The sequence below is a fragment of the Notamacropus eugenii genome, chromosome 6 (genome assembly GCF_028372415.1).
Source record: "Notamacropus eugenii isolate mMacEug1 chromosome 6, mMacEug1.pri_v2, whole genome shotgun sequence".
NCBI classification, from domain to species: domain Eukaryota; kingdom Metazoa; phylum Chordata; class Mammalia; order Diprotodontia; family Macropodidae; genus Notamacropus; species Notamacropus eugenii.
In genome coordinates, this window is record NC_092877.1 from 378721649 (window position 1) to 378839575 (window position 117927).

Below are 117927 nucleotides of genomic sequence, written 5' to 3' on the forward strand. Positions count from 1 at the left end.
TCTAATGCTAAAAGCTAAAGCTGGTACGCTGTAGGTATATTTGCGGAAAGGAGCAGTCCTCAGGCTAGTCAAAAAGTACAGCCCCAGCAGCTGATGAGATTGTATAAAGAACTTGCTTTGGTGAGAATTTGAAAATGTATAGAAATGATCTTCAGTGATTGGCTTTTTGGACAAATTAAGATCTAAGATGTAAGATAAAATCGCTGGGAACATTCTTTCTGAATGTAATGGGAATAATTAGATAAAGGAAACCGAAGTATACATGTGATGTTGTATCATTGTTCCATAGATCAAGACTGGGATTTAAAGTTAACTGTAATTGTATCTTATCTACAGAGGGACTCTGAGGAAGGAGTCCCTTACTGAGGAAGAGTGGCCCCAGGTGGTCTGGGGGGCTCCAGGAATGGTCTTGATGGGAGTGGCCAATAACCTGGGGATTTGGATTGATAGGATTAAGAGTGGGAAGTAGAACAGAGATTCGGGCATAGTGATAAAGTGGGCCTCTGGAGAGCCAGCTCACATGGGGAAAACCAAGGAGTTTTCAAGGTCAAGTTTTCCAGGGCCTTTAGATAAATGGGACTAAAACTCTTTTGGGGTAATGGACAAAGGTCCCAACTTGGAATGAGGTCTTTACATGTTACAAAATGATGTAAAAGCAATTAGTATTAAAACAGTTGACCGAATTAATTACTGAGACTAAATCAGAGACATCTTCAGTTTGGGGAAAAGAATTTCAGTCTAATTTTCTTAGAGGCAGGTAGCCTCTGGTCATATTTGGCATTGATGGAGAAGTTAAAAGTTTGTTTTGATTGGAATTCATTTCATGAACATAAGTTGAAGTTAATGTTTGAACTTATCATGTGTGTTCATTCTTTTAGATTGAGCAGGGTTAAAAAGACACAGACTAGTTTGGGAAACAGATCTAAATCTATTAGAGCAATGACTTATGATTGCTATTTAATCAGGAACTAGAACATGTATAGAAAGGCATGTAACCACTTAAGACTTGCTTCAAAAGATGTTCCTCAGCCAAAGTGAAATTATAATCATATCTAAAACTGATTATTGGAGCTTGCTACTTTAAGATTTTATGGGACTATTAACTGACTGCTCTTCTGAGTCTAACTCCAGGTGTGGATATCTAGAAAGGTGGTCTGAGCCACTGATCCATGATGCCTGTAAGATGCTGGTATGAATTGCAAGGGGGTGATCTCATAGGAAGGTTGGGAGAGCGGCTGTTCAGCCTGAACTGAGGTAGGATTCTCCTGACTCAATTTCCCCACTGACACCTGGCAGACTTTAAGCCTGGCTGAAGGCCAGTTCACAATCTACTCCTACCTGGAATTGACATGAAGTTAGGGAGAGGGTGTTTCCCTGAAATGTCCCTACTCTTAGTGGCAATTTCCTATGTAATCAAAAGTTTTGTAAGCATAATACCAGATCTATTAAATAATAGATTGTTGGTAGGGGAACATCTGAGGTTAAGTCTAAAATTAAGCTATTAGGCTTAGGGCTTTAGACCAATAACAATAACAGGGTCCTTTAATTCTTAGTAATAGTGTGGAGACAATAAGGCCAAGGGCTTGTGAGGCTAGCATGCATAGTTATTATTTTGTCTCAGTTGGTTAATGTTAAAAGAAAAATGGTTTGTGGTCTATATTGTAAATGCTTTAAAAGAAGCATCACATGACCAGAAGTTCGAATTGTTTTATGATGTGATATGTACTGTGTTTTAAAAATGATTATTGTATTTATGTAAGTACTGGAGCCTGGTATTGACTCTAGGGAGATCTCATCTTCCTGATGGGGGAATGCAAAATGTAAAAAACTGGGTTCTAATGTGAATTTCTTAAACATGACAATTGGCCAAAGTTTCAGTTTTGATTTCGTAAGAGTGATAAGTGTATAAAGCTTAGGAATGGTCACCTAAAATTGTATTAAGGTCAGTTTTGTTCGAGACTGGACATCTGAATTTCTACAAGAAGATAAAGGGAAGAAGATGCTGGGATGCTGTGCTGAAGACTGCTTGAAGGAGCATCCAGATCAGAAAACTGCATCAGATGATGTTTCTCCCCAGATCTGTTCCATGAGATGGAACCTCTAAATGGACAGTTCATTAATTTACCTTTTCCTTTGAATCTCTATATCTGTACTTATAACAAGGGGCCTGCCCCCTGTAATTTGTCAATGTATCGGTCAACTTTGCTCCCTTCCCGTATTTATATAAAAATAAAGACAGAGGGGGGATTTTGTGAGAAGTAAGAAAGCTCTGTTGTGCACAATCCTAGGTGATAGGGGTTGTGACCTAGCATGGACAGGTTAGAGGTCAGAAACTAATGTGCAGACCCAAGGAGCTGTGTGAGGAAGGGCCTATCACACACAAGAACATGAAGTCACAGCGCCAGGGGAGAGTATCTTGGGAAATCCAAAGTTCAGAATTCTGTAAGGGTTCTGCCTCATTCTGACCTGGTTGTAGTTCTTCCAGTGGCCATGCTGGAAGCTACCCGTCTCTTCAGGGGAAGGAACGTAGGCCTTCCCTACTCTGAACTCCATTTTAAATGAATTTTTCTTGATACCATTTTTGTGTGTCAAGTTCGTCTCTAACAACAGGGAATCCGGAGACAGAAGACATCAACTCTATATATCAGTTCAAGCAAGACATTGAGTGGGAAGCTCATTAATTACTCAAATTAGCTTGATTATATATTACAGTGGAAAGAGTCCTGAATCAGGGATCAGGAGAACTGGATTTAAAATCTAGGTTCCCACTTTTAGTGGCTATGCCACCTTGGGCAAGTGATTTTATCTCTCCCAGCCTCAGTTTCCTCATCCATAATATGGGTGTAGGAGGATTAAGTTTTAAATCCTTCAATCCTATAGTATTGTTAGAAAAATGCTTGATACTGAAAAGTATCAAGGAAATTTATTAAAGTTCAGAGGAATTGAATGCCTTGGTCAAGGTGAACTCCACCCTTCTTCAAAAAGGGGGAGAGAGAGCAAGATATAGTTCTGATTCTCTATCAGTTCTAAAAGGTTACTGGCCTCAGTGGAAAGAATCTTAATCTCTCTCGAAAACCTAAGGTGGGAGCTCTCTCCCAATATTCTCCCTCTCCAATCAAAGACCCTAGAAATCTCCCACCACAAAACATGAAACATTTCACAAACACACACAGACAAGACATATAACAAAGTGTTGTAGAGTGGACATCAATTTCAAATTCAGACAGGTCAAAAACTTGTTATTTACTCTGACTGATTTCTAGCCAACTTTAAGGATTAAATCCTTCCCTAATAAACTCACTCCAGCTTCCAGGACAAACAAGGATCTTGCAGTCATGTGTCTATCCCCACCCCAGATTATTGTTTCATCAAAAATCATTACATGAAAATTTTCTCCTTTCACCCCAGAGATTTTGAGAGTCTCCTCGCTGGGCATCATCCCTTTAGGTTTGAAACTCAGGGAGGATTTTTCTGCTCCTGTATCCACAAAAAACAGAACACTTTCCCTGAAGGCTCTGACCTCCACATTAATCAGGGGTTCCCAGTTGGTCTTAAGGAGAAAGAACCCCCAAATTCCCTAGTCCTCGTTTTTCTCAAATGTCATTAGGGGCGCCACTCATTCCTCCTTTTTTTTCCCTTCAGGGCATTCTCTCCTGAAATAGCCTGACTTTCCACATTGAAAACATATTGTTTCCTGGTCATCCTTTCCCTCTGTTCCTGTTAGCCTTTCCTCTTCTCTCTCTTTAGTGTCTCTGTCCTGATCTTGGTTCCCTCTTAGTCCCTTCTGACTTTACCCCTTCCTTAACAGTCTGAACCATGACCCTGGTCTTCTGCTTGTGCTTGTCTTCCCTTCTGACATACACTTTTTGAACTTCTCAATAACTCCTCTAAAGGTTTAGTACTCCACTGTTCTAGTTTGTGGAGTTTCTTTTTTATGTCTGGCCAGGAATTTGCCACAAAGTGTGCCTTAAACGTTCCTTCTGCAAGGAGATCTTGCAGATCTAATCTGGAATATTTCCTAAAACTTTCTCTCATCCTTTCTAAAAATTCAAGAGACTCTTCTTTCTTTTTTGTTTGCCTTAGGAAAATGCTGACTGCTGTGGAGACTAACCATAGCAACCAGCATAGTCTTTTTCTTCTTCTGACACCTCCTTTCTATTATTTACATGTAAATTCAAGAACTGGCAGACCCAATCCTCATGTGATCCACACTTTGGCCAAAATAGTGAAGGTGTCAGGTTAGGTCCTTTGGTCCACTCCTGACAACAATACTTTATCATCTTTTTCTTATCCTTTCCCCTGGTCCTGAGAGCCTCCTCCCAACATATTGCATGTTCCTCAGGGGGCTCTCTGGAGGTATGTTTTCTCAGAGATTAAGCTTAGAATTCCTCCCCCATATTGCTCGAATTCCAGGGACTCTGTTTGAGTTCACTTGTCAGCTTAGGGCCAATCAGGGGACTCCTGGACAGGGATATGAGCAACGCAAAAGTTGCAGTACCGAACTTCACTGTCAGTAAAAGACCTGGAGTGCAAGTTCCCAGGCTGGCCTTACCTTTTATATCAACTCACCTGGTCAGCCAGTAAGTTTTCTCCCCCAATTTCTCTGAACTCCTTAAATGTGGTTCAAGGTTACATGCTTGAACAGAGTAGATTTAACTTACAAGAACAGTAAAAAAAAAATTTTTTTACAGGAGTGCTCTGTGTCTTGTCTCACTTTGTCCAAGTCAGCGAGCTGAGCCCCACGTTAGACATCAAATTGTTAAAAACATGCTTGATACTGAAGAGTATCAAGTAAAATTTATTAGAGGTCAGAGGAATTGAATGCCTTGGCCAAGGTGAACTCCACCCTTCTTCAAAAAGGGGGAGACAGAGAGAGAGAGAGAGCGAGCGAGATATAGGGCATTTTTATAATGTTAGTGCAGGACAGATCCTCCCATCAGAAGACAGATTGGTCCATTCTGTTTTGGGTCACAATTTTTTGACATGCCCACGGTATATCATTAAGCAAGCACAGTAGGATTTTTAGGTGGCCCTGCCACTGACCTCAGCTGGTTTAAGCTGGCTCAGCTCTGTCTTCTTGGGTTTTTCTGAAAGCCCCCTGTTTTCTGATTGGTCAGGGCCACCTGCAGTTTTTATTCAGTAACATTAGGGGCTCATGACCTTTGTGAACACTTAACTCCTGCTCTCTCTTACGAGTTTCTGACCTTCTTTACCTGTCTCTGCTAGGTCACAACTCTGATTAACTATCACCACTCAAAGCTGAGAGTTTTGACCCTGTGGAAACAGAACTCCTTCCACTGTTTCCCATAGTATATGGTCTCAAAAATGAAAAGATTTTTAATTGACTGCTCAAGGATGAAATTAATGTTCTCCTTCCAATTTAAATAGACATAGAACATTTATTAAACACTATACATCAGACACGGTGTGTGCAAGCTAGCAAGACAATCCCTGCTCTCAAGGGGCTTATATTCTAACGGAGGAAGACAACTCCTTGTTGGACACGAGGAGCTGGGCAGGATAAGGTGAGAGCTCCATACTGCTGATGATGACGTACTTCCTTGAGCTCCCTTGGAATCTCCTCACTTAACCTGGCTTTTCATACTCAAATTGAGCTCTCCTTGTATCTCCTCACTTAACCTGGCTTTTCATACTCAAATCTGTGGCCATTGTCTGTTACCTCTTGATTGCCCCACCTGCTTCCCACCTAGGTGCCCCCTAGTCTGATATCTCCTGATAGCCTCCAGCTGTTTCCAGTCTTTGACCCTCCTTGGACTTCTTCTCAAGACCCTTCCTAAACCCCTCCTCCCATCACCCTGGACTACCAGACCACCCCCCACAGATCCCTCCTATACTCTTTTCTGTATTTAAGTTCCATCTTGCCTCCATGAAGGCGCTAAATTCAATCCAGCTCAGACTCTGTCTAGCTGGGATTCTATCTGGCCCGCTTGTGAATACAAGCGTCACAAATACTTAGGTTCCTTAAGAGGCAACCCAATCTGGCAAATCGTTAATAGTTTTCTTTGGCTTTAAGAAGACTTGAGTCGAATTCATTCGAGCACGACCCGGACTGTCGGTATCTTAGGGTCCATGGTCACCCTAGAACTTTGTCACTACCAGAGCCCAGAGTGGCTCCAGGGGCAGAGTTCAAGGTTGCCAAAGAGAAGAGGTGAAGAAAGCAGGAGGCAGCCATGTCACCCTCTTGTCACAGAGAAACTGGGAGGTGGGCTTGTCTTTGCTCTAAGAATGAGCTACCTCATTCTATTAGGCTCAGTCTATGTGTCCAGCAGAAGGAGGGGCCAGGACATTCTCTCATGCTCTTCTTGTGGAAGAGACAGAGAGATGGACTAGAGTCTAGTCCCTTTAATAAAATAATTTGTTCTGTGAAGTCTGGATTCAGTCTAAGGGCCACACATGTGGCCTTGAGGCACAACGTTCCCTACCCCTGGACTAGACACAGTCAGTACTGTTAGAGGACCCAGGTCCCTGGTGCTTGTCTGGGGCAATCAGCCCTTCCCAATTAATTAACTGCCCTTTCTTTGTCTGCACCTGGCCCCACCCTAGAACACCACTCCCTTAATTCTGTCTAGACCCCTTCTCTGTTCCTATAGTTTTCTGTATATAAGATCCATCTGGTCTCCTTTAAAGTGCTCAGATTCAGTCTGGCCCCTTTGTCAATACAAATACATGCACTCAGATTCCTTAAGAGTCTGGCTAATGGTTCACATTCAGTCTGGCCAATACTGCAGATTTTTAGAATCACACCCACCTTCTATTGGTACTCTAAAAAACCTTGTCTTTGGCTGAAAGAAGGCTTGGGTCAAGTTCACTCAGGCAGGGTGGATGTGTTGTTATTTCAGAAAGTCTCTCCCAACCCACCTTAATTCTGGTGACTTCTCTCTTAATGACTTTCTATTTTCTTATATATACCTTGTTGGTATATGTGTGTTTGCTTGTTGTCATCCCCATTTGACAGGTGTAGGGTAGGGAACTGTCTTTTTATACACACACACACACACACACACACACACACACACACAGATATACTTATTACATGCTTATTGACTATCCTATGAATGAGCAAATTCAAAGAGCAGTGATAAATAGTTTGATGTTGGTTTGGAAAGCAAGTCTCTGACTCAGTAGCCCAGGGATTTCTGCTTGAATCTTGGAGTTCCGAGCTGTTTAACGCTTTTGTCAATGTCTTCAATGAAAATATAGATGACTTGCTTAATGAATTTGTAGAGAAACAAAGCACAAGGGAGAGACAGACAGACACATACACACAAGTGTTAACTCTATCTGGGTGACAGAATCAGAATACAAAAAAAAGATCTCAGCAGACTAAAGCACTGGGCAAAATGAATCAAATGAAGTTTCATAAGGATAAACATCAAGTCCTCAGTTACAAAACTGGGCAAGAGTTGGATAAAAAGTCAATTGTATATTATTGATTAGGTCCCCAGAACCTTGTTAGGAATTGACCTGCAAGTCTCTGCAGGGAAAAAAATCTATGTAACATGGGTTTTACAGAGCATGCAGACATTCCCCACCTGTTCTGGCTGAGCATGTGGGACAGCCTTGGGGAGCTTTGGAGATGAACAGCCTGGCTGCTTCTGGACACTTGATGACCTGAGTCTCAAAGGTTATGGCTTGGGAGCCCCTGAGTGGTTCTTTGGTCCTTCCTCCACTCTAGGAATGGAGCTAGAAGCTAGAGGATCTTTGTCAGTGAGAAGAAGATAAACTTTGTGCGTGTTCTCTGGTGTTGACTCTTCTGTAGAGCAGGTAGCTTTCTGATTCCTCCATTCCCCATGAGGGGGCTAGGCAGATGAGCTGTGTCCCTACCTAAGGCTGCTCCAAACCTTAGTGGGTGGGCATCTGATACCCTCTTCTAGTGTCTGAAGTAGAAGAGTGTTGGGGGACAGCTCTGGACCGGGGTCCCCCGTGAGGACTGTGAGACGCCTGAGGGTCCGAACCTGCCCCCTTGTGGGATACTGGGATGGCCCTGGTAACAGGCTGGCTCCACCCACGGGGAGGCACTTGGGAGGAGCTCGCCCGCCCACGGGAGGTACGGGGGAGGAGACAGGGGATAATAAAAGGGGATGACCACGAGAGCTGGAGGAGAAGAAACGCAATAAAGCTTGCTGGCTGCAACTCCTTTCGGGTGCTCTGCCTGTTTATTCCCCTCCCCCAACAGGGAGAGGGAATTCCCCTCCCCCAACCAGGAGAGGGGCCGGAGACGTCCGAAGACGGGGATAGGTAAGTAGAAGGCGAAGGCCCGGGAGTCGCCCTGGGCAGAAGAGGATTCCATTTTCTTTCTGGCCTGAGAGGGTTGAGCCAGGAGCCCTACCTGGAAGTTGCAGAGAAGCAGATTTCAGCTTGATAACAGAAAAAAAAAAAACCAACCAAAAATGTCCTAACAGTGAGAACTATGGAAAGGTGGGAGGAATGGGCTAGTACCATAGTTCCTTTATTTGTTTTATGGTAGGGGGTAGTGTACAGAAGGAGTGTACATCTTTATTCAAAGTCCCTTAAATAATTTAGTGCCACCTAAGATATCGGTGCTAGTTCTCCTGGCTACCTCCAAACCGTGCTGCCGCTCTCTGATCACCATCCCCACCTCTCTGCCCCCTCCCACCAGAAACTCCATTTCTTGTCCTGGAACCGCTTTGTCCAGCCACGTTTTCTTCCACAATACGCGAATTGTTTCTTTCTAGCTGCTTGCAATATTTTCTCCTTGACCTGGGAACTCTGGAATTTGGCTACGATATTCCTAGGAGTTTCTCTTTTTGGATCTCTTTCAGGAGGTGATCTGTGGATTCTTTCAATACTTATTTTGCCCTTTGGTTCTAGAATATCAGGGCAGTTTTCCTTGATAATTTCATGAAAGATGATGTCTAGGCCCTTTTTTTGATCATGGCTTTCAGGTAGTCCCATAATTTTTAAATTTTCTCTCCTGGATCTATTTTCCAGGTCAGTTGTTCTTTCAATGAGATATTTCACATTATCTTCTATTTTTTCATTTTTTTGGTTTTGTTTTGTAATTTCTTGTTTTCTCATAAAGTCATTAGCTTCCATCTGCTACATTCTAATTTTGAAAGAACTATTTTCTTCAGTGAGCTTTTGAACCTCCTTTTCCATTTGGCTAATTGTGCTTTTTAAAGCATTCTGATCCTCATTGGCTTTTTGGACCTCTTTTCCCAATTGAGTTAGCCTATTTTTAAAGGTGTTATTTTCTTCAGCATTTTTTTGGTTCTTCTTTTTAGCAAGCTGTTGATTTGCTTTTCATGATTTTCTTGCATCTCTCTTGTTTCTTTTCCCAATTTTTCCTCTACCTCTCTTACTTGATTTTCAGAATCCTTTTTGAGCTCTTCCATGGCCTGAGCCCACTGCACATCCACTTTGGAGGTTTTGGATGCAGAGGCCCTTACCCCTAGGTCTTCCTCTGTTGGCATGCATTGCTCCTCCTCATCTGAAAGGATGGAAGAAAATACTTGCTCACCAAGAAAGTAACCTTCTATTGTCTTATTTTTTCCCCCCTTTTGGGGCATTTTCCCAGCCAGTTACTTAGCTTTGGAGTCCTTTGTCAAGAGGAGGGTATACCCTGGGGACCTGTAAGTTCTCAGTTCCTCCAAGGTGGCACACTGGTCTGGGAGCAACCAAAAATTTTTCTGCCCAGAATCTGCAAGTAGTAGAATTCCCTCTCCACAGTCACCTCCAGCGCTTCTCCTCCTCACCCCAGGGCCTAGTTCAGGGCTAAGATTCAGATCAACTGCTCAAATCCCCCAGGGGCTTTAGGAGGAGGGGGTCCAAAAATGAACACTGCTGCTGCAGTGGCTGCTGCCAGCAGACCATATCACATTCCCTTTTCATCCAGGTAAAAAAGCTTTTTCACTGACCTTGGAAGCTTTCTTTGGCATGTGTGGGTTGAGGGATCTGAGAACTGCTGCTGCTGCTGGGGATTCCACCCCCAAGGCCTGTTCTAGTCCTGTTTCTGTCGGTGCTGTGTGGCCAGGGCTGGGCTGGGCTCCATAGGCTGCTCTCCATTCCATGCCCTGTGTGATAGACCTTTCCTGTTGGCCTTCCAGGTTACCTTGGGCTGGAAATCTCTTTCACTCTGTCATTTTGTGGCTTCTGCTGCTCCAAAATTTGTTTACTTATGTAAAGTGCTTATATCCTCCCCCTGCCATACTTCACCTGGATGTGACTACTGCTCTTTTCCAGTGTGGTCTTTTATTCTGCTAAAGAAGGCATTTTAGCTTATGTCTGATGCACACCTATGGCTGACCCTGTCCTTCCTCTTTCCTTGTGTCCCTGTTTTGGCACGAGGGTGCCATATGCCTGAGGTCCACCTTCCCCAACCCAGGGCTGGGGCATAATCATGCTTCCTAACTACAGAAGCGTGCTAACTACACTTCCAAGGGCACAGTCAAGATGTACCTGGGCCTTCTCCTGGGCTAACACTAATGACACCTGGTGGCATGTTTCATTCTGTTTGTATCCCAGACACTTAGCATAGTGTTGGCCCATAGAAAATGCTTCATAAATGCTGTGCCATCTATCCATTTCTCTCTCTTTCTTTCTCTTTCTCTTTCCCTCTTTCTCTCTCTCTGTCTCTCCATTATTTATCATCTCTCCATCTGTCATCTATCCATCCAACCATCTATTTATCTAGTATTTGAGGCTGGTCTACTAAAGAAAAGAATAACTTTATTTGAAATCTCTTTGATAAGGGAATAAAGAATACTTAAGATAGAAAAAGTAAGAACAGTCTCAGCATCAGTCCCTCCCTCTTCCAGTTATTTCCAAATGATAGCTCAGATCTCCTTCTAGGGTCTTTGTGGCCAGACTCTTAGAGTAGGGCATTAGAATGCTTGTAATGAAAAAAGGAGGCTAGGTTTGTACTACATTCCATCTGTCTTTCTGAGCCTTCAAGAATGAAATTAAGGATGGAATTGAGCTAAACAGCTGAATTGGGCCACTACACTAAACCTGGGGAGGATGATAGCAATAGTAGTAATCATTGCCATTTTTATGGCATTGTAAGGAGATCAAAGTGCTTTAATGATGTCTGATCTCAGTCAACAAGCATTTATTAGATACCTACTATATGTCAGCCACTGTGCTAAGTGCTTCACAGACACTGTCTTATTTGATTATCTCAATGACCCTGTGAAGTAGGTGCCATCCACACTTTACAGTTGAGTAAACTGAGGCAGATGTTAAGTGACTTGCATAAGATCACACAGAGTTGGAGGCTGGATTTGAACTTGGTTCTTCATGATTTCAGGATCAGTGCTCTATTCACTGTGCTATCTAGCTGCCTGGGTCTATTATACCCTCATTAAAAAAACAAACCAAACCAACTCTCCTCTGATGAGTCTTCAGGTAGCTCTCATGCAGAGCTGAATTTTTCCAGTTATCCACTGAGTGGCACCATCAAGTCTAGTCTCCAGGAAATGAGAAAGGGCTTCATGAGCCCTGACACCCTAGAGAGTGGTGGTGAGTTCTCTTCAATCCTCAGGGCAGCCTTCTGAGCTCAGAAGCCCTTCGGGGAGGATCGGAGAGGAGCAGCCAGCCACTTTCCTCAAGTCACATGGCTCCCATGTGGCAGAGGGGATCTGACCCTTTCTGCTAAGTCAGCTCAAAGACCCAGGTGATGTGAGCTCCTTTGGGGCAAAGAGTCACTGTTGTTTCCTCAGCACTTAGAACATTTCCTGACACACAGTAGGAGCTTTGTGAATGCTTGTTGATTCACTAAGCAACAAGTTAGGTGAGGACAGTGTGCATGATCTGCACTGGGAGTGGTCTCTGCCAGCAGGAATTAGAATCCATTAAACCAATGTTGTGGGGAGGATGCCATCTTTGGATTTGGATGATTTGGGTTCAAACTTTGGCTCTGTCCCTTCTACCTGTGCAAGCTTGGGCAAGTCTTTCAGCCTCAGCTTCCTCATCTGTAAAATGAGAGAGTTGTCCAAGACAGTTGCTAACCTTTCAGCTTTTAGTCTGTGATCCCCAGGACAATCCTTCAGGACTCCTGGGAGTAAACTGGTCAGCTACTGCAGGGGAGTAAGGCCCCTGGGCTAGCACTTACTGTGGTAAGTACTGGGGAAACAAATAAGAAAAAGACAGTTCCTGCCATCAAGGGGCTTCCAGGCTCATGGAGGAAACATCACACAAGAGGAAGCTCTGCTTCGTGGAAAGGAAACCAAGGGAAGCCCTGAGGGAAAAGGAAGCGGCCTGCAGCTCTGAGCCCTCTGCAGAAGCCAGCTTGGGAAGATCCACCCTCCACCTGCCAATCAGAGGGAACTTGGGGCCCTCCAGGCTGCCCTTTCCATCACCCTTGCTCTGGGGCAGCAGATGGAGCACTGGTCCTGGAGTCAGCCTCAGACTGACTACTTGTGTGACCCTGGGCAAGTCACTTCACTTCTATTTGCTTCAATTACTCCTCTGTAAAATGGGGGCACACTGTAGAAGGACATGGCCAACCCCCACAGTACCCTTGCCAAAAAAGTGCATGGGGTCACACAGTTGGACACAACTGGACCACACCACCCCTTGTGTGTATAGGTAATGAAGCCCTGTCTATAATGAACCTAGGGTGCCTAAGTCTCAGTGCATGAGAAGGCAGAAACATTCCCTTCCAAGCTGACATTTGCGGTAGCAGCCCCATCCTCCAGACTGAAATGTGTGAAACCCCAGAGGGTGAGGGAGCGGGGGACCTTCCCCTCTCTCTGTTGAGAAAAGACACAGCTACATGCTAGGAGCTGCCACCTTGGCATACAAGCAGACCTAAGGAAAGCTGCTGAATGATGTTAGAAATGCTTCTGTTGAGATCGACTTTTCTGATGTCCCTTTCCGAATGCTTCCACAGATACCACTATTGTCTTCCTGCTGCTTTGCTTGACTTCTTAGCCAGCTCTGCTCTGTCTCCCACAGAGACAGTGACTGTTATGGGCAGGGGAGGGAGCTGTTCTAGGGTCCCTTCATTCAGGGAAAGCCTGGATAAAAGGGTATCACAGACTTACACCAAAGGCCTTTGGTAAAGGTGGGAGTCATTCTGATCTGATGCCAGAAAAAGGATGGAGGGTACAAGTAGAGGGCCTTGGCCAATTCTTGATCAGAGATTAAAGCAGAGAGGAGAGCAGAGGTTGCCAGGGAGCAGATCTGAGGTGTGGAGTATGGGAGGGGAGGGTCTTCACAATGGGTGACGTTTTCTCAGTAAAGTAGGAGCTGAGGTCTGTTGAGAGGGGCTTGGGAAGGTTGGCAGAGGAGGAATGAGGAGAGAGGAAGGTTCAAGTAGCCACTGTGGAGAGAATGACAGATAATCCGGGAAGAGCTAAAGGGTCCCAGGGTGGCAGCAAAGGCCTAGTGGATATCTGATAATGAATTTTTTGGTAATCCAGCTGCCACGGCTGCCTGACCCTCTCTAGCGGCATTCAGCAGTGCCTGAGGAAGCTCAGTGGCCATAATTGAGGAGACCTGGACCATTGAGGTTGGATTTATCAACCTTTGGGTCGTGTCTATGAAGGGAGGCCATGGCAGGGGTGAGGGATTGGGAGAACCGAGAAAAAAGGGGCTGGGAGAGGTAGTAGCTGCAGACAGGAACTGACTTCTGAATCCTGATCCTGACACCCCCAACCCAACCAACGGCCACCAATGGCCAGATAAGCCTGTGAGCCCCAGGCATGGCAGGACCATCCAAACCCACCAATTCTGCTCACAGGTATCTGACTCTACAGGAGCTGCACCCCTGAGCCCCTGCAGCTACTGAAGACCCGCATCCTCAGCAGCGCCAGCCTGTCTGAAACCAGAAAGAGGTACAGCTTTATCAGTGGCAATGGCACCAACAAGGCCCAGTGGAGGGCCATGGGACCTTTCCATCCGACCTGACGCTGAAACCCCCTACCAGCGTCTGTGCTCGCCCAGGAGAGCGCGGGCTGGGAGGCTTTTCTCTCTCCGTGCCCAGGGCTTTGCCCCTTCTGCTTCCTTCAGAAAGGTTCATTCGTTCATGTGCGAAGTGGGTGAAGCAGGACATGAGCATCTCGGTGTATCAGGGAGAGGAGGGAAGGCGGTAACGGCCACTTATGTCAGGTTCTTCGGCTTGTGCAGCATCTGACCCTCACGGTTACCGTGGGAAGCGGGCCTCAGTGCCCCCACTGCTGCAGAAGCGGGGAAGTGACTTGGGCAAGGTCACCCGGCTATTAAGCGTTTGAGGAGGGACCTCACCTCCAGGGCTCCATCCACCGGACCACACTGCCTCCCTTCGGGGCACCCCAAGAGAGGAGGGGCCAGGCCCCCAACTCCTGGGGAGGACCAGCGGATGAGCCGGCGGAGCTCTGGCCAGGGCCACGCATCAGTCAGGCAGCACCTGGGAAGCGTCTGCTGCGGGCCTGGCGGGCCGGGCCGGGCGTGGCGGACCCAAGGCCGAGGGAGCGAGCGGGCTAGGACCTCCAGAAACTTGCATTCTGGTGGGGGAAAAGGGGCATGTGTGCGTGTGCGCACGTGTGTGTATGTGTGAGTGTATGTGCACGTGTGTACGTGTGCATGTGTGCGCTGTGTGCACATGTACTGAGCGTGCGTGTGCGCACGTGTGTGTATGTGTGAGTGTATGTGCGTGTGTGTGCACGTATGTATGTACGTGTGCATGTGCGCGCCTGTGCGTGCTGTGTGCACATGTACTGAGCGTGCGTGTGTGCACGCGTGTGTATGTGTGAGTGTATGTGCGTGTGTGTGCACGTATGTATGTGTGCATGTGCGCGCGCCTGTGTGTGCTGGTGCACGTGTACTGAGCGTGCGTGTGCGCACGTGTGCATGTGCGTGCGGTGTGCGTGTGCACTGGCAGGACAAACCGCAAAGCCGCACACGTGCGGAGCCGTCACACCCACACGAGGCTCCCGCTCCGGAGCGGGAGGGGGCGCAGGGGGCTGGCCCGGGAGCCCCCCGGAGGCAAGACCGGAGCCGGACTGAGCCGGACTAAGCCGGACCCTCTCCTCTCCGCTCTCCCCGGGACAACCTCCCGGGGGCGCTGCGTGGAGCCCCTCCTGTGCGCGGGGCGGGGTCGGCCCGGGCTCTCCGGGTTTCCCCTCCTCCCCGCGGCCCGGGCACGTGCAGCCCACCGGGCTGGCGGGCTGGCTCCGGCCCGGCCCCCGCCCGGGGCAGGCGGGCAGGCGGGCAGGCTTCGCCGGCTCCGCTCCGCTCCTGCCCGGAGCCCGCGCGCCCCTCCCGGGCCATGCTCGCGCGCCGCCGGGCGCCGCCTGCCGAGGGGCGGGGCCCGCCCTGCGCTGAGCGCCCTGGCCAATCAGCGGGCGCCCCTCATGAATAGGGAATGAGGCAGCGGCGGCCCCACAGTGAGGCCGCCCCGCCCCCTCGCTCTCGCGCCCGCGCGCTCGCTCACTCCCACCCTCGCCCACACACGCGCCGCCGGGGCCGCAGGACGAAGATGGCGACCGCCATGTACTTGGAGCACTACCTGGACAGTGAGTCGGCTCGCCGCCGGGGCCGGGGCCGGGGTCGGGGCCGGGAGCGCCGTGCCTGGCGCCGCTGGGGCCTCGCGGGGCCTCGCGGCGGGGGCAGCGGCCGGGGTTCGGGAGGGCGGGGGTGCTCGCGAGGAAGGGTGGCCCGGAGCGGGAGGGGGTCCGGGGGGAGGGGCGGGGACGGGGGCGGCCGCGGGGGCGCGCGCGAGGGGAGGGGCGGCCGCGGGGGCGCGCGCACGGGAGGCGGGAGGGCGGGCTCGGCGGGAATTAAGAGGTGCGTCACCGTCCCGCGAGGGGAGGGAGGGCGAGCGAGCGAGGGGGGAGGGCGGGGCGAGGTGACGTAAGGCGGGGGCGGAGCCGCAGCCACCATGGCGACCTAGGCCACTCCGGCGGCGTCACTGCCCGCGGGACACGCCCCCTCGCTGCCTCCACCAGCTCGCCCCGCCCCCCGGCGGTTCCTGGCGCCCCCTGGCGAGCGAGGAGCGCACGTCGAGCCTAGAACGCTGGCGAGAGCGCGAGAAAGGTTGTTCCATGGATCTGGAGCTGGGGACCGGGAATGCTAGGTCCATGGATCTAGAACTAGGAGGCGAGCCCCTTTGATGAATCTGGAGCTGGGACAACGTTCTAGGTCGGTGGATCTAGAGCTGGAGCCGTGTGCTAGGTCCATGGATCCAGAGCCAGGGGACTGTTTTGGGCTCCCGGAGAGACCTAGAATGCAGGGAGCTCGGAGGGAGCTGGGGCGCCATCCCGGGCTCCCGATTCTCAGCTTGGATTCCCAGGCGGGAGCTCGCGTTGTGGAGAGGCCGGACGGCGTCCGAGCGCGTGGGGACAGCCTGGCGCCTCCGCCGCCCTGGTTCCAGGCCCATTCTGGGGGGGTCTAGACCAGCCTTCCTCCCCCCTCAGTCTGGAGCTTCCTGGCTCCTTGGGGACGCACCCGAGGAGCCCCCACTGCCCCCACACCCTCCTGTGGCCTCGCCAGGAACTCCCAGGCCGCACCCTCGTGCCCCCTTGGGTGCCCCCGGGCCGCGCCCCCGTGCCCCCTTGGGTGCCCCCGGGCCGCGCCCCCGTGCCCCCTTGGGTGCCCCCGGGCCGCGCCCCCGTGCCCCCTGGGTGCCCCCGTGCCGCGCCCCCGTGCCCCCTTGGGTGCCCCCGGGCCGCGCCCCCCGTGCCCCCTTGGGTGCCCCCGGGCCGCGCCCCCATGCCCCCTTGGGTGCCCGGTAGATGGCTGCCTCCGGGGCTTGTGTGCTTGCCGACTCACAGGCTGGGTGATGTCTCCTCCTCACATGGTCATCTGACCGTGGGGGTGTCTGTGCTGGCATAACTAGAAAGCAGCAGGACCAGGGGAGAGCCCAGGAGTTGGAGTTGGACCACCTTGGCCAGTCACTCCTCCTCCCTAAAAGGAGGAGCTAGGCTAGATGCCCTCTGATACGCCCCAGTGCCATTGCTTCTAAACTTGTTAACAGTATACCATTTCCTCAGTCAGCTAATTTCAAGTCATTTTTAACTTGGAAGAAATCATGTAAAACCCTTAGCACAGTGCTTGAGGCACAGTAGCATGCTTAATAAATGCTTATTTCCACCCCACTCTCACCCCTACCTTCCCTCTCACATGAAGTGAACAGCCCTTGGGCAGGTGCTTACTGTGTTATAAAGGGGAAGACCAAGGGGTTTCTTTGCCTTTGTACCCTCTGCTCTCAGCCTTGAGCTCCTCCTTCTTGTCTGAAGCAGGACCTGTTGGGGGTGGAGCCCAGCCACTGCTGCCAGTCTCTTGGGAATGGCACTGCAGGAGCACCTGGCTCGAAAGGGCTGTGGAGAGAAGGACAGAGGAGCGGGCCGCCTTAAGAAAGCTTCCGTTCTGTCACTCCCCCTCCTCTATAGGAGGAGGGATGGGATTGTATAGTCCCAATCATCTATAAGATGAGGGATCCTAAGGCCTTTTCCAGTCCTGAAGTGGCTGTGATTGCCTGGCACAGAGAGAGGATCCGATTCCAGTTCAGTCAGTTTGCCTCAGGAGGGTCTGGCACATGGAAGAAACAGGACCACCTGCAGTTTGCTTACAACCGGCTTGTTTGGGGAAATGATGCATTATTGGAAAAGAGAGTGTATGTGTAGAGCTCTCGGTCCCTCCTTCATGGTTATGGCACCTGTGGCTTTGTCCATGTTGTGGGTATTTCCTTCACCAAAGCACTGCACCTCCTCTCTCACTTAGTCCTCAGGAGTTCCTGGGGTTCCCCTGTAGCCAGCCTGATGATGAGCCTCTGGACTGAACTAAGTCTTTGGACATCACTCAGAGAGCTCCCAGTTTGACCCCAGGTGATGGATGCCTCACGAGCAGCAGTGAGTGCAGATTAGTACTCTCAGAAAGGAACTGGGCTTCATTGATGGGGAAGGGGAGGGATGGCACCAGAGGAGCGGCCTGAGCTTTCTCTGCTTTCTAGACGACAGAACTCTCTGGGTCTCTTTGGTTCCCCCTTTCATTCCCTTCACTCTCATGTCCTCCGTTTTTCCATGTCTATAAACCATTGACATCTGGAGTGCCTTTGTGATGAGGATCCCCAGCACACACGTGCTTGTTCATTGGAGAACTTGGGGGGAATGTTCCTTGTCCCCTAGAGTATTCATGATGGCAAATGGAATGGATCAGGAGCGGTATTCTAGTACTGCCTTTGCTCCCTTCCACAGGCATTTCAGATGTAGTTCTTTTTGGCATGATGAGACTCCCCTTGAGTAATTCAGTTCTTTTAATGTTTCCAGTTTGCCTCTAGCTCTCTCGTCAGGTGCTTTCTTGTCCTCATCTCATTGATCTCTCATTCCTATTCTCTGTCCCTTTTCCCTCTTTTTTACATTCTGAGCATGTGTCTTTCTCTCTATCTTTCCTTGGGCTGCATCCATGTTTGCAAAGCTAAAATCCTGTTATCTGTGAAAGGAGAGATTTCAGTCCATTGAAAACATAAAGTTGATACCCATCCCTTAGAAGCAAGAAAACATTCTGGTCTCTGTGCCGGGCATCTTCCTCCCCCCAATAAAGACAGACCTATTTGTTTTCTTAGATTGCAGATTTTGTGCTGTGCTTTTGAGAAACATTTGTGCCCTTAATACCTTTGTGTTTCAGGTATTGAAAATCTTCCATGTGAACTCCAAAGGAATTTCCAGCTGATGCGTGAACTGGATCAAAGAACAGAAGGTGTGTTCAGGTACTCCAGTAAGCAGCCAGGATACCATGGGACCCTCAGCTGCATGGTACTAAGCTCTCCACAGGGGAGAGGGCCCAGAGGTAGTGGTAGCTCAAGAGGGGGCAGGGAAGAGGAAATCTGGGCCAACACAAAGTTCAGTGACAAAGGCTGGCAGTGAGGGGTCCTCCCCCCTCTTCTTCAGTCACCGCAGCTATTGTTGGATTTATCCAGCATAAGGGAGATGTGTTAAGGAAGCTTAATTCTTACAAAATTCTCTTAACTTTTACAAGTTGATTTTAACAATTACAAGAACTGAGAAATTTTTGTTTTTTGCTTTAATTTAATTTCTTTTTAACCTACACCCAAATCTTTGTCATTTCATATTGTCAGAGTTTAGGTGACTGTGTAGCATGGAGTTGGCAGTTTAGCGATTAGTCCAGTGGTGGCTGTGAGAGTTTCCATGCATGGCCGAAGCTGAAAGCCCTTGTGTGCTGCCCAGAGAGACAGTGGGGGGAGATGGTGACTTTAAAGGTATCAGTCAATGGATCAGTCTCCAAACATTCATTAACCACCTCCCATGTGCCAGCCAGGCTCTCTGGTAGGTAGGCTGTGTAACACAAAACCAAATGAGATTGGTCTGATCTGAAGGGGCATACATTCTGTTGTGGGTGATAGGATGAATTCACATAGCTTTAAGGAAAGAGAGAGAGAGAGAGAGAGTGTGTGCATGCGTGCGTGCGTGCATGCGTGCATGTGTGCATACATGTGTGTGTGTGTTGGGGGCAGGGGGTTTCCTAAAATGACCAACATTTCTGAATTATTTTAGAATTACATTTGTGGGTATTTCTGCTCAACCCTTTACTGTACAACCAGAATCAGGAACAATGAAAGTGTAATGAAAAAACAGTGGGATGGAAATTTCAACTGAGAGGTGAACATGTGAAGAAGGTACCAAGCACTGAAAATATTTTGTGAATTTTTATCATCTTTGTGAAATAAAGGAGAAGTTGACAAGAGTATTATAACTTCAGGGCTGGCAGAGGTTGTTGAGGTTGGGGCCAGGCCCCAGTGTGCCTGGACTATGTCTCTGCCAGGAGCTGGGGCTCTCAGCTTGACTGAGGCACTGACCTGGTGCTGCACCCATGCTAACTGCTGCTTGCTGTTTCTTTGTCAGATAAGAAAGCAGAGATCGACATCCTGGCAGCCGAGTATATCTCCACGGTGAAGAATCTCTCCCCTGAGCAGCGTGTGGAGCACCTGCAGAAGATCCAGAATGCGTACAGCAAATGTAAGGAGTATAGCGATGACAAGGTGCAGCTGGCCATGCAGACCTACGAGATGGTGAGGCGGCATCGTGGGTGCCACGAGGGGGTGGGAGGCTGAGACAGCCGAGTGGGAAAGCACCTCATCCAGGAGTGCCAGCTCTTACTTTGGGGCTTCGATTTGACTGCCTTTCGCTCTTTAGCCTCTGGTTGTCCAGCTTCCCAAGCAAACTGACTTTTTCTGACATTTGGCTTTCACATGACAGTGTCCAACGTCATTTGAATTAGATGTGCCCTTCCACTCAGGTAGACTTTTCCCTTAGACTTTTCCAGTAAACTCCGATGCTTGCTTGAGAAGAGTGCATATGAACGATTCTTTCTTTTTTAAGCAATTTTTTCTAAGTGATTGTTACATTTAGTTTGCTGTAACTGCACTCATTCTCTTGTCTGCGCTGTGAAGCAGTGAACCCTCGGCATCAGTTTACAATGATTAGACATTTCTGGAAGCCATTCCCTTGGAGGACCAGCAAGTTGGCCTGTTTCTCCCGTGTAGCTTATTTGCTTAGGGGAGCCACAGAGGCAGGCATAGGGACCCTTCAGTAGGGACCCCGTAGGAGGACCAGCCCCTGTTTGTTTCATTGTGCTATTTTTTTGGTCCTGTTGTGCCTTCAGTTTCTAGTCTGCCCTCCATAGAGGCACTGGATGATTCTCATCTTGTCATCTTTTTAGGCTCTTGTCTTGCTTTAGGCCATATAGTGACTTCATTTTTGGCTTCATCTTTAGAATCCTCCACGAGCCTTGCCTACCTCTTGCATCTGCTCCCAGGAATCCCACTGCTTATTTACCCTTATGGTGACAGCCCTTTAAGAGAGGTCCCAGTAACGAAAAGGGGAGTCTTATGTGAACTTGATAGGGGTGTGTCTTACTGAAGGACAGTCATCTAAACTGTAAAGGCCTCTTGTCCTGGCCGGCAGAGGACTGGACCCTCTGGCCAAAAATGGTGACTGGGAGCAGGTCCTGGCTTGGTTGGAGGAGTTGTGGAGCCTGGATCAAGGCTCCTTGACATGTCTCCTCCTGGACCTTGGCGGTGTATGGGACCTGCCTGCGCTCACGCTCCACAGTGATGGTTGTGTGTGTGCTTTTGTGCAGGTGGACAAACACATTCGCCGCCTTGATGCAGATCTCGCACGCTTTGAGGCTGATCTGAAGGAGAAGATGGAAGGCAGTGACCTCGAGAGTTCAGGAGGAAGAGGCCTGAAAAGTATATTCTTGGACTCTGCTTCTCTGAGGGGTGGTCACACCTTCAGAAACCACAGACCACACTAACTACTTGTACTAATGTTGTCTTTCAGAAGGCCGGGGGCAGAAGGAAAAAAGAGGCTCGCGGGGCCGAGGGAGACGCACATCAGAGGAGGACACTCCAAAGAAGAAAAAGCTGAAAGGAGGGTAAGCTTGGGCCCTTGCTCCTGCGTCGTAGCATATTTGTCTTCAGTGGTGTGGCCTTGTGGGTCAGCACCTGAGGCTCTGCAGAAGCCCCATCCTGGGCAGGAGGGAGAACGGGGCAGGTATGTTAAGGGCTGCCTGAGTTGGCATGGAGGCGCTGAGGAGAGGTTCTCCCCTTTCCTTGTGTACAGCCTGGGTGAAGAGCATGGCTAACAGGTGACACTGGGCAGGCAGATTTGGAGCTGGTTGAGCGGCCAGACCCATGTGGTCTGATGGGTAGTGGTCAGTACAGAAGGAGGCTGAGTGCCAGGCCTAGAGGCCTGAGGGCTACCCGAGTCTTACCTTACCTATCGCAGGTCTTCAGCTGGCCAAACCGGATAAACGTATGAGAGAAGAGACTTTCCAGAGTCGAACGAGGGTTAGGCTTTATTCAGGGTCTTGGTTACATGTGCAGGGGGAACTCTTCCTTAGGAGAGAGGGAAATCTCCCAAGGAGGCAAAGATCTTACAGTAAGAGAATGAAAGCAGAAGTGGAAGTGGGGAAAGAGGGGAGAGGGGCCTTCTGTCCTGTAAGGGTCCCTCAGCGCTAAGAGTGCCTTCAGGCTTTCCTGACCCTACTTAAGCTCTCCTGCCGCATAGTTTGCACCTGAATACCGTGCCTGTTAGATAACAATAGGTGTACTCAGATCTGGGCCAATCTCGAGGGCGGGGATGCTCTCTCCCAGCACTTTTCTCACGGGAAGAGGCGGAAATGCACGAGATAGCTCGGTCTCACACCTCAATTCCCTGCTGTTCCCTGGGAGGCCTCATGAGAACTCTAAGGTTTAGAAGCTCTCACCTTTACCCGCCCGAGACTGTCCACATGGAACTGAGCTTACACCCCCAACAGCTGAGTCTGAGCTTGACACTGTCCTATGGAATATTTCTGCAGGAGACCCAGGTGCCCAGTGAGCCCATGACACAAGGCCAGGGGAAGGGGTAGAATTGTGGCAGCCCAGAATGAAGGGACCTTAGGCATGAAGGCTCTACAAGGAGACTGGAAAAGAGAGATTTGTTTGGGAAAGATCTGGGGATTTTGGGGGCCTGCAGGCTCTCTCGGGGACACAGTGTGATGATGATGACCCCAGCTCATGAAGGCACAGACTGCACTGAGATGCAGGGGATGGGTCTTCTCCTTTCTGCCTGGCCAGACCACATGGGGAGTGTCATGGTCAGTCGATGGCATTGACCTTGAGGAAGCATAGTCATTAGGTAGGAAGTGTCTTGCCAACGGTGGCCAGGCTGGTGAAGGGTCTCCAGAGAATGGACTTTGTGGATGCCATGATGGTGGTGTCCACATACCTGTACACATGTCTGGTAGAAGAGGCATTGGGCTTAGTCTGCTTAGCCCTGTGGGTAGGCATAGGCTTATTTGGGCATTTGGCCCCAGGTGGAAGGGGAGATTTTCAAGCATTGGCCTGTCTTTCAGGGCAGAAGTGGGGCTGCCTTAAGATCTGGGGATTCCTGCTTGTTAGCAAAGAGTGGAAGTGCTGCTTGTCAGGGTGCTGCTGAGGGCATCGCTCAGTGGATGCATAAGATGAGGTCCAGTTGGTGGCACAGAGTGGGTGCTTCACAAATGTTTGTTTTCTCTTCCTTCGCCTCTGGATCTCTGTGGTTCTGGTTGAAAGAGCCAGAAATATGTAACCAAGAGAGCAGAAGGCTGGGGGTGGCGGGTTGTGGGGAGAATTCTTTGCCAATAAGGATTGAACCAGAGCACCCTTGGGCCTCCTTCCAGCTTGGAAATGCCATGTGATTCTCTGTGCCTTCTTTCCCCAAGGACTTGAGGGGAAATCCTATAGAAAAGGGATTTAATTTGGCTGCAGCGGTAGCTGTTGGTTGAAGTTTGGGGGAAAAGCAGAATCTCCTTCAGTTACTGGGAGAAGTGTGTGATGACTGGAGCACTGGTGGCAGGTTTGGTCGCTTAGTCCCTTTGGCGATGGCACCGGTGAGAGGTCAAGACTGGTTCTAGAGTCCGGAGGAGGATTCTGGAGCCTGTCGTCTCTTATTTGGCATCCTCGCCAGGTAAGAGAGGACAGGATAGGGCTCACTTTCGGCCCAGTGGTGTTGGACTTCTGGTATCTGGGATGGCACTGAAAAAAGTATCAGGGACTCTGGGAAGTAGACGACCTCATCCCTAGCCCTGGGTCCGCTTCTCTCAGAATATGACTTGCCCTACCTAAAGATCTAATTTTTTTCAATCACTATTTTATATTGTAAGCTGTCAGGTGTCATGTATAGGTCTTTAAAAAAAATGAGGAAGCCATTCTGAGGTAGTTTCATTTTATTGTAGTGTTATCAGAAGTTAAAGTAACCTTTCTATCTGACTAAGAGCTTGGAAGATTGGCCCTTGGCCTGATTGCCCAGTCCTGCCTTCTGGGCTTGGTTCTCCCTTTCAGGTTTAAGAGAAGTGCGCTTCTCTTGTCCCCCTACCCCAAGCAAGCTCTTGGGGGAAGTGGATGGGTGATGAGGATTATTCAGTGGGTACAAGTCTGTCAGTCTGCTATTGGGAGGAGATCCACTTGTGGCCCTGCCACTGCCCAGGAAGCTGAGAGACTGGGCCCATCTCTGAAAGGCAGGGCCAGAGGGCAGAACAGCCTTTGACAGGCTGGGAGCAGCCTGGGTGAGCTGGAGATGAGTAGGGGACCCAGGTGCAATCATTGAGGGGGCAAAGAGGCAGGGCTGGCCGTGAAGGGCAGGGATGGGAGACCCCAGGCAGAGCAGTGGAGCATTGTGTGTTTCCCAGGTAAGTAAGTGGGCTCTTTTCCAGGAAGGGGGCCTTTATCAGGCTCTGCCTCCCAGGTAGCCTGCAGGGAGATAGATGTAGGTGTGCTGCCCTCCCCAGGCTGGTCTTTGGTTACCTTCCAGGGAATGTGTGACACTTCATTCTGAATCTGCTGAACTTAGAGTTCTTTTGGCCGCAGAGTTGGGCCTGTTTAAATGGTGCTCATTTAAAAAACCAGCCTTAGGAAGTGCAAAAGCTATGCTCTCGGGAAAGGTCATGTTGGATGGTGCCCATGGCCCTTCAAGGCTGCTTTGTAATTCTGTCATTGTCTCAGGATTTTATTAAAAGCAAGAGTAAATTTATTTTGAAACAGCATAATTACAAGTGATTCAAAGTACTTATAAAACACCCTCTAAAAATATTCATTCTCAGGAGTTATGGGTGAGGGGGTGTTTGGGCCAGTCTGGGAAGCTTGGGCCCAGGGAATAGTGGTGGGAGAAGAGCGGGAAGCGAGGGAAGGGCAGCTGGCCTCGTGGTCTCAAGGTGCTAGATGCTCTCTCTGGGCTCCTTCGGCCTTGCTCTGTGGTCTCTAGATCGGAGTTTGCTGAAACCATCCTCTCAGTACACCCCTCGGATGTCCTGGACATGCCTGTGGACCCCAATGAGCCGACTTACTGCCTGTGCCACCAGGTGTCCTACGGGGAGATGATTGGCTGTGACAATCCAGACGTGAGTATTGGGGCAAGGGACTGAGGCAGGACTGGGGGAGCCTGGTACAGCTTGGAGTGAGGGGGGGTGCTCATGGCTGGCCTCTCTCTTCTTCCCTTCACAGTGTCCCATCGAGTGGTTTCACTTTGCTTGTGTGGATCTCACCACGAAGCCCAAAGGAAAATGGTGAGTGATGGGGTAGGGTAGTGTGCTGGCCGGTGACCAGTCTGCCTAGGCACATGGGTGCGGCGTCCCTCTGGGTTTAGAATGTGCAGTTTGGGGTCCCGGTTGCCCCAGTGCAGTGGTAGTCAGAAGCCAGGCTCCTGGCTGGAAAGGCAGTGTGGCTGAAAGGTCAGGGTGCTGGGCTCGAGTCAGGAGAGTTGGACCTTCTGATTCCAGCACTGAGCTTATTATGTACCCCCCAAGTTGCCCTGCTGCCTAGCAGGTACTTACTGGCTCCTCATGCCTGGTTGGATCCTCAGGAGCTGTGCCAGTCTCAACTGGCCATCTTGAATGTCACTGGCAGGGAGGTGACAGTTTGGGCAGCTGCAGGGACTTCTTGGAGAGGACCAGGGCCCTGGTGCGGGTGGGAGTGAGACTGGAAAAGGCCGTGCCTTGGTCTCTGCTGCAGCATGACCATGCTGGTCTCCTCTCAAGCAGGCAGGACAGCCATGCATGCCCTCTTGAGGCCTCACCCCAACTCGGCTTGTGATGGTGGGCGTTTCTCTTCACAGGTTCTGTCCGCGCTGTGTTCAGGAAAAGAGGAAGAAGAAGTAAGAAAGAGTGAGAAGGCCCAGTTAATACCTTCCTCCCTTCATGTTGTAATAGCTTCTCTTTATTTTTAAACTACCTTATCGTTTTGGTCTGGTGTTGAGTTATCCAATGGCCAGTTGTAATTCTTGGTATTTCAAAACAAAAAGCAGAAAACCAGCTCTCTTCTATGGGGAGAGACTCTTGTAGGTAAATTTGCCACAGGGACTTTGTTTTCCTTCCTTTTTTTACGTGGATTTCCCAATAGCACTGAACCGGGCAGTAACACTTTTACTATTCAGATGGGGTGTTTGCTAATTAGGCCTCAGGAAGCATGGGACTGCCACAAGGTGTCTGTGGCAATGAGACAAATGCCCCCTTTGGTACCCTGGTGCGTGCCATCACTTGGGAATTGTAGACACAACCCTCTGTAGAGGTGGTGGAGCAGCACCAGCCACTGGATGGAGAAGACAGACAACCCTCACCAATGCATGTGTCCGTGGGGGCCCGGGGCAGCCCGGCCTTGTCTGGGGAGTCTCCTCAATGAGGCCTCAGCTCTGATTCTGAAGCCAGTGACTGTGTTTACTTGTGGTAAGGGCCTCTCTCCTGTGCCCACCTGCTATGGGTCTTAGGGCTCTTACCATTAGGAAGTGATTTGTGCTTTATTGTGCACTGCCCTGTTTGTTTGAATTTCCACTCCTTCCCTCTCACGAGGGCTGTACTCGCCCATTCTGGAGCAAAATGGGTTTTCATTAGCACGGAGTCTCTCAACCCTGCTGATGACCATTTCTCTGGAAGTTCCTCAAGTTTTTACTGTGAAGACAAGCTTAGTGTTTTAGCATGAAGATAGTAGGGTCTGATGTGTTTTATGAAGTGAAAGTCCAGTCTGCTAAGGCCTGGTTTTATATCTGATTTATGTTGCACACTATTAGAGCTGTGAGACAAGCTGTATCCAAGGGGCTAGATAATCTCAGATGCTGTGTGGATTCTTGGCATTCTGCTGCAGTTCAGAAAGGGAACTGCCAGCGGGGGGGAGACTTTTTACTGATCAGCGTTCACCACAAACCCATTGTAATGATCCTGGTAGTGAGACTTTCAGTGAGTAGTTTAGTGTCATGACCTTTGTTTGCTCCTTTTGAGCTGCCTAGGAAGACAGATAGGGTTGGAATCCTGATGACACTCTGAGCATCCCAGAAACCCTTCGCATGGAACTAAAGGAGTGAGACAGGAAATAGAAGAGGAGGGAAGAAAAAAATACTTTCATCTTAGAATCTGGCTGATGGAGATCTAAAACTCTGAGCAGAGGCTGCTCTTGCTGGCTGCTTGGGCAGACGCCATCAGCGCCTGCTCTTCATGTGTTTGCTGCCGTCAATTGTGATTTTCCAGTGTTTTCATGCTGAAACGGGCTGAGTGATGAGGGAAGCCAGGAGCTCTGCCGGCCTTCGTCACCAAGTTCCTTTATAGTGATTGAGGGTGGTGAGAACTTCAAACAGCAAAGAGATTGTTCACGATTGGCAGGGTGAATCTGATTCTGCTAAGAACTCTTCCATCCTCTGTTTCTGACAGAAAGACATACTAAGGGTTGTGTTGAAGTCACTGAATCATGATGTTTACACTCAGAATTTTCATTCAAGTTTGAGGTTTGAGGCTTGAGCACCTTTGATTCTTGGGAAAGCACAATCAGGCATCCCTCTCCTGCAGGGTCAGATGGCGAGTGGTTGGGGCAGACCTGACTTCCTGTCCTTCCCTTCTGACTTGGGGCGCTCTTCTGTGATTCATTGAATGCTTCATCTGCTCTATTTAGTTACTATTGAAAAGCAGGGAGAAAAGTAGTAGAAATTATGGGGAAAATATTTTTCTAGATTTTCTTCCCAGAATATGTGGTGAAATCTAAAAGTACAGTAAATTTGCAGTAAGAGAATTTCTGCTGATTCCTTAGTAGCCAGTTTAATAATGTACTTCTTTAGTCTTTGACCACACGGTAGACAATGTTTCACTCATCAGTGTAGGGTTTTGGGGACTTAGTAATGAGCATCTGGGGGCTTGTGATCTCATAAGAAGGTGACTTGGCTCCCATGGCTGGTGGAAGCATTTGGTGAGATGCCCTGTTCAAGGGAGGCTCTCTGCCTTGAGGATTCTGTTATGCATTTGAAATAACGTCACCAAGATGTTAGGCACACAACTTTGGAGCAGACAGAGAGTAGAAGAGAAAATGTCACCCAGTAGTCTCTGAAGCTAGAGTGAATGTGTCTGACCAGTCTGATGGGGTAGATGGACCTGATCCCAGGGGTGGGCCTGCACCTGCAGGATTCTCTCCATCCCTCCTAGTCCTCTAATGTTAGACCTAGCCTCATTTTAGGGGCCTTGGTTCCCAGGCCAGTTCTGCCTGTAGATTTGAACCTGACCATTGGTCTTGTCTTTAGACTGGGAAGAGCCTTGGTCTCCTACATGTGCTCCGCCTCAGGGCTACACTTGAAGGTTTGGCCTGAATTGTGAGTGATTGAGGACAGAGGTTGGGTCTTAGCTAACCTTTGGATCCCCCTCTGGCACAGTCCCTTGCACATGCTTAGAGCTAAGTAAGTGTTTGATTGAAATGAATGCATTTTGAATGTCCCAGACTCTTTAATCCCACAGTTTATGACACTGTATATGAGCCAGGTATAGTGTATTATCCATATTTTTTTGTGCTTATTTGCAAGTAAAAGCTATAGTCTATTCAGAAGAAAAGTCAGAACATTTCAGGAGTTGATTTTTCCTTCCTTGATGCTTAGATTATTAGAGTTAACACTTTTAGAACAATTCTTCTGTTGTCTTCTGGAAAAAACATGCTGCATTTTCAAAACCAAGTGTTTGTTTCATTGAGTCCCATAAACCTGTGTTTGTCTGTAATGAAGTTGCTGGCTGGAGCAAGTCCCTTAGAAACTGACCCCTTGGAGGCAGGAGGGAGCTGGGGGGCAGGGCTGTCCCCCAGCCAAAGCCCCAAGAGGCTTCTCTCCAGCAGTGACACGAGAGAAAAGGGACCATTCAGAGTCAGTCAGTCATAGGTTTAGACTTCGTTCTTTTTTTCTTTTCTTTCTCCAGTGACTTCTCAGAGCGTATCATGTCGTCCGCACTGGAGCAGGGCCAGTTTAATCTAATCTAATGATAAAGCTGGCCCACAGAAAGCCCCTGCTCCATAGAGGGGTTGGGGTGGGGAGTGAGCAGGGACTTGGGTTTTTCTTTTTCCTTTTGAACAAAATGAAGAATTTTGATTGTGGGCATTGGAAAGTTTCAAGGTTTCCTAGGTTTCTGGCGTTCCATTGTTTGCTGTTCATCACCTTTGTGACAGGAGATTGAAAAACTGGGGAAATGGAAGATTGTTCTAATTCACACAAGGTTACAAAGATGTTTTTCACATACATGTACATTTTGTGTCTTCAGCTTTACCACATTTCATCCAAAAAGATGATGATGCAGCTTTAACATGAATGTTACATTTTATTTTCAAAGGAAATATGTTCCCTTTGTAAATGGAAAAGAATATTGTAAATCTTTTTATTAAAAATAATGTAAAGTAAAGATGTATATCTGTATTTTTGGATCATGTTATAGATAATGGATATATTGTTTAATAAATAAAATATTTTTGGGAACAAAACCAAGTTTGACAGCACATCGTTTCAGGGACCTGGGGGCAAGTTTCACAGCTGTGTGCGAGGTAACCATTGCATGTTGGGGTGCTGCCTTCTCCCCAGGTGCTCAGGCTATCCAGAGCCCCCCCTTGACTTGTTCTTAGGGAGTCTTGGACAAGAGGCTTCATTTGAATTCAGGGCACAAGCCCCTGGGCCTGCTTGTTGGCTACCCCCATGGTGTCCATATGGAAACAGTGATCCTCTTAGTTAAGGTTTTTATGAAATGCCCACAGAAGCCATGGGCGTGATCAGACCAGGCGATTTTTGCTGTTTGAATTTGGGTTTGTAAATCAGCTGGGCCCAACATCACTGGAGGTATGGTAGACTTGGAGTTGGAAGGGAGATGCTGTCATCGAGTCCTCTGTTTTGCTGGTGAGGATTACTTACCCAAGGTCACACAGCCTCTTTGTCCAGTCAAAAAGCATCTGTGATGGTTGCACTTCTCTGTGGGCACTGGGCTTACTGCTGGGAACATAGGGAAGCCAGAAGCAACCCAAGTCGTCCTGGAGTTCCCATACTGGGGCGGGGAACTATGGGAGCAGGAAGGGCCCGGCAGTAGGCAGGACTTGCAGGACGTGCCATTTGAGCAGAGGGGCTGAGGTGAGGGAGAGGGCTCCAGGTGTGAGGCACTGTCAGGGGAAAGACGTGGAGGCTGGAAATGGAGCATTGGGAAGGGAAGCTAGGCCCGTGGAGGCTGGAAAGGTAGGAAAGGGATTTTCCGGTGGCAAAGGGCTTTTTCCACCGAACAGGATTTTACATTTGATCTTGGAGGTGGCCGGAGTTTGTCCAGTAGGGGAGTGACCAAGTCATACCTGAGCCTTGGCACCTGAGTGGAGGATGAAGCAAGGAGAGGTTAGTACCAGGCAGACCAACGCAGCTCAGCTCAAAGGGCCAGGCCAAAGGGGCCGCCTGCCTCCAGGCCCTCAACCCTGCCGGGCACCAAGCCTGCAGCGCCCCTCCTTCTGGATCCAGCTCGGCACGTGGGTACCCGGTGGGCTTCTGCACTCGGGGGCCGCTTCCCTGATAGAGGGTCAACATCGAGGGACGCCCTCCACCACCCAGAAAGTGCAGCCCCTGCGGGCCCCAAGCCCACTCTGCCCCTGGTCTGGGCTTTGGCAGCTCAGACCAGGCGGAGGGGTCAGGGCTAGAACTTGATGGAAGCTGAGGAGGTAGGACCTAGGGGACTGGAATAGGAGGCGCGCTGGGCCAAAGGAGAGCAAACACCGAGGGGTGCAGGGGTGGGATTTAATGGGGGAGGGAGGGGCCATCTAGGGGGCTGGTCTGAGGGGCATGGCTGGAACTGTGAAGGGAAGGGTGGGAGGCAAGGTTGGGTGGGCGACTTGGTGGTGGGAGGGGCTGAGGTGTTGAGGGGAGGGGCCTGAACCCAGGGAGCAGACCCCCTTATTTGCTACGTGCTATGGGGACGCGAAGGCTCTTCGAGTTCAGGCTGGCCGGGGATGGGGGAGGGCAGGTGTGCCTGGGGGCGTGGCCTAAAGGGAGATGCTGAGAGAGTAGAGGAAGACGGGGCTGGGGATGGGACTGGGTCTGGGTCTGGGGATGGGACTGGGTCTGGGTCTGGGGGTAGGTCTGGGGCTGGAGCTGGGTCTGGGTCTGGGTCTGGAGCTGGGGCTGGGGGTGGGGCTGGGGGTATGTCTGGGGGTGGGTCTGGGGCTGGAGCTGGGTCTGGGTCTGGGTCTGGGTCTGGGTCTGGGTCTGGGACTGGGGGTGCAGAGGATAACCAAGGGGCTGGGAGCCGGTTGCCCTCTAGTCAGTTACTCGGTCTACAAGCATTGCCTAAGTGTCTCCTGGGGCCAGAGCGACCCTGGGGAAGCTGTCTCTGCCCTCCTCAAGCTGACCATCTAAGGAGGGGAACCCCACCCCCCTATCCAGGGACGCCCCTAAAGACCCAAAGCAGACACGCACGGATCAGGTGCCTCTAGTCCCCGGGATGTAAGGTACCAGAGAAGGCGAGGCAGGGCTTGGGCAGAGCTGGAGGGAGGCCAGGTAAGGGGGCAGGGCCAGAGTCCGCCTCTGACTGGGAGGGGCGGGGCTGGAGGCGGGCAGAGGGAAGGGCGAGAACTGCGCAGGCCCAGGCCCGCCCCCTTGGAGGCTTAGCTTACCTCGGCGTCCCGGACCCGGACTGCTGGCGAACCCGCGTCTAGGCCCCAGGTAACAGCCTTGGTTGGGGAGCTGTCCTCGCGCGGGAGGGGATCTCCCCGCCCGCACCTGGAACCCGGACGGACTGGGCTCCTGGGGGGCCCGAGCAGCGCCCTGCCCGCTGTGGGCCTCAGTTTACTCTCCCAGTTCTCTTCCTGCTCCTCTGCTTATGGGATGGGGCAATTGTGTGGCTTCTCTATCTCCCCCGGCCCCAGCATCGCCCCCCGTCCCAGTCCCAGAGCGGGGGGGGGGGGGGGGGGGGGGGGCTAATAGACCCTTTCATAAGCTCTGGGTTCAAATGTCACCTCTGTTCCCTAGTTGCTGTGTGGTCCAAGGATATGAACAGGCACTTTCCAGAGGAAGAAGTCCAAGCTGTTAATGGAAAAATTAAAAAAAAAAAATGCATGAAATCACGATAATTAGAGAAATACAAATGAAAACCACTCTCACCCCCATCAGTTTGGCAAAGTTGACAAAAAAAGAGAACAACACATGCTGGAGGGGCTTGGGGAAAAGAGGCGCGGTTTTAGCAGGTCGTGTGAACTGATCCAGCCCTTCTGGGAAGCTGTTTGGAGCTATGTCCCCGAACTGTTATACTGTGCATACCCTCTGGGCCAGCGATGGTGCCCCAAAGAGATAAAAGGAAATACTTATATTAGCTCTTTTTGTGGTGACTAAGAGTTGGAAACTGAGCAAAGAGTGTCCATTAATTGGGGGCTGGCTGAACCAGTCAAGGTGTATGAATGTGATGGAATACTATTGTGCTGTAAGAAATGAAATAATGAAGAAAGAATTGTAAGAAATAATAAAACATTTCCAGAGACACCAGGAAAGACTTGAATGAACGGATGTAGAGTGAAGTGAGGAGAGTCAGGAGAACATTTGTACAAATCTTTGAAAGATTTTTGCAAGGACCAGTCACAACCCCAACCTCCTGACGGAGAGGTGAGAGAAAGTACAGAATGAGACATTTTGGGGACATGGCCAATGGAGGAATTTGTTTTGTTTAAGTATACATGTTAGTTGCTGGGATTTTTCTTTTCTTTCTCTCAATGAGCAGATGAAGAGAAAGCAAATGTTCATGGATTGAAAAATTTATTTTAATGAAAACAAATTCCACCTCTGACACTGCCTTTGTGACCTTGGCCAAGTCACTTAGCCTTTCTAGGCCACATTTTCCTCATAAGATGAGTGTATTGGGTTAGATCTGTCTGAGTTACTTTCTGCTGTAGATCTGTGGGGCTTCTGTAGGGGTGTTTTATTGTACCTTCTCATCCCTTCCCAGGGGCTGATTACTATGGGATGATGAAGATGATGATGACAACCACAGCAGCCACCTACATTTCTATAGCACTTTAAGGTTTTCCAAGCATTGCCCATGCTTTCTCATTTGAGCCTCACCAGTTTTTTAGGTCAGTCAACAATCAATCACTTATTAAGTACATACTGTACTCCAGACACTCTGGTACAAAGAAAGTAAAAAATAAGGTCTGGGCTTCCAAGGAGCTCATCTGAATGGGAGAGACAACATGCAAGCAACTATGGACATGCAAGATCTACACCGAGTAGAAGAAGGCACTCTCAGATGGATATTAGTATGGGTGGGCGGTAGCTGGAAAGACTTCCTTCAGGAGGAAGGATTATAGTTGAACACTTGGAAGCCAGGAGGCAGAGGGGAGGAGGAAGAACATAGCAGGCATAGGGGAGAGTCAGTGATGAAAAGGCAAGGAATTATGAGCATCTTGTAAAGAGGTGGTACTGTCTTCTGTGAAAAACAGCCAAGAGGCTGGTGTCACTGGATCATCAAGTAGAGGAGGGGAATGAAGTGTAAGAATACTGGAAAGGTAGGAAGGGGCCAGTGTGTGAAAGTCTATAAGAGGCAAATGGAATTTTGTATTTAATCCTGAAGGTAGAATGGAGTCCCTGTGGTTTTTTGAGTGGGATTGTGGCATGGTCAGGCCTGCAGATTAGGAAGGTCACTTTGGCACCTAACATTCTACAAACTAGTGAGGCATTTTTGGAGGTAGCACCCTGGATAGGTCTCTAAATTTTCATAGACTCTCTTTGTATTCATAGACATAGACATAGGTCTATGTTTAATGGCTTTTTGTTTTCCATAAAGGCATGTGTGCTGACTAGGAACTTTTTAACAAGGAGCTGATTGTCTTCCCTTATGTTACAGACAGCCATGACAGTCCCTTGCCTTTTCCCACGGCATCCTGTTTGGCGTTTGGGGGTCTATATGAGATGGTGGGTGAATGGCCACAAACGAACACTGGTGGGAATGATGGGGCCTCCCATCCCTTTGGTGATGAAGGTAAAGAAACCCTTCAAAGCCTACAGCTTTGGGGATTCCAGGTTTCTTAGAAACTTCTGCATGACCCCAGCTGCTGCCCAGGAGGTGATGCTGACCTGTGACCGGTATCCTGTGCGGAGGTTGCCTTTTGCTGAGGTGTCTGAAGAGGACTTAGCATTCTTTGAACGCATTATCCCTGGAAGAGTCATCACAGATCCTCATGAACTAAGGCTTGTGAATGTGGACTGGCTCAAAATGGTCCGAGGTCAGTATCATGGTCGTTTGTTAATATCCAGCGGGTTCTTGCATGTGCTTGGCAGCCTGGGAAAAGCCTTCAGAAGATACACTTACATTTTTACACCTCAGGGAAACAAAACAGGATACATTGTTTCCTTTTCAAGGTTTTTTTGTTTCTCTTTTAACAGTCTGGAAAAAAGCCACTTAGTTGGCAATGGGAATTCTGGGAAGCAGGTGAGGGGAAGCTAAGGGGTGCCATAATGCACAGAGTGCTAGCCCTGGAATTAGGAAGACTCCTGCTCTGGAATTCGAATCTGACTTCAAACACTTACTAGCTGTGTGACTCTGGGCAAGTCACTTAGCTCTGTCTTCCTCAGTTTCCTCATATGTCACATGAGCTAGAGAAGGAAATGGTAAACCACTCCAGAATTGTTGGACCCATATGGGGTCATGGAGAGTTGGACATAACTGAAATGATTGAAATGAACTGAAATGACATGTGCTTTTAGAGGATGCTTTGGCAAAATATTAATTGGTGGAGCAGGTACTAATCAATCTTTGTTGAGTGTTTACTTGATAGTATACTTTTTTCTTTTTAATTAATTTATAATTTTCAGCATTCACTTCTATAAGATTTTGAGTTCTAAATTTTCTCCCTCTTCCTCTCCTCCCCCCTCCCCAAGACGGTGAGTGATCTGATATAGGCTATACATATACATTCACCTTAAACATATTTCCACATTAGTTATGTTGTAAAGAATATTAGAATCAAAGGGAAAAACCATGAGAAAGAAGAAACAAAAAAAGAGAGAAAATAGTATGCTTGTATTCTTATAAATTTGATGAAGTTCTTTATGTATTTCAGAAATGAGGCCTTTATCAGACACTGGTTGCAAAAATTGTTTCCCAGCTTTCTGCTTCCCTCCTCTTCTTGGTTGCATTGGGTTTGTATGTGTAAAAACTTTTCAATTTAATGTAATCAAAATTATCCATTTCGCATTTCATAATGTTCTCTGTCTTTTCTTTGGTCATAAATTCTTCTGTTCTCTATAGATCTGACAGGTAAACTATTCCTTGCTCTCCTAATTTGCTTGTAGTACCACACTTTTTAATCTAAATCTTGTGCCCACTTTATCTTGGTATAAGGGCATGTGTATAAGATGCTCATCTGTGTCTAATTTCTGCATTACTATTTTTCAGTTTTTCTAGCAGTCTTTATCAGACAGTAAGTTCTTATCCCAGAAGTTGGAGTCTTTGGGTTCATTAAAGAGTAGATTACTTATAGTCATTGACAACTGTGTCTTGTGTACCTAACCCATTCCACTGATCTACCAGTACCAAGTTCTTAGCCAGTACCAAGCAGTTTTGATGATTGATGCTTTATAATACAATTTAAGATCCGATATGGCTAGCCCACCTTCCCATGCATTTCTTTTCATTAATTTCCTTGATATTCTGGACCATTTTTTCTTCCAAATAAATTTTGCTATTATTTTTTCTAGCTCTACAAAATATTTTTTTGGTAGTTTGATTGGTATGCACTGAATAAGTAAATTAATTTAGGTAGAATTATATTATTAATATGTGTAAAATATGTATAATATGTATAAAAATAATTATGTTAGCTTGGCCTGCCCTAGAACAACTGATGTTTTTCCAATTATTTAGATCTGACTTTATTTGTGTGAAAAGTGTTTTGTAATTGTGTTCACGTAGTTCCTGGGTTTGTCTTGGCAGGTAGAATCCCAGATATATTATATTGTTGTTACTTTAAATGGGATTTCTCTCTCTATCTTTTGCTGTCAGGCTATGTTAGTAATATATAGAAATGCCTCTGATTTATGTGGGTTTATTTTATATCCTGTTACTTTACTAAAGTTGTTATTATTTCCAGGAGTTTTTTAGTTTATTATTTAAGTATACCATGCATAGAGTGATAGCTTTGTTTCTTCTTTGGCTATTCTGTACTTTATGGAGTCAAAGGTGCTTCAATGACCAACCTCCAAAGGGAGTCATGAGTGACATGACTTCAGCATGGAAGGCAGGCCCTGGTGGCTGTGCTTGGTCCTGTGGTACTTACTAGGTGTTTTGATTACTTGGATCCAGGTGCTGATGGCATCAAGATTGGATTTAGAGATGGACATCAGTGGAGGTGGGGTGTAGATGGGGGAATGGATAGCACCCTTGATGACTGACAAGAGATGGGATAGAACACTAATGAACTGAACTTTTATTGCCATCAATGTAAATTTTTATACTTGGATTTAAAACATTGACTTCTCAAGTACAACATTAGGGAAAATTGGATAGAGAGCAGTTTGAAAAAGATCTGGGGTTTTTAGTGGACTGCAAGTACAGTATTTGTCCAGCCTAGAGGCCTAAGGGCTACCCGAGTCTTTCCTTACCTGTTGCAGGTCTTCGGCTGGCCAAACCGGATAAACGTATGAGAGAAGAGACTTTCCAGAGTCGAACAAGGGTTAGGCTTTATTCAGGGTCTTGGTTACATGTGCAGGGTGAATTCTTCCTCAGGAGAGAGGAATCCTCCTCCTCCCAAGGAGGCAAAGATCTTACAGCAAGAGAATGGGAGCCGGAGAGGGGAGGGACCCTCTGCCCTCTAAGGGCCCCTCAACGCAAAAGCGCCTTCAGGCTTTCCTGACCCTACTTAAGCTCTCCCGCCGAATAGTTTGCACGTGAATACCAGGCGTGCTCTCAGCCCTTAGCTTAGTCAACAACAGGTGTGCTCAGACCCTGGGCCAATCTCAAGCACATATCCCATGGAGAAGAGGCGGAGATGCACGAGATAGCCCGTGTCTCACACCTCAATTCCCAGTTATTCCCTGGGGGGCCTCATGAGAACTCTAAAGTTTTAGAAGTCCTCACTTTTACCTGCCCGAGACTGTCCACGTGAAACTGAGCTTACACCCCCAACAAGTATTATATGGTTAAATGGAGAAATAGCATTGACTGAGGTCCAAAGACCTGGGTTTGAATTCTAGCATTGCTCCTTATTGTTGCTGTGACTTCCCGGCAAGTGAATCAGCCTTTCCAAGCTCACTTCCGCATCTGTAAAATGAAGGGATTCAACTGAATGATCTTTCCATTTTCTTCAATTTCTTAAAAAATGTTGGCTCTCATTATTCTCCAGGGTGGTTAGAGGACTTTTTTATGGGGACAGGAAGAAGCTCTTATGTGGAAGTTGTTCAGTCATTTCAGTCATATCCGACTCTTTGTGACCTCATTTGGGGTTTTCTTGGCAAAGATTTTGGAGTGGTTTGCCATTTCCTTCTCCAACTCATTTGGCAGATGAGGAAACTGAGGTAAACAGGGTTAAGTGACTTGCCCAGGATCTTGCAACTGGGAAGTATCTGAGGCCAGATGTGAATTCAGGTCTTCTTGACTCCTGGCCTGTCTTACTATCTATCTCCTGGGCCACTACTAGCTGCCTCTTATGTGTGTGAATGTATATGCTCATTTGAAAGAACTGAAAACAGAAAGTCAGCAGGCATTTCTCAGCTAGGCAAGGCATCTACCAATTACAGAGCACTTAGGTGACTAATATGTGGCTGTTTGTATGGATGTAATCAGTAGAGGCTGTGGGTATTTTTAAATGTAAAATATTTCTGTGAAAAAAGCTTCTATTGAAAATAAATTAAGTTTCTAGAGACCTTTTAGTCATTTGTTTTGAATCTAAATTATAGGTGAAGAGTTTCAAAAAATGGTTTACTTAATAATTGGAGATTGTGCTTGAAAAGGACAGCTCCTAGTGCTGAATAGGAAAAGATCCCTTTCCCTTTTCTGCAATCACTCTCTCCCTTCCTTACAATGGATTTGTCTTTGGGAAGGAAGCAAAGGAAAAGTCTGGAGCTAGAGCAGCTAGATTCTGTTTTCCAAGGCATGACTCTGTGTGTGTGTGTGTGTGTGTGTGTGTGTTGGGGGAGAATTGAATTTGGAAAGTACTGGGTCTACTACCCTGGACTTGGTTTCTTGAGCATATAAGATAATACATGTAAATTGTTTTGCAAACCATAAAGTGTGATAGAAATGTTAATCATTATCATTCTTGCCCTTTATAATAGTTACTATGTAAAAGAAAATACCTGTCAGTATGTGCTTGAGTGGTTTCTGCTCGGTCAGGGTCCACCATGGATCACCTTCACCATTCTTCCCTAGCTCCCAGGTGTGTGTACTCCTTTATTTCCTCATTCTGCCCCCTCCACCCCCTCCAGTATCTGTGGCTCTCTAGTGACAGAGAATCTGGGATCATCCTCCTGTCCCTATCTGTTTCTTTGTAAAACATTAACCACAGAGAACTCTTACTTTTACTTGGAGGGGAGACTCAGGGTTGCCTGAAGGGTTCAAGAGATTTGAAAGGAGTAGTAGAAGAAATCCTGACCCTAGGGGGGAGGGTCATCTGTATGTCATTCATTCTCTCTGGACCTCTATCTCCTTATCTAGACAAGGAAGGTGATCCTACTTTTCTTACCTGCTTCTAAGGTTATTCAACCACTTAGTCAATCAACAAGCATTTACTCTGTGCCATGCCTTGATACAAGTGCTGGGGATACAAAGAACTGACCAAGAGTGCCTGTCCTCAAGGCAATTTCTATTTTTTTTATTTTTTAAAAGTTTAAAAACAGTTTTTTTGTTTTAATCAACAGAGATCCTCCTCACCCTCCCCTTAAATTGAGAACACAAGAAAACTCAAAACCATTACAAGTGTGTGTAGTCAATTCAAACAAATGTTTGTATTGGCTTCACAATCATCATGTCCTAAAAAATATTTGTCCCATTATGCACTTCAGGTCCTTCCCTTGCCTACCAGGAGGTAGAATCATATTTCCTCATTAGTCCTTTGGGATCCTGGTTGGTCATTATGTTGATAAAAATTCAGCACAGTGGTATCCCATACCATAACTTGTTCAGCCACTCACCAGTTTATGGGCACTCCTTCAGATTCCCATTTTTTGCCACTGCAAAAAGAGCTATAAATATTTTTGTACATCACTGGAGTTTGTTTTGCTTGGGACTACTCTGTCCTTTCATTTACCCTCATTCCAGTTCCCTCTCCCTTCTATTTTTCTGTTGAGTAAAATGTATTATTGTTTGGTTGTTTCAATCATGTCCAACTCTTTGTGACCTTTTTGGGGGTTTTCTTGGAAAAGATGCTGGAGTGGTTTGCTATTTCCTTATCCAGCTCATTTTACACATGAGGAACTGAGACAAACAGATTAAATGACTTGCCCAGGATCACCCAGCTAGTAAGTATCTGAGGCCAGATTTGAATTCAGGAAGATGAGTCTTCTTGACTTCAGTCTGGCACTCTGTCCACTGCACCATCTAGCTGGCCTTTAATACTCAATTCATTCCCATTCATTCTCTTTCTGTCTCTCTCTCTATTTCTCTCTCTCTCTCTGCCTCCCTCTCCCTCTTCTTCCTTTCACCACTTCAACTGAGAGTCAGGCTTAAGTGTTAGCTGCTCCTCCCCATCGGCTCCTCCTTGTTCGTATAGATATCGCCTTCTGTACCCTGATTATGTAAGATCATTTCTACTAATCTTCCTCCATGCTCCCCTTCTACCCCCATCCACTGTATTTTTCTTCTGCTCTCTTTCCATCTTTGTTAAGAACCACTCTCAGACCTTTTCTCATGGTCTTTCTGTGCACCCTAATGACAGGAATCAGAGGGGGACACATGAATCATATTTTTTTCTCTCTCTCCCCACACTCTTCCTCTCTCTCTCTCTCTCTCTCTCTCTCTCTCTCTCTCTCTCTCTCTCTCTCTCTCTCTCTCTCTCTCTCTCTCTCTCTCTCTCTCTCTCTCTCCCTCCCTCCCTCCCCTCCCTCCCCTTTTGCTGAGCTGGGCTGGACAAAGGACCTACTGTGACTTTTTCTGGACTTCACCACCAAGATGGGATCTGTGCATTTTCTATTTTTTTAATTTAAATTTATTTTAAGTTTTCAACATTTATTTCCAAAAAATTTTGAGTTCCAAATTTTCTCCCCACCTCTCTGCTCCCCCCACCCCAAAATTCCCCTGTCACCAATCTGCCCTCCCTTCTAACATCTCTCCCTTTCCTTATCCCCATCTTCTTTTTTGTCCTGTAGGGCAAGATAAATTTCTATACCCCATTACCTCTATTTCTTATTTCCCAGTTGTATGCAAGAACCACACTCAACAATTGTTCCTAAAACTTTGAGTTCTAACTTCTCCTCTTTCCTCCCTCCCCACCCATCCCCACCAAGAAGGCAAGCAATTTAATATAGGCTATATATGTGTAGTTTTGCAAATGACTTCCATAATAGTCGTGTTGTATAAGACTAACTATATTTCCCTCCATCCTATCCTGTCCCCCATTTCTTCTATTCTCTTTTTTGACCTTGTCCCTTCCCAAGAGTGTTGACTTTAATTGCTCCCTTCTCCCACTGCCCTCCCTTCCATCATCCCCCCCACCCTGCTTATCCCCTTCTCCTGCACTTTCTTGTATTGTAAGATAGGTTTTCATACCAAAATGAGTGTGCATTTATTCCTTCCTTGAGCCAAATGTGATGAGAGTAAGCTTCACATTTTCCCTTTCACCTCTCCCCTTTCTCCCTCCATTGAAAAGTCTTTTTCTTGCCTCTTTTATGAGAGATAATTTGCCCCATTCCATTTCTCCCTTTCTCCTCCCAATATATTCCTCTCTCACCCCTTAATTTTATTTCTTTAGATATGATCCCTTCCTATTCAACTCACCCTGTGCTCTCTCTCTCTCTCTCTCTCTCTCTCTCTCTCTCTCTCTCTCTGTGTGTGTGTGTGTAATCCCACTAACTACCCAGATACTGAAAAAAGTTTCAAGAGTTACAAATATTGTCTTTCCATGTAGGAATGTAAACAGTTCAACTATAGTAAGTCCCTTATGATTTCTCTTTCCTGTTTACCTTTTCATGCTTCTTGTGTTTGAAAGTCAAATTTTCTTTTCAGCTCTGGTCTTTTCATCAGAAATGCTTGAAAGTCCTCTATTTCATTGAAAGACCATTTTTTCCCCTGAAGTATTATACTCAGTTTTTCTGGGTAGGTCTCTCCTGGATCTATTTTCCAGGTCAGTTGTTTTTCCAATGAGATATTTCACATTATCTTCCATTTTTTCATCCTTTAGGTTTTGTTTTGTGATTTCTTGGTTTCTCATGAAGTCATTAGCCTCCATCTGTTCCATCCTAATTTTTAAAAAACTATTTTCTTCAGTGAGCTTTTGAACCTCCTTTTCCATTTGGCTAATTGTGCTTTTTAAAGCATTCTTCTCCTCACTGGCTTTTTGGACCTCTTTTGCCAATTGAGTTAGCCTATTTTTAAAGGTGTCATTTTCTTCAGCATTTTTCTGGGTGTCCTTTAGCAAGTTGTTGACTCACTTTTCACAATTTTCTTGCTTCTCTCTCATTTCTCTTCCCAGTTTTTCCTCCACCTCTCTTACTTGATTTTCCAAATCCTTTTTGAGCTCTTCCATGGCCTGAGACCATTGAATATTTATTTTGGACATTTGGGATACAGAAGCCTTGACTTTTATGTCTTTCCCTGATGGTAAGCATTGTTATTCCTCATCTGAAAGGATGGAAGAAGATATCTGTTCACCAAGAAAGTAACCTTCTATAGTCTTATTTTTTTCCCTTTTTTGGGCATTTTCCCAACCAGTTACTTAACTTTTGGGTCTTTTGTCAAGAATAGGGTATGCTCTGGGGATCTGTAAGATCTCAGTTCCTCCAAGGTGGCACAATCAAGCCTGTACACTGGTCTGGGAGCAACCAGAAACTTTAATGCCCAGAATCTTCGAATAGTAGAGTTTCTTCTCCACAACCACCTGGCCTCCAGTTCCACCAAGCCAGTACTGGGTTCTGAGATTTGGATAAACTGCTCAACTCCCCCAGGAGGTTTAGGTGGAGGCAGGGCCAACACAGAGGGCTCAATTCCCCCAGGGGCTTTACAATGAGGCCTGGATTCAGGCTACTGCCTGCCTTGGGAGCCCCAGTCTACTGCTGCTGCTGCCTGAGGCTGAAGCTATGGGGACACCCTGCTCCCTTCTTGGCCAGCTGAAAAAACCCTCTCACTGACCTTTGGGGTCTGCGCATTGAGGGATCTGAGCTGCTGCTGGGGATTCTGTCCCTGAAGCCTGCTTGGTCCTGCTCCTCCCAATGCCACGCAGCCAAGGCTTGTCTCCTCATCCAGTGGGACAGACCTTTCCCATCAGCCTTTCATGTCACCCTGGACTAGAAATCTCCTCCACTCCATTGTTCTGTGGCTTTTGCTGCTGTTGAATTTGATGAAAGTCTTTCTTTACAGGTATTTTACGGGCTGTGGGAGAAGAGCTAGTGTATGTGCGTCTCTCTACTCCACCATCTTGGCTCTGCCCCGCAGATCTGTGCATTTTCTAGTTCTGTTTGGAAGAGTCTGTGGACAGGAGCTCACCCCTTTCCCTTCTACCATTCTGTCATCTTAGTTCCACCACCAGGAACTTACATGCTAATGAGTGAAGCAGCCTGCATGTACTTAGGATATAAAAAATGTACCAACACAGTAGATGGAGGGTGATATGGGAGAGGAAGACTCTAGCCCCTGGGGGAGCTTGGAAAGGCCTTTTGCAAAAGGACACATCTGAGCTGAGACTTGGAAGGAAGCCACAGATTTAGGAGATGGAGGTGAGGAAAGTAGTTTGAACCATCAAGCATTATGCTCTGTGAGCTAGTCTACATTTCTCCACATCATGGACTTTTACCTTGGTCCCACATTAGCTTGTGGTTTAATTCATGCCTTTTGTTCTGGAACTGAAGCATTTTTTGCATTTGGCCCAGCTTGCTCTTGCAATCCTTCATGATGTCTAAGATAGAGACTGATAGATTTCAGAGTTTCACAGTGCCCTTCCTCCACGGTCAGAGCTTTTGCCATATTCTGGCACTGAGAACTTTTCTGGTACGACTTTTAATTGCTGCATAATGGTGCATAATAATTCATGCTCCAGGCAGACCCCTCATTGTTATTAGGATTGTCTAGAGACCCTAAGCTTATAGACTTTCTTCTCAAAGTGAATTTTGATTTAAAAAAAAAATCACAAGAAACTTGAATGAGCATCATTAGTGGGTTGACATCATTTTCCTGACACACAGGTCAGTCTGCACACAGAACCTGAGCTTCCTGTTCTGTAATGTTCTGTAGAGTACAGATTACAGATGCCCTATTGGAACAATTCAAGCCTTCCCCAAACTGGGGGGGGGGGAGGGGGGGGGGGAAGCTGCTGTCAAGCCCTATCACATCCTACTTTCCTTAACACTTTTCAGGTTAACTAGAGTTAAACAATAGGTTACCTTGTATTGTGTTGAACTCATTCTGAAACTGAAACAGCTTCTCTCTGAAACAACAACCCTGAGGCTCCTGCCCCTACCAGCATGATTTATCTATATATCTATTTTTTTCTTTTCTATTAAAGGGGCCATCCCCCTGACTACTTTTTAAAGAGCCCTATTCACTGAATAGGCATTACCTCACTTTAAGTGAGTACCTGAAAAGGCCTTAGTCTAAAAGGCCAAAGTCTCCCATTGCATCCTGGCCATCTCCTGTCATCCTGATGAATATCTATCTGGTCACTGGATCCAGATGGCTCAGGAGAAGAAAGTGAGGCTGGTGACCTTGCACAGCCCTCCCTCACGCAAAACAAAGTCAAGCGCAAGTCATGTCATCCTTTCTCTGATGTCATGGTCCTCTTTGAAAATGAAGGATGAACACAACAACCTGAACTAAACTCTATACAGAACACACCTCTGCTGGTGTGCTCTACATTTATGGAGGGCATATTTTATTTATTTATTTTCCCCCCAGAACCTTGTATCTTTTAGGAACTTTAAAAAAATGCGTGCTGAATTTTATGTATTTTTTATTTTCCAGGTTAAATCTTTTTTTCAATTATTATTTTATTTGTTTTCAGTGTTCTACAATCACTTCCATATATATTAGATTTTTTCTCTTCCTTCCCCCCTTCCCCCCACCTCCCCTCTCCCTCCCTGAGACAGCATACAGTTTTATATAGGTTCTACACATACATTCCTATTAAATACATTTTCACCTTTGTCATGTTGCATAGAAGAATTAAAATGAATGGGAGAAGTCATAAAACAAACCAAAATGCAATATGAAAGAAAATGATCAGTTACATTTTGTGATCCAATTCCATAGTTCTTTCTTTGGGTGTGGAAGACATTTTGCCTGAAGAGACTATTGGGAATTTTTTAAGTCCTTGCAGTGCAATGAAGTTCTAAATCTACCAAAAAAAATTCTCTGTGTGCTGAATTTTAACCAGATTTCTAAGAAGGGGCCTTTGAGATAATCTAAAGGAGACCAATAGATGAGACTCGATAGATGAACCCTGGGAAGAGAGGGAGGTACCATGGTTAGAGGTTCAGGCTGGGTAGTGGCAGATCCAGGGTTCAGTCTGTTTGATTCTGAGTACAGCATCTTTCTTGAGAAAGACACAGTTCAAGGAGCATATGGAGGATCAGTGTCTCTTGTTGAATCTGTGATCAACTGATCATTCAACCAATAGGCCAGAAAGTTCACTTAGTGAAGCTGGTGTTTTGAATGCTCTTAGAAGAATTGCCATTTGGACCTTTAATAAAGACCTTTAAATTCAATGTGGTGCAGTAGCTAAATTTCCCGGGATGTAGTTAGACTTGCTGGGATAAAATATTTGAGCTGATATGGGTTCCCCTGATGTGTTTTCTCTTTTCCAATACTGTTTATATTTTAGCTTAACATAGAAATAGAGGATTCTTTTTCAAAAAAATTGATAAATCAAAATTTCTCATCTTTTCTGAGACTCCTCTAATTATTGCTTTTTTACCTTATGTTTATTGATACCTTGTTTTAGAGGATCTTCATTTCTGAATACATCACTCCCCTTCCCAGCCAGTCATCCCTTGGGATAAAGATGAAAAAAGTAGATTCGGCAAAAGTAAACAGCACATGAAATTTAACAATCTATTCAGTTTCCTACACCATTGCATTTGTCTTCTTGTCTGTCTGATACTCGCCAATTCTTCTCAGGGATTCTTTTCTAAAATCCTCTGCCTTCGGATTCTTCCATTAGGAGAAAGCTGGTTTCAGTCTGGAAGGCAAGCCTGCAGTCCATTTTTGCTTTGGGCTCAGTTTCCGTTATGGGGCTAAAGTGTAGCCATAGTATTTGTTACTAAGTAAATAAAAACATAAATAGCGTCCCCCGAGGGCTCATCGTGTTGTTGCGAAGGAAACACTGTAACCCTTGAAGTGCTACATAATTTGACCCGCTATTTGTTCTCGATGGTTTTTTAATCTTCATTACAGGCAAGACCCAGCTTGGACCCAAGTAATGAGGAGTATCTTTTTGTGCTTTTTTTCTTTTTGCGTATTTAACATGCTTGCATCGGCTTGACTGGTTTTTGGTTTTGTGACAGGCTGCAGTAAGGTGCTGCTGAAACCCAAGACCACTGAAGAGGTTTCCCAAATACTCAGGTAACTGAGAGAGCGTGAGGACGATGTGGACAATGTTGGTAGACATTTATGAAGTGCCTCCCATGGGTCAGGCCCTGTGCTAAGTGCTGGGAATACAAATAGGAAAAGAGCAACACAGTCCCTGCCCTTGAGAACTTTAGAGTCTAATGGAAGAAGACCACACAAAGGAATCTGGAAAGTGGGGTGGCGGAGGAAAGGGAGAGGGAAGGTGCTGATGTGGGGGGACAGGGGAGAGGTCAGAGAGATCTTGAAGTACCACAGCGAGGTGGAAAATGAGGTTTTTCTCCTGAGGCCACTCCTTAAATGGAGAGTTCCTGGTTTCACCCTCCAATCAGAGGGGCAGAACTAGCGATGAGGTGTGAGTACCAAGGCTGATGGGAATGAAAAATGACATATATGGCAAACAGACACTTGGTCTTTCCTCAATCCAAGTTAAGTGAGCAGGCTGGACCAGTGGCTCCATCATACAGAGCGTTGTGCTTGTCGTTGGGAGAAGTAGAGGATGAAGAAAGGCCACCTTCTCCAGAGTCATGTGGAGGAGATGAAGAGCTGGATGACCAGAGGCAAATAAGCTATAGAAATGTTTCTTTGCATTGCCTTCAAAAGAAATGAGGAAATCCTTCCTTGGAGTTGATAAGGAGTATTTTTTTTTGGAGGAATTAATAAGGAACACATGGCAGCAGCATGGCATAGTGGGTACTTAGCTGGCCCAGGAATGGCCAGGGTTCAAGTCACATCTCTGATTCAAACTGTCTAGGTGACCTTGGCCTGGTCCCTTGACCTCTGACCTGGTCAGTGGCATATCAGATGCCCTTGTGCATTGCTAGAAAGAGCAGTTCTTGACATGAGTGAAATCACAGGGTTAGTTGGAAAAAAAAGGAATATACAGTCAGGAGAAAAAGGGAGTTCTTTAGGACTGACTAATAGAGGCTGACACAGAAGTGGATTTTGAAGCCTTATTTTAAATTTTATTAAACTAACTTAAGTACCAGATAGAGATCCCTTGTGATTCCAGGGCTGCTGATGAGAGAACACAACGTTCTCTTCAGCTATGGATGTTTCCTTGAGGGGCAGCTCTGACCTTAGGATGTGTGCCACTATTCAGATGTTAATGTCATAGTGAGTATTTGTGTAAGAGATGGTTTAAAATTTCCCAAGTACTTTTTGTAGACAATCTCATTCGATCCTCACAACTCCATGAAGTTGGTCCTATTATTATCCCCATTTTACATATGAGGAAACTGAGTCTGAGACAGGCTCATTGTTTTTGTTTAGGGTCTGAAATAGTATTTGAGGTCAGGTCTTCCTGACTCCAAGTCCAGCGCTCTAGCCACTGTGCCATCTTTGTGACTTCTCTTTACCTAAATTCAGACATCCTTTCAAAGTATTCAAAGATGTCCCAGAATATATGTTACTGACCGACTTTAACTACTATCTCTTATTTTTTATTTTTCTCTGCTAGTTCCATTTATTTATTTATTTTTGGAGAGGTAATGTCTTTCCCCTAGTACACAGAGATCTGGACTCAAAGTCAAGAAGGTCTGAGTTCAAGTCTTGGTTCTGACATGTACTGGATTTTCCCAATTGGCCTTTCTCTATCCCTCTTAATTCTAGTGCCTTTCCTCAGTAAATTATCTATCTTTTACGCAGTCATTTATTTGCGTGATGTCTCCCCCATTAGATTGTGTGCTCCTGGACAGCAGGGGCCGGTTTTTTGTTTTTGTTTTTGGTCAGCTCTTAGCATGATGCCTGGAACACGGCAGGCACTTCGTTCAGTCATTAGAATTGTATCCAACTCTGTGTGACCTCATTTGGGGTTTGCTTAGCAAAGATGCTGTAATCATTTGCCATTTCCTTCTCCAGCTCTTTTTACAGATAAGGAAGCTGAGGCAAACAGGGTTAAGTGACTTGCCCAGGGTCTTATGGCTAAGAAGTGTCTGAGGTCAGATTTGAACTCAGGTCTTACTGACTCCGGGCCTGGAACTCTATCTACGGAGCCATCTAACTGTCCCAATAGGCACTTACAAAATATACATTGGTTGACTGACTCAGTGACCCTCTTAATCCTCTTATACCAGGCAGCTGTTAGACTGTAAGTCACAGAGAAGGGACTGATCTGCTGTGGCAAAGCATGTCTCTTCCTGGGGGAGTTCACTAAACCAGTAGAATCCCGGGACCACTTAAAAGGCAAAATTTTCCAGGCATTTAATTTTGTCTGTGCTCAAGTGTTTATGCCTTAGGCACGGGCTTGAGAAGGAAAATATCCCATTCCCTTTTCTAATAATAGTCTCTTTAGCTCCCTGGGGTCACTGACTTTGTGTTTCCTATTTTAGGTACTGCAATAAGAGGAATCTGGCTGTCAATCCTCAAGGGGGGAACACAGGTATGGTGGGAGGCAGTGTCCCTGTCTTTGATGAGATCATCCTCTCTACATCCCTTATGAATCAAGTCATCAGCTTCGACCCTGTGGCTGGTGAGTTGCCTGGGCTCTTTCAAGTGTTTCCTGGGGCTCCAGAGGAACTAAAGAGTAAGCCTGGCCTCTCTTTAAGTATCATTTACTTCCAGGAGGTCAGGCTACCCTCCACTATAGCACATTATCTGCTTAAATAGTAATCATAATAACTTGGATTCCAGCCCTGGCTCTGCTACCAATTATCTGGGGAAGTCATTTAACCCTTTTCAAGCCTCAGTTTCCTGATCTGTAGCAAAGAGATTGTAAAACCCACCTCACAATGTGGTTGAGAAGATGAAAGCACTTTGTAAACTGCAAAACTCTAGAGAAATATGAGGTGGTTATTCTTATCTAACTGACCTCTGTTGAGCCATATAACAAGGACCCTAAAATTATTGTTGGATTTTAGTCCAAAAAGCAAGCCAAGACTGAGCCAAGATCCCTATCTCTTCCTTAACTCAGTATGTCTGGCAGGGATATCCTGACCAAATCTCCCACATTTGAAGGGATGGTGTTATCTTTAACTCCTCCCACATAGCTGATCAGTTACCATGTCTCCTCAGTTTCATTCTTTACTATTTCTGGAGTCCACCCCTCTTCCCTATTCCCTGGCCCTCTGCCTAGCATTAGCACCCTCCTGGATCGCTGCTCTTTTCACCCTCCCTCCCTATCCCTTCTAATAACAGTCTTCTTGCCCCTACCTCGATAATCTTCAAATGTCTTTCCAGCCTTATCGCATACTCCTCTCCTTTCTGCATTCTCCAACCCAGTCAAAATGGACCCATTGTTGACCTCCTTTCATGAGCTTTTTGTTCCTGTGTTTAGAACACCTTCTCACCTAGTCTTCCCCTTACAAATGATACCTTTTACAGGAAACCTTCCTTCATCTCCCACCTGATGATGATTCCCTGTTCATGCCTCGAACTTAGATGCTTAGGTCTTATTTTGTATTATAGCTATTGGTGTCATGTCCCTTTACTACTGGAAATTCCATGAGGGCAGAACCACATCTTTTCTGAACTCTCAGTTCCTAGTTTGGTGCTCTGCATACCATAAGCATTTAAGTGATTTTTTTTTTGAATTAAGTCTATTATTTTGCATTCCTCATGCCTTCTTTTTAACTTTGTGGTCTTTATTGTATTTGGGGTTCAAGAAAAATTTAGTTAATTTGGGAAAGCATTTTGTAGATATTGACCAAAAGTCTTCACAAATACAAAACAGTGAGAAAAATTTGATTTCCTTCATGACTCACCAGAAAAATTACTCAATTCATGTAGAAGATAAACTTGGAAAATCAGTGAAATTCATTTTAACTTTATCCAGCTTTTTTTTGTTTGCCAACTACTCACATGATATGGCCTTGTATTTTCATATTTATTGGCTTCAGGTGGCATAAAAAATGCTAACCTTTCCATTTCTGTACTTGTCATTTCCCCCCTAGATCCTTTATCATCCATTCCTTTCTTGTTTTCCAGCACCTTTTCTACTTCCTTCCTTTCTCCTTTTCTCTTACTGCATGGGAAACCAATTGCTTAATCATTACTAACAAAGGCATTTCCAATTCCTGAGGTGAAGGATGAAGGTTTCTTTCTTGTTCTCTCCATTGATCTGGGTGGCAGGGGAGGGTGGTGATGACTCCTTCATGCAAGCCAGGATTCTCTCTAAGAGCCAGATGTGACAGCTGTAGCTAGTGATTGCTTGTCTTTTGCCAAAGGTGAGTATGTGCCAATAACTTGAATCTGGTGTTTTCAGGAATTCTGGTTTGCCAGGCTGGGTGTATCCTTGAGCAGCTGAACCAGTATGTAGAGGAAAGAGATTTCATCATGCCTCTTGATTTAGGAGCAAAGGGTAGCTGTCACATTGGTGGAAATGTGGCCACCAATGCAGGTGGTCTCAGACTTCTGAGATACGGCTCTCTGCGTGGGACAGTTCTCGGACTAGAAGTGGTGAGAGATCCAAGCCTTGAGCAAACTTTAGAACGCTGTTGTTCTCGGTTGAGTCTAGACACTTCTATTCTTGCTACTTGTGGATGAATTATTTTAGTTCTTTGGTGGTTATTTAAAAAAACGCAACCCATTGCTATTTGCCTCATTCTTAAGATCACTATTGAGGGATATTATTTGGGACTTCATATGTAAAAATCTATGACTGTTTTTGCAATCAGCATAGTGTGTGCACATGTATGTATGTGTGTGTGTGCATGTGTGTGCATGTGTGTTGACTCTTCTGTAGCTTGTAGAATGTTTCAGCATGGTATAGTGAGTACAGCATTGACCCTGAAGTCACACTGACCCAGATCGAACCCCATCTCAGATACCCGCTGTGTGATCTTGGGCAATGACCTCAAACTGTGAGCCTCGTCTGCTTCCTCTTCCGTTAAAGTGGGAATAGGAATAGACCCTCCCTCACAGGCTACTCATGAGGGTCAAAGACAATGTTTGTAAAGTGCTTTCCAAACCTTCATGGAGTGAGAGGCAGGTGAGCTGCTGTGATTATTAAGTTCATTTCCTTCATTTTCCTTCTTGAGGATGCCCTGATCCTGATTTTTAATGATGGCTCCTTGGCTCTCTAAGGACAGAAATGGTGTAAGTAGGTGGAGGGGCTGATTTCAGGGGAGGGCAGCCATGGATGTGATGGAATGACGTTTATCTCATCTTGTCTTTGAATTCCCAAGCCAGTCAATGACCAGCACCATAGGTACTCCTTTTGAGTGGATCTTTACTGATATGTTGGGCTTCAGATTCTGAGTGGATTTCCTGCCATCTTGCCATTTCCACCAGGAATTCCCATGATATGGGACCATTCCATTTGTTTCCTCAGCTCTCTTCCCATTTTCCCTTCATTTCCTAATTGAGTGCCCTTCTCTCTGGCTTTGGAAATAGTGCCAAGCCCTATAATTAAATGGATCATTGGTATGCGGATATAGTTATATCTGAGTGCAATCAGGACTCCTAAATCAACAGCAAAGTCAAAGTGTAGATTCCTGTCAACCTTTCCCCTAGAGCGGCATCAGCAGGGTGTTCCACTGAGTGTGTAGATGTGTCTCATTGAAGCAATGCAGCAGAGTGGGTAGGGGGCTGACATTGGAGACAGCAAGATCTGGGTTTAAATCCTGCCTCTGACATTTCCTAGCTGAGTGATCTTGGTTAAAGAACTGAACCCTGCTGAGTCTCAAGCAACTCCTTGGGACCCAGCAACTAAGTCATTGCTGCTCAGTGGCATCTAGGTGATAACATAGTACACAGAATGCTGAGCCTGGAGTCAGGAAGACTTGAGTTCCAATGCTGCCTCAGACACATACTAGCTGTTTGACCCTGGCCAAGTCACTGAACCTTTGTCTGCCTCAGTTTCCTCATGCGTAAAATGGGGACAATAATAGTGCCTACCTCCAATGAGGATCCAATGAGATTTTATATGCACACACACACTGTACGTATCTATGTACACACACACACATATATAGTCAATCTTCAATTTTCACGGGAACAACATTCCTAGAAAATGGTACAAAAGTAAAAAATGTGAATGTTGATACATTGAATCTATGGGAAAAGAGGTAAGGTTCCTGCTACTACCAAAAGTGAATCTTTCTTTAGAGACTACTGAAAATATACTTTTCTGCATAAAATTCTCTATAGCAAATTATAATATGCATTTTCCTAACACAGTAAATATGAAATGATCCATAAAATGCAGTACACAAACTTGGTAACACTTTTTTTTGCTAGTAATTCCTTAGAATTTTGTGACCTTTTGTTTTTATATGTAATTGGGGAAAAGAGAAAATATTATTTAAAAAACAAAAAATAATTTTCTAAACTTTTATGCTAAAAATCTCAATAAAATTGATTTTAGATAAGATTCACTTTTTATAACACATGAAGTCTACAGTACCATAATTACTGCAGCAAATAAAATTCTTAAAACTAAAACATTTTTTAACCTAAATCTTCCCTTCCATGGTGTCCGATGGTGGTGTGAGGGCATTGTACTCTATAATAGATCTCTAACTTGTTAACATCAAACTCGTGACTCATGGAGGCTGTGGGCATGTAATATGCCACATCACTGACTTTGCACATGTAGGTGTAGGGCCAAAGGACTTGCACTATGATTTGGAAGTGTAATTGCAGCCCCAAACTTGAGTTTTAAAGGCAAACAAAAATGTGTAGTGAATGCATAAGGTGGGGCCAATGAGTCCAGCAAAGCCCCTAGGAGGACACCGGGCACTCCACAAATGGGCACACATGTATTGAGCCTCTCAGTTTTTTCTCTACTGTGCATAACCATAGTTATGCCAGCACAAAAGTGAAAATGAAGTTACTAATAAAATCACACGGATGCTTAACGTCTTCGAAGTTAAGCATGTGAATGCTGAGGATTGACTACACATATACACATACATGTGTACACAGAGGTATACAAATCCTTATGCATACGTACATGTACACACATATATACATACACGTACAAACATATGTGTTCACCACTTGCCAAACCTTATAAGGTATTATGTAAAAGCTTGCTTTTATCAAGGTTATAGATGAGTCTCAATCTAAGAATTCCTTGTGTTGATAAAAATCACAGATCCTTGTGGATTCCATTGCACATGAGTGAAATGGGGCTCAATTGGTGATTTCAGGAGAAAGAAAATGAGTATTAATAGGAAGGTGAAGAAGCCTAGGTGAATAAAGGAGTTGGGCAGCGGGGAAGGGAGCTTGAGGGCTTAGTGTGTGGCAGCTCTTCGAGCTTCTGACATCTGCATGGCATGGCCTTCACTGGCAGAGACCTTGAACTGTGCTGTCAGCAGTGACGAACGATGAGCATCTGTCTGTGGGTGACATCCTCAGACGGGGCTCGATCCAAAGGTTACATGGGATTTTTTTTTTTTTTACTACAAAGTTGACCATTAACAAATAACTATTGATATCACTATGGTTTGATCCTGTTCGAAATGAGACAGAGGCTCTTGATTGAGCATTGCCTTTTGTCTTGTGTGTATGTGCATGTGTGTGCATGTATGTGTATGTGTGCATGTGCATGTGTGTGCGTGTGTGTATTCATGCCCCAGCTGGCTGTCCTCATGCAAACTGTGTCTTCCCTACCATTCGCCAGATCTCAAAGCTTCAAGAGCAAACTTGTTATTACTTTGCCATCTGCTGATGGCTGCCTGGGAGATCTAAATATGCTTATTCACTTATTTTCAGAGCATTCATCAGCCCTAGTGGCTTCCTCAAAATGTCAGCACGCCATTTCCAATCCATGCTTTCCCTTTTCTCCTGCCAGGTGCTAGCTGATGGCCTTGTTCTGGATTGCTTAACTTCCCTGAGGAAGGACAATACTGGCTATGACCTCAAGCAGCTTTTTATTGGCTCAGAGGGCACCCTGGGCATCATCACTGCTATTTCCATTCTGTGTCCTCAGAAACCTAAGGCTGTGAACTTGGCATTCCTAGGTAGGGTGTCTCTCCCTGACCATTAGAGACAAAGTCCAGTGGGAACTTGGGAGGGTGGGGGCAGGTTTGAGTTGAACATGAAGCTGTTTGGTTGCCAGGGACTCATGCCTTGTTCCTCTGACTTACTTTGACTTTGGGGAGCCAAATCTGAACAGGAAGGACTGGGAAGCACAAAGCGCTACCCCTGGTGGGATCACTTCACCTTGCACATCACCATCTGGCCTTTATCTGGGCTGTCAAAACTAATGGTACAGCTGGCATCTTAGGCCCTGAAGGAGTTAGGATAGTGTTGGAACCAGGACACATTCATTCAGTCCTTCAGGCAGCCTTCTTGGTGCCAGCTCCCTTTGAATTAGAAAAAAACCCTTCCATTTCAATCTGTAATTGCAAACGGGATACATTCCTTCATTTAGCATTTGTTAAATGCCTTCTAGATATCAGATCCCTTTAAAAACCCAACTTCAGTCTCCAGTAGAATCCCCTCGTTATTGTCCCACATTATTCACTATTCAGAATCCTAGTAGAGGTGAACTCTAAGTGTGAAAGGGCCCATTATTACAAGAACTAGTTTCAGGGTTTGGAAGAATCTCAAAGTTGTCTTTTTCCTTGGCATAGGTTGTCATCCTTCATGTTCAAAGATGACACTGTCAGGCCATAGGTTTGGGGGTGGGTCCTATCCATCTTACCACCTGTGTCATGTCTTAGGATTTTCTCTTTGGCGCATGAGCTCTGTTCCACTGGAATGATATTGCATTGTATGCCTCTAGGAGGGAGCGTGGAAGGGCATTGGTTGGGGTGAGGATGTGTTCTCCCATTTTTAACCAGTGACTCCTTCCAGATGATGATCAAAGAGGCCATTTCTAATACTTTGACCTTCTGTGGAAAGGTTGTCCAGGCTTTTCTGAAGTTCTGAAAACCTTTACTACCTGCAAAGGAATGCTGGGGGAAATCCTATCTGCCTATGAATTCATGGATAACAGATGTATGCAGCTGGTAGAGAACCACCTTCGACTATCCAACCCAGTCACAGGTACCGGTTCTGTCTTTTTGTGCTATGAAATCAAATAGCTCCTGTTTTTAGGAAATGCGTTTTATCTGGTTAGGTGTTAAATGGTAGTTCTGTCCCTTAACATACAGGCTAAGTAGAGTTGTTTTCAGTAGCTGACTTGGAGAGATGTCAGAAATAGAAAAATAGGACATGGAAAAGTTTGCATTGGGATGACCTTTGATGATGCCACCTGCAGTATCTTGGATCTCATTAAGTTGAAAGTCACTATCGGAAAGCCTGACTGCCTTTGTAATTTTGGAGCCTGTCATTGTGTTGTGCTCTGTGAGAGTTGGAGATTTTTAAGGCACCATTGAGACCAATGCCCCCATTTTACAGAGAGAGAGAGAGAGAGAGAGAGAGAGAGAGAGAGAGAGAGAGAGAGAGAGAGAGAGAGAGAGAGTAAGTGGCTTGTCCATTACTTCCACAGCAGCTCTGGGGCTGGATCCCCAGCTTTCTGACTCCTAAGCCTGTTTTCTTTCCATGTCATCACATTACCTCTCTGAAAATAGCACTGAATTTGGGTCCTGCTTTGTTTTGAATCTGTGGCAGGGATATTAATACTCAGTATAATTCAACAGATACATATTGGGCACCAGCTGTATAGAAGATACTGGTAGGCAGTAGGGTTACTGAGATGAGATAGAATGTAATTCCTGTCTTTAAAGAATGTAGGGTCTAATAGCATATAAGTAAGACAGGAAAACAAATCACTTCAATCCAAGACTCCCTTAGGAAGGAAGGAAGGGATCACTTAGATCTGATAGTTTGTGAAAACTAAGTCACGCTGGACTAACTTCATTTCCTTTTTCAATTGGGTTACTAAGCTATTAAATAAGGGGCAAGCCAGGGATGTAGTCTGTGTTGACCTCAGCAAAGAGCTTGATGGCAGGGTTTCTGGCTGTCCTTGTGGGTGAGGTGGAGAGATACACTCCAGGTGACAGTCTATTTAGGTTGATTCAGGACTAGATCTGAAGGGTGGTGATGGATAGATCAAGACCAGCTTGGAGCAGTGTGATTCATTTCTCCTCCTTTTGCTTCTTCCCTTGGCCTTCCATGCTACTTCAAAAGACTTCCCATCCTGGAAAAAGCAAATTCCTAAGATGGAAGATGAAAGAGCTATTATTAGGGGAAAAGTGATTTTGACATATGAGCTGTAAGAGCAGAAGTGGAGTTGTCCATAGATGGAGAAGCTAACAGACACGTCAAGAGGAAGTCAGAGAGAAGTGTGTGAAGTTTCAAGGTTAAGTGCATTTCTGAGAGTACGGAGATTGCTACATGTACGGGGGGGCAGGAGATGCAAATGAAGATGAATGGAGGCCAGAGTGGAGGAGGAAGAAGAATAGCCTGGATTGCATTTGGAAACTTTACTGGTACAGTGACTGATTTCCAGCAGACCAGACCTTAGTCTGATTCCCTGATGCAGAGACTGTCCTTTTGAACATTAGCAGATGATTTCTTGAGTGGCTATGGCTAACCCAGTTATCATCCAATGGCCAAGCTTTGGATATTGGCCTCGCTGAACCTCCCTGAAGAGCAGTATTTTCAGGAGAAAGCCTGGACCTGAAGCCATCTCAGCTTGGCAGGACATGCCCACACTGTCATTGGTCAGGCTGCCAAGGATGTCATCCCATAGTGAGGCACTGGGAGAGGGCACACTTAGTGGGCAGTCTAGTCTATAAGTATTTGAATGTGATTGAATTCTGGCTGAGATTTTCTCTAGGGGAGTTGTGGGAAGGATGATGTAGAAAGCAGAAAAGCTGAGCAACGCCAACTCCGAGCTTTTCAGGAATCGATTTTAAATTACTAATTGGATTTATACCTCTCATGGATCATTCAACTTCTGTTCTATTTGTTTGCTTCCAGAAAATCCCTTCTATGTTTTAATTGAAACTTCAGGCTCCAATGCTGGGCATGATGAGGAAAAACTGAATAACTTTCTGGAGCGGGTCATGGGCTCCGGCTTGGTAACAGATGGCACTGTAGCCACGGATAACATGAAAATGAAGGTAATTCTGTTCCTCAACATGTTTGGGCACCTTTCCTTCTGAGATTTCTCTATCATGCCCTGGTGAATGTCCTAGAGTTTAATGTTATTTAAGAACTTTGGAAACTGATTAACCAAGAAGCAGTTCCTGGGTATTTGTAAGTTAACAGATGCAGAATTTCCCTTTGAGTTTGCTGGTGAATGCTTTCTTCTTTGGTACCAACCTGTTGGAATTTCTTTGTTGTGGGGGACTTTGGGGGCAGATATTCCCACCATCAACACAGACCAGCAACAACTGATCTGAACCTTATAGTCTTTGTACATTAACTGGGGGCACTAAGAGGTTAAGTGACATGGCCAGGGGGTGTCAGAGGTCCATCGTGAACTCAGGATTTTTTTTTAAACACAGAGGCGAATTAACCAGTGTGTTTCATGTCCTCTCTTGGTGCTTAATAGTGGGATTTTTCTTCTCTTAAATGTTGTGATAGAGAATAATAGGTTTTACCACCTTCTTTCTTTCGTTTGTGAATTATTGTCTTTTCTTGATTTTGTAGGGGGATTTTTTTTTTTTTTTGCCAATGATGAACTTTGCTTTATATCATTTGTCTTTTCTTGGTGGGATTCAGAATTTTAAAAATCCTACCCATACTCATACATCACTGTTCGATTGCCAGACTTCACTTCCCTTTTTCACAAAGATATTAGGGAGTGATTTTTCGTTCTAGGAAGGTTTCTTTGCTTCATACAAGTATGTAAATCAGGGTACCTTTAAATCATCAGTTTCCGCAGTATATTTAGAATGAGCCAGTATAAAAAACTTGATTTCCACAGAACTCTTTAGGAACATAGCCAGAGTGTTGTAACTGCTGGCATCCCCTATTCTTGTCTTTATAAAGTAAAAATTCCCAGTGAGTGAGGTGTTTTCTGGGATTTACTATCATGTGTCAATTTGGAAAAAGAAGTAACTTTCCTCTAAATACCCATGTGACCCTGAATAAGTCACTTACCCTATTTCAGCTTCAATTTCCTCATCTGTAAAATGGGGACAATAATGGCTCATCTCTAAGAGGGGCTGTTGAGAGGATCCAAGAAGATACTGGATGCAGTGGTTATTCACTGAAGCTCCTCTAAATACCTTCTGCCTCTTAGATGCTGTGGGCCCTGAGGGAAAGGATTACAGAGGCCCTGAGCTGTGATGGCTACGTATACAAATATGACATCTCACTCCCTGTGGAGAAGCTGTATGATATTGTGCTCGACATGCGAAGTCGCTTGGGCCAGAGTGCCAAGAGCGTGGTGGGTTACGGACATGTAGGTGAGTGGCCCCCTGGCAATGCCCGTTTTCCCTTGATGGTGGGAGAGCAGCACATTGCCTCAAGAAGTGGGAGACTTAGTTAGATTTCACTTCCTATCTTTGTCTCCTGTTCACTTCTTGGCCTTCTGTGTTGACATCTGCAAAATGGGCTTCCATAAGGCTGGCCAAGACCCTGTCTTTTCAGATTAAGAGAATTGCCAAAGTGCTTTATAGACTTTGTTTTGTATTGTGTGGAACAATTGTCCTATATGGTTGTTGTGTTCAAAAAATTTTTTGGGAAGAATCAGATCTCTGATATGATTAGTTCAGGGTACTTGGCCTGTGGAAACTCTCCTTACAAAAGCAGCTTGATCCTGCTCTGCCACTTAGAGACTAGCAAAGGGCACTGAGAAGTCACATGACTTTTCCAGGTTACCTAGTCTCTCTCTAGAAGGGTCAGGTCCTTCTGACTTCACAGAGCCAGCTGCCACCTCTCTACCTATTCCATGTCAGCCTCCTTCCTCATCTAATTCAATCCAGTGCGCATTTACTAAGTGCCCACTATGTGCAAAGCTCTAGAATTCCTTGTTGGAGATGCAAACACAAGGCAGTTCCTGCTCTCAGGGAGCTTCTGTATGGGGGATGCAGCATCGCTTAGCACAATTTTGAGACTGGATAGTGCACCAATAACCACGGATTATGGAAGATGTGGTAACTGGGCTAAAAATGTGGAGAAATAGAAGTGAGAAAGGAATGTACAGCAGGCATGGGGAGCAACTTGAAAAAAGATATGGAGATGGGGCTTGGGATGCCACTTTGAAGGAACATCTGAGATTCCAGGTTAGCCAGAATGTAGTAGGTTTAGGGAAGAGGGATGCTCTGAAATGAATCTGGAAAGGGAGGTGAGAGTCTCGATTGTGAAATGCTTTACAAACCAAACAGGATTTTGTATGAATTCCAATGAAATAGGGAGACACAGAAGAGTGTTGAGCCAAAGGGGTGCTCAGTCCTATAGCTTAGGAAGATTTTTTTGGCAGCTGTGTAGAGGATGGTTTGGAGAAGGAGAATTCTGGCCCCAGCCCTGGGAGACCAGTTTGGAGTCTATCACAAGAGTCACAGGGACATAACAGACAAGAGACTGAAGACCTAAAGGAGGGTGGAGGTTAACAGAGGTATGAGATGTTAGGGGGCAAAATGAATAAGTCTCGGGGCCACTGAGTGGATATGGAGGGAGGCTCTAAGCCAGCTGGGATGACTCAGGCATGGTCAGGGTAACCATGTGGGTGAATATGAGGAGGGTGATGCCCCCAACAGAAGTAGGGGAGCAGGGGCAGGTTTGGGGGGAAAGTAATAAATTCTGTTTTGGAGATATTCTGTTTAAGATAATGTAGGAGTTCCAGTGTTGGTGTCCAGCAAACAACAGGAAATTTGAGACCAAAGTTCAGGAGAGAAATTAGGGCTAGATAGAGTTTGGGGAGTCATCTACATTGGGTTGATCTCTAGCATGGCAGTAGGACAGTGTGGTGTAATGGATAGAAAGCTGACCTCAGAATCAGGAAGACCTGCCTATGACACTATTGACTGCATGACCCTGGGCAAGCCACTTAACTTTTCAGTGCTGTAGGCAACTCTGACTCTAAGTTGTAAAGCAGCTGCCTGTCAGCATTACTCAAAGGCATTCTTAAACCGATGAAATCTCAGGTCTGGTAGAAAGGTAGCTTGTAAGCCACCTCCTGCAGGTAACGGGTATGGTGCAGATAGGAAAACAGCAGTGAAGAGGTCCAAGAGGAGATAGCACAGGAGAGTGTTTAGGAGGAGCAGTCTTAGGACCTATGGCTTTGGATAAGTCTGCCTGGTTATGCAGTCAAATCAAGTCAATAAGCTCTACCGTGTGCAGAGTACGGTTAATAAGCAAAATGAACTAAAGATTGGAGAGGTGAATTTGGCCTCATAGCCATCACTGAGCCTTGGTGCCATGTGCCAGTGACCATATTCTGGCTATGGAAGGTAAAGAAAAGGCACCAAGGGGTGACACTGTAGGAGATATGCTCATTTGAGGTGACCCATAAACCAGAGGGGAAAATCAGGGTGGATAGCACTTGGGTGAAGGAGAATGGAGCAGGAAGAGAAGTGGAAGGAATATGGTGGTGGGCACAGATTACAGAGCACCTGGCCAGGCCAGGCCAGAAGGAAGAAAGAGGGAGGAAGTCCGAAAGTCATTGGTAAAAACTGACATGAAGGCATGACTTTATAATGATCAAGACTTCACCTATTAGAATATCTTCTGGGGGCTTGTTGGTAAAATCTGGGATTGCCTTGATGATGGTTTCCTTATTCCAGAGGCAGAGACACTGATGAGGGGAACTACCACTGAGGAACTGGTTCTTACCAGTAGAAAGAACTGAGAGCTAATGGAGAGCTCGTGGGCACTGTGGGAGGCAAGAGCCCTGCCATTTTAGTTGATGAGAGATGGGGGGAGGGGAGCATCAGAAAATTCAGAGCAAGGAGTAAGGGTAAGTGGCTCATGGTCTAATGTGATGCCACACACATGCTTCCAGGATGAAATGTCGATGCTCCAAATGTCACTCATTCTAAGGTGGAAGAAATGAAGTAGAAGGTAGAAAGCTGCCCACTGAAGAGAGGCAAAGGCTGGGAATGGAGTCTGGATGTCCTGAGTGGGGCTGCTGTGGAGCAATGATGTCAACAGCCTGAGAGCTCAGGAGAAGCTGGGGCTTATAGAGAGTGCTAAGGATGACTGCTTGCTAAAGAACCTCTTTGTGCCACAGAGTAAGGTCCCCAAGAGGATGGGTCTGCTGCCTGGGTTGGATAGGACGGTGATGGAGAGCAGAGACTGGTCAGGACCAAGGACAGGGCTCTTCAGACTGAGAAGGGCAGAACAGGGAGTGGTCAGTGGGGATGAAGAAGACCTCATGACAGCAATGCTGACCACAGAGGTGCCAAAGGCAACCCAGGCCCATGCAGCTTGGTGGTCAGAGGAGCAGATGAGAGAACCCCCTGTTCTAGCTTTAGTTTTCCTGGTCCTAGATGATGAGAGCTGATGCTGGACCTTGGCTCCATGAGGAGTCAAGGGCAGAAGTACACAGTTGACTGACCTCACATTCCCAAAGGACCCACTGAACCTGGGCTGCTATGTCCAGATGGCATCACATTTCCCTGTCTGGATCAGATGGTATGCCTGCTGCACCCAGGTCCATTTTGGGAATAACACTGCCCACAATCCCCATTAGTAATTGAGTGGTCACGTATCAGGGATGAGTCTCCTTGTTCTAAATGATGATGGCATTAATGGGCTGCTCACCTTGCAGCTTCTAGTTCCTCTTAACATTTTGCAGCAGGGCCCATCAGGAGAGGCTACACGAACCTCTTCAGGTGACTTGCAGTTGGGAATGTGGACAGAAGTATGGTGTGGGGACCAGTTATCAGTGGAGAAGGAGCAGCCAGGTTGCCTCCATTGAGCTGAATGCATCCCTGCTCTCTGGGGACTGAGAGAAGAGCTCTGAGTGGTTCTGGAGCTGGGTGCCATGCATGCCCATTACCAGACAGGTGACCTTCCCAAGACCCAGGCAAGGTCTGCCTCATGCAGAACTGGCCAAAAGACCCTTTGTACAACTGGCAAGAGAGAGCGACAGGCAACATCCAGGCCAAGGACTTTGGAGTGCTCCTCCCTTTACCTCATCCCTGAAGGCGGCTTGGCTTATGCCTCCTGCCAGGAAGTGTGTGCCAGTCATTTCTATTGCCACTGGGCATGTGTGGGCTGCAGGTGCTGTGGTTCCTGCTGACTAACAACCAAATACTCAGCATTTGCAAAGGTCTGAGGCTCTGCCAAGCCTGGGACCTGAAACATCTTGTGACTAGGAAGGCCAAGCTCATTACGTGCTCATTGATCTAGATCAGGAGCACCCTTGAGCCTGATCAGCCTCGGGAGCTTGAGGGACTGTTACACATGTGACAGAATTGGGATTCAAATCTTGCTCACTTGACTCCAAGTGCAGGATCCTTACTGCCGTACTTTGGTGATGAAAATGGGCTATGTATATATGTATGTATATGTATGTGTGTGTGTGTGTGTGTGTGTGTGTGTGTGTGTGTGTGTGTGTGTGTGTGTGTATAGAGACATCTACATGAATGCACGGGATGGTGGTAGTGGTGGAAGCAAATTGGGGGGAATGTTGTACATGGGAGAGAAGGGCTGCTACTGAAGCCCCATTTCCTTATCCCAATGGTCTTTTCATCTTGGAGATGAGGGGGCAGCCAGGTGAGTAGTTTGTGCCTTGTTCCCAGATTCCGTCCCTAGGTTATCTTTTGGGCCTGGGTGGTGGGGACAGGCTGTATGGGAATACAGGTGTATGGGAATACTGGAATCCTTCTGGGATCCTCCAAGCTACCCTTGTACCCTTGTACCTACCCCTGGAGGGCAGCATGTGGGGGGTGACCAGAGGTATATTTCTCTATGGGCATTTTGCTGAAAGGAGGTTGATGGATCTATGGCTTCCTCCCCCCAGGCCTGGACCAGCCTCCCCAAAGCCAATTGGACAAAGCAGTTTTTCCCAAAAGAGGTGCTGGCCCAGGTTAAGGCAGGAGCTGGTGGAGCCTGTGTGCCCATGATAGCACTTGGTGAATGAGCTTAAAACAAAAAGAAGTGAAGGACCATTATGTCCTTTGAGTTTGTAACTTTCCCAAAGCACTGCTACCTAGATCTAAGTGATCAGATTTGATTCTTAAATTATCCAATCAAATAGATGTGTCAATTATCCCCATTTTATAGAAGAAAAAACCCCCAAAACTGAGGCCCAGAGACCTCAGTGACTTGGCAGGGTCCCAGAGCAACCTGGGGTTAAAATTTGTGGTTAGCTCTTTGTCCAGTGCCCTTTCTCCAGATGAAATCCGATGTAAGTCCCATGGAGGCCACTTGGGCCTTAAACAAGTGGAAAGTGATCCCTGCTCATGTGTTTACGCCATATATCCAGAGCTAATAATGCAGCTGTTGAGTTCTTCTGCTTGACAGTTGCTTTTGCCTCGTTTTGTTTTAAAGAAGTCGTATGATCCATCCGAGGCCCTGCTTAGGGGCTCAGGAAAGTCTTGATCATCATGAGTCTTTTGGGGCAGCCTCTGCCGAATTTTGTCAAAAGCGTTGCTAAGAGAACCTACCTCACCTGCACCTGACTGATACTTAACCAAGGGCCAGTCTGGTGCTCCCAAGATCCTCTCTGTTTTCCATGATGCTGCATATTTATGGTGCTTTCCTTAGCAGGGTCCTTAGCAGTGTAGTCTCTGATCCGATTACGTTCTGTCCTTTCAGGAGATGGCAACCTGCATTTAAATGTAACGGCCAAGTCATATAGCTCTTCCCTTCTGAAGGCCATTGAGCCCTATGTGTATGAGTGGACTGCCCGGCACCATGGGAGTGTAAGTGCAGAACACGGCCTGGGGTTCAAGAAGAAGGATTTTATTGGTTACAGTAAGCCCCGAGAAGCGATCCTTCTCATGCAGCAGTTCAAAGGCATGCTGGATCCCAAGGGAATCCTGAATCCTTACAAGACCCTGCCATCGAGTTCCTGTTGATGCTGACCTTGCTTGGTGATTACTGCTGTCTAGACTCATAGGGACTCCCCCCAGTCAGTATTCCTTCTGTGTTTTAATCAGTGATTGTGATTAAGAGCCAAGAAGGGCTTCAGATACAATCTCATTGTGCTCACTGGTGAGTACAGAGGACAGAGGACTGCCAACCCTTTCTAATGGCTACTCCTGCTCTGCTGTGGCATATTCTCCAGCTTGGGGCCATGGTACCCTTATTCCCTGGTGTGATATAGTGGAAAGAACCCTGGATTTGGAGTTCAGATCTAGGCTCTGGTGCTTACCACCTGTGTGATCTTGGGAATTCCCTTTAACCTCTATGGGCATCAGTTTTCTGACCATACAGTGAAAGGGGATTGGACCAGACTACCTCCAGGTCCCTTCTGGCTCCAATCCTTTGTCCAGCACATTCAGGTGAGTCAAAGTATAGGAATGATAGCATGGCTTGAGTCCTTACAGTGTTTGCCTTTAGATTCAGGCTAGTAGTCTGAATGGGCAAGTGAATTTTTTTCCTATTTTTTCCCTTCCTTAATCAGAAGCAGGAATGGTTAGGCTCAGTCACTGTGATGCTTACCCCTTATTAAGACAGTGAAAGCACATGTTGGCCATCCTCAGCATTCTCTTCAAGGTCCAAAGTTCAGCACCTTGATCCTTCAGGAAGAGATGCTCTATGTCAGCCTTCCATAGAATTACAAAAACTCTACCTGCCTTTAGCCCTGGTTACCAAAATAGTAGACAAGCATCCTTTCTATTTCCATATACCAGTTGTGTATTTGGAGGAGCTGGATTTTACCCAGAGCACATTTAGCTCTGGGGGCACGATTTCCTGTCTTAAGGAAGAATTCTGTGGAGATTGGAAGAGGCCAGGATTGGGAGACAAGGACATGGTGGGTAGTAATCAAAGTTTGCTATTGGATTGTATTGGATCTGTCTTATACTTTACGAGTTCCAATGCGCTCAGCATTTTATTTTCTTTGATCCTCACAGCAACCCTATGAAATAGGTGCTTCTTTTATTTCCATCTTACAAATGAGAAAACTGAGGCTGATAGAGGTCAGGTGACTTGTCTAGGGTCAGAGAGCTACTTAAGTGTCTATGGCAGGGTTTGAACTCAGATGTCCCTTCCTGACTTCAATTCCAGCTTTCTTTCTACTACACCACCTTGAAGACCCAGAGCAACAACCTTAGCTCTTAGTGTGTGATTGTATTTGCACCAGATTAATAGAAATGCCAAAGAAAACTGGGCAAGATAACGTCCATGTGGATTTTCTCATTTGGAAGGTCAAGCTAATCCTCCTGATGGAGTGCTTACTCTGTCACTCTGTGTTTTATCTTGACTTGTCTCTGGTAAACCTGGGTTGTTGTTTTCCTTGCTTGGAGACACAAGTGAACCAAGGCATAGAGTCATGCTCCAGGGCCCCTTATGCTAGCATTTCGAAGTCATGTGGTCTGAGTTGGAGAGGACCTTGGAGGGATCTGGTCCAACTGCTCCATACCTGAGCAGGCCAATCCCCTCTGGCAATGCAGGTTTTTGTCTCAGTTACTGTTAGATGTGTGTTCACCTGCGGTCTTTGGGGATGTAACATCTTTCCCAGTATGGTCACATCTTCCTATTGACTGGAGATGAAGACAAAGATTTCATGGACTTTTCATGATCTCTTTTCCCAACAATAACTTTCCTTTTTATGGTCATTTCTGTAGAGTAACAAAGATTTTCCCAATACTGGGTAGCAAGGACACTGGGGCAAAGTGGATGAGCCTACTGCAATGGGAATAAGATGACCCGGATTGTGTTTCCTGCCACTGATGGCTTCCACTATGTCCCTCAAGAGTGTTTTCACTTTTTCTGTGCCTGAGTGTTCATTGTATAATTGGAAAATAGTGGTACGGGAAAGCCCTCTTGGGGCAGCTAGGTGGCGCCATAGTGCACAGAGCGTTGGACCTGGAGTCAGGAAGACGAGTCTTCCTGAGTTCAAACCTAGCCTCAGACACTTTTTAGCTGTGTGATTCTAAGCCACTTAACCCTGTTTACCTCATCTGTAAAAATGAGCTGAAGAAGGAAATAACAAACTACCTCAGTGTCTTTGCTGATAAAACTCCAAATGGGGCCATGAAGAGTCAGATACAGCTGAAAGGACTGAATAACAGAAAAGCCCTTTTAGAAAACACCTCACTCCACTGTAGATGAGGATGACAATGATGCTGTTGTAACGTTGGTCTTCTCATGTCTCCAGACTCCATAGTGCTGCCCAGTCCAGCTTCTTCACTATAACATACAAACTGTGGAAGGTTCCAGCTGGAAGAAACCCTTAAGAGGCTCTAAGGAATTCGTTCTCTAACATCCTCGTTGTACTCAACTTTAGTGTAATCACTCCTGACTTGTCCCACAATCCACCTATGAAGGGAAATGGGATGATGTTCCTTGATGATGAAGCTTCTTGATGACTGGGCTGGGCGGTGGTGAAGGACTCTACCCAATTATTGAAAAAACCAAATTAATTTGTTTTTGTAACTAAATTTTGGGATCATGAAATAATGAATAAAACAATCAAGATTTGGAGCCATTTTTCTCTGTGTGTGCTAGAGCCCTTTCTTAGAGGGATGTGCTGAGGTCCACTGGGAGTGTGCGGGTGCAGAATGCTCATTCGCTGCCATCATTCAGCTCAGAGTGAGGACAGATCAATTCAGCAAACACTTTTTTGGGGAGGGGGTGTCACAAAATGATGGAATATCATTGATGGAAGGGACCTCAAGGTCATCTGAAACCCTACTACCACATCCACATTGGTGTCTGAGAGTTCAGCCATGGGAAACCTAGAGAACAGTCAATGTGAGGGACCATGGTGCATTGCCAAGGTCAGAGTTTAAGGGCTCACATTCTGAAAGTGAGATGAGAGTTGTCCAAGTGAGATAGACTCCAGTTTGTTAGGTTCTTAAGCCAGAACTGGGGAATGGGGATGATACCTAAATACTGACAGATTGATGGGGGTGGGGGAGAGGGAAGCACTTGCCAACTATGCGTGAATGTTAATTAACACTACACTACCTCTGTTCACCAGTTTAAGGACTGAACCGTTAATGATTAAACTTTAATCACAGTTAATTCAAAGGAATTAAATTTTGAGGTATCTGGCATTCTGTTGTAAGATTGTGCCAAAGGTATCTAATCTTATTTTTTGTAACTAGTTCTAAATTACATGGACTATTAAAAGAGGAATTGAGTGACTGAGGAAAGGTGGTGGCTTTTTTGACCAGACTGGGGTCCTAGTGGAATGCACTGGCCACGAAGCCCATCCTTGGGAGTGCCTGCAGAATTCTGCTGATGCTGTTGGCTACGTAGAAGACGCTGGTTCGCCAGCTTAGGGGAGTCATGATGGCCCTCATGTAATGGAAGTCATTTAGAGCTTTGGAGCACCTGCAGGTGTTTGGTAACTGGTGCTAATCAGGTGGTGAGGAACCTGGACCTGGGTGCATTCAAAAGGTACTGGAAAGCCTTGCTCCATGTTGGGTTGACGTCTTCCATTCTGGCCACATTCCAGTGAGAGAAGAGCAGATGTCTCTTCTTAGGCTCTCCCCACTGGAGGCCAACACATGGTCCATGAATATGGAATTTCATGCTTTGGATCTACACTTTTTCTTTTGTTTTAGGGGAAGGAGATTGTAGAAGACCACAACAGATATAGGAGAGTAAGGCTAGAGTACATGATATAATGAGATCATAGATTCAGAGCTAGAAGGGACTTGAGAGGTCATTTGAGTTCCATCCACTCATTCTGCAGATGGAAAGACTGAGGCTTAGTGATATTAAAGTGGCTCAGTTACACAGCTATATTTGAGGCAGGATGTGAATCCAGGTCTTCCTGGCTCGAAGTTCGTTGACCTATTCACTTTTGTCAAGGTAACACATAGAAGAAGAGTGCAGCAGTACTCCTGCCCCAAGCAGTCTGAAGAAGGTTGAGTCATGGGATATGTCTATCTATGTCCAAACTGAGGAGGGATTCCTTCAAGGTGAGCATTTTTTGCTGAATTTAGAGCAGGAAGGAACCTCAGAAGTCATCTAGGACTACCATTTTATTTTACAAATGAGGAAATGGAGGCCCAGAGTGGGCGGTGACTCTCCCAAGGTTAGACAGGTAGTATGGGGCCAGAACATCCTGCTCCTCATGGTCCCTCCATGAGACTTGGTTGGTCGTTTGCTACAAGAGGTTACTGAGTCCAAGTGTCATCTAGTGGCCTAAGTGGGTAACTGCTCAGACTCTGGGTGACTGTGCCACCTCTCTGGTTCCAAGTCTGGAAATGGGGAGTCCTAATCCCCATCTGCCATCACGTGGTTGGTATGTTTTGATTAATGAAGCATCTCAGAGATATGTTCTTAAGTCATGTGAATCTATGAAAGTTATAATAATAGATATGACTTTCATGACCGATAATAGCTGGAAACCTGCCCTGCTCATGGAGTAGATCCCATGGAGAGGTAGAGTTCAGGACACAGAAAGGTTCCTTCTACATCAAAGGTCTCAAAGCCGGGATTTCACAGGGTCTGTGAACTTGGATAGCAAAAAAAATACATTTTAATTTTCACTAGCCTTTGGTTTCTTTTGTAATTCTGTGTTTTATTTTATGCATTTAAAACCACTATTCTGAGAAGAGATCCATGCCAGTAAAAACTTTAAGATCCCCTATCTAAGATGGTGAGGGCCTCCTACTACTTTCATTTGTGGTTTGTGTGCTGGCTGCATCCAGCCCCAGAACATTACAGTCTTACTTATATACTCATCTTGCAAAAAAGTTCAACCTAACTATCTGCACGTGAAAAGCAAAGTAGACGAAGAATCCCTTTGTCTAGACCATAATGTAGTTAGAGGGGGTCTTTCTGTGTGCATGTGTGTGCGTGTGTGTGTGTAGGGGTATACCCAAAGTGTTAGTACAGTTTTAAGTGTTTAACAGCTTCAGAAGTAGAAATGCTACAAACTACCTCCCCCATCAAAATTTGAAAGGTTACTTAGAAATTTAAAATATCACTTTGTTTCTTATTAAAGTTCAACCTTCCACTGTCTTGTGGCATACTTTGCTCTAGTCAATTTTGAATGTCTATAAAAATTTTCACCAGCTGCTGTTTAGGAACTGAAAGGATTGGCTTTGTAATCCTAGCCTTAAGATCTTCCAAAGATGGAGGTTCCGATGTGTATACGATAGCTTTGTCATGACTTCATGGGAACGATTCTGATGGAGATGGGTCAGATGATTGAGCCAGACAGCAAGACAGCTCTTCCAATTCACTGGCCTGAGAAAATGTCATCCAGAAACCATTGCACTTGCAATGAATAACAGCAGAGCATGCCACCTTGTTAAGATTGAAGTGACAGATTTATTAATAAAATTCAAATAATTAAGAAATTGTAAATAATTAAAACTTACATATATTCTATATAAACATATATAATATAAAATATGATACCATATTATATGATATATGTCATATAAAACATATATTAAATATAGACACACATAGCTTGGGGAGACACTACAAAAGTATAATGACCTAGACCTAGAGCTGATCAGTAGGAGAACAGGCTACAAGCCTTTGGGAAATTGTAGTCTCTTTAAAGAATTCCAGCTTGTCCCTCAAACAAGGGGAACTTTCTTACTTTCTTACTTTCTTTCTTTCTTTCTTTCTTTCTTTCTTTCTTTCTTTCTTTCTTTCTTTCTTTCTTTCTTTCTTTCTTTCTTTCTTTCTTTCTTTCTTTCCTTCCTTCCTTCTTTCTTTCTTTCTTTCTTTCTTTCTTTCTTTCTTTCTTTCTTTCTTTCTTTCTTTCTTTCTTTCTTTCTTTCTTTCTTTCTTTCTTTCTTTCTTTCTTCCTTCCTCTCCCTCCTTTTCTTTCTTTTTCTTTATTTCCTTCTTTCCTTCCCTCCTTCCCTCCATTCTGTTCTCTTCCTCCTCCTCTTCTTCTTCTCTTCCTCTCTCTCTCCCTTCTTTTCTTTCTTCACTGCCTTTCTGATTATGTTGTATGGTTGCAGGTCTCTAAAGGCAATGGAGAGGAACATGGAGAGGTGAGCAGAAGGAATACAAGTCCATGAAAAGTTGTACAGAAGCAGCAAGTATCTCATCAAAGAAATCCATGACTGCTAAAGCAGACGGGCTGGTTTCATGTTGAGAATGAGGGATAATCAATGAAAAATCTCCATGCTCCTTAGATATCTTTGCATTGCCAAGAGAAATTGAGGAAGGCTTTCAGCACATTGGATGGGCCCTTGGTGGTGCCCTTATGGAAGGGCAGGCATGGATACACTTGCATTCTTGGAGGAGACATGTGCTAGTGTGCATACGCATGTGTGCAGCAGAGACTGTAGTAATTCATCAGACCGTACAGGTGGCAGTGACTTTGCTGTTGTTGCCAAGCCTTGGATACTTTGTCTCTACAGTCATTTGAGATGACTGGCGCAGATGTCCTCACGAGGCTCAAAGCCATGCTCCAAATAGACTTTCCTTCCTTGGAACCAATCCAGAGGATCTGCAAAAGGAACCTTCTAAGCAGCATCTAATTCAGACTTGTTTCCGAACACTGTGTTCTCCGTCAGTGTTGGCGAGTCAGCCAGGGGCGCATCTTGCTGCCTCTTGTGGCTTAGGCAGATGTATCTGTCTCTGCCTCTTAAATGGCCCGGGGGTGAGAACTGAAGAATGATCACTTTTGGCAGTATTTCAAGGGATCTGCGGTCTCACTGACTTGGTCACTCCTTCCACGGGCACCCCTTGCTCCCATCTGCATCATTGTGATCCACATTCTCCCAGGAATCCTGTGTTCAGCGTCCTGCCTGCATATTTGGGGCCTTCTGTATGTCATTTTTTGGGTGCACCTTAGAGCACCCAGTTTTTAGCCCTGGGACTCCACGTGTTCAGCCTGCCTCCTGTTCTAATCCTACGGCTCCAAGGTGAAAACTTTGATGCCACTTTTGGCATGAATCACCCACTTCTCCACCACCCTAGGGCTTATCTCCAGTTCTGATTCTTCAGAGATTACAAGAGCCTATGATGCATGGGCATATAGCATCACCTACAGAAGAGGGCAGAGACCATGATTTTATTGGTCTATGAGCTTCGTGCTTGAGGTCGCTCCCCCTCTGTGGGTTGGCACGTTCTCAGCAACTTCTCTTCTAGAGTTGTCTAGGGCACTGAGAAGTTAAGTGACTTGCCCAGGGTCTCACCAGAATAGTGAAGGACCTCCATTGCATATCATGTGAGTCAAGTTAATGGGCATTTATTGAGCATCTCTTACAAGTGCCATGGTGGCAGGTGCCATGCTAAGCCTTCGAAAATTGGGTAAGACAAAATGGACACATGATGATTGCCTTAGAGTATTTGTAGCAGAACAGTGCATATATTTGTATGTTGGAGCCCTCAACCTCTCTGGTTTTCTGGGCCTCATCTTTCTCCTCTCCCTTGATAGTATTTTATTTTCCCCCTCAATTACATGTAAAGATAGTTTTCAACATTCACTTTTATATGATTCTGAGTTCCAATTTTTTCTTCCTCCCTTCCACCTGCCCAAGACAGCAAGCTGTCTGATATAGATTATACATGGACAGTCATATTAATCATATTTCCACATTAGTCATGTTGTGAAAGATGTGAAAGAAGAATCAGAACCAAAGGGAAAAACCTGAGAAAGAAAAAACAAAAAAAACATCAAAAAAGTGAAAATAGTCTGCTTTGATCTATATTCAGACTCCATAGTTCTTTCTCTGGATGTGGACGGCATTTTTCATCACCTCATCTTTCTTATGACAGATCATCTCTGTTGTGGGCTGGCATTTCCTCCTACTCGATACTCCCCCCTCTCTCTAATCACCCCCCTCCACTGATACTTCCCCTTGATGAAAACTTCCATCTTCCTGGCTAACTGGTGCCTGGCTGCCTATAACATTAGCACAGGAGAATCAATGATGCATCTGAGCATCAGGGCTGACCCAGGAGTAATTGATGGAAGTTACAAAGAGACAAACTGAAGCTCAACTTAAGGAAAAACTTTTTGCTAAGTGGGATAGACTGCCTTGGGAGGTAGTGAGCCTTCCAGCGCCGGAGGTCTCTGAACCAAGGTTGGATGACCACTTGGTGGGGATCTCAGTAGAGGAGATTCTTGTTCAGGACTGAGCTGGGTTAAATCGGACATGTCAAATTCACTTTCTGTGGCTGGAGCCTGATGAACGTGTAGCTGCGAAATGTTGAACCCCACCCTCCACTCTGAAGTTCTGTGATTCTTTCAGCTCAAACCTGGACTCAGCTCTGTGTTCATCTGCAATGCCAGTACTGATGGAGACCTCAGTGGGCCACTTGGCCTCATCTATGCAATGGGGTCATTCATGTCCCTTCTGTGTGAATCAGGAGGCCTGTCTTTGGAATGACCACAGATCTCATCCATGAGACCCTTTGGTGTTCTTGGGCTTAATGTAATCAGCACAAAGTCATCTGTAAACAGGAGTGTGTAGGACATAGCATCATCTGTTGGGAATTCCTTGCCTTTTTGGACTTTGTGCCAGGCATCCTCAGTTTCCTTACTTATATAACGGTGATAATATGACTATAATCAGCTTTATAGGGCTATTGCAAGGATCAGATAGGATGTCTATAAACAGTTTTTATATCATTCTGAGATATAAATGCCAACTGTTATTTATTGAATAGGGGTTTTAAAAATTAACTAAAAATTGTACAATTGGAATATATTTTCAAAACAAATAAATTAATAAAAAAAGAATATATTTTCTCTTGCAGGGAAAAAAACCTGACTGAATCATTTTTATGTGCCTTTTAATCCTTTGGGTTCTGATTCAGGGGCAGCGGATATCCTGGTGTAGTGGATAGAGTGCAGAGCTTTGCATCTGGAAGACCTAGCTCTATGCTAGCCTCATTCACAAAATGACAATTTAGAATTTAACGAGGTCTTAATAATGGGTGAGACACTTGACTAGATGGATGGTAATAGACACAGATGAATAGATGAAGCATTTGTTAAGTGCTTACTGTGTGCCAGGCCATGTGCAAGGGGCCTAGGGACACCCTAACTTCAGACAGCTTCCATTCCACTACTAACATCCACACTGCCTCCCTCTCAGTACCGGACCAAGAGGTGGGGCTCCGATTCGAGGTTACAACAACAGTGTTTAGCAAATGCTCTATCACCACGTGAACATCTGCCATTAGGAATATCACATGCACTCTCTTCCAAAAGAAGGCATTGATTGATGACTGTCCATGTTCTCAGTCCCCTCTATTTCAGGGGCAGGATACTGTCAATTGAGAGGGAACTGAAAATGAAGCTTGTGAAGTCTACTGAATGAGGCAGGTGTTCATGGGGACACCAGGGGCTTTCACTGTGCCTGTCACACAGAGCGATGGCTGTTGACTGAGAGTGCATAGTGCTAACTGACTCCTTTGTGATAGAGACAGTCATGAGCTTTGCGGGACTTGCCAGGGAACCCCTTTGTGCTTAGATGCCATTCATGGCTATGCCAGCTGGGAGGGCATTCATGGTGTGCCTGTTTGTTTTCCATAAGTGGAGGGGGGAACATCACCCTAAGGCTTTCCGGTTTGCCCCAAGACTCCCCATTCATGGTGAGAAGCAGGAGCTCCAGAGGAAATGGGCTCTGAGTTGGTTCCATGGCCAAGAGGTGATGAAGTCAGAGATGGGCCAAGGTCCAGTAGCTGGTGTGTTGTGGTCATCTCTTTCTCTTTGAAGGGAATAATGTTTCTGTCTAGTAGTCAGCCCTCCCACCACCCTCCAAGTGGGTCCTGCTGGTGGTGCTGTATGTCTTGGAAAGAAGCCAAAGGTCACAACAATGAGCTCTCAGGAAGGTTGCAGGGTAATGCTGGTCTCTGTATTGGCCAAGAGACTTTCATGAGGCTCCATTTTCTCTCATCTAGGATACTGCAGGAGCCCTCTCTCTTGTTTCCTCTGATTGAGTCTAGTCTACAGAACATTGTCACTGGACAGTTCTTCCCAAGCGTGACTGGCTGGCGCAAAAAATCTGCGATGGTCCCCATTGTTTTCTCAGGGGATTCTCTGGGATTCCTAGGCTGCCCTAGGTGGTCATGGTGAGCCTGTAGACTTCCTGCAGAGGGCAGCAGTGTCCAGACTCAGGGTAGAACACTGGGCCGTGGGACTCAGCCAAGGAGCGCCTCCATGTGGCAACTTCCATTTCTGTGGTGCTCTTAAGGGTTACAAAGTAAACCTCCCAGGAGGCTAAATGCTATACCTGGGTGGTAGGTATAGTAGGGAGAATTATTAACCCCGTTTCACAGAAAAGAAAAACAAGACTGAGAGATTAGTAAGTAGCACAGGTTTAGAGCTGGAAGGTGTCTTGGATATCATCTACTCCAACTCCTTCATTTTACAGACAAAGAAACGGAGGTCCAGATTGATTCCTAGGCTTGGAGGATCGTAGGTTTTGGATGTTAGGGGCCACCTTGTGCAAGCCTGGAGTTCAGATGAAGATTCTGAGGTCCAGAGAAGGTGGCAGTATGGGGCATTGGATACAGTTCTGGACTTGGAGTCGGGAAGGGAGTTTGAAGCTGGCCTAAGATATTTACTAGCTCTGTGACCCGGAGGAAATCATTAATTTCTGAATCTCAGATTTCTCATCTTGAAAGCTGATAAAACAATGGCACTTACTTCACGTGGTTTTTATGAGACTCAGTCTGTAAACTCTACAAATAAAGCACCATATGAATATTAGCTGTTTTTCTTTTTATTGACCTCCTCACTTTACAAATGAGGAACCTGAGGTCCAGAAAAGTTAGTAAGTGAATCAAAAACTGTGAGTTCCATGAGGGTGGGGATTATTGTTTGCCTCTTTTTGGATCTTTATTTATTTATTCATTTATTATTTTTAAAAAATATTTTTATCATTTGCACTTAGCAGTATCTGACACATAGGAGGTGCATAATTATTGTTCATTGAATTGAATGAAATTTAGAGTTTGAAGGGGTCTTAGAGGTATTCTAGTCCAGTGTCCTCATTTTTAAAAAATAATGTCTTATTTCTCCTCCAATTACATGTAAAGACAAATTTAAAAATGCATTTTAAATTTTTTTGAGTTCCAAATTGTCTCTTTCCCTCCATCATCTCCTTCCTCCCTGAGATAGTATGCGGTTTGATATAGGTTATACTTATTCTGTCAAGTAAAACACATGATCATATTAGTCATGTTGTGAAAGAAGACATAGCCCCAATGGAAAAAAGCACACAAAAAATACAGAAAGTGAAAATAGTATACTTCTCTCTGTTATAAGTGAAGGCTTTTTTAAATTTTATTTTTTGGGAGGAATAATTGAAGAAAAGAGTGGGGCTCATGACTATGATGGCAAAAAAAAAAAAAAAAGACTGGAGAATGAATGAAGCCCCTAAAATTCAGAGAAGGAGAAGGAAGTTCTGAAGGAGACCCCCGACAGATTTGGAGCTAACATGGTGAATTTGTTTTATGTAACATTGGCAGATGTTGCTGTGGAGGAGAGAGCTGTTTGTCTAGTACTTGATCCTTTCCTCTTCCTCCTTAGAAGGGTAAGAGCTGAATTCTTCCTAACTCTCTTCTGTCTTCTTCATGAAAGGGTCACTGAGGGTGGGATCTTTTCTTCAGTCCCCCCCTCCCCCATCTGCTCTCGTCCACTTTTCGGAAGATTTAATCAACCACATCCTGTTGAAAAAATAAACTCATTTTTATCCTAGAAGAAATTTCGGGAGATTTAATCAACCATTACCCATTAAGACAATAAGCTCATTTTTAGCCTAAGGGCAATATGATTGTAATATTTTTTAGCCTAGGGGCAGCTGGGTGTCAGTGGATACATCAATGGGCTTGAAATCAGGAAAACTCATCTTTGTGAGTTCAAATCTAGTCTCAGACACTTACTAGCTGTGTGACCCTGTGCAAGCAAGTCACTTAAACTTGTTGGCCTCAGTTGTTCATCTGTAAAATGAGCTGGAGAAGGAAATAGCAAAACGCTCTTGTGTTTTTGCCAAGGAAACCCCAAATGGGATCATGAAGAGTCGGATACGACTGAAATGACCAAACAACATAGCTCTTGGGGCCCTTCTAGTCTCTCTCTCCTTTATTCTACAAAGTTTGTATCAGGTAAGAAGTTACTAACATCGTCATGATAGTTCAGAGCCCCTAGTCAGAAATATTCCCAAAGTTCACACAGAGATTTGATTCACTTCTCTCACTTAAATTCTGTGCACTTCTAGCTAATGCTTAACTTCTTCCAGTTTCTTTGACCATGACATCAAGATCCAGTGACCAGATATTGATCTCTTCACAATTTAAGTAAATAATAGAAGTCCGCAAGATTGACCTTGGAATTTTTTTAAAATGCATGAAGCAAGATCAGGATAATGGAAATGTTTAAAGATGGGAGAGGACTGTATAACAGAATTTGTTACTGGATAGGCACAAGGAAATGAAGATGGGGAAAAGTAGACCTTTTGAAATTTTCCTGAGTCCTTGAGGAGGCAGTCATAACGAGCAGCTTGTCTTTTGAGTTCTGTGTTCCAAGATACCTGTATGAATCTAATGGGGCCCATTTACATCTCTTTTCTTCTCAACCACAATTCAGTTTTCTTCTCTCTCCTTCTCTTTCATTCTCTCTGTCTGTCTGTCTCTCTCTGTCTCTCTGTCTCCTTTCCTTCACTTCTCTGTCTATCTGTCTGTCTGTCTGTCTCTCTCCCCCCCCAGCCAATTGCCCTGTACCACTACTTGTCTCTAGCTAAAATCCTCAAGTCCCTCATTGGGCTGTTGCTTCTTGGCTCTTCCAAGAACCAGACTACTTCCTCTGAGCCTGTTCTTTTCAAAGACTGTGTATGACTTTTTGAAAACTCCTTGGTGATATTCTAGTCAGCACTCCAGTTCAAAGGTGACCTTATCCTAAACTGCCCTCAGGGCTGAGAAGGAGTGATTGTCTCTGAACTACAAATCCCAGAATGTCAGTCAGTTTTCCAACTCCTATTACAAAAAAGAATCTATACGAATCTGTATGTGTAGTATAGAGATTTGTGGTTTCATATACAATCTTCAGTTTTTTCTTCCATTTGTGATTTCATATACAATCTTCTGTTTTTTCTTCTATTTGTGGTTTCATATACAATCTTCAGTTTTTTCTTCCATTTGTGATTTCATATACAATCTTCTGTTTTTTCTTCTATTTGTGGTTTCATATACAATCTTCAGTTTTTTCTTCCATTTGTGATTTCATATACAATCTTCTGTTTTTTCTTCTTTGTCTACGGAAACATTAATGTCTGCTAAAATTTTGCTAAGTTTTTGAAGGTAGAGTTGGAGAGTAAGGATTCGTAGGTATCCTCTGATTCTAGTGATTAGTACTGGTTAAGAACAATTCTGCAAGCTCCCACAATTTCACAGAAATAACCTTCCAATTGTGTTCTAATTCTATGTTCACAGAACAACTTTTGATATACGCTTGGTTTTCCAAGTGACCCTACTGTATGATTTGGACAAAAGGTCAGTTTTAAACTGCACTGTAAATTAATAACTTGAATTCTACTTTATAAATCAATGTCTTATAAGTTTCGTGATTATAAATTGTTTTTCCCCAGAGTCTGATCACCACTCAGTGAACTGAAAAAAAAAATTGAATTTCTAAACCTATAAAACTGAGGATTAGAACCTGATCTTTTGGTGACCTCAACCACATGAGGACACTTCTTGAGGGCCAGCCAATTGGCCTACATTACTCCACCTTTCAATGGAAATGCTGAGGACTTCCTGAACAAACCTTGTTGGACGTAAATAAGGCATATGGGAGAAAGGCAAATATATTTTCCTGGAATCTTTCCAATTTATCTGTAACATCTAGGCTAGAACTGAAGCTCTGATTTTATAGAGCCTAGATTCTTTATTGGTGCCTTCTGAATAGTATTATCTCTCTGGTTTAATGCCTTGGAATTTCCCTTGAGAACATATGGTTGCCACAATAAGGAAATAAGTGTTAGCTAATAAAAACATCAACTATAGGATAGGCTTTATTTTACTTTATCAATTGATAAAATGATCCACCCTATGAAAAAACTTTGTATCTAAGTCCATAAACAGTGGGGACAAGTGAACTTTCTCCTCTGTCAGGACTCCCCAGAACTCATTCAGGTTTGCAAAATTATAGTTTATCTTAGGGCTGAGACCCTTTGCCCATATCTCTTTTATGGGGAAAGTATTAGCAATTACATAAGGGTCAAGCAACCTTTTTATTTGGTTAGTCCTCCCTTTACTACGCATGTTTATCAAACCCTCCCTTTCCTTAATAATCATCTCTAGGGAGAAGCCGCAGCGCCGCCTCCTCCTTAGGGTCTAATCCGCGTCTTTCCTCCGCTGCCTCCGCCGCCTCCCGACGCCGCTGCTCCTACGCCTCCGTCGCCGCCCTCCGCCCGCCTCCTGTTCGCTCCCGCTCCCGCTGCCTTTCGTCCTTTATCTCCCTCCTTCGCCCCCACAGCCTCCTGACACAGGATCCTCCCGGGCGCGCCCCGCAGGCATTTTATCCCCTCGCCGGCCTCTCACTAGTATCGCATGTCCACTATCCAGAACCTCCAATCTTTCGACCCCTTTGCTGATGCAACTAAGGGTGACGACTTACTCCCGGCAGGGACTGAGGACTACATTCATATAAGAATCCAACAACGAAACGGTAGAAAGACGCTGACTACTGTTCAGGGAACTGCAGATGATTATGACAAAAAGAAACTTGTGAAAGCTTTCAAAAAGAAATTTGCTTGTAATGGTACTGTGATTGAACATCCTGAACACGGTGAGGTTATCCAGCTTCAAGGTGACCAGAGAAAGAACATTTGCCAGTTCCTCCTGGAGATCGGCATTGTCAAGGAGGAGCAGCTTTAGGTTCATGGTTTCTAAAATGAGCAAAAACACATGAAGTATTTCTTGAATAGTTTTGTTCTCCAAGCCAAATTGGCTACTTTGTGAAATGAGTCTCTGCAGTAAACGGACTTTTCTTTTATTTAATCATTCAAAGTTCCATTCACATCTGCATGATTACAGAAAACATGTCTGTAGGTTAGTAACACATAAGAAAATTGCAGTAAGATGGTAACTAAGCCCTTTTATTCATCCTAACACATTTCCAATGGAAAATATTTTGTTTTGAGTGTTTTATTGTTCAGTTTATTACTTTTCACTTGATTTAAAATGTTTTTGTTATATTAAACCATGTATGTTACAGCTTAACAATAAAAAAGCTTATTAACACTTTTGTGAGCAGTTATGCTCCCAGGTTTAAACACCTAAGTTACAAGCACTTTTTTTTTTTAATATAAACTTTCACAAATAAATGGATTCCTCCTTCAGCAAGTAGTTCTTTCCAAGAATAGTTAAACTTTATTGTGTGACATTGGGAGCTAATCAGCTGAGCACTGAAGGAAAAGGGAGCATTAAATAGTTTTGAGCTAATTTCCCCTTAATAAGATAATGGCACATTCCATGACTATTCTTTGTTTACTGACTATAAAATCCTTGGAAATAAGTGTTTTACATAGCTGAACTGTATCTATCATCAGTGCCACGATTCAGTTGCTTGTTAAATAAAAAGTTGTCACTGGAATTGTGCTACTGTCATGAAAATTAGTATCATCTTTGAATGAATCTTTGCTTTTATATGTTTTACGGCTCATGCCTTAAAAAACAAGAAGCCAAGAATCTTTTCTTATTCTGGTAGACTATTCTGAAAAATAAGGAAAAGGAGGAAAGAGTCAATTGAACAGTCTGAGATAAATTGGAAGTGTGTAGAATTGGCATGGTGTAATGGGGAGGAGGGGGTTGTGCCATAACACCTAGAAATGCACTTCCTTTCTACCTAGTTGATAAATTTTAATGAAGACATAATAGCACCTGTGTTTTTGTCAAGTGAATTAATATAGTTGCACAGTATTCAAGCAGGATAGCCAAAAGGACTGGACCCAAATGTGTAAGCTATTAAATAAAAACTCTGAGGACAGGGACCTTGCTTTTGTATTCTCCATAGTGGTGTGAACATACATAGTAGGTGCCTGTTAAATATTCATCAAATTAATATAGTGAGTCAGTTTTGGTTTAATAGAAGGTTCTGTGAAATGTATATTATATCACATTGTATGCCAGCTGAACCTATGTCCATGATATTCAATAAGTATACTTGCCTCCTTCATGAATTCATGATGTTCACCCATGATTTTTATAAGGGGGGGGGAGCTTTTTTGTTTTTGTTAATGGAATAAAATATTAGAAATAAGAAAAAAAAATAATCATCTCTAGGCCCCAAGTAAGGAAGACTTGAATTCAATTGGCCCTAGCCATTTACTAGCTGTGTGACACTAGGAAAGTTACTTAACCTCTGTCTTCCTTAGTTTTTTCAACTATAAACTGGGAATAATAAATGAGATAATATTTGTAAGGCATCTAACACAATGCCTAACACCTAGTAGGTACTTAATAAATGTTGGTTTCTTGGAGACAATTGGAATCTCTAGAGAGTCGTTTCTTTTCTTTGAACTTTGACATGTTAAGTAACTCAACATCATACTTGTTTTACCCAGATGCCCATCCGCCTGGTCTAGAAAACGTTGTTTAGGTACTCCTTGCTGGTTTAGGAATTCTTGCAGTTAAGCACCAGCTACATTTTGAAAGGGATGAAAAGTCTTAGAAATTCCTAGCTGCTCTCTATTTTCCCCTCTAGCTTGAGATAGGAAAAACAGAAAGTGAAAAACAGACTTTACATGTGCTTTGCTGTAAGAAGAGGCTTGGATTTGATTGAACAATGCAGAAACCTGCTGAGTGAGGAGCAGGCTGAACTCATTTTCATTGCCCAGAAGCCAGAATGAAGAATGTTATTGGGAGCTCTTTTTTTTCCTCTCTTATTTATTTGTTCATCCTCAATTTTCAACATTCATTTTCATAAGATTTTGAGTTCTAAATTTTTCCCCTTCCCCAAGAAGGCATGCTCTGTGATATAGGGTATACTTCTATGATCATATTAAACATATTTCCACATTGGTCATGTTGTAAACGAGAATCAGAACCAAAGGGAATAACTATGAGAAAGAAACAACAGCAATAAAAAAGAGAAAATAGTCTGCTTCCATCTGCATTCAGACTCCAAAGTTCTTTCTCTGGACATGGATAGCATTTTCCATTAGGAGTCTTTTGGAATTGTCTTAGATCATCGCATTGCTGAGGGGAGCTAAGTCTACCAGTCAGTCATCACACAATGTTGCTGTTATTGCATGCAATGTTCTCCTGGTTCTGTTCACTTGGGATGCTGAAAACTGAATGCGTGATGAGGAGACCTTTTGAGTGAAGAGCTCACTGGGCTTGTCTGCATTGCCCAGAGACTCAGCCTGAGGAGTTTTGCAGTTCTCTGGCTTAAGCGATCTGCTTATCTCTAAAATGGTGCAACACTTTCTCTGTGCCCTTTTGAAGGTGATTTTAAAAAGTCTGTCATTTCTTTAGTGAGAGGGTACCTAGCAGGAGGGCAGCAAGAATCAGAAGGACATCAGTTGGCAGAAAAATAGTTTTGTGTGGTACAGATTGTTCCTGAATAGGTCAAAGATACCAAGGTCTACATTCAAGAGTTGAGAGTTGCTCTGAATAAATTCTCCACTAATGCCTCTCCTAGCTTTATGTAAGCATATATCCATTCTCCCCCTCAGACACTGTGTGTATTCATAGGAGTCTGTGATTCAGGTTTATGAGTGAACTGGAATTATTCTGGCTTTTAGTTTATCATTAAGAAGAATCAATGAAGAGCCAATAGAGCCATGAGGACTGATTTTATGTAAATTGGAGCATGCTATTGGGGGATCAGGAGCTACCTTCAATAAGTAGCAGTTATACAAAGATGAAAGGAAAATGGCTCCTGACCTCAGGGAGCTTAAATTTTAGTACTAAGATACAATGTAAAAAGAGAAGAAAAATGTGGTCAGCACAAAGCCGTAGAAGACAACTATACATAGGAGAGAGGACATAGATATTGAAACAGCAAAGTAGAGGGAGAGGGAGAGGGAGGAGTCAGATAGGACCAGAACCAAGAAAGACCAGCATCGAGAAAACCCAGGGAGGAGGGAGTAGCTAACTGTCAAATGATACAGAGAGGTCAGAGAGGATGAGAACTTAGAAAAGGCACCAGATTTAGAAATTAGGAGATCATTATCTACTTTGAAGGGAGAAGTTTCAGTTGAGTAGTAAGTGGAGTTGGAATCCATATTATAAGATATTAAGTAATAACTGAGACAGAGGGAGGGCAAGAAGACCAGATAGAAAATGTAGAAATCAAGAGGAAAGTAATAATGTCCCGTAAGAGGAAGGACAATTATCCTAGAATTGCTACTCCCAAAATTCAGGTGATGAAAATAAAAACTACCAAGAAGATTCAAAGTACTTCACTTCAAAAATGGGTCTTTTAAAAAGGAGTTTGACTATAACAAGAGTAAAAAGGAGGCATCTGGTTCCTTGGAAAGACAGTTAGGTTTAGATCTGGCTGCTTCTAGTTGTTGATATGTTCTTGGACAAATTCCCTTCACCTCTCTTGGTCTCGATTTCTTCCCAGCCTCTCTGCTTTTCTCTTTTCTGGGGTCACTGAAAGCTTTACTCTGCTAATCTGTGTTGTGTCCCTGGCTCTCATGAAGAGCAATAGTGTTGAAGGAGTTTGGGATCTGTCTGGTAGAAGGACTGAGATGTCCCCTCTAGGTTTCTTTGCTTGGCCTCAGTCATGAGATGAGAGGATGATGCTCTGTAAGGGTTCTAACAGCTTCCCAATTGGGGAATATTTCAACAAGCTGGTGGAAAGAGCACTAGCCTGGGATTCAGGAACCTTGGCTTCTAGCCCTCACTCTAACACAAACATAGGCCTTTGTTTCCTGTTATACAATGAGGTTGACAAAAAATTAGCAAAAATGTCAAAAGATTAGAATAGTCAAGATGATAGCCACACCAGTGCATTGTTGATGGAGCTGTGAATCAGCACAACCATGTGGAAAGCAATTTAGAGTTATGTAAATAAAGTGACTGATAAAGGGAGTACCCTTTAACCCAGAGATTCTAATACTAGGCATATACAAAGGAGGCCATGAATAAGAACTTTCTCATGAAGACCAAAATATTTATAGCTACACTTTTATGATAGTAAAGAACCAGAAACAGAGAAGATGCCCATCAATTAGGGAATGATTCAACAAATTGAGGTGTATGAATGGAATGAAATATGATTGTAGTGGAAGAAATGATGAACAAGAAAAATACAGAACAGTATGGAAAGATCTGCATGAACTGATGCAGAGTGAAGTGAGCAAGCCAAGAAGACAATATATACAGTAACTACAGCAAATTAACTGGAATAAACACTCTCTTCAAAGCAATCAAAAGTCAAAACTGCAAAATTAGAAAGAACACATTGGATCCTAAAGAAGAAAAAGTAGAAGATACCTCCCCCAACTCCTTTGCATATGTGGGAAGTCCACAGGTATATTGTCTATACTGGGTCTACCAAAGATATTAGTGAAACTTTGGGGACACCCTGCATTTTCAGACTTTTAAAATTTATTGATTGGTTTTGCTATTTTTTTCTTTTCTCACTTTTTTCCTTTACTTTAACAATATTCTTTGTTATAAGAAATGATCTTCTTCAGGGGGGAGGGTAAAAGATATTAGGGGACATTAAGGTGATGTAAAGACATCAATTCCATTTATTTTTTTTAAAAAAGAGAAGAACAAAAATGAGGGAATTGACAAGGTCATGTCTAAGGTTTCTTTCACTCTGATAGTCCTACCCTCTGTGAAATTTGGGCTGCATTGGACTCCACCTCAGGTTAACTTCAATAGGAGCCAAATGAGCCTAATAATATGGCTTTGAACTAGACCTCATTGTGTTCCTCTGCAAAGTGTTGACCTGAAAACTTGGTTAAAGAAAAGGCAACAGGCTAAATGCATACATATTATAATTTAATTAATTAATTAATCAATTCCCTATTAAAGACAACGGTAACATAATGCATTATGGAGCCAGAAATGTTCTGGCTACCCAGTGCAGAAATCTTCTGGCTTATATACATTTTGCCATGAGAAAGGAAGTCTTCTAGTTGAACAAATCATAAATTTAGTAAGACAAGACAATTAACAAAGTAATGTTGGTCAGGCCTTGCGATTCCAGGCTGGGTAAACATATGTCTCGGTGACAAGGAAGGAAATCCCACCACTAGTAAGTGGCAGGCTTCCTGCCCTAAACAGATAACTGACATAGGAAAGGGTAAACAATGTTCAATAGAAATTACGACCTCAGATATCTATATTTTCTTTACCATTAATATGCCATAACATAGTATGTGTCTATAGATAATAAGATATAAAGGAAAGTCCCATTATTCAAGATAGTGTCTTAGGTTAAAGGTCTCCTAAGGAACGTAGAGTCAGCCTTGGCTGGCTTTTGCTGACATAGGAAGAGGCATTCTCTGAGTTTGCTTCAGAGAGAACAAAGAGATTATTCCAAAATTTTATATTAAACATTATCAAAAGTCAAGAATTGGCTAAGTTGGTTCCTGCTTCCTTTCAGCTCCTCATGATACTTTGAGGGTTTGGTAAAAAATACCAAAAAAAATTTGAGGGAGAAGGGCAGAAGGAGGGATGAAATTAACTCCAGGACCTCTTTCAGATCCCTTCCCCAAAGCATCAGTATTCTGCTGTAAAGGTTATCAAACATCTTTTCTCCCCTCCCCCGCAAGTAATCAAGCTTCTTTTTAAAAAATAATTAATTTATTTGGTTTCAGTTTTCAGCAATCACTTCCTTGGGTTTTAAGTTTTTCTTCCCCTCTCTTCCCCCTCCCTCCCCATGATGACATGCAATCTTAGATGGATTCTTATTAAATCCATTTTCACATTAGTCATGTTGTATAGAAGAATTAAAACCAATGAGAGAAACCATGAGAAAAAGAAAACCAAAACAAAACATAACAAAATAGAAAGTGGCCTGCTTCATTCTGTGTTCCAACACTGTAGTTCTCTGGATGTGGATGGTATTTTGCATCAAGAGTCCTTTGGAAATGTTTTAGGTACTTACTTTGCTGTGAAGGGATAAGTCTATCAGAAACGGTCCTCACACACTGTGGCTGTTACTGTGTACACTGTTCTCCTGGTTCTGCTCATTTTACTCAGCATCAGTTCATATAAGTCTTTCTGAAGTCTGCCTGTTTTTCATTTCTTATAGCACAACAGTATTCCATTACATTCATATACCACAACTTGTTCAGCTGTTCTCCAGTTGATTTCCAGCTCTTGCCCACCACAAAAAGAACTACTATAAATATTTTTGTACATTTTTCCCATTTGTATGATCTCTTCGGGATACAACCCCTGAAGCGATATTGCTGGGCCAAAGGCTATGCACATTTTTATAGCCCTTTGGGCATAGTTCCAAATTGCTCTCCAGAAGGGTTGGATCACCTTGTTGATGTTTGAACCCAGGGACACCAAAAAACTGCTGAGGCTTCATGTGTTGCAGTGGAACTGTCTCAAAGAATTCAGAGTCAGACCACCTCTAATCCAAGTATCGACATTTATTGAGATTGACGCCTCCAGTGACGCAGGCTAAGTTCCAAAAGGAACCAACAACTTCAGAGAAAGCAAGATCGATTTTTATATGGCAAAGATGCAATTACATAACAGAAATTTATGTAGAATATAGGAATATGATTAATATTAAAAAGGCAGGAGGAGTTTGTTAAGGGATTAGGTAATAGGAGAGGGGTCCCCTCCAAGGTTTGGTGGTTACACATCCTGGCCATGCTGCCCTCCAGTTGCCTAGCTATTGTGGTCTTGTCTGGTCAAGATAGATAGTTAGGTATTGTGGTCCTGTCTTAGGCTCGATGGATGATGTGACTGCGATTCACTCCAAGAACATACCTGTTTCTGTGGGAATGGGGTCATGGCTGGGTAGAGGCAGTGGCTGGGTTCCCATCACATGGACATGCCTGCTGTTTCTGTGAGAACAATGAGTTTCAGGGACACACCTGTTGTTCTAGTGAGCAGTGAGGCATATAGGACGTTGGCGGGGGTGGGGGGGGGTGGGGGGTGGGGGGTGGGGGAGTGGGGGAGGTTCAGTAGGCACAGTGAGCCTGTAATGAAGTTAAACTAGTAGGATTCTATCATTCTCCCCTCAGGGAGTTGGGACCCAAATTCATTTGGAAAAAGGGCTGAAGGTCTCTGCTTCAGAAGTTTCTTCAGGTTGAAAAGGGGCATAGAGCTATCCCTGCTCAGTGGATCCTGAGGAGGTAGTTGACTGGAACTGAGGTTATATCCAGGGGGTGATGGGTGAGTATGGACTGGCATCCACTGTTTGAAGCTGACTGTAGGCGCATTGGTTCATAGTGTGAGAGACACAAATCTGACAGTTCAATATGCAGGGCCCCAGATAGAAGGACAAAGACAGATATATCTAGTAACAGGCAGTTGACTAGACCAAGTACCCACTGACTAAATTATTTAGGCTGTAGAAAGGAATATAATTTTAGGCTGAATAGCACAGATCTAACAAACATATTAGTAGCTGAGATGTATCCCAGCCTTAGCATATGGGATAATGATTAACACTGTGTTTGCATCTTTGTTTCACAAACTTCTTTTTTCACTTGACTATGCAGGCAGGCAGATGACAAGCCCATTTACTAATTTACCCAGTTGTCTGGAATACATGACTATACATTCAGATTGAAAACAGCAAGATTTCACACCCCTGCATTGTACATTTATTAACTATTTGTTCTAATTAGAGCCATTTACTATAAAAGGAAAAAGAAGGGATATGCCAGATATGGCAGGATAAAACATCCTTAGCTCTGTTTGAATTCAGATAAGAGTCACTAATTCCATCGCACAGCCAGACTCAGGAATAGTCAGTCAGGTGGGACGCATTCCTTTTCAAAGGAAAACAAAGAAACTGAGCCAGGAGGATCCCATCTTAGACTGAGGCTAAAATTGCCTTCTTGGCTTTTCCCAGGAACAAACCTTTAACTGTAGCAGGGTCACATTCCCTCTGAGTACCTTGTAGCATTTCTTTCAGATACTGATTTAATGCAGACAACTATATCTAAATTCAAACTCAAAATAAAATTATTTGTGGTCCCAAGGGCTTTTACCTCAAATGGTATCACCGATAACAGTTTAGGGCTAGATACAATTGTTTTTACTTTTATGGAGTTGCAATAAGCAATAAAAATTTACGATGACTTACATATATAAGAGATTTCATTTCTCAGTAAGCCAAGTTTAGGAACTCCATAACCCAAACAAGCACTTTTTTCCCTGGGGCTGATGACCTTGCCTACCAGATGGTTTCTGGGGATCTGGCAAGTTTGCAAATAAGGAGAAATCGATAGGGACCCCAAAGAAGGGGTTGATCTGCCTATACACCCTATGATAGTCTTCCTCTGGACTGGTGAAAGCCACATACTTTCTGCAGGGCAAGTCCCATATTTTAATCTAGCTTTCTTTCCCTGCCTTATTTTTCTTTTTTCTTGCCAGGTTGTCTTTCAGGGTTCCCATATTTTATTTTTAGGATCCCAGCATATGGTATCTGGCACATGTGGCCTCTGGTCACTCCCTGTAGCCCTACGTTGGAGGCAACCTTGGCCATCTTCCTAAGGCAGGGGAGTAGGGAGTATCTACCCTGTCTACCCTTAGAACTGTTGTGGGATCAATTTTAGGTTTTAACATTACAGCAATAATCCCAAATAACTAAGTTAACAATCTTACAATTTTCATAAGTGAGAGCCAAATTGTTTTAGCTGTAAGTCAGAGTTAGCAGGGCTTAATAAAATAACATAACTGACTATAAATAATTCTTTCCCACTCTCTTTGGGTTTCAACAAATTCAGTTTAAAAGTTGCTTTTCTGGTTGACAGTGGTCACCCAAGTTTTACAATATAAGAGAATTTTACAACAGTTTAGAAATACAAACAACAAACTTCAGAAGACATTAGTTACATTTCCAAATCATCACATGTAAAAACTATTGATAGAAGATTGGGTTTACCAATGTAGGGGCTGGTTGGCTTCTGACTTCATTTTCCCCTCTCCTTTTCCCCTCTCCCCACAGTTACAGAGCCTGGTTGTGGGGGTGGTTGATGTGGGAAAGAGGGAGAAAGAGAGCACAGCTCCTTGTGTAGGAGGAACTAAGGACTGAGGAGTACTGGGAGGTTGTAGGGTCCAGCATCTGAATTAAAGGTCCAGGGGCCATTGAGGAGGGGGATTGGGGATAAGAAGGGGGGTCCCTAAGAAAACTACAAGCTTCCTGATAGGGTTGCTCAGTTTTGGGGAACTTGGAACAGAATCCCCAGTTCTGGTGATGTGGGCCAAGAACTTGGGTGTTTGAAAGGAGGTTTGCTTGCCTAGAGGGATGGGCTACAGGGTGCCCAGGGACCCAGGGCTATTGCCAGTGGGGTCCCCGTTGTAGCTGCTGTGCTTCCCCTCTCTTTCCTTTTGCCAGATGGGGGAGGTTATCTCAAATTCCCTACCATTCTTCTAACTTTTTCAATGAAGCCTTAGCTAAGTCAGAGCCAGGATGACAGGGTGAAGGATCTTAATGGTTCTAATCTTTCACTGTATCCTCAACTCGATCAACCAGGATGATGGGGAGAAGGCACTGTAGCCTTAGCCTGGGAAGAACTGGGGTCATGAGGAGGAGAATCTTAGTGGTTCTAACTTTTCACTGTAGTCTGGACCAGAGAGAGAAGGCACCGTAGCCCTAACCTCGTCAGACGTAGGACCACAGGGAGGAGAATCTTAGTGAGTTTTCTGGCCTTTTACTCAAGTAAGTTTCACGTCTGTGTCCACTCTTTAAAACTTCTTTGAAAACGAGAGCTTTGAACCTGCCAGTCAAGGTGTGTGGGACTCTGGAAAAGATGCAGTGGTGCCTAGTCCCCTCTTCCCCATACTGGAGAGCTCAAAGTTTCCTCTCTGAAGTGTCTCTTTTTGAGTTCTATGCATTTTCCCAATTTATCTTAGTGCCAAATAGTAATCAGAATGAATTTAATTACCTGAATCTATATTTCAAAAGGTATTACACAGTTCTCTTTCTGTGACCCAGGAAAAGTTTAAATGCTAGATCTATTGCAAAGTGCAGCTTTGAAGCCTGCCTCTCTTTGATCAATGAAGTGAACCCTTTTTCTCTCAGATCGATCTGAGGGGAGGTTTCCCCTTCCTCTTTTTTACCATCTATCTCCTGACCTCCAGAACTTGGCCAGAGTCCAAGGAAGTAGAGAGAGATTTTTTGCCAACAACCTTTCTTTAAGAGACCATCAATCTTTCTAGTCCAGGTACAGTTATTTTTTTTATTCTGGCTGGCTGCATTTTGAATCTTACAAGGTGGCAGATTCAGAGATTTTTTACACAAACACAGAGCAAACAAATATAAACAGAAAGCACAGACTGAAGCAGGAACTATGAGTCTTGTAGGATGGGAATTGGCACTGAATGCCAGTCCCCTATAGCCACCTGGAATCTGACCTCCCCCTCCATGTGGAACAGAGTCTCTGAATTAGACCCCCTCTAATCCAAAGGTAAGCCTATCTTTTCCCTTTCTCTTAGCTGGGAGGTCCTTCAAGCACCTAGGAAGGCTTGACTGAACTGCTTGGGCCTTGGCATCCAAAGCCTTCTGGGTGGCAAAACCCCTTTAGACAGAGGATGCTCTGTTTGGGAATTTTGAAATTTTTTTCTCTTCATCCTTCAGTGGGCCCACCCAGTGACGCCAAAAACTGTTTAGGTTTCATGATGTGTTGTGGTGGAACTGTCTCAAAGAATTCAGAGTCAGACCACCTCTAATCCAATTATAGGCATTTACTGAGCCTCTCATGATGTGAGCTAAGTTCCAAGAGAAACTAGCAACTTCAGAGAAAGCAAGATGGATTTTATGGGTCAAAGATGCCATTACATAACAGAAATTTACATAGAATATAGGAATATGATTAATATTAAAAAGGCAGGAAGAGTTTGTTAAAGGATTAGGTAAAGGAGGAGGAATCCCCTCCATGGTTTGGTGGTTAAACATCCTGGCCATGCTGCCCTCCAATTGGCTAGCTATTGTGGTCCTGGCTGGTCAAGATAGACAGGTAGGTATTGTGGTCCTTTCTTGGGCTCGATGGATGATGTGATGGTGATTGACTCCAAGAACACACCTGTTTCTGTGAAAACTGTGAATTTCAGGGACACAGCTGTTGTTCTAGTGAGCAGTGAGGCATATATGAAGAAGCCAGGACACCGGTGGGTGGGGGGCTAGGTAGGCACTGTGGTCCATAATATAGTTAGACTATTGGGGTTGGGGGGCAGCTCTATTGGGACTCCATCAAGCTCACAGTTCCACCAACAATGAATTAGTGTTCCAACTCTCTCACATCTTCTCCAACATTTATTATCTTCCTGTTTTGTCATGTTAGACAAGTAATCAAACTTCTTGCTAGAAACAACTAATTATTTTTGCTTTTTGCAGCACAGTAGAGCTTAAAGAGTTGATTTCATGTCCCAACTCTGACATATATATTGGCCATCTGATCACTTGACTTGTCAGTGTCTGAACAATTCTCTAAGACAGGGGGTCCTGCCTTTTTGTGTGTGTTATGGACCCCTCTTGGTAGTACAGTCAAGTTCCAGGGCCCCTTCTCAAAATAAGGTTTTTAAATGCAGAAAATAAACTAAGTAGGATTGCAATAAGATTACAAAGGAAACCAATTATATTAAAATAGAGTTTTTGAAAAATTTTTTGAAAAAAGTTTGGGAACACCAGGTTGAAAACCTTTTCTAATACTATAGGTACTAAGACTATGGGTGTAGATCAGGTACTGGTGCCATTGGAAGCAGGAGTTTTCTCACTAGTGAGTTCTCCACCAATGAACTCATATGTGTGGCTGCTCCCCCCCTCATCCTCCTTGCCCCCCATCCTCCCTGTTCCAAATCCCAACTAAGGTAGATATAGATAGTAAGTTACTAAGCATCTTGGGCAGGGTAGGACAAGCATGGAATTCACATCTCACCCTTGCCTCATTAAGGAAAGTTTCCAGAAGGCAGGCTTGAATGTCCCAAGGATGAACAAAGCCAGCACACCCTATAAGTCAATAAAAAATCTTTGAATTGAAAAGGAAGCAGGCATAAAACCCAACAGTTTATGGATGCTGGCCATGCTGGATATCATAGCAACTTTCTATAAGGTTGAAGAGGAAGACATATTGGAAGAAGATATGCTTTAGAGACAAAGTTCTGAAAAGGGACCCGGTAGGTATGTGAATAGGAGGGCGTGGAGAGCCTCAGAGACCAACTTTTACTTTTCTTTGTATTCTCAGCACTTAGCTTAATGCCCAGTCCACAATACAGGCTTAGTAAATGCTTGTCCATCGATAAAATCCGTGCTCTCAGATGTTGATGTGAAATTGTGGTAAGTTAGGCCACCCATCTAGAGATGACTCTTTTCCCAAATTGACAAGTCAGGTCTTCTCAGCAAGCAGCGCTGGAGCCATATTCTTTCTTCTCTGCCGCACACCAGGAAGTCTCTTTTTATGGCCACTCTCTACAATCCCCTTCATTCCATCCTGTCCCATGTCAGGATTTTGACCTTCCCTTTTAACTAATTCTCTCTGTATGTAGCCCCCTCTAATTTTCAATCTTTCTTTATCCGTTGACTCTTTGGAAGATGTCAGTCTTTTCCACCGGACTCACCCATCCTGCATTTCCTATTTCTGTCAATGATGCCAATCTACTGTTAGTTACCCGAATTCACAACCTTGGCATTGTGTCTATACTCTCTCTTACCCTATTCATTCAATTAGATGTCAAGCCTTATCTTTTGCACCTCCTCAATGTGTCTCAAATCTGTCCCCTTCTCTTTACTCAAAGCACAGCCACCAGTCCAAGAACTCATCAGCCAACCTGGCCTATCTGAGTAGCCTCTTTCTTAGTTTTCAGGTTCTCCCTTCTCCAATTCCTAAAGCACAAGTCTATATTCACAATAGATACTAGTTAAGATCATGCAGACACCCCAGAAAAGGACATTCTCCCCAAAATGTCAATCAAAACCACATAATTGTGTAATTGTGATTGACGCATAATATATATCATTTCCCATTTTTGTTGCTTATTGTTTGTTAGAAGAGAGGAAAGAAATACTTATGCTTTCATTTTTGTCATTTTGTATCCCTTCATCCATCGACTGACCCTTTCTTGCGACTGCTTTTTAGTCTTTATTTACACGATTTTGGTGTGTTATGTTCTTATTGATCTGTTTCCCCCCTCATCATTTCATGTATGTTGTATGTTAATGATCAGTCTTTTTAGTAAACAGCAAGCATTTACTAAGTGCCTCCCAGTATCAGGTCTTGTGCTTCCTTTGGGGAATGTGAAGAGTTTACGTTCTATCAGGGAGGAGATCTAGGAAGCAGTAGAAGTGAGTGTGGTGGGTGGTGAGCATTTCAGACAAAAAGCAACAGGAGGGAACAAAGTATACGGTTATCAGTTTGTGTGCAGACCGTGTTTACTGAAGGAGGACATTAGAGAGGGGCTCAGGGGATAGACCACAAGCCTGGCATGGAGGAGGGATAGAGCTGGGGGGCTTCTGTGGTCTGGTGGTCTGCTGGACTTCTCACCAGAAAAGCAGAGCAGCTAAGAATTTCTGTTTGCCTAAAAGATAATTGTGTGTGTATGTGTGTGTGTATGAACACAGGTGGATACAGAAACACATTTCGCTCAGCAGGGAATTGGGAAAGGGGAAAAGGGAGAAAGGGGAATGAGAGGGAGGGTGCACTAAGAAAAAAAATCAGTCCTAAGCAAAGCAAACCCTAAGGATGTATGCAAATATTTGTAGCTCTTTTTGACGTGGTAAAGAGTGGGGATCTGAGGGGATGCCCACAAGTCATGGTAAATAAATGCAATATTATTGGGCTATAAGGAATGATGAAGGGGAAGGTATCAGATGAGCCTAGGAAGACTCGTCTAAACTGATACAAAGTGAAGTAAACAGAACCAGTAGAACAATGTATATAACAATAGCGAAATTGTAAAGTTAGCTATGATCAGTACAATAAACAACCATAATTCCAGAGGACTAAAGGTAGGTGGCACAGTGGTTAGAGTGCTGGGCTCAGAGTCAAAAAGGCTTCTCTTCCTGAGTTCAAATCTGGTCTCAGACATTTTCTAGCTGTGTGACCCTGGGCACGTCATTTAATCTTGTTTGCCTCAGTTTCCTCATCTGTAAAATGAGCTGGAGGTGGCAATGGCATAACCCTTCAGTATCTTTGCCAAGAAAAGCCCAAATGTATTCATGAAGAGTCTGATATGACTGAAAAAACACTAACAAAAAAGATCATGTTCCCCACCCGTCCTGATAGAGAGAGGAAAGGGTAAGAGTCTAGCATGAGACACAATCTACGTCTCTCTCTCTGTGTCTGTCTTTGCACAAGCCCAATGCAGCCATTTGTTTTGCTGGCCTACAGATCTGTCATTGGGATTTTGTTTTTCTTTTAGTGTCAATGGGGGAGGTGTAGTGGGAGAGAAAGAAAGCAGATTTGTGCTAATTAAAATAATAACATCTAACTAAAAAAATTTTAACCTTTAAAAGATCAGAGAAGAAGAAGATGAATGGTTATTTTGAACCTCACTGACAAGGGGAAACTGGTGGCCAGATTTGTAATTACAGGGAATTTGGGCAGAAATAATGCTAAAGAATGAGGTGAAAGTTAGGAGAGTTTGAGGTATATCCTATTTTTGGGTGACCAGATTTCACGCTGAGCATCTATATAATGCTTGCTATATACTAGGCACTGGGGTAAATGTTTTACAATTATTATCTCCTTTGATCCTCACAACAACCCTTGGAGGTAGGTGCCGTTATTATCCCCATTTTACAGATGAGGAAAATGAGGCAAGCAAGTTAAATGTCTTGCCCAAGATCACACTGCTAGTGTTGGAGGCCAGATTTGAACTCAGGTCTTCGTAACTCCAAGCCTAGTGCTCTGTCCACTGTACCAACCACGTGCTAAGTGGCAGGTGAAGGACTTCCGAAAATTCTCACTCTTTTATTCTCCACCTCTGGAAGATGGGAATTACTAACCAGTATTAGCCACATTTTTTTTCCCATTCACCAGGTAGTTCCTGCTTCTTAGGCCAATGGTTCCCAAACTTTTTAGTCTCAGAACCCCTTTAAACTCTTGAAAATCAGTGAAGATCCCAAAGAGCCTTTGTTTATAATGGTTGATATTTACATATTTAGCAATTAAAACTGATAAATTTTTAAAATGTTTATGGATACATTTAAAATGAGAATAGTAAGCTTATTACATCTCAAAACAAATATTTTTATGAGAAATAACTGTTTTCTGAAACAAAACAAATTAATGAGAATAGTAAAATTTTAAACATATTTTTGCCAATCTCTTTAACATCTGGCTTAATAAAAGACCACTGGATTCTCCTATCTGTTTCTGCATTCAGTTGTGATATGTTTTTGCAGTTGAAGCATACGAGAAAAGTTTATCCTCACGCAGAAATGAAGTTGGCAAAGGAAGGGATATTTGCACAGTTTTTCGCGTAATTGTGGATATTCTTTGTTGATATTGCACAGAAACTCAGTAAGTGGTTGTTTCTTAAAGGTTAGTTGCAACATGGAATCCGACACCACATGAATGAACCTTTCATCCTCTATTACTTTGAGTCCATCGGCCCATCTTTTACTTTGAATGGATGTAAAACATTTTTTTGCCCATGCACAATTTTAAAACACTATCTATTGGTCATTTGGAAGATACTGACTTACTGAGTTGCACATTTTCTAAAAGTTGACACATTTCATTATATGATATAAGAAAAATCACATTTGCCAACATTACCACTGATCTCATCAAAAAAGTCTTTGTCCATGTCAAAGCCATGGTGGTGGATATGTTTTTCCAAAATTCTAATTTTCCCTTGAAAGCTCAATTTTTGTCATTGACAGCGAATGCTGTCAGTTGGTAATACTGAGTTGGCAGGTTCACTTTGTTCAGTTTTGAGAAAATATCTGTCAAATCCCATGTCTGAACCAGAGCTTGTCAGTCATTCTTTCAAGTAAAAATGGCGTTCTGTGAAAGAGAATCAGCTCAAACAATTTAACTCTGCTTTAAAGAAGTTTATAAAAATAATAAAGAAAACCCCTCAGATTCTCCTTCAGTTTGATTCATATCCAGTCAGGAGAAAGCCTTGCACTTTTAGGAAGCACAGCTCAAAGCCTGGTCCTTTCTGAAGCTCTGTCTAACAACACTCAAAGCCTCTTGCTCCTCACCATAGTGCCAGCCCCTTCTGATTTGCAAATAAGGCAACAAATCAGTCAGAGTTATCTAGCCTGCAAAGGTAAAGCATGCTACTTAAATAGATATTAGAAAAGGAATTATCAACCAGGAGAGGCTGCATATGATCAAGTGGTCAAGTCTCCTGTGCAAGGAGGATCCAAGAGGAATGGGGGCTCTTAGGAATGACATTCTGAGGGCATAGGCAGCAGTTATCCTGATGAGGAAAAGAGGGAGCTTCCTGAAAGATGTGGAAGTAACTTTACAGGGAGCTCCTCGATCAACTTGGGCTTAGAGGGGGAAGCAAGGAAAATGGCTTATGTAAAGAAGAGCTGGGACTAGCAGGGTCCTGTCTTGAGTGTTTGTTATGAATGAAAAGAATCTGGCAAGAATGCTGTGGACAATAAGAAGGGCTTTGTTTCTTATGTTCTTCTTGGGTCAAGAGGAGAATCCAAGAAGCTAGGGAGTTATATGAGTTTGAATGACTCAACTCTAATTTTGTTGTTTTTTGGATAGGGGCGGATTGGCAGGAATTGGAACTAGAAGATAAGTGAGAAGATGATCAGTGAGTATCTAGTTGTTCACAGTAAATTCAGGGTTGGTAGGTGGTACAGAATATGGAGTGTTGGATGTGGTATAGTGTGTAGAGTGTTGTATGCGAAGTCAGGATGACTGGAACTCAAATCCAGCCTCACACACTGAGTATGGCTGTGTGGGCCTGGGCAAGTCACATAATCTGTCCGCCTCAGTTTCCTCATCTGCAAAATGGGGATAATAATAAAATTTTATGAGGATCAAATGAGATCATATTTGTAAAGTACTTAGAACAGTGCCTGGTACATAGTAGGCATTTAATAAATGTTTATTGGGTTTCCTTTCCTTCTTTCCTTCAATTCACCAAGGCCAGATGAATTATGCCAAAGTATGGAACAAAGGGGGCAGCTGAGCTGGGTGAGCTTCAGTCAGTGATCTCTGAAAGGTCATGTAGAACTGGCAGGATGCCACAGGATTGGAGAAGGGCAAGTGTGCTGGTGTATCAGTGTCAAATCAGCCTAAGGAAACACGGAAATGTCATATATGTTTTTGGTTGCCTCTCTGAGGTTCAGAACAAGCATAGGAAGTAACAACACAAAGGAATATCAGACTCCTACCATGGAACTGTCAGAATTTCCCAACCTTTGCTTCCTCCACAAATGGCATCGAGAATTTGACAAAGACAGTCATACTGAGTCAGCACTGATTACACCACCACCATCTTCTGTCTTCTCTTCTTTACAGAGAAGAATTAGATTTGGAATCAGCTTCCTCTCTACTCAGGCAGAGAGGAAGTAGAGAGAAGGGGAGACTATGTTTCTCAGGGGGACATCTGCGCTCCCAGGGAGATGGTCAGCAGCCTCCTACCCCATCCGGGTGCTGGTGGAGCTCATGGACCTTATGCCTGGTGCTTGGTGCTGGCCCTGTTTCTCTGCCCCTCCTTCCCTCACCCCTCTCTCACCTGCGGCAAATAATTTTCGAGTTAGAAAAATTCAGTTCCTTTATTCTAATGGATCTGTGGTCTTATTTTCATAGGTTGTTTCTAAATGGCACAAATTTCAACCCATCCATACCTTCTTCATGCTGACATGCAACCTTCCCCTTTACTCTGGTGTCTGAGGAAAAGGCTAACGTTCCCTTTGTAAAGGCCTGCCTTCCTCCTTCAATCCCAGATCCTACCAGCCTTTCACCTGGACTATTATAGATAATAACAGTAATAACGACAACATATTAATAATGATTAGAACGAATTTTGGTTTCCATGTCCCCAGTATCTTTCCTCCCCAATTTATCTTCTACTGTCGTTAAAATGATCTTTCGAAGGTATTAATGTCCAGAGTGGTATGTGTGTATCACAAAGGGAACAGAGCATGATCCATTGGGGGAGGAGAAGAAGATATTAGAACCATTTACATTTTTAACAGAGAAAAGAAGTTTAGCTGTATTCATGAATGAACTCTCATGTCTTTACTCAGTCTGCATGTCAGAAGGTCATCTATCATATACGGCACTGAAGATATCCTGAAGAAAGAGCTCGGAGGAGGTTACGGTGGCACCCTTCCCCACCCATCCACCTTCATTATGTTGGGATGTATGCCAGTTTGTAAGTGCCATTTAGTTTTAACTAAATGAACCCTTATTAATCAGGTAAGTGTTTACAAACTTCCTGTGACAGATTCCTGACGACATTAACATGATCTTTGGACAAGGGAGGATAGAATGGTTAGCAGGAATTAACACCGTGACAGGTCCTTAAAGGTACCAGTTTGTCTTTGTCACACCTCTTCTTAAAATCCTCAGTGGCTCGAAGAATTGTCTCTAGGAATCAAATACAATTTCTCAGTCTGGTTTTTAAGATCCTCCACAATCTTTCCTACTTTACCTGCTTTTCCAGCCTTATTACATTTCTATTTTCTTTAAGGATTGCAGTTTTCATAATACATAGAGAGAAAAAGTGGTTTTAAGTTCATAATATGTTAGGGAAAACTGTGCTAAGCATTCTAATGGGGAAAGATGATTCATAAATGGAAACTGTCCAGGGATGGTGCCCTCTGGGGGTAAGGGAAAGAGATGGATAAGTCTTGAGATTGGAAAGCCGAGTTGGGAGTGAAATGAGCATGGATGGAGTCAGTAGTGCATGAAATGGTGGTCTGGGCCTGGGGCTGGCTGGGTTGGGCAGAAGAATCTAGAAAGCTGAAAATCAAGCTAGAGAACTGGAGATTTTTGCAGTCTGGGGCCTGCTGTCTTCAGTGGTGAGTCCCTGGCTGGGATCACCATTTCGTAAAGGGCCCTGCTGATGCTCACTTCCCCCTTCAGACTGTTCTATTTCCTCAGCACTTGGCCCCATGATCAAACTGAACTTTGAAGGAAATTTGGGATGCTAAGAGGCTGAAATGAAGAGAGCTTACATGGGGGCGGGGGTGAAACAAGCCTACATAGGGGCACAGAGACAGGAGGTAAAAAGTTGTACGTGAGGAAAAGCGAGAAGACCAGCTGGGTTGGACCCTAGAGTGCATGCAGGTGACTTACCTGTAATAAGACTCAAAGAGTCCTTTGGAATCACGTCATAGAAGCCTCTAATGCTTGCAGGCTGTATGCCAGTTTCTAGTATTATTTTAATATTCTGTGTGCTAAATTATAGAGCTGAGAGGCAAAACCAAGTCTTCTGACTTCCAGTGAGGTGGTTCTTCTGTGACTCCATCAACTTTCAGCTCCTTTGACCCTATGTTTGCCAAAGTTCAGTAACAACAAGGTAACTGCTGGCCTGGGAGTCTGGGGCTCTCCCTCCCACTGGGGCTCTAGCTGTAGGGCTCACACAGAGGCAGTCATTCCTGGGAGTGCCTGGTTTCTGAAGAGAAGGGTCAAGCTCTTCATGCTCCCATCTTGTAACACTGGGGAAAGTCACTTAGATAAAGCAGCATCATGTCTGATGCCAAAGAAGGATTAGAAAGGTCCTTAATGTCCAATGTAGATCAGATATAGGACAGGTATCCCTCCATCCAAAGTAAGTGTGGGTGATGCTGAGCAAGGTAGTTAAACCTCTCAGTGCTCTATACAACTCTCTAGGACTATGACTTGCAGAGAAAGTGCCAGAGGGTTTTCCTTACCAGGGAGTTCCCAATAACAATGAAATTCCAGGCACAGTCCCTATTGAAGGATCTGAAGTTGCATTGACAAATTCTATTCTGTGAAAGGACAAATGAGTAAAAAAAAAAAAGCCCATTTATTAAGTCCCTACTATATGCCAGCCTGCCAGCAGAGTACCACAGAGAACTATACTTGAAGTTAGGAAGGTATTCCTGTCCCCCCAATGACCTCCAGTGACTGCCTATGACTCCGGCATCAAATATAAAATCTTCTATTGACATTACCTCTTCTCCTAGCCTGGCCAGCCTCTTCCTACATGTCTGGATTACTCCACTTCACTCCCTTCTATGGACTTCATGATCCAATGGCACTGTCTCAGACCCCATACCCTGCTGCTAGTCCCTTCTCTTCTGAGATCTGTTGTTGTTGTTTAGTTGTGTCTGCCTCTTCATGACCCCATTTGGGGTTTTCTTGGCAAAGATATTGAACTCGCTTGCTTATTTCCTTCTCCAGCTCATTGTACAGGTAAGGAAACTGAGGCAAACTTGCCCAGGGTCACACAGCTAGTAAGAGTTCGAGGCTAACTTTGAACACAGTAAGAGGAGTCTTCCTGACTCTAGGACCTGCACTCTGTGACTATGGTGCCACCTAACTGCTCCTCCCCTTCTGAGATTACCTCTCCTCTATGGGTATATCTTGTAGGTCCCTAGTTACTTGCATGTTGCACGGTCCTCCCCACCCCCTTTTCCATTAGAATGAAGACAGCTCCTATTTTTGTGGCTTAGCACAATGCTTGGCCCCCTGAAAGCGCTTACTAAATAAATGCTTATACTGATTGTTGATTGACCTCTGAGGAGGCATGAAAAGGACCTTGAATCTTCAGAAGACAAATAGCGAACACTTGCCAGGGTTTTCTTCTTATTTGCCTTTTATAAGGAAAGCCCATAACTAAGGAAGTATCCTTTTGCTAACAGAGCTACCAACCCTAACAGTAGGAGTTAGAAATTGGATATGACTTCCTGAAATGCTCACTACTTGGTAAAATTCTATTGTAAACCTTGGAGGTTGAGAGGCCTGGAGCCACCTGGAATTTCAATTTTCTTGTGACTCTGTGGCCTTGTGACTGAGACCGTGGAGTCATGCCCTTTTTGGTTGGGCAAAGCTGGTCCTGGAACCATCTCCCCCATTTTGTGTCCAGATCTGGCTTCGCCCCACCTTGTTTCACTTTCTGCATTTCGACATCACTTTAGGTCCCTACTCAGATAATGAGGAAGAACATAGTGGAGCTGGGCGTGTCTCAGTCTTTTTCATCCTGGGTTTGAAGTGGGCAGAGAGTTCAATGGGCAAAGGGCTTGGGGAGGGACATCAAAGGCAGGAGCAAAAGTTCCAAGTCAGTTGAAATGTTCATGGTGACACTCCTTGTGAGAATAAAGAATTAGGAGCAAAGGGAATGTCCCTCTCTTGGGGAATGACTAAACAGCTGTGGTGTAGCTGATACCTATGACCTGTGAGACCTTAGGCACACCATCTTTTTGGGTCTAATTTCCTTCTCTGTAAAATGAAGGGATTAAACTAGATGGTCTCTGGAGTCCCTCCTAGTTCTACATGTATGCTCCTGTTGGGCTCCCAGAAACGGCTGATAAGATTTCAGAGAAACATGGGAAGATGTCTGTGAATGGATGAGGAGTGGAAGAAGCAGAGTCAGAAGGGCGGCACACACAATGGCTGCAATAAAGCAAATGAAGAAAGGTGAACTCAGTTCTGAGTAGTGGAAAAGTCAATAGCTGCTTCCTTTTTCTCTGCAGAGACATGTGGGGGCTCCTAGGGAAGGGGAGAAATCCATCAATCCCCAAGCATTTATTAAGGGCTTTCTACAGAACAGGTGCCATGTTAGGGGAATGGCAAAGAACAAGGGAAAACCATTTGTGCTCTCTAGGAGCTTACAATCTCTCTGGAAGAGAGAGCATGGAGACATATAGGAAGAGACAAGGTCAATAGAAGATAATTGGAGGTGGGGGTGACAGTTGGGAGGTCAGGGAAGGCTAACGACATAGGTTTCCCTCTTCTTGGTAAAAAGGTGGGGGACTAGTAGGTCGGAATGTTGTCTACGTTGCCGAATTAGGTTACTACAGTGTTTTTTTTTTTGGCTTTTTTTTTTGCTTAACTTTTTTTTTTGCTTCAGGGGAGGATTTAATTTCAAGGAGGAGGGTGGCTTGGTAGTCATATAATGAGCGATGAAGAAACGAAAGACATCAACGAAACTTATTTTTTTTTTTTAAATTTAAAGAAAAGGGATTAGGAGTGGAGGAGACTGGCAGGTTTGGTTAAATATCCCCACGATGCTGGATGTGACAGGAAACTTGGATCTTTTTTTAATCTGAAATTTACTTAAAGTCTTCCATTTAATACCTTAAGTCCGCGATGAGCTGCCTGGCTTGATAGTCTCCCGTATCTGTGTGCTTAGCCATGCCCCACCCACCCCGTCTGTCTCAACTCTCATATGCCAGGAAAGCTGTTTTATAAGGTAGTTCCCTCCGAGGCAGAGAAGCAGGACTCAGGGCACCCAGCGCGGGACAAGCCAGTCTGCAGCTTAGCTCAGCTCCCACAGAAGCCCCAGGCACAGCATGTCTCTGGGATGCAAATGGAGGTAAGGGCAAGAGCAGCCTGGCTAGGAGTCCCTGAAGCACATGACAAAGTCAAGTTGGAAGGAACAGCTATTTCTAAGGACCCTGAACCCAGAGGAAAGGCAACTGGGGGGGGTAGCCTAGACTTGGAGACTGGAGACAGCTTTCTTGGGATCTGCTGTTGGGTAGAGGAGGGTCTGTGCTTTAGGGATGTAGTAGACAGATGCACATTTAATGCTTGGGCCATTTGATGAACCGAGATTGTGTATGGTATGGATATGTAGTACTGCATATGGTGGGGGTCTGGGCACCATAGGACCTAGGTATAAATCCTACCACAGCAGCTGTGTGACTTTGGGCCAGTCAGCACCTCTCTGGGCCTCCATTTTGTCACCTGTAAAATGAAGGAATTAGACCAGATGGCCTTTGAACCCCTTTGTGGCTCTAGGCTTAGGGTCTTATGTGACTCTTATGCTAGCAGGTCTCTCAGAAGGCTCTCCCTCACAAAGTTGAGATGAGATAATATTTGTAAAGTTCTTGGTAAACTGGAATCCCCAGGATTGTTATTTCATCCATACTTTGAAGGGCATTTAGAGAGGAGTCCTGGCATTTCATGTAGGTGAGGCTTGTGCGCTTGAATGTGACCGTCACCTTGCCTCAGCTTGGGAAAAGTTTGTGTGTTCTTACAATTGGTCGATGTTCTCAACTCCAGAAAACTCCTGGGATCCTGCCTTAATTCCTGGCCCCTGATTTCCTTTTGAGACTTTATTTACCTTTCAACTGAGGGGTCTGTCTATAAGGGTAGAGTAGGGCAGGAAGCAATATTTTTTTCCTCCCTGACGGTTTAGTCCTGTCAATCTCTGAGCTCAGGTTCTTGGGTTTATAATTCTGAGCTGGGAGAGACCTTTGGGGTCATCTGGTTTTCCTCTGTGTCTTACAGAAAAGGATACTGAGACTCAGAAAGAGATGGTATATTTCAGGAGCCCCGTATTTATAGATTTGTAGCTGGAAGGGACCTCAGAAGACAGGTGATCCAACTACATTTTATATATTAGGAAAGCAAAGCCCAGGCAGGCCAAATAGCTTAGCGGTGGTTACAGAGTTGGAGCCCCTCGACTCCTGATGGATGACATTAGAAGTGATCGCAGTGCATGGGCAGTTGTAGCATTGGGTTGACACTAGACTTGGAGTCTTCTTTCTGGGCTCACATGACTTCATTTCTTCTGGAAAAGTGTTCTTTGGGCTGAGAGTTTCCCAGCTTGATGGGGCTCAGAGCTGTTTTTGGTTTCTAGCTGAATCTTAAAAAAAATTGGTGATATCTTCTGTTTTTATGTCACCTGTATTTCCCAATGCATCCCTCATGTCTCCCCCTCCATCTTTTATAACAAGGAGTAAAAAAGGAGAAACATAGAGTTTAACAAATCTAACCAGCACATGAAGAAGTCAGAATGAATTCTGAGTGACCGTGTCGGAGGTGGGCAAATATAAATGAAGGGGCACTTCCCCTGGCTGGGGCAGGTTCCAGGCATCTCGGGGAAATCATGATGGATTTTATGTGTTTATTTACTTCTCTTTCCAATGGTCCCCGTTGCACAGTTTTAGAGCTGTGGGACAGTAAGTACTATGCCCAGGTCTGTTCCCATCCCTCTACTCGACTCCTTTTAATAAGGCAGCCCCAAAAAGGGCAAGACTCTTGGTCTGTTGTTGTTGTTTCAGTTGTGTCTGGTTTGGTTTTATTTTGCAAAGATACTGGAATGGTTTGCCCCCCTCCTCCTTCTGTTCATTTTATGGATGAGGAAACTGAAGCCAAACCCAGGGTTACACAGCTAGTAAGTGTATGAGGCCAGATTTGAACTCAGGAAGATGAATTTTCCTGACTCCAAACCTGGTGCTTTGTGCACTATGGCACCCCCTGGCTGCGCTGACCAAAGGGGACCACTAGTTGAAAGAGTAGGCAAGATAGGGAAAAGCCCTTTGTTCTTTAGAGGACAGAAGGCTGGAACAAATTCATCACGTTCTTTTCTAAGGTATGGAGGAGTATATCTAAGTTTTAGGGATGACATAAATCTATATTTGAATATTTGATTCATTTTATCAAGTGCAAAAACATACAAAGCATTTTTGCAAACCTTAGAACATTGTATAAATGTGAATAATAATAATAAATTACTATTGTTGTTCTGGACCTGTGAATTCATTAGTTTGGGGAATGCACAGGGAGGACTCTCCATTTTTAAAGCAGATTGTCAGCTGCCTCGCCATTTACAGCCTCTGAGACTTTGCTTGTAGCATTGAGAGGCTGAGGGACTTGTTCAGTCACGTGCCTTGCATGTACAGGACCAACTCCCTATATTCCTTATGCCACCTTGCCAAGTATATCAATAGTGATAATATGCTGATGAAATCCCAGATCCAACAAGTATCAGAAATCTTCTTTGTTCTAGTGTTTGTTCGTATGAATGTGCTGAGTGATTAGTGGAAAGTGTGAATTCATAACCAGTGGTTAGTGAAGCCCTGCCCTGTGGAACAGAACCTTAGTGAGGGAGGGACCCAGACACTGAGGACAGGTGTGAGAGGAGAGCATCTCTAGGGGTAAATCCTAGGAGCTGGTTTCTTGGTGGGTTCATGGGAAATGGCTCTAGAGCCAAACCAAGGTTTGTAAACAGGAATGAAAGTGGGTGGAGTCTGGATCTCAATGACCAATGACTCGAACAGGTGCTGAGTGATGAGAACAGTTGTGGATCAAATTGAATTCTACATTGTGGTAACAGGGATGGTAAATTCTGATTCCACTTCCTCCTCCCTCCCCCGTATTTTACCAATGGCACAGTCATATCATTCCCTAAACAGCATTTCTTAAACAATGGTTTCCCAGAATTTAAAATACAAGAAAATTTAGAAACACAACACTAACCTTCATAATATCATGAATTTAAAGCATGAAACAAAACTTATTCTTTAATGAAATCAAATCAGTTGAATGCATTTCCAAATTATCTTACCTAGAAAATCATTCACTCTATCATACGTAGCTTTTAAACTTGTAATCCTTGTAACTTGGAAAAGCATTGATACCAAACACATTTCGTTAAAGACAGAACCAGTGAAAAAAATAACACATACATGAGACAGTCCTGGGTGGTGGTGGTGGTGCGTTTGAATGTTTCTACTTGTTTCTTTCGACTGAGAAACAGATTTGACAAGAAGTAGTAAGGTCTAATTATCCTGATAGGAAGATATATCTCTCTGTAAATGAAATGCCATAAGACAAATGAATCTCACATTAAAATTACTATGTGTGGAGCATGGAGAATGAAGTAATCACAATAACCAACATTTATAGGGTACTTGATCTATGCCATGGACAAGGTACTGGGCCAAGCACTTTACAAACAACTGTTTCCTACAAGCAACCCTGTGAGGTGGGTGAGTTTGACTAAAAGATACTTATCCAACTTCAATTGTAAAAGATAATCAAAGATGAAAACATCCTGTAAGATAACTGATTTCACTGAAATTTTCTTCCTTAAAACAAAACAGAAGATATTTCTGATTTAACTTTATTAATTAATAGTTATCTCTTTATCCCACAAATGTCTTCATATTTGTCTAATTATTCTCTTATCATTCTGAGATATTTCTAAGATGATGTACATTAGTACAGGACTGTACAACATACGGACCATGGGCTGCTTGTAGCCCACCAAAAGATTTTGGGCTGCCTGCAAAAAATGTAGAGGATGTAAAATAAAGAGGCAACAAGTGCTTTGTCTGTGTCCTGTTTAACCTGCCTTCCACTAGTCACTATTGTGCCATGAGGTAACTTGGCTGGTGGGTTTGCCACTGAGCACTCTCTCTCCTGTTTGTCACGTGACCTGCAGCAACCAACCATCTTCAGTCTGCCTCTAGTATGAGCAAGAGTCGGATCTTTTTGCTGTGCTTTTGGTCATTAGTGGTGCTGAACAGGAGCAGAGTGAGTACTACGCAGTAAGCGGCAGCAACGTAAAGGCTTCCTCTCCCTCACTCTTTGGCCGTCCTGCCAGCTACATGAGTGTCTGATGCTCTCTCCAAGGTCAGACACTCAGTTCAGTATTTCTTTGTATATGAGCATTTTTTGGTTCTAATATTAAAGTTTTGGGGTGACTTTGTAAAATGGATGGTAAAAGAAACAGAAGATTGAATCAGAACATAGAATGTTTAATCCAGAGTGGACAAATAGATACTTGTCTACTTACACGAGATACAAAATATTGTTCCTTGTTTGCCCAGAAGTAATAGCTGTTCTGAAGGAATGCAATCTTTCTTGCCATTTCGAATCAAAACAGCCTGACTTAAGCAAATTGTAAAGCAATAAAAAACAAATTAAAGCATCCAAATTGTTGAAAAATCTCAGTGGGGAGCAATGGTTTTTCAAGATAGTAAACTTAGAAAATGAGGTGGCTACTGAGGTTAGTTTTCAGATTTCTAAAGAAGTCAGTTTCAAACATGGTTCAAACATGAGAAACTGATTGCTGATAAGAAGTGTAATACATCCCGTTAACTAAATGTAAACAGTAAGAAAACCTGAAAAATTTATTAGAACTTGTACTGCTTAGCAAAGTAATTTTTAAACATTAATGTGATTTCATGATAAATAAAAATCCTAAGTATAGTTAGTTGATATTGAAATTTTCCTTTTTTAAAATATGGTTTATTTGCAAAATACTTTAATCAACAAGTATTCCTTTATTTGGAAAGTGAGCCACTAAAAACCTTATCTGCTGCCTGAAGAACTTTAACCTATTTTAATTTTGGCCCCTACCTACTGCCAAGTTGCACATGATGTTTATATCAGTATATTTACCAGTAGATAGGTGGCACTATAGTGGATAGAGCATCAGTCTTGGAGTTAGGGAGACTCGTTTTAGTGAGTTCAAATCCAGCCTCAGACTAGCTGTGTGATTGATAGCTAATCTGGACCAGTCAATCAGCTCTGTTTGTCTCAGTTTCTTCATCAGTTGGAGAAAGAAGTGACAAACTCCTCTAGTATCTTAACCAAAAACTTCCCAGATGGGGTCACAGAGTCCCACATGACTGAACAACACCAACGACAATCATTTACTAGCAAGTGGATGGCAAGTTTAGGAACCTGTATCTCATCTCTACTCAATCTAAACAGCTTCTTCTATATCTCTAATATTTACTGCACTCAATTTCTTCTTTAGCACAAGTTGTTAAGCAAAACCAATGACTTACCAAGCGTTTGCATCCTAAGTTGCATAGTTTATTTCAGCTCAGGTGACTTGTTAATTTACCTATAACAAATGAACTCTGTTGAATTCTTGCTAATTAGCTGCAATTCTATTATCCTCCAGGAGATGAAAGCACCTCATTTTGTTCCTAACTGCAAACTTCCAAAAATCCATTAAAGATATTCTTAGCAGTTATAAAAACCTTTAACAATTTAAAACAATTGTTAAATTATTATAATAATAATTAAGTTCTGTTATACCATTCATAAGAGTGTAATATTCTGCAATTAATTCCCAAATCAAGAGAGTTACATTTTTCAGTTCTTGATGACATGACCTTTTTTTAGACAGTAGAAACATCCAGCCTGGGCCCTACACTTAGATTTTTCTTTCTCCTTGTTTTTTCCCTCATAGGCATTCTGGGCTATATCTTTTAACTCCTCAACTATGAGCTATTATAAAAGAGATTAGGAGGTCCTTCTGGAAATTTCCTTCTGGAAATAGATAATAAATAGATAAATGTCCCCAATTTTGGGGTTGTATAGGACAAGTGAATATATTTTGCAAACTTTAGTTTTGGGGTCCAATTAAACTTGAATTTACAATTTTAATATTCAAAATCAATTCTCTATCAAAGTTGTTAGAAAAAAATATAGCTACCAAAGACAAACTGATTAAAATCAGGAGAAAAAGAATTAACCCAGAATTAAGCCTCACTTAACTTCTAGGTGCTTTCCCTGACTTAAACAAATTTCTTTCAAAGTAGTTTCTGTTAATTAACACTTGTTAATTTATGTGGCCCATTTTATTCCAATATTTGCTTTACTCCAGTGGTCTGCAAATGGATGCACATTATCTCTGAGGTATGCCTCCACACTCAAATGGAGACTGAATCTTGATTATTAAATTGATTATTGATTATTAAAGAACTTTAATGAGAGTGAGGTCACAAGGAGCTATAAAATGCATCTCATCTAATCACATGCTTCTCTATCATGCTCCCCACAATTCAATCTCCATTTATTTGTGTGTGGTTCCATTATTCTCCAGCAGTACAGTTTGTATTGGGTGTAACCTATATTGTCTCCCTCCTGTATACCCCTCTGTAGTGCCTGACACTGTTGGCCACCATCTGATCTTGGATCCCATCTCCTTTCCTCCCTGGGCTTTCCTGACCCTACTCTCTTGTGATTAACCCTTTCTTTCCTATCTGACTACTGATCTTTTTCAATCTCGTCCTCTTATTTGCATAAGTATACCTGAGGGCTCTTTTTTTCTCCCCACTTAATAGTATTTTCCCCCCCAATTACATGTAAAAATGATTTTTAACATTCACTTTTATAAGATTTTGAATTCCAAAATTTTCTCCCTCCTCCCTTTCCCCAAGACAGCAAGCAATCTGATATAGGTTATACATGTACAATAACATTAATCATATTTCTGCATTAGTCATGCTGTGAAAGAAGAATCAGAACAAAAGGGAAAAACCATGCTTTTTTTCTTTTCTGCTTTCCTATTCCTTTTTGTTCCACCTTATTAGCTCTCATGAGTCCGAAGTCTACCTCTCTTCACATAACTTCCAGATGTTTGTACACAGCCCTCCATCTCTCTTGAGCTCTAGCCACCATTGTCACCAACATGCTAAACACGTCCAGGCATATGACATTTAACATGTCCAAAATGCAGCTCATTATTCCTCAACTCACCTAAGACCATATCTTTTCCTAATTTTCCTTTGTCGCCAGTAGCACCACTATCCTTCCAAGTCATCCAGATTTATCCCAGGTTTGCTTTGCTTTACTCCACTCCCTTCCATATCCAGCCAGTGGCTAAGCCCTGCCAATTGTCTCTCCATGGTATTTCCTAAATCTAAACTTGCCTGCTTTCATTGCTATCACCTTAGTTCAGGACATCATCACCTCTCACCTGCATCACCCTTGCATCTCTCTTCTCTTCAGTCTGTCCTTCACACCATTCCAAAATTGGTGCTCTCAAAACACCAGTCTGGCCATGCCTCTCCCCTGCTCATTAAGCTTCAGTGGCTCCCTACTGCCTGCAGGAGAAATACAAATGTCTTTGATTGTCCCTTAAAACCCCTTTATACATGCTACATCCCAGACAAACTGGCCTGCTTGTTTTCCCTTTATACAGCAATCCATCTTCCACTTCTATGCTTTTGCATAGGCTGCCCCTTTTGCCCCTTGAATAATCTCCCCCCCTTACCTTTGCCTTTTGAAATCCAAGGGACTATGTAGCTCCTACATGGTCATTCCTGATCACCTCAATTGTTGGTATTCCCTCCCTACCCCCAAGGTACTTTGCACATATTTTTGGTTGCTCTGTTGGTGTGTAGTTTGTGTGGACAAAATAGTATGTAGATTCTTAGTGGATAGAGACTGATTTCAACATTGTCATCACCATCATCGTCATCATTATCACCATTAACATTTTTTTAGAGTTTAAGGTTTGTAAAGCACTTTTCATATATGATCTTACTTGATCATCCTCCAAAGCGTAAGAGGTTATTATCTCCATTTTACAGAGGAGTAAATTGAAGATGAGAGAAATTCAGTGATTTGCCCACAGGTAGGAAGTATTAGAGATGAAGCTGGAACCCAGTCACTCCAAGTCCAGCATTCTATCTGCTACCTCTCCGGTGAGATAATAAAGAATCATTAGATTCTTGCGTCACACCCTTAGGTGGTGTTACTGAGATCTTCTAAATGACTCTCTCTGTCTCACTGTCTCTTTCCCTCTCTCTTTCTCTCTCCCCCTCCCTCCCTCCTTTCCCTTTCCCCCTCCCTCCCTCTTTTCCTCTCTCTCCCCCTCCCTCTCTCTCCCTTCCTCTACCTCCCTCCTGTTCACCACCCCCCAAACATATTGCTTACCTTACTTCTCCTCCTCACCTGGGCAATACCTGGCAGTTCATTTTTGAATGGAATTAATTTTTGTAATGGGCATTGCAAACTTTAAATTGCTATTTAAAATGTCACTTGTCCCTCAGTTTTACACTGATTAAAGCCTAGTGCCATGGAAGGATGCTGCTGGACTCCTCTTTGACACTTGCTAGCTAGTGACCTTGGGAAAGTCACTTTCTCTATGCCTTGGTTTTCTCGCTTGTAAAACAAGGAACTGGACTTATTGACCTATGGGGTCCCTTTCAGAATTAAATTTCTTATCCTCAGGAGAGTGGAATAATTTAAAGGTCCAGGATTTGGGGTTCCAGGCAAAATGGAAGAAGCGCCCCATCTTGGGCTTGAGGTGAGCTCTCCCAGGTGATTACAATTCCTTCTCTGACTTCTCCAGTGACACCCCGCCCTCTCTGAACCCGCCCCAGGTTGTCGAGGTCTTTCCTCCCAAGCTGGACACCTAGGCTCAGTCTACTGGCGCTCCAGCCACAGGCTGATTCACACACAAGCAACTCTTTGTTGCGCTGGAGTCTTTCATTGCGGAATGTCCTTGGGGCTGCTTCCCAAATGGAGGTAAGAGAGAAGGCGGGCTCTGCCCGGGGGGCCCCAAGGCAGCTGTGGAAGACTTAGGCTAACTGAGGTTGAATAAGGAAGCTCTAATGAGTAGGTTTTAAGATAAGCTGGAAGGGAATGAACCTTTCCCTGGCCCCCACGTTATTATTTAGTTTTTCAAAAACCAATCAAATCATCTTTGATTCAGGCGTGATATCTTTCCCACTAAGCAAGACAAAGTTCTCTGACTGGATTCCAGGGGGTAGGTTCATGGATCCTTCCTTTTAGACACCTCTCTCTGCTCTGGCCCCTGAATCATGGATGCTCGGCTGGAAAAGGTGCATCTCCCTCCCTCTCCCTCTACACTGCTTGTCAGTTTCTGCCTGGAGGCCCTGCTCATCTTACTGTTTAAGCCCAGCAGCATCCAGCCAGTGGCCAAACATTTGTGTCACCGACCCTCCCTCCCCTTGGCCTGAGTGTGGGATGTCAAGATGGCTTGGATCTATCTGAAGGCTTCTATCTTTATTTCTTTAGAAAATGTTCCCTTTAAGCCGACATTTCTCCCTGCCTTTCAGGCAGTCAGAGGTGACTGTTTGAAAAGCCTGGAACCATCCCAAGATGCCACTTCAGAGGCTGGGAAAAACATCTTTCTTCCCTTGCTTCAGTCACAGAATATTCGCAGGTTGTTAGACAAATACTTTCTCTTAAGAGTGGAGCGGGAAGAGAATCCTTCTCCTCTCTCTCCCTCCCTCCCTCCCTCTCTCTCTCTCTTCCCCTCTTCCCCCCCCCCCCCCCCCTCTCTCTCTCTCTCTCCTTACCCCAAAGTTATTGCCAGGTTACCTGGTTCAGGCATTGCGTTCATTTCTTAAGTGAATACAGATGTCTGGGACAAATCTCCAGATTCAGTTTGATAACCCTACCCTCTAAGGACCTCACTCTGTCTCCTTCCTTCCTTTCCTGTTCCATAAAGAAGTCCTGTTAACATTGTTGCCATATGGACATAAAATCATAAAGACATTACAGAGAATCCAAGGTGAGCTTTTAAGCTTGTCCTTTAAGGGACAAGAAAACAATCCCTTGTATCCTCCTAGTCTGGTTCTCTTGTTACTACAGCAGGAAAAGAAAGCATTAGGTAAACCTAGGGGGTGGGGGGAGGGCTGCTTTCCCTTTGAATAATAAACAAGTAGAATGTTGGGTTTTTTTGGTGTTTAAAAATTTAATTAACTTTTTTGGTAAGAGTTGTGAGGAATGGGTTTAGTGTATAAAGTTCAGTCAATAAATGCGCTTTCACTCAAATTACAGTTCTAATGTTTCTTCCCTTCTCTTTAAATTTAGTTCACCATCACTGAGTACCTACGTGCAAGGGGAATGGGCTAGGAACGGGGGAGAGGAAAAGTCACACAAAACAGTCTCTCCCCCCAAGGAGCTTGCGTTCTGTTGTGTGTGTACAACGACAGGCTATGTAAACCAGCGTTTACATAGCACTTTAACATTTACAAAGTGCGTTAGAAATGTCTCACTTGATCTTCATAACAATCTTGGAGGAAATGTGCTATTATTACAATTTTACAGCTAGGAATTTGAGGCAGGCAGAGGTGAAGTGATTTGCTCAGGGTTATATGACTAGGAGAGTCTGAGGCTAGATCTGAACTCAAGTCTTTCTAACTCAGGATTCAGAGCTCTGTGCACTATGCCTTTCCAAAAGGGAGGGAACACTCAAAAGGAAAGGGATCAAGAAATATTTTGTATAGCATGTGAGCTGTATGGTAGCCACAGTGTGGCTTAATGGTTAGGGAACTGGTCTCACAGAGAAGCCCTGGGTTCTTGTGACACCTCTGACATAGCCTGGCTGTATGACCCTGCACCAGCCTCTTCAGTGTTCAGTGCCCTCAGGCACCTCAAAGATGGAAAGTTACAGAGCAGACTGTCACCTACATTGGCGGAGAGGGTTTGGTTCCTAGGAATTCCCTATACCATGAGTGAAATCCCACAAGGACAGATTCAAAAACAGTGCCTACTTTGGTCCTGCCCCAGGAAGGCCAGAGTTTCCTTCTGCTTCCCTGGAAGCAGTGAAGGAAGGGGGTACAGTTTGACTTGGGAGACTTCCTCCCAAGTCCCTGAGCCTGCCTGCTCAAACACATCTGTTTCTTTGCATATGTCCCATCCTGACCAATAGTCTCAGTGGGGTTGGGGAAGGGAAAACAGGCCAGGGCAGCAGCCTGGAGGGATGGTGGTTAGGTTGCTTGGGGTCTACCCCCCCCTCCTCATTGGCAGGCACATTCCTTCAGAAACTCAGGTGCCTGGATTAGAGCTGCTGCCCTAGACAGGTTCCATCCTTTGTGTGGGGGTCCTCGGGTATTAGCAACTCAGCCCAAGCCAGGTACCTGAGCACTCTCCCCTTTCCCTTCCAGTGACCTCCCAGGAAGGAGATCCCTAGAGATCTCTGGCTTCCATTCCCTCCATCTCACATGCTAGACCTTGATGATGCCTTAAGCCACCATAGTCTCTATTAGTGCCCTCTTTTCCCCCTTCCCCCCATTCTCCAAGTGCACACAACCCACAGCTGCTGTCCCAGCTTCCATCTCGAACTCACAGGGCCCAGACTGCTCCCAACAGTACTGGAATCCCCATAAGTCATCTTCCATGTCACCTGTGACCCAAGGAAAGAACTGCAAAGCACAAAATGTATCTAGGGTCTTGAGAGGCAGGCTACATCAAGGTATTTATTAGGCTTCTCCTAGGTTCTGTGCAAGGCACCAGGCATACAAAGAAGTAAAATTGGTCCAACACTCAAAGGAATTTACATCCTCTCCAAATGTGGGGTTATTCCTTTTTCGCATATGTAGCCATCATCATTGTTAATATGACAGAGGGAGTGGAAGGAAAATCTCCTTCTTCCCCCAGTCCAGGAAGAGATCTTTCTGCAAAAGCATAGATCCCTCTCTGCGGCTAGCTTTTCTTTCAGTGGCTTCTCCAAAAGCTCCTGAAAATGTTCTCTGCTCACAAGCTTGAATGAGGCAACCCTTTAAGGAGGTGGGCAAAACCAGCTCTTAGGTAGAGTGTGTTCATGGATGCATCAGTGAGAAGGGGTAGCCAGTCCACTAACATCTTCTTCCAACTGCTGACCTGAGCCTTGGAGAAAGCTGGGGACTGATTTCTAAGAGATAGGGTTGAGGAGGGAGGGAATTCCAGGCAAGAGGGGCAGCCATGGTAAAAGTTCCAAGATGAAGTGTGGAATTTGAAGACTAGGAAGGAGACCCATTTGGCTGGTAAGTAGAGTAAATGGAAGGAGTGAGTGATGTTCAGTCTGCTTGCAAAGGTGGGCTGGACTCAGAGTGTGAAGAGTGAGCCTCAACTCCCAAGCTCAGGAGCTTCTAGCTAGTCTATGTTGGAGGCAATAGGGAACCAGGGAAGTTTCTTGAATAGTGAACTGACATGGTTAGATCTTTGCTTTAGGAAGATGATTTTGGCCACTTCATGGAGGAAACTGGAAACTGGGAATCTAATTAATTAGCAGGAAGTTGTGACAGTTGAGGTGAAGGCTCATAAGTCTCTGAATTTGAGTGGCCATCCTGTAGGTGGATGGAAGGTCATAAATAGGAGGGATATCATGGTGGCAATTTGTCAATAGATTGGATCTGGAGATGGGGGTGGGAGAGGGGCAAGAATGTAGGATAATGGGGACCTGAAGCACGGGGACAGTGATATCCTCACCAGACATAGAGAAGTTTGGAGGAGCAGAGCTTTTAGAGAAGGAATATAATGAATAATCTCCATTTGGGATGTGTTGAGCTTGACAGGATAATGATATAGTGGTATAATCAGGTGGAACTGTCCAGCAGGTGGCTGGGTAAGCAGGATGGTAAATCCATTTCCTCCCTCTCCTTGCCATTTTCGATTATGAGATTCTATATTGTTATTATTAATAATTACCTAGTGGTTGCACCAGCTCCCTAAGGGCAGGGATTGGGTTTTCTCCATGAAAAGCAACATTCTAGAGTGGACAGAGGGCAGAAATTGGATCCAGGAAGACCCGAGATTAAAACCTGTCCTTTCGCACTGACTAACTGAATGACCCTGAGCAAGTCACTTAAGCCTGTTTGCATCAGTTTTCTCATTTGTAAAATGAGCTTAATATGGAAATGGCAGACCACTCTAGTATCTTTGCCAAGAAAATCCCAAATGGTGTCATGAAGAGTAGGACATGACTGAAATGACAGGGACATATTGATGTTTCTGGGCCTCAACTTCCACATTTGTAGAATAGAGAGAACATTGTCTGAAGGAGAGACCTCGGGAGACTGTTGTGAAATTCACATGATCTTATGTACGTGCAGCACCAGCTTGTCTAGGTTTGCCTTTTCTTTAGCATTCCCTGGTATTTTGAAGGCACTGAAGGGAAGTATGGGTGACTTGTGTAGCTGCAGGGTATTAGCTTGAGGAGAGTTGCCAAAGCTGTTTTAATTGTTATGCTGTGGAGATAAACAATCGTTTAAAAAGAGAACTGATCCTCCTTGCTCTGTGGAATCCCCAGAGGAGAGAGAAACTGGATGTTCCATAAGTTTTCTGTACGTTGGAGGGTTGGGGAGCATTCTGCCTCCCCACCCTGCACCCCCACCAGTGGGTAAGAGCTGGCAGCTTTTTGCCTGCTCAGGAGTCTATGGCTACTGCAAGCATCCCAGGAAAGCCAGGAAGAGGACACGTATAGGAAGTCATGGGCTTTATGAAGGGACAAAGGGTGATAATGATGGAAACATCTGTCTCAGAGAGTGTCTTTGCATCTGCCTTCCTTTCCACCTCCAGTGTCCAACTCTTTACCACCAAGAGAGGGCCTTTTGTTCAGAGGAAAGCTTAATTGTAGCAATAATCTTAGGGCGGGAAGAGAACAAGCAAATGCTGAAGAAAAGACAAGGCTTGCTGGGCAGGCGTTACGTAGATGAGATGTTCGGCAAACTTTCAAGCCCTATATCCCTGTATGGTCCCCAGCACCTAGGATACCATCTAGCACATAACAGGTGATTCACGAATTTTTGTGGATTAACTGAACTGTAAGACTGACCAGCAGGAAGAATTGTATCCCATTATGGGAAGTCCCCTGGACATTCTTGGGGTTTTGAATTCCTCTGGTTTGCAGGATCTCTTTGCAAGTAATGAGTGAATCACTGTTTTGACTGAACCCCAGGAGCACTACTTGCCCTATTAACAGGGAGGGGATGTGCGTGCCTGATGTCTGTGCACTCACTGCTCGTTGTGTAAACTAGCACGCCCTACATTACAGTTTACAAAAAGAGTTGTGCTGATGACTTTTGGTTACCCATTACTGTCACATCTGACCCCTCCTTACAACACAGGGAAAACAGTTAAACAGAAACAAATGATACTGTGAATACCTTGCCAATGTTTGAAATGACCTGTCCCATGGTGCTCTGCTTCTCTGCGGAGGGAAGGGAGATATCCTGCATTCCAATGTGGCTTTGACGAATATAGCTTTGTAATAAAGAAAGGAATACGTTGTACCCTAACTTCACTGAAACATTGTATCACCCTTCCCCCTCCCTCCACCCTGGAGTCTAATGTTTGACCTATCCATATTATTATTCTTATGGAACAAACTGGCCCCCTGTAATGTTTCACCCAAATTTTTATTGTTTCCTCTCTCTCCGCTTGGAAATGATTGGGCAGCTAGGTGCCTGGTAGAAAGACTGCTGGGTCTGGGGTCAGGAAGACTCATATTCCTGAGTTTAAATCTGGCTTCAGATATTAGCTGTGTGACCTTGCACAAGTCACTTAATTCTGTTTGCCCTAGTTTTCTGATTTGTAAAATGAGCTGAGAGGGAAATGGCAAATCTCTCCAGCATCTTTGCCAAGAAACCCCAAATGGGGTCATGAAGAGTTAGACATGACTGAAATGAAACAACAATATGTGTCAGACACCATTCTAAGCATCGGGGATGCAAAGAAAGGCAGAAACCTGTCTATTCTCTGAAGCAGTTGGAAGCCTAATGGGGGAGATGACACACATAATCCTCTGTACAAACAAGCTACAGATGGATGAAATGGAGCTGGTCAGTGGGAAGCACTAGGCTTAAGAGGGATGGGGAAAGGCTTCTTGTAGAAGATGGGATTTAAGGCAGGAGAAACAAGGGGAGGAAGGAGGAAATTCTGGGTATGGGGGAGAAGCGGTGAAAATACCTGGAGTTGAGAAATGGAGGATCTTGTTGGAGAAACAGCTAGGAAACCAATGTCATAGGATGGAAGAGTATGCAGGGGCAAGGCGGTTGGAGGCAGGGCAAGTTAGGAAGGGCTATAATACCAAAGAGGACTTCAAGATTCAAATACCCCTAGGAACATTCAGCTGCATTTACCACAGAGGGAGATTTGTTTTAATCAGACGATCAGATCAATAGTAAGTGGGATGGCATCTTTGGAAATAACTAGAAGCATTGACATTTAATTGGGGTGGAAAGGTGGGAGGGGTGGGGGATTTGGGGCACTCGGAGTGTACTATGTGTTTGGGGTCAGGGTAGTTGAGGCAGAAGAAAGGTTGAGAAAAGTAGGAGAGTGACAGACCCATTTTCTTTGCTTTCCCATTGTATTTTGGACCCTGGCAAGAGTTAGTGGGCTTGCTCTCTAGATTACAGGACTAGATCAGGACTAGAATGATTGTAGTTTTCATCGGCTCTGTCATTCCCTAAGGTTTGGTTGTAATGTGTTTTTGATATTACCAATGAGGTGGGGATGTTGACTGGGATAGCATTAGGAGGCTTTTGCCTGTAGTTTGAATAGTTGTAAAACCTTAGCTTTTCTCACTTCTGCCCGGCCTCCTCTGTCCAGGACTATTCTACCCAAGTCTGTTGTCCCCATCTAAGACAGGCTGTTTCTTGTTCTATAGGAACAGGGGAAGAGGGAAAGAGAAAAAGGAGGACAAGAAGATGTGTTCATTTGCTCTCTATCTTCTTTTTCTCCTGTCGTTACTGGAACAGTGTATGTGGGGGGGAATTTCCCCATTTGCTCCCAACGTACTTTGTATGTACCTCTGCATCATGCAAAACATGTAAAGCATTATTTTTCTTTGAGTCCCTCAACACTCTTGTGAGGGGAGATACGTGAATATGAACACCATTTTACAGAGAGGTGAAGTTCAAGGTCACAAGCCAATGTGTGAAGTTGGGGCTCCAAGCCACCTCTTTTGACTTAAGACTGTAGGTGTGCCTAGTAGAAGGTGAGGCTCCTTCATGCACCAGGTATCATTCTATACCTTGGACAGTATAATAGTCCATTTACATATAAAAAATTGGCAGAGATAATGAATTTGCTCTGGGGCATAGATTGCCTCTCTTCCTTCCCCCCCAGTCACTCATTTCCATACACCAATAGGAGAAACTTTGTTAAAAAAATGGGGGAACCCTAAATCCTGGAGCTGCTTGGTAATTTCAGGAAACAGCTTTTGCCTGTTTATGGCTTAGTCTGTGGAGATGGGGATTTGGGTAATGTACTGGATGGCCACTACAAATCAGAGTCAGGAAAAGTGATTAAAGGGAAAGACTGATGCCAAAATGACCCTGATCTTCCATTTTCTGTCTTGGAGGTCACAAGTCTCTATGCTGAAGCCTTCAGGAAAGAAAAGTAGAGGGGCTTCTTTCCGTTCTAAGCTAGGAGTCTCTGCTCTTTCTGAAAGAGCACAGAGCATTCTAGCTGAGGACTGTATTCTAGCTGAACCTGAAGTTGGACATAGTGGAGTCTATGCCCACTGAGGAATAAGTTTAGGTAGTTTTGAGAGGATTGACCCATCCAACAGAAATTCCATATTATCTAGCTCAGCAGTGAACTTCATGTGACTCTGTTATGACAGTGAAGACATTCAAGGGACTTCAGTTCCACAGGGAGAAAGGACATTGAAGCCTTGTAGTTTGAAAGTTGTAAATTTCCTGTTTCATGTGTGCCTCACTGCCTTTATACTTTACGTTTGTGGTCCAGGCTTACCAGGCCAAAATTTCTGTGTATTTGTGGGAGACTATGTCCCAGATTTACCAGAGAGGGTGTTTGTAACTACCATTCTCCCTGTGTCATTTGAATAAATGCCTTTTCTAAGAGCTAATTGAGTCTGCTGGCTGATTGTAAATGGAAAACACACTGGTGGGGACTATCAGTTATAGTTTTAGAAGAGCAGTGCCACAGGTGGTGCCACCTTCCAACTCTGAGACTACTCATCTTTCTGGAGACCCCAACTAAAAGTGGAAATGAAAATTGAAGCAATAGAGCAGTCCTGGTTTGGCAGGTCACCCAATTCTCTGTTTCATTCTATCCCTTGAGAGACAATCTTACCAGAGCATTTGCTTGCTCTGAGTGGATACAGTGGCCAGGAATACTTTGGAGAGCAAAAATAGCTAGA

The 117927-nt window shown here is 44.4% G+C and overlaps 2 protein-coding genes and 1 pseudogene across 8 annotated transcripts; all 3 read left to right on the top strand.

Annotated features, from left to right (window-relative positions):
- Positions 1 to 15330: 15330 nt before the first annotated feature.
- Positions 15331 to 27423, top strand: ING5 (inhibitor of growth family member 5). 3 transcript variants are annotated; one of them, XM_072618779.1, is made up of 8 exons: positions 15331 to 15479; positions 18589 to 18660; positions 19824 to 19990; positions 21061 to 21172; positions 21264 to 21357; positions 24708 to 24843; positions 24947 to 25008; positions 25557 to 27423. In XM_072618779.1, exons 1-8 carry the CDS (start codon positions 15443 to 15445, stop codon positions 25597 to 25599), a joined length of 723 nt encoding a protein of 240 aa, XP_072474880.1. In that variant the 5' UTR covers positions 15331 to 15442; the 3' UTR covers positions 25600 to 27423. The 3 variants fall into 3 exon arrangements, with proteins under 3 accessions (XP_072474880.1, XP_072474882.1, XP_072474881.1); XM_072618781.1 differs by lacking the exon at positions 15331 to 15479 and adding an exon at positions 19040 to 19180 and having other exon boundaries at positions 18597 to 18660; positions 25557 to 25795; XM_072618780.1 differs by lacking the exons at positions 15331 to 15479; positions 18589 to 18660 and adding an exon at positions 19097 to 19247 and having other exon boundaries at positions 25557 to 25795.
- A 3905-nt stretch (positions 27424 to 31328) lies between these two features.
- D2HGDH (D-2-hydroxyglutarate dehydrogenase) lies at positions 31329 to 65830 on the top strand. Of its 5 annotated transcripts, none has more exons than XM_072618782.1 (11): positions 31329 to 31412; positions 33583 to 33961; positions 45381 to 45438; positions 47772 to 47911; positions 49643 to 49836; positions 53177 to 53345; positions 54232 to 54375; positions 56257 to 56399; positions 57527 to 57692; positions 62992 to 63269; positions 65501 to 65830. In XM_072618782.1, the coding sequence occupies exons 2-10, from the start codon at positions 33589 to 33591 to the stop codon at positions 63252 to 63254; spliced, it is 1650 nt and encodes a 549-aa protein (XP_072474883.1). In that variant the 5' UTR covers positions 31329 to 31412; positions 33583 to 33588; the 3' UTR covers positions 63255 to 63269; positions 65501 to 65830. The 5 variants fall into 5 exon arrangements, with proteins under 5 accessions (XP_072474883.1, XP_072474886.1, XP_072474885.1 ...); XM_072618785.1 differs by having other exon boundaries at positions 62992 to 63098; XM_072618784.1 differs by lacking the exon at positions 31329 to 31412 and adding an exon at positions 32222 to 32345.
- An 11760-nt stretch (positions 65831 to 77590) lies between these two features.
- Positions 77591 to 78880, top strand: LOC140510290 (eukaryotic translation initiation factor 1b pseudogene; annotated as a pseudogene).
- Positions 78881 to 117927: the final 39047 nt, after the last annotated feature.

Bases quoted from the DNA above. Each gene is read 5' to 3' on its own strand.
- ING5 (XM_072618779.1), top strand. From the start codon at position 15,443: ATGGCGACCGCCATGTACTTGGAGCACTACCTGGACA. The intron at 21,173-21,263 runs GTATATTCTTGG...GTTGTCTTTCAG, and splicing joins AGGAGGAAGAGGCCTGAAAA to AAGGCCGGGGGCAGAAGGAA. The intron at 21,358-24,707 runs GTAAGCTTGGGC...TGTGGTCTCTAG, and splicing joins AAGAAAAAGCTGAAAGGAGG to ATCGGAGTTTGCTGAAACCA.
- D2HGDH (XM_072618782.1), top strand. From the start codon at position 33,589: ATGACAGTCCCTTGCCTTTTCCCACGGCATCCTGTTTGGCGTTTGGGG. The intron at 47,912-49,642 runs GTGAGTTGCCTG...TGGTGTTTTCAG, and splicing joins CAGCTTCGACCCTGTGGCTG to GAATTCTGGTTTGCCAGGCT. The intron at 57,693-62,991 runs GTGAGTGGCCCC...CTGTCCTTTCAG, and splicing joins GGTGGGTTACGGACATGTAG to GAGATGGCAACCTGCATTTA.